The sequence below is a fragment of the Canis lupus genome, chromosome 37 (assembly GCF_048164855.1).
Source record: "Canis lupus baileyi chromosome 37, mCanLup2.hap1, whole genome shotgun sequence".
Classification (NCBI taxonomy): Eukaryota; Metazoa; Chordata; class Mammalia; order Carnivora; family Canidae; genus Canis; species Canis lupus.
The window spans coordinates 1,581,503-1,724,100 of NC_132874.1; the positions used below are offsets into that span (position 1 = coordinate 1,581,503).

Consider the following 142,598-nt stretch of genomic DNA (forward strand, 5'->3'; position numbering starts at 1 on the left):
AAGCAGACTCTCAAATTATTTATTAAATTAATCCAGCATTCAAAGGATTTCTTTGCTTCATGAGCATGAAGGAAACAAACAAAAGATCACTGGTCTATTTTGGAACTAGTAGAAGAATCTTACAAGTTTTTTTTTTTTTTTTTTTAATCAGTTGAAAGACTTGATATACAACATTGTTAACCTTTGTAGCATATGATCAAACAAGCCAGTGGATCGGAGATACACACTGCAGGGCTACCTGTCTAAGATCTGTGCAACAAAATCTAGCCTTTGGAAGTCCTAGGAGACCTCTTACCAATCAAATGACACTCCTATGCTTTTTAAACTGGGAAAAAACGACTGCGTGGCAGCTTTGAACACTGGCACAGAACTCCATATTGGACAGACAACGTGGTACGCAGACAGGGCCCCACAGTACAGGCTTGAGTTTATATTTTACACAAAGAAATAGAAAAGAGGTTGAAGAGGATTTTATTTCATACAAGAGAATTGGGGCATGTAGTACCCTTTGACAGGAATTTGTCTTCTACCATCCTGGAGGTCCTTCTTTAGAATGTACTTATTGGCTTATTGTCAGTAATAAAGATATTCTTTGGTTTTTCTTTCTATATGTTTAGTATAGAAAAATCTGCATCTTCTTTCGTGCAAGTTTTTTTTTCCCCTAAATTGCTTTCCTTTAATCTCACATTTTCCTCTATGAACTTCAGTCTGTCTCAGAACATGTTGATAGGCTAAGAACTGTAACAAAAGTCTGAATAATCCATAGAGCTTGAGACCATGTGTATAACAGGAAAATAATTAAGCCTGATGCATTTAGGGAAGAAGAATACAGACATTCTTGCAAATTCCAGCTATAAGTCACGCAACTCACTGGAGAGTCAGTAATTTTACCTCTATGTAAGGGAAATTAATTTACTTAATCATAAAATAGGACCATCTATTATATGGCAGGTACTAGCCTAGCATGGAGGAGACAGGGTATGTCTCCGCCTCCTCCTTTTATCACAGTGATAAAAGCCTGTGAAAGTTCCTGTGGCACGCTGAAGGGAGAAATAAGCCAGACAATAAAAAATAAATTAATAAAACCTATAAAATATCAGCTCCTTGATGAAGCATTTTGTGTAAAACAAAGCAAGGGGGTGGATAAGGAGTTGGGAATCGCAACTTGAAGGAAGGACCGCAGACAGGGCCCTGCCGTGGCATCAGGGGCATCAGGTGCTGAGAGAATCACCAGCTGGGGGAAGCTGCTCTGATGGAAGGACCCTGCTCAGCTCCCTGCTTAGCACGTTCTGCGAACTGCAAGAGAGCCTGGTGTGGTTGTGCAAAGGGAGCAATGAGGGGAGAGGTTTTGAGCTTCTCACATCTGCCTCTTTCTGAGTCCAATTTAATTCTTGATTTGGGCCTCAGAATCCTGTAGGTTCTCTAAAGCGCTGAAGATAAGCCCGCAAAGTCAGAGAAGATGCCCACCCCCAGGACCTAGATCTAGGAAAACGAATGACATTCTTGTAAAACTCTTCCTAAAGAGGTGAGCCCTAGAAGAGTACTCTTGTTCCCAGCCATACCCCCGATCCCAAGACAGAGTCTGGAACGACACTGAGGGATTGACGCCCCAACAGATATCTTCTTAATGCAGTAACAATACATTGTGCTTAGAGGATGTCCTTAGTCATCTACTTCATATGTTTAACTTTTTACATTTCATCTCACTCTTGCAGACTCCAAGGCTAACAATTTTGTAAACCATCATTTCTGGAAATATGTAACAAGATTTTTTTAAAAGATTTTATTAATTTATTTATTCACGAGAGACACAGACAGGGAGTAAGTAAGCAGGATCCATATTGGGTGTCAACTGTGTAACTTGATCCCGGGACCGGGGATCATGCCCTGAGCCAAAGGCAGACCCTCAACCGCTGAGCCACCCAGGTGTCCCTATATAACAAGATCTTAAATAGGCCCCTACAAAGGCATGAACACCGATGTTCATTAATGTATTACTTATGGTGACAAAAACATTGAGGAGTCATATTATTGAGAAATGCTGAGGGAGTAGAGAGGGATAATTCTTGTTTCTAGAGGGTTATTTTGTTTTGTTTTGTTGTTTTTTGGTTACTGTTACTGCATAATAAGCCAGCCCAAAATTTGGTGCCATAAAACAAACATTGTGCTATATTCATGGGCTCCGTGGTCAGAATGCCCTCCAGGATGTCTGGAGCCTGAAGTGGGAGTTTCCTGATGTGAGGTGACTCTTGGGGATGGCTACTGAGGGCTAGAACCATCTGTAGGCATTTTCACTCACATGTCTGTCAATTAATACTGTCTGCTTGGACTGCCAGCAGGAGCATTACCATGTGGTATGGGCTTCTTACCAGTGTGGTGGCAAAAGAGGGCTCAGACTGCTCAGGTGGTAGCTTAGGATTCCCAGAGGTGAGTCTCCCAGAACACCCACCCAGAAGCTGGGACCTCCCACAGCTGAATAAAAGTTAAAATCCTAACAAGGGCCTACAGTGCCCTGTCCGCTGTGTATGTGATGATTCCGTACAGATAGAAGGGTACAAAGGCCCCTGAAAACCAGATGAAACATACAAGGTCATTTTACAAAAGCTGTGCAATTGGAAGGATAACTTTGTCTCAGGCTGTCCTGGGTGTCTTAGGACTTCCAGCCTCTGGGTAAAAGCCATTTGGCTTCCAGCCTCTAGGTAAAAGCCTCCATCCACTAAGACGACTGAAACACTCACACATTTTCAAAATACCCTGCAAGGGGTGGTACAATTTTAACGGAAAAAAGAGAAAAAAAAATTTTTTTAAGGGTAGTGTTTGGGGGTGTAGTGCCTCAGTGATGAATTTTTATCAGAAGGGTTACCTGCCAAGCCACCACAGCCACTGGCCCCATGGTGTAATGGTTAGCACTCTGGACTTTGAATCCAGCGATCCGAGTTCAAATCTCGGTGGGACCTTCGTGAGTTTTCTTAGCAATTTTTTTTCATTTTATTTCCTGCAATCTCATCTCTTCAAACTAGCATTTTTTCCCCTGTAATCCAGCTAATCTGGCAGCCCTAACAAGCAATAATATTACCAAAATCTGAGCCCACCTGCTGGAGCAAGACCTGGTGCAGAAACCAGCACATGGAGAGGCAGCCGCCACTCCTGTAAGCTGTGCCCAGATCTGGGTTGGGGGTGGGGGGAGGAGGAAGGGGTAGGGGGGAAGGGGGGGAGTGGAGACTTGTGTCTCCCACATCCTCCCTTGGCTTGGTTCCTAGAAAGGAATTTGTGTGTGTGCACAAAAAAGAACTTCTGTTTTAAAAAGAATGGCCACGTTGCTATAAGGCTGGAATAGGAAGTCTAAGAAGTTGTAAGTACCTGATTCCAGCACGATGAGCACGGAGGGGTTCTGCTCGCCCTCACGGCGCTGCCTTCTGCGGGGAACACTCTCAGAGGATGGATTCAAGCCCCGCGGGCAGAGCAAATGACCACCCCAGTACCACCTAGCTGCAAATTCCCGAGCTTCTTTCTCCATCTTGAAATGCCTCTGCCCTTGAGTTGGCACCAACAGCGGGTGCCACCCGTGGCCTAGCTGCCCACAGTGTCACCTTAGAGATTCTCCGACGGGACAAGCCTTTCCACTTTGCCGGGGTGCCCTACTACACTTCGGTGACTGCTGCCTTGCCCTGGCCACATCTCCAGCCTCATTCGTCTCTGTTCCTACCCTAACATACCCTCCCTTCTCATTAGCTTCTAGTCACCACCCAGGGTAAACTTATTTCTCCATTTCCCCTTCTCTTCTCATTTTTTATCTGTTTTTGCCCTCCTCTCTGCCCTCACGTTATGAGGTCTAATTCTCTATCCATTGCTCGAATATTGACTTAGACCTTCCAGCCCTTCTCGCTGAGATCATCGTAGGCTCCCTTTATCTGGGCTTAAGTGCCTCCTCCACGTTTCCTCAAGACTCGAAAATCCCCTTCTCATACCTGTCCTAATAGCTTGTTTAATAAGCCCTCCCTCCTGTTCAAGATCCCCCTCTCTCCTAGGGAGGGATCACTCCTGTGGCCTGTTCATCTGTTGCTTCTTAGCCCCACGGTCCCTGGCTCAGGTCAGGAGTTCATAAAGCCTTGCTGAGTGCACAGCCTTTTCACCTAATCTGCTCTGATCAACCCAGAGCCCAGAGTAGCTCTTGTGCATGCTTGGTTCCAAACCGTTCTGCTCTGCTTCCCAGATTTCTTCTGACTCCTTTTGCTTCAATGACCCTAAATCAACACCCACGTGAAGAACGAGCTTTGCCCAAGACTGCAGCACAAGTCTCCTTGGAGGTGAATGTCAAACATGACCTTTTTTAAAAAGAATTTATTTATTTGAGAAAGAGAGTCTGCAAGCCGGGGGTGGGGGTGAGGAGGGTGGAGGAGCAGAGGGGAAGCAGACTCCCTGCTGAGCAGCGAGCCCAGACCAGGGGCTCATTCCCCTGACCCAGACGTCATGATCTGATCCAAAACCAAGAGTCTGATGCCCATCTGTGGGAGCCACCCAAGCATCCCAACCATGACTCGTCTTAATGCCACTCAGTAGCTAAAGAGATGCTGGGTGGGAGGATGCATCACTGAATTTTGCACATTTGGGCTGATAATTCACCTCAGGAAGAAAGGCTCCTTTCACTGCATACCTGCCCAGTCATCCCGAGGTCTGCACATGCTGGTTTTGATAACCTGTTGGTGTAAGGAGCCCATTGCCTGTCCAGGGTCTAGCTTCTGGAAAGCACTAACTGCACATTTGTGATTTAGTTGAAGATATTTGAGTGCTGCACACGACACAAGATTTGGGGCTGAAGATGCCCCTATTTCCTTTCTGAGAGCTCAGGAAGGAGACATTGGCTTGTGAACTGTGGCTTCCTGGGCTCGTCCTCATGCTCGGCCTTGACTCTGGTCCCAGCTCATCAGAGGGTAGGAAGGAGGCCCTCAGGAGGTTGCCCCAGAGGAGCACAGGTCGGCTGCTGCGCAGGTCAGGGCACCTTCAGAACCTCACAGGGTCAAGGCCATTGGAACAGTTTTTCCCTTTGGTGATCCACCCAGTGTACTCATCTCTGACTAGTTTTGTCAAGGAACGAAAAATCCACGGAGCTTTCCCAGCGCAGGTTTAAAAGTATTTCCTTTTCCTTATCTCTGCCAGGTTTTGACAGTTTGGAATAAGCCGTAGAGGATTTTTACCGTCTCTCCTGAGGATCCCCTACGCCTGTGCGCAAACATCCTACACCTGTTCTAGCTTGAGGGCAATGCCCAGCCCAGCGTTCCAGAAAAGACCCGACTGTCCAGTAAGGGCCGCTCTGCAGAACTCCCTTGGCAGGAGAATCCCGTCAGACGCCAGGTGTGTGCAGGGAGAGCTGCGTGTTGCGGACTTTGGTCGCCCGGGTTCGGGGTGTTGGGGCTGTTCCGTTTCGCAGCGTTTTGCCGTCCGTGTCCGCCAGAGCGCGCGCCGTCCTCGTCCCGCAAGGCCGCGGGGACCGGGAATCCCCGGAGGCAGACGCCCCGCCCCGTGCCCGCGAACCCCGCAGGCGGGAACCTGCCCATTCCTCCTCGCGGTCCCGCCTCCGCGGGCTGCTAATCCTGCGAGGGCACCCGGAGCGCCCACGCTGCCCAAGTGGCCGCGGCCCTAGCTCCTACGCCGGGTGCAGTCGCGCCGCGGACGGCCGGGAGGCCCCCAGGTAGCGAGCCCGGGCGCCGGGTCAGGACGCCGCTCCGCATCCTGCCGGACTTGCCCCCGCTCTTCTCCCCTGCACACAGGGGGGTTCCGGGGCCTCCCCTGCCCCCCCGTCCGTCAGGCAGGAGGACGCCGGTCGCGGGGCTGGCGCGGGAGCGCTCAGAGCGCCCCCACCCCGACCCGAGGGGGCCCAGGGCCACGGGGACCTACTCCACCTGGCGCCCCCCAACAGGTGCCCCAGGGCCTCGGGGATGCTCCTGCCGCCCCGCGGTCGGAGCACTCGTACTTGCGGGACACCAGCGTGCGTCGCGGCCTCGGTGAAACCGTTCGGTGCGGCGTCCGCAGGGGCCTCTACCTCCTTAGTTAAGACGGTTGTGCGCGCGAGGAACAGCAGCTGATGCAACAGTGAAGGATCTGCCCCCGGTGTCTCCGGGGGCCCCCATCTCGCAGGGCGGCCCTGGGCCTGAGGTCAGGGAACCACAGAAGCACCTGCCCCAAGGCCTGCACCTCGCTCAGGGCTCCTCTCCGTCGCGGCCTCACCTGTTTTACCGGGCACCCAGTTCGGGAACCGCTTGGGATTCGGGGGTGGGTGGAGGGAGGATTCCTAACGTTTGGGGGTCAGGGCGCTGCAGTAAGACTCTGGGGCAGAGGGTGTGCGACAGGTAACCGCCCATGACTTAATCCTAGAGGAGGAAACGCGAAGGGTGCTTGTGTGTACCTTTTGGGCAAAAAGGCCAGGGGACTCGAGGTAGAAAAACTATGTCATGTAGGAATTAGTAAGTGTTGTGGGCAGGTTAGCCCTATGGTGTAATGGTCAGCACTTTGGACTCTGAACCCAGTGATCTAAGTTCAGATTTCTGTAGGGCCTTACTGTGATCTTTTAAAATTCCATTCCTAGCTCCTTTGGGGAAACTGATCATTTTCCACCTTTACCAAACCCTTTCCATTCCAGCCCCTATAAATTTCCATCTACAGACGCAAGACCTAAATAGAAGGGGGTGGGGGGGAGTCCTGTCTCTTTCACTAACTTCCAATACAATTTTCTCTTTCATATATGGTATGCTTATGAAAAATTATATATTTACTTTTTATTGATTGCATGCTATCAAATTTAAAAACAAATCAAACCAGAAGAAAACACTTAAAATAGAGAGACAAACACTTGAAATTACTAAAAATCGTATCTCAATTTTTATGTTTTTCTGTTTTAGACTAGTATGATAGGGTAATTAGTCACATCCTTTAGGCATAAAAATGCAATATTTGGGGATATAATTCTGTGACAGTTATAGAATAGAAATACTTTCAAAAGAGGAAGAAGAATTCATGAATGTTTTTCAACTGTTAAAGCATGCCATATTTTTTAAATTGAGGTATAATTAATATATAACATTCCTTTCAGGTGTACAACATAAAGATTTGATATTCATACATATTGTGAAATGATCACCACAGTAAATCTAGTTAATGTCCATTACCATACATAGTTACAATCATTTTATTTACTTGTGATGAGAACTTTTCAGATCTCCTCTCTTAGCAACTTTCAAATACGCAATACAGTGTTATTTATGATAGTCACCTGATGTACATTACATCCCCAGACTTATTTCTATTGTAATGGGAAGTTTGTACCGTTTGACCCTGTTCATCCATTTTGCCACCTTCTGCCTCCACAGCCACCAATTTGTTCTCTGTACCTATGAGCTCTTTTGTCTGTTTTTGTTTTTGATTCCACATACAAATGAGATCATATGGTATTTGTCTTTCTCTGTCCTGCTTGTTTCACTAAGTATATTTTTAGAGAATGCTAGTGCATATCAAATTGTTAGAGCTTCTAGTTTCCAATGGACAAAATCCAGTCATTGATGAGTCTTTCTTAATATACAAATTTTACCATATGCTAGCAGTTACATTCTTTGGAGTGATTTGAATTTATGAGGAAACATTTTAGGACATCACTGGAAAGCAATGTGTGAAAGCACAAAAATACTGTGGCAATTCATAAAGACTCCAAGGAATTAAAATTGCTTGAAGACACAGTTCTTGGTTAAAACAATGAAATAATGGGCCAGCTCCCTCCATCATCTCTGTCAGACTGGTTCATTTCTAATTTTCAGGTGGATGTTTTCCTTGTTTGTGTACTTTGATTTAAGGGGATGTAAGATGGTTTATTATGATTTTGTAAGCTTTCATTGAAGAGTATTTTTATTAAGCTTCTGTTGCTCAAAGATGCAATAATTTCCAAGTAAGTTTTTCTGACTTAAACAGTGTGTTTGGTTAATTCATATTTTGTATTTAAGTCACAAATCTATGTGGAACCTAATTTTTTCCATGGTTGAGAGGTAAATGTCCACGTTAGTGTTCTTCTATAGGCAAAGTTAATTGCACCATCAGAATTTATTTTAAAATCATCTTTGCCTGCTGAATTGATATACTTTGTCGTATGTTAATTGCCATGTATCCTTGTATCCATTTTTTAAATATATCTATCCCCCCCCCCCCCATGTATACTTCTGACAATGCTAAAATGTTCTGATGTTCTTTTAATCCACTTAAATTCCCTTGGAGCATTTTTCCCTTTAGAGTATTTGAAATTTTCAGGTACAGGGGAATAAGACAAAGAGGGGGAGGCTGGAGATTCAGCTTCTGGTAAAGAACTGAGGACAAGTAGGGTGCTGGTGAGCATATGAATGGACTAGCTCTGGGGCAGAGAATTGGAGGGGCTGGATTCCAGTGCTTTGGATCTCTTAGTTTCATAAAGACACTGGTGCCACTGAACACGGTAGTTTCCTTGGTGAACCTGGCAGGCTTTGAAGAGATCCACAAGTCATAGAAGGGCTTCGGTGTTTGTTTGAGGATGTTTGGAATATGATAAAGCTCATTGTCTGCACAAATCAAGCCAAGGGTCCGAAGGACATTTTTTATTTTCATGATCCATGCCTCCAGGACAGTCTGTGACCCTCTTATTTTCTCTCTTCCATGATTCCCTGTTCCTTGTCTATTTCTGTGACAAGCCTCCATTTTTTTCCTGATTATCTTCCCTGCCTACCTTGAAGTAAACTGAGGTACTGACCCTTGCTCTTTCTGAGCTACACTGAAGGACTGCATTTAAGATCTGAAACTGTCCTAAGCACATGAACAGCCTCAAGCTTCTCTGCACCTGGGTGCAGCTAGAGATGTACAAATTGGGTGGCGGCGTCAAATCCTGAAATCACACACTAATTAAATTAATTTTAATTTTATAAAAAATTAAATTTTTATAATATGTGTGAATCAAAGCATATATCTGCTCCATGTGGGAAACTCAAGAGGCTTCATTCCAAGCCAGATACATCTGACACAGAGCTTTAGGAATGACACAGCTGGAGAATGATGAGCAAGTCCAGCATGATCCTTGCTTTCTCTGGGTGAGCTCTCAAAATGTTCCACTCATTTCCACAGACAGGAACTCCTTCAAAGTACAGGCACTGCAGCAGTATATAGACCCCTGCAGCTATGAGCTGAGTGTACATCACCAAGTGCAGAAGGACAAGTGTGGTTCTTCCTCTTTAGGCTGATGGCCCAGAGGAGCATGGACTGGAAGCTTGTCCTCCAGGTGAATTCAGCCACTACCATGCAAACAATGGTCCAGTTTCCCCCTTTCAGTGGCCACTTCTTCTTTGGGGTCAATGAAGGAGAAAGACTCAATGGATATTTCAGAACAGGCAGAGCAGATTAGGGACCAGCAGAGAAAGTGAGCCATGTTGGGTTCCAGTGAGGATCAAGTCAGGGTAGACTCCAGGTCCTGTGGCTGGCACGTGGTTATGAACTCACCTGCTGCCCCAGGCGCTGTGCTAGTCCGTGGGCACTCTGCAGATAACGAGGCCTCAGGACTGGTCCCTGCACAGGGGAGCTTGCAGGCAGAGAACTAAGGCAGGTGAAGTGAGGGCAGGGTGAGGAGAGCTCAAGAGTGTGGCGGGTAAAAATGAAAGTGTGCAGCTTGAGGAGGAAAGAATTTCACCATAGCTGGTGCCTGGAAGACCAGTGCCATTGTGGAAGGAGAAGCAGAGGTTGGGGCAGCAGCATCCAGGTGTAAAAGGCTCCTCAGAGAATTCTCTCCTTGCTTACCAGTCTGCAGTCCATATTCTAGTTTAAGCAAGAGTCCTCCTTTTTCTCTACTATCAATCATCAATGTGAATTCACAGAATCTTCCCCCTCCACCAATGGTTTATGCTTCATTATTGCCCTTAACTACATTGGTATTGAGATTTACCCATATTTAGCCAGCCTTCAAGCTGGCTTCTGTGTCCTTGGGACATACCATCGTCATACTTTCTGGCTTAACCAATCATTGCAGACTTGACTCCTGTCTACCCCGTCCTAGCCCTGAAGTCAGCTGTTTCTCAGAGATACCCAGGTGTCTTTCAGCAGGGAAAGGGACTAGAGACCAACATTTGGGAGCTTAGTATACTAATTGCGTCTATGATGTCTGTCTCTTAGTCCTTTTGATGGAAAGATCTAGGAAATGCATGTGCATTCATGTGCATGTACATTCATATCTTTCTATGTTCTTATGCACATGCATATGTATGCACATATCCATATATGTACCTGTGTTAGGAATCATGAGCTCACGCCGATACCTCCAACTCCAATCTGTCTCTGCAGTATTCTTTCTTGCATTCCCTTATTCCATATTTGTATATGTCCCCTCTCCCACCCTGCGACCCCTAACTCCAGCAACATCGGCATGCTGACCCACCTGTTTTCTGGAGTCCTAGGGTAGTTTCAGAATGCCTTTGGCCATCCACTACAAAAACCCCTCTACTTTTTTTTTTTTCCAAAACCCCTCTACTAAAGAGAGTTGAAGAGTTGTTTGAAGTTCCCCACACCTCCCACCCCCACCTCCCTGGCTAAGAGTAAAAGTGAACCCTCAGAAGCCATGCTCATAAATTACATTCTTTTCCTTTCTGTGTCATTATGATGATGGAATAGAGTTCAGTTCACCTGCTTTCAGTTTTGCTTTTCTTTCTTCCACTTCCCATCCTTGTTGATTTTATATTAATTTTTGAAAATATGGAACATTGACATGCTTTCAAAAAGTAAAAGTTTGCCAAAAAGTATACTCAGAGAAATGTTCTCCCCATATTCCTTTAAACTCAATCCCCCACAACTATTACTACCCTCTGGTTTTCCTAACTCCCCTTCTTTCTTAAAAAAAATTGTAGCATAGTGTAATGTTCATCTGCACACACCCTCCCACACACACACACTTAACAACATCTCCTGGAAGTCACTCTATGTCTTTTATGTAGCTGCCTAGCACTTTTCCTTTGGGTCCATATGTCACTGGTCATTCAACCCATCTTCTGAGACTGGACATTGAAAGCTAGTTAACATGCTTTTAGGGGGTAAGCAAGCAAAATAAACTGGAGATTGTTGGTCTTGCCAAACAGGAACATCTTCACCACTAAACTGAGTGAACAAACCAGGTCTACCACATGCACATTTGGATTAATATTTTTGCTTTTGACATCTTGCTCTGTGAATTCCCATTGTATAGAAGAATTTCTATTTTCTTGTCACACTCTAGGCACTCATTTAAAGTATTTTGACTGCTAATTTTCTCTCAACTTCTTCTGCAAATGTATCAGGAAGACTACTATTTTTCTTCTTTATTTGTCCATGGAATTTAATGCACAAAATGTTTCACTTTAATGTATTCCAATGTTTTCTACCATTTCACATTTTAGCTTCTTTGCTTCTTGTTTTTCTCATAACATTCCAAGAATCCAGTTCCTGAGGGTATGGACTCCAAAAGATACTTCCCAGTTAGTGTACATAAATTGCTTTGGAGAAGAATTTGCAGCCCGTCACCATCAACTTGAAATGAATATAATAAAATCATGCAAAGACATAGACAAAAGAGTGAAAGAAACCCCCACCCAAGCAAAAAGGCAGTATAAATGTACAGTAACCAATGGTCTCAGGCAAAAGTAAGGTTTTTCCTTTAAGTGTAAGAAACTGTGCAAGGAAATATAGTCATGTCACCTCAAAATATATTCTATTTATTGGAAGGTTAATTAACCTGTTGGAAGCAAACATAGTTTGTCACCTTCCCTTTATGTCTTCTTGAGGTAAGATTTGCTTCTACTTTGAAATGAGCGAGAATTAGGGAGAAAGGAGGTAGATACCGCACATTTCTAGAAATCAGGTACAACGTCAGAGCTGAATTCTAGTAAGCGGCAAGCCCTTACTTTCTGAGGCCCTCCCCCTCCAGACTCGGGGATCAAAAACATTTAGCAGAGGATGGTTTCGATCCATCGACCTCTGGGTTATGGGCCCAGCACGCTCCCGCTGCGCCACTCTGCTCCTTGGGGAGGATGCAGGCTCTTACTATTTACCATATGAAGGATCGGCCCCTCCACCCGAGTTTCACACCCTCCCAATTTTCCCTTCTGCGCTGGCCCCGGGCCTCGGCCTCCGCAGGGCCGCCCCCTCCAGGAAATCAGCCGTGCTTCCCGGAGCCGCTCTGCGCCAGTCCCAACAGGAGCCCTCCGGCGCCCCCGCCCCTTCTGCCCCTGCGCCCCCAGACCCCCACTCCTGCAGTCCCCCGCCCCCCCCCGGCCCCCCGCACCGCCTTCCTCTGCTCTGTCATTAGCTCCTGGTGCTCCCCCGCCCTCCGCGAGCACTTGACCGGTCCCCGCGCGCAGGGGGTGTGGGTGGCGGGTACTCTGGAAGGGGAGGGGAAACCATCTTCTCTGTACCCTCGGAAGTCCTTGGCTGGGAACTCTGTGACGAGAAAAGTTTATGAAGGTGTACACATCCTGCACCTCCTGCACCCACCGAGGGCCTGAGGTGCGCGGGGGACAGTTCCGCCTCCAGACCACGGCCGCGCAGGGGAGGCCAGGCCCGGAAGCAGGAGGACGCAGGTCACACAGATGCAAGCTGGTGCCTTCTCCCTCCGAAGGGTCGAAAGCCCTGTTGACCTCAGTTCTTTGATGGATCTAAGAAAATGTATTAATTTTTAGTTTGTTTAGCCTTTTTCTCATTATGAGGACTGGAGTGACAATTTCTAAACAACTCATATGCTGGATGGGAAACAAGAAGTCCTCCAATTGGCTTTAAAATACTTCTGTCTTATCAAAGACATGTGTGTGGCTTGAGTGCTTCTTGGCCATTCCTTCCTCTAAATTAATGACCCCTGGCAACACTGTGGAATGAATTAACTAAATGGATGAATTACCATGAGACCCTGAGTGGTTTCTGAGCAGTATGTATCTGCCCATCTATACTGTTTAGTAGTAAAAATTTATTATTTCCATCTGGATTTTCAGGCAAAGGGCATGGAAGGAGTGTTAATGGTCAAGACTGGTCAAGTAACTAGACTGTGCCTATGAGAGTTTGTAAGACCGCTTCATCGGGAGCAGACTTTGGGCCTCCTGGTACCAATGCAGGCAGACTGCTCCCACGGACCCAGATTGGGGTCCCACAGAACCAGCCAAGAGAGTCCTTTGCTTCATGCAAGATAGAAATCAAACATGAGCCAGAGAAAGTGAACACAGTTTGAAGAGGCAGGGTAAGCATCAGAACCATACTCAAATAAGACAGAGATGTTGGAATTATCAGACCCAGAATTTAGAACAACTATGATAAATCTGCTAAGAGCGTTCATGGATAATATGCAAGAACAGATATGGCAATGTTAGGAGAGAGAGAGAGGGAAAGTGTATGAAAGGACCAAAAAGGATGCTAGATGTTAAAGGCACTGTAGTGGAAATGAAGAACATCTCTAATGGGCTTATCAGCAAACTGGACACTGCTGAGCAAAGAATCTCTGAGCATGAGAATATCTCAATAGAAAACTGAAAAGCAAAGGGGGAAAAAAAGACCAAAGAAAAGAGAACATAATATCCCAGAACCATAATAGGCATAATGGAACAGAAAAGATATTTGAGCAGAAAAGAACAGAAAAAATATTTGAAATAATGACTGAATAATTTCCCAGATTAATGTCAGATACCAAATTACAGATCCAGGAAGCCCAGAGAGCACCAAACAGGATAAATGCCAAAAAAAATTATACCTAGATGCATCATTTTCAAACTACAGAAAACAAAAATAAAAACATTCCTGAGAGCTGCTAGAGGGGGAAAAAATTACCTACAGAGGAGCAAAGAGAAAACTCAGAAATTATGCAAGCAAGGAAAGTGGAGTGAAATCGTTAGTGTTGAAAAACTCACCAATCTAGACTTCTGCACCCTATGAAATTATCCCTAAAAAGTGAAGAAGAAAGACTTACCTAGACAAAATATTGAGACAATTTGTTGCCAGTGGACCTGTCTTGCAAGAAATATTAAAAGAAATTCTTTAGAAGGAAATGATATAGATCAAAATTGTGGATCTGTGTGAACGAGCATCAGAGAAGGCATAAATGAAGGTAAAATAAAAACTTTATATTTTTTATTCTAAATTGATCTGACTGGTAACAGGTGGTAAAAAATAGTAATCCCTACAACATATTTCCTTTTGTCTATGTGTGTATGTATGCATATATTTGTTTATGTATCAATGAAATGAATGGCAACAACGATACAGGGAACAGGATGGAGGAATTAGAATCATTTTGCTATTATAAGATACTCATACTACCTTAGAAATGGCACAAGGTTATTTGAAAGTAGGCTTGGGTTAGTTCTAAATGTATATTGCAAATTCTAGTACTACCACTAAAAAAAGTAAAAAAAAGAAGTATGACTGATATGCTAAGAAAGGAGAGAAAGTGAAATAATAAAAAATGCTCAGTTAAAGCCACAAAAGACAGAAAAAGAGTAGAAGACAAAAAAGAATGAAAAACAAAGGCAACAAATAGAAAATTGTAACAACTATGGTTAATAGTAATCCAGCTCTATCAGGAATCACTTTAAATGTCAATGGCCGAAATACACCAATTAAAAGACAGAAATTGTCAGAGTGGACGAGAAACAAGACTAAAATATATGTTGTCTACAAGAAACTCACTTTAAATACAAGGACATATATAGACTGAAGGCAAATGAATGGAGAAAGGTATACCATGTTAACACAACGAAGTAAAATGAAAGCAGGAGTAACTATATTAATTTCAGCAGAGCCAACTTCAGACCAAGGAAAATTATGAGGGCTAGAATGGAGCATTATAGAATAATAAAGGGTTCTATTCTCTCTTACAAAATCAGCATCTCCAGCTTATTCAACAACAACAAAACACGCATTCTTAAACTCACATGGAACATTCACCAAGGTAGACCACATTCTGGGCAGTAAAACACTCTTTAGCACATTTAACAGGATTGAAATCATACAATGTCTGCTCTCAGACCACAGTGGAATTAAAGTAGACATAATAACGGAGAGATGGCTGGAAAATCCCCAAATATATGGAGACTAAACCACACACTCCTAAATAACACATGGGTCAAAGAAAAATTCTCAGGAAAAATTTTTAAATATTTTGAATTAAATAACAATGAAAATATAACATCAAAAAAATTTTGATACAGTGAAAGAAATGCTTATAGGGAAATTTATAGCATTGAATGCATATATTTGAAAAGTGAAAGATCTGAAATGAATCATCTAAGCTTCCATCCTAGGAAAGTAGAAAAAGAGGACCTAATTATCCAAAGTAAGCAGAAAAAAACAAAAAAAAAAAAGAAAAAATTAGGGCAGAAATTAGAAACAGGAAATCGATGAAACCAAAGCCTGTTCTTTGAAAAGATCAATAAAGTCAATAAAATCAATCAGCCTCTCTCACAAGGGAGAAGGGAGAGGACACAAATTAGTGCTATCAGAATTGAAAGATGGGACATCACTACAGATGCCATGCATATTAAGAAGGTAATAAAGGATTGTTATGAACAATCTTTATGCCCACAGTTTGGATAACCTAGATGAAATGGACCAATTGAAATTGTGAAGACAAATTTGCCAAACCATACACAAGAAGAAAGAAGTAATCTGAATAGGCCTATATATATATTTTAAAAATTTGATAATTATTAACATTCCAAACAGGAATTTCAGGCCAGATAAGTTCATGGTGAATTCTTCCAAACATTTAAGGAAGAAATTATACCAATTCTCTATGATCTCTATTATACCAATCATAGAGAATCTCTATGATTCTCTCCTTAAAAGAGGACTGAAAAATGTATTCTAAGATAGCCCTGGTGGCTTAGCGGTTTAGCGCCCCCTTTCAGCCCAGGGTGTGATCCTGGAGGCCGAGGATCAAGTCCCAAGTCAGGCTCCCAGCATGGAGCCTACTTCTTCCTCTGCCTGTCTCTCTCTCCTTTCTGTGTGTCTCTAATAAATAAATAAATAATCTTAAAAAAAATGTATTCTATAAGGTCAGCATTACCCTAATACCAACATCAAACAAAGACTTTACAGGAAAAGAGGGCTACAGACCACCATCATTGACAGATGCAAAACTCCTCAGCAAAATAATAGCAAATTTAATCCAATGGCATATAGAAATATTCCAGGTGTGCCAGGCTGGTTCAACATTCACAATCACTTAATGTAATCCATCACACCAACAGGCTGATTGAGAAAAAGAACATGATCAGATCAAAAGATGTAGAAAAAGCATTGAACAAAATCCAGCTCCCTTTCATGATAAGAACTCTCAGTAAATGTCTGTGCCTTCTACTCCATTTTGCTGTGAACCTCAAACATCTCTTTAAAAAAACAAACAAAAAACCCACAACTCTAATAAAAAATAATACATATATTAGAAAAGAGAATGATTTCTGTTTGTGGAATTTTATGAAAGAAAGTGAAGTCTTGAATTTCAAGCTTTGCAGAGGATAGACTGAGGGCCATGTCTTGGAGTGGTGTGGAAAGCAGGGAAGAGCTAGCAGGAGCCCCAATTGGGAACTCATAAAGCATAGAGAGGGCAGCCATTCATAGACTTTGGAGGTAAATTCAGCAGAGTCTGGCAATCATTTCCATGCTGGGGGAGAGGGGGGAAAGGAATTCTGAGGGAGGCCCAAGGACAAGTTCCAGCACCTCCATAGGGCCTTCACGAAGTAAGGTGCAGGTTTGGTCAGTGCCAGTATGTCTGAGATTATTGTGATGCTGGTCATGCTATTAGCATAAGGCTCATAGAACTAAAATGCTTAAAATTATCTAGGAGGTGGATACCACCTAACCTTGGTGTGGCGGTTGTTTCAGATCCATTTTTAAAATGTAGTTGCAGACAATGACCCCATAACAACTCCAAGTAGAGAGAAGACCCCAGGGCTTCAGGAACCAACACCCATGAGTACAGGAGCCTAAGGGGGAGCTGCCCGGCGACTAGGTTGGTGGAAACACACGTGCCCTGCAGCCAGTTAGCTTTTCTTTCTCTCCCATGTGGAGGTGGTACAGTTTCACAGCAACACCTCTCACCCTTTCTGACCCAGCATCCTGTTCACATCAGTGGTATCCAGCACACAGTCCTGTCCCTCCCTCACCCAAGTGACAAAGTTCTGGTGAGGCGCCAGGACAAGTTGTCTGTGTGCCCTGCCACCAAGGCCAGGTGACATATTTAATGGCACCTGGAAGGAGGAGTTGTTTAAGAAAAGAACATGAGCCAGAAAATTTTTTCAGTTGGAGAGGACTTTTGAACCAAATTGGTTCCCACAGATCTTGTTTGTATAGTGTAACATTCCCTCATTGGTGTCTTCAAGTTCTCTTCTAAGAGTACCTGGTATCATCGACCATCACTTTGGATTCCATTCCACTTTTAGGTGTCCTTTAAAATCCAGTCTTTGGGCAAGAAAAGTTGCACTCCCAGAGAGGGTTGGCTTCGTGGCGGGCAAGCTGTGCATTTGCACCAGGCCAGACACTTGACTTAATGCTCTGCCGTTGCTGGTTGGAAAATCTTAGTAATCTTTAAACAAAAAGCCCTGTGTTTTCATTTTGCACTAGGCCCACAGGTTATGTAGCAAATTCTTCTCACAAAAGCTCACAAAAGGAGCAATCATCCGATTCCACTGCTCCTTACAGGGAGGAGCAAGAAGGTGAGCACAAGGCCACCCTCTACTTGACAACAAGTGTGCCCGTTACTGAGAGTGAGGGGATGCACCGCTAGAATGGAATCCTTTAAGACACGCCCTAGGATATCAAAAGAAAAAGACCCACTAAACCATGAAAACTTTATTCTAGGGTTTAATGAATGTTTTCCAGCCTTTTATTTAATCTGAGTACTTCAGGCCTTGTTGGCCTCCAGTTTCTTGTCAGGCTTCTTGTTTTCTGTTGTGTTTTGTTTTGGTACGTTTCATCACTAATCATGCTTTTTACTCTTTCAAGATTCCATCGTGTAGCTCTACTTTTCAAGATATTCAGTGATGGCCTAGAATGCAGAATCATGGAAGGAGGAGGAATAGCATAGCACTCAGTTTTTACAATATGCACATTTTATCTTTCTTTCTTGCCTAATTCTTCTGAATTATATTAAAAGTCAAATGTTAAGTGAAAAAATGCAAGTTTCTTAGGAAATCTGGAGAGTAGCTACAAAAGTTTAAAATTAGAAAAGTGTAGCTCAAGTCTAGCTCACAGCATAGACTGCTAATTCGTGCTGAATATGTCTCTAACTCTTCTACAACGTGCCCCAGGCAGGTAGACTGGTTGTCTGTGTTTCTATCAGATTTAAATCCACATTTCCATAAAACCTCTAAGAGAAAGGCCCCACTGGGGTTTGAACCCAGAATCTCCTATTTATTAGGCAGGTGCTTTAACCAACTAAGCCACAGAGCCTTATAATCCGTCCTATTTTATCATGCCTTAATCTGTGTTTTATTTCTGTCATTTCTTGAGGATTTAACAAGAAGGTGAACCTGGACCACAGTCAGAACCAAAGAACACTCTGTGTGGAATGAGAACTCTGCGGAGAAGCCCATCTTGCTTGGTTCTGAGACCCATCGCATCCCCTCAGACCCACAGGAAGCCTGCCTTTCCAACTCTGTGGGTGAGTGCTATTGGAAACCAGACCCAGGCTTTTGACCTCCAATGATTTTGTCTCTCCCACATGCCAAAATGTACTCCCTCTCTCCAAATCTGATTTATTTATAATATCAATGCTAGGATGGCATCATCTAAACCAGGTAAAGGCTCAGATGAAGTTCCTTGCATGAGAATGCTCAAGTAGGATTCTTCATAACTTGAGTACCTGTGTATTAAGGTATAAGTCATATGTCTTCCAACAGACAAGCACAGGAGGCATAGGGTAAACTGTACATGCTCCCATTCATAAAGAACAAAAACAGGGGACACGCTGATGCATAGCAAATCCAGTGGGTGCATGATGCTCCTTGATTAGGGCTCAGTAGTTCTCAGACATGTTTTCCTGGACTCTTGGCTTCACCCTGAGGATCAACCATCCTGTGGATACGAAATTTCTCTTACTCACTGAGTCATCCTCCTGGCCTACTTCCTTCCCATAGAGTCTGGGAGGTTCAAGGTCCTCTTTCCATTTCACGCTGTCCTCTATCCCTTTCAGTTCAAGCTTTCAGTATCTGACAACTGTGCTCTTTACACCCCCGTGACTTCATAAAGGCCATTGGAGCTTATTCCTTTAGATTTGGAGTCAGCAAACTATGACCTACAGGCCAAATCTGGCCATCTACCTGTCTTTATAAAGCTTTACTGGACTGCAGCCACACTTACTTTTTTCATATTATCTGTGGCTGCTTTCTTGCTACAACCACAGATCTGACTAGTTCTGACAGCGACCGTGTGGTACACAAAGCCTAAAATATTTACTCTTAGGCCCCTTCAAGAAAAAGCTTTCCAACGTCTGTATGAAACCAAAGCTGCACTCGCAAACCTGATGAACAGAAGCCCATGTCTACCTTGGCTTCCTATGAGGCTGCTGGCAGACCACAGCCTTAGGACTTGTGGTTTTGTGGCAGAGGATATGTAGGGCATGTCCTGAAGAGCCTTAGAGGTTTGTTTTTCCGTTTAGAGATCACCTTAACTCACTGGGGAATGCCAACAAAGGTCTTACCATCACACCTTTGGCTTCATCTTTAGGCCACATTTTCTGACACTGCTCTGGACTTAATCCTTGCCTGAAAGTCATTTCTTAATTTTAGCCTTTATTTTCATCTGGAACGGCTGGAAATAATAAACAGCTTTTCTTTCAAACCCTGTTTTGGCTCATTTGTATGTAACAGATATTCCCTTACCTTAAATCTTCCATCTCACATTTTCCCACAAACAGCAAGAAAGGCTAAGCAAGCTGTCACAGTTTGGTCCAGAAGTCTCTTTAGTTAAATCAGCCAGCTCATAGGTTTGTTTTCTGCATTCCAGAATATTGCAGGCATAGTGTTTGTAAATTCTCTACTGATTCATTAAGAACCCCTTTTCTTCCAAGTTCAGATAACATTTTCCCTGGGGTCCACATGTCCCATCGGTGACTGACCCATAAACCTTGTTGGGATGTGTTCACACCTAAGCTTAGACCTTTTTACGGACTCCCCCACTACCCCATAAATTATGATGTCTCTTGGGACAGCTGCTGAGCGCTATTTCCAGCACTTTACAAGCAGCTCACCTTTTTACCAAGGGCTCTTTTTCCAGAATCATGGAATTGTAACCCCACTTGATCATGAATCAGTATTCCTGAAGGTACAAGAAAGCCCCTCTGCCAACACCAGAGGCTCTCTCTGCAGCTGTCTCCTCTCTGGTATTGTTTCATTTTTGCTTACTGCATTGGCTTCCCTGAAATGCTATCTTTGTGTCCCCCAATTCAGTGACACTGCCTGGCTCGGAATTCCCCCTAGGTATGCCTCAGAAACTGCCTCCAGGCACCAAGCTGAAGTTTGCATTTACACTGCCTAAGAGTGAAAAAGCAAAGTTTTTTCCAATTTCAAAAGTCCTCATACAACTATTGTGACTAATTTCCCTTCGTGTGAACTCTGAGCTTGTGTAGAATGGGAACATTCTGCACTTGGATACAAAGTGCTCCAGAAGGACATCCTCAATGCCACATCCCACCAGCAGGATAGGAGGGTTCTTTAATTCCCAGTCCTCCAATAATTGATTTTTCTCAGTTTTTTACTTTTTACTAATGGCGGTAGAGTACTGTCTCTTTTTACTTTTTATTTCTGTGCTTAATGATTTTGGAAATTTTTGCACAATATTTGTCAGCCTCCATTCATCTCTCTCCTAAATTGCTTGTCCTATCCTTTGTCCATTTCATTTTGATCTTGCTGCTTTTGGTGGCCTCCTATTATACCATCTATCTATTTGGCCCCTGCTATTTGGGGACAATTTAAATATACTCTCCCATGATCACATTTATCTATTATATTTCTGTTATGTCATTTGTTTAACATATTCTTCATTTTAGTGGAAGCAAATACTAGAATTGTATTTCTTTGTCAGTCGTGCTTTTGAAGTTTTTAAAAGTTCTCCACTCACTGGCACATGAGGATATTCTCCTTCATATACTTCTAGTAGCTTTATTTTTTGCTTTCACATTTAAGAAACTTATTAGCTGATTCTACTATGTAGCCCACATGAAGAACAACGGTAATGGAATATTTTTGGAATCATCTGTGTCTGTTTATACTTGATGGCTTCTGTCTCGGATCTGTTTTGTTGTAGAAGCCTGGAGTCATGTCCAACCCCAGTGCCTGCCCAGTTCTCACCCCAGCTCTGAGAGATCTGGGTTTCTTTCAGAGCTTGGAAGGTGCAGGACTCTCCTAGGCTGTAGCTGCTTTCAAGGAGTTGACCCTAGCTCTGGCAAGAGACAGAACCCAGAGCTGCCCACAACAAGGACTGGAGGAGGCCATTGCTTGTACATGAATTTATCAAGCAAAGAGAAAGATCTGGATGTGAACCCAGCCAGTCGGAACATTCAAAATAAGGGCTGGGCTCCTTCATCGACTGATTCTGGGAAGAGTCATCATCAGACCCTGTTTGCTTGTCCTGTTCCAGCAGACATGTCTCATGTTGCCCTGCTTTCCCTCCACTACCTGGGGGACATGTCACACACTCGGTGTTCAATGTCGTTGTATAAATTCATTACGTTCCAGCCTGTGCTCCAGGATTTTATTTCAGCTCCGTGTCCTCCAGAGACCCTGAATGTCCCATAGGGAGCTTCTTTCATGGATTCGTAAATTCCCCCATGACAACTTTTAGCACACTTGACTGAATGTAGTCAGCACAGTTGAGGTGAGTCCCCTGAGAGTGCCTGGCAGAATTCAGGTTCTAGGGACCCCCACGTCGGAGTTGGGGGGGGCGGGGGCTCTTACTGTCTGCGGCCCACACCCAGCTCGCTGTGCTCCTCTGGGAACTCCTGGGCTGCCAGGGTCAGCGTCCGGTCATTACAATCCAAGTCACGAATTTGAACTGCTTTTGTGTCCACTGCGGACTTCCAAATGTCCCCGCAGGGCAGGCTGGTTTCCCGCGTGTCCCTTGGGGCCCGGCCCTGCTGCCTCCAGCGCTGGGCGGTCGGGAGACCCGGCTGGACGAGAGCGGGGAAAAGCAGGGCCTCTTCCGGGAGGATTGGGGCGGCGCCTGCAGGGAGCAGAGGAAGCAGGTGCACCCCTGCGGGGCTTTCTGCTACTCTTTGTCCCTCCTCCACGCATTTTTCTTTCTGTATCAAATAAAAACAGCGATTTCTCTGAAGCACGGGCGGTGACCTAGCCCGGGGAGCTCGGGAAGCCTGGGCGTTTTCTGAAAGCACAAAAAATGTGCTGTGTTTTCTCTTTCAAAACCCTCCTCGTGCAATTCCACAGAAACAAGTCCTTCGGTATTTCGTGCACGGCACAAATACACTAGTTCCGATAAAAAAATAATTGCAAAGAGTCTGTGCCCAGCCACCGGGATGGCCGAGTGGTTAAGGCGTTGGACTTAAGATCCAATGGGCATGTGCCCGCGTGGGTTCGAACCCCACTCCCGGTAGAGCAAGTTTTCGTCTCGGCAGCCCTTCCTGGGGGGAGGCTGGCCTCCTGGGACGCGCGTCCCGCTTTTCTGGCCCTCCGCAAAAACATTATCCTTTCTTGCCTTCAGGCAGTAGTACCTGCGTGAGCTCTTTTTTGCCCCAACCCCATCAAATTGCCAACATAAGGAAGACAAGTCGACAGTCTTCCTAATGAGATTGATACTCCAGCCCTTGGGTTCCAGGGGAATGGAACCTTGGAGGCTTTGGCCTTGAGGCCACAGGAAAGGAGCCCTCCTCCGTGGCCCCTGTGAAGCGAGAACTACCTGCCAGGGGATTCTTACTGCTTCCAAAGGTGGTTCTCAGAACGATGCTGGGGCTGCCCCTCCAGCTGGCTCCGGAAAGCAGAATTGAACCTGCACCAGCACAACATGAGTGTTTTGAAATATAAAAATGCTCCCTCGGTGCAGTTTCCTTTTGCCTTTCTCCAGTGAATGTTGTTGAGCATCTTTCTGTTTATGAGCTACCAGTATTTCCTATTCTGTGTACTCATTTTTTTCTATTAGCTGTTAGGTCTTTCTCTTATGATTTGTAGGAGCTCTTGAAATATGAATCAATGAAGCCTTATTCTGATATGTCACAGATATATGACATATATGATATGTCCACTTTGTTATTTGCCTTAGATCTTGGCAACAATTTGGGACTATGCAGCTTGAGTGGTCAGTCTCTTGGTTCCATTCTGACTTACACATACCTTCCCCACTACAAGGTCAACAAGTGTTGACAGAGGAATGCCATGCTTTCTTCTAGAATGTCCATGATTTCTTTTTTGTATTTAGATCTTTGATTTATCTGATTTTTCCTGTGTTTTAATATGTGAGATATATATCTAACTCTACCTTATTTCCAGAAGACTGCCAGTAATCCCAACACCATATTTTTTTAAAGATTTATTTATTTATGATAGACATAGAGAGAGAGGGTCAGAAACACAGGAGGAGGGACAAGCAGGCTCCATGCCGGGAGCCCGACGCGGGACTCGATCCCGGGACTCCAGGATCGCGCCCTGGGCCAAAGGCAGGCGCTACATCGCCGAGCCACACAGGGATCCCCCCCAACACCATATTTTTAATTTAAATTCAACCTAATTAGCTTAGAGTGTATTATTAGTTTCAGAGGCAGAGGTCAGTGGTTCATCAGTTGCATAGAACATGTGTGTGTTCATCATATCACGTGCCCTCCTTCATGCTCATCACCCAGTTACCCAATCCCCCACCTGTCTCCTCTCCACCAACCCTGTTTGTTTCCTAGAGTTCAGTGTCTCTTATGATTTGCCTCCCTCTCTGATTTCATCTTATTTTATTTTTCCTTCCCTTCTCCTATGTTCATCTGTTTTGTTTCTTAAATTCAACATATGAGTGAAATCATATGGTATTTGTCTATCTCTAACTGACTTATTTCGCTTATATCATCTACTTCCATTCAGGTCATTGCAAATGGTAAGATTTCATTCTTTTGATGACTGAGTTATATATATATATATATATATATATATATATATATATATATATATATCTTGATCCATGCATCTGTTGATGGGCATCTGGGCTCTTTTCATAGTTCGACTATTACAGACATTACTGCTATGAACATTAGGATGCATGTGCCCCTTTGGATCACTATGTTTGTATTCTTTGAATAAATAGTGAGTAGTGCAATTAATTGCTGGGTAATAGGGTAGCTCTATTTTAACTTTCTGAAACCTCCATACTGTTTTCCACAGTGGCTGTACTAGCTTGCATTCCCACCAACAGTGCAACAAGATTCCCCTTTTTCCAAATCCTCTCCAACATCTGTTGTTTCCTGACTTGTTAATAATAGCTATTCTGAGTGGTGTGAAGCTGTATCTCATTCGGGTTTTGATTTGCATTTCCCTGATGATGAGTGATGTTGAACATTTTTTTGTGTCTGTTGGCCGTTTGTGTGTCTCCTTTGGAGAAATGTCTGTTCATGTCTTCTGCTCAATTCTTGATTGGACTTTTTGATTTTTGCATGTTGAGTTTGATAAGTTGTTTATAGTTTGGATACTAGCCCTTTATCTGGTATGTCATTTGCAAACATCTCCCATTCTGTAGGTTGTCTTTTCCTTTGCTGCGCAGAAGCTTTTTATCTTGAAGTCTGAATAGTTCATTATGCTTTTGTTTCCCTTGCTTTCAAAAACATGTCTAGCAAGAAGTTGCTGTGGCCAAGGTCAAAGAGGTTCTCCTCTAGGATTTTGATGAATTCCTGTCTCACATTTAGGTCTTTCATCCATTTTGAGTTCATTTTTGTGTATGGTTCTAGAGAGTGGTCCAGTTTCATCGTTTTGCATACTAATGCTGTGTTAGCATGGGGAGACCCCCATTGATTGAAATGCCAGACCACTAAATTCTGGTTCTCTCTAACATGTATAGGACCAGATAATTTGAAAGACTGAACTTTGGAACTCGACAACCAGTGTTCTAATTCTGGCTTTCCCACTGACTCTGAATCTTGATTTTTTTCTTTGTCAGATGGAGGTAATAATCCTTACTTCATGAAACACAGTTGTAAGGATTAAGTACCTGGTAAATTTAGAAGTCTCTTTGCCACTATGTAGGTTAGTCCCTTTGCCCCTTAGAAGAAACTCACACTCTTCTTTTATAGCAGTCCTTAACAGAAACCTTGAAATCAGATTAAAAATCAGATAAAAATTTGTCCTGATAGTTAAATTGCTTCTATGTTTTGAGGTCAAACACTGAGATTCCACATTTGAATCTCAGTGATTCCACATTGAATCTCTGATCCTGGGGACAGCTCAATGGATCATTTACATGAGCGGCCTTGGATTTCAAGTCTGAGCCTTGAGCTTCATGTTTGCTCCTGGCCTTTCTGGGCAGAAGGAAGGAAGTTCCTCCAAGAGTTCATCTGTCTCTTCACAATCAGAAATAAGTTGGTTTGAGGGACAGCTGGGTTGCTCAGTGGTTGAGCGTCTGCTTTTGGCTCAGAGTGTGATCCCGGGGTCCTGGGATTGAGTCCCACATCCAGTTCCCTGCAGGAAGCCTGCCTCTCCCTTTGCCTAAGTCTCTGCCTCTCTCTGTGTGTCTCTCGTTAATAAAGAAATAAAATCTTAAAAGAAAAAAAGAAAGAAGTTGGTTTGACAAGACTCAATTCCCATGGCGAGGCAAGACTCATCCCTACCAAGGTGGGTTTTATCATCTTTTTCTTTCCTGTGGATCAGGGGAAGAGAGAGAGGATGAGTGGAAGTAGAGGGTTTATTTTTTTCTGGAATGAGACTTCAGATGGTAAAGATTTTACCCAAATTGAAATTTGCTAAAGAGAAAAAATGCAGAAGTCTCTGAGTGGTCAGTAGGAGATGTTCAGACTGCCATGCCAATGGCACTAATGTCCAGATTCTATCCATATAGAAGTTATCCCAAGTCATATTTCCTCACCAGAGTCAACTAATCTGAAACTACCATTCCACACCTATCTCTGCCACTGGGAAGTTCTGTACCTGTTGTATCAAGTGTCTGATTTTATTAAATTCCTCCAATCGTCAGTGATACTGGCAATTTCTACTCAACTCTAACCTCTGTTGTTTCTTGAGACAGGCAGAATTTTATGACGGCTCCCAAGGTGCCATCCCTTGCTGTATAAGCCCTGTAAAATCCTGTATAGGTAGTAATTTTCATCTAATACATAATTAGCAATAGCTACCAATTCATCCCTTAAACTAATTTTTCTCAACATCCATTTTGATATTGGGAATGCAACACTGAGGGGGTAAAAAACGAAGTTTTTCTCTTCCCTCCCAGGCTTTCTGGGTAGAGGAAGAGACTCACAGGTATCTTTATTTTCAACTCAAGGGGGAAAAATGAGACTACTTGGATGGTTTTGTCTTCATACCGAAATTGTAAAGCCCGCCACACTCCTACCACTTCACTCTGGGCCGTCCTGTTTTTACTGGTTTGTATTAGTCAGCCTTCCCAGAGAAGAAGAACCAATAGGATGGAATATATATCTTGGCTCCTGTGATTAGAGAGGCTGATAGTTTTCAGATCTGCAGGCAACAACCAGGAGAGCCAGGAGACCGATGGTGTACTTCCAGTCGGAAGACCAGCTGGCTTGAGACTCAGGAAGAGCCAGTGTTTCAGACTGAGGCTGAAGGCAGGAATAAAGTGATGTCACAGCTCAAAGGCAGTCAGGTAGGACAAGTTCCCTCTTCAGGGGATGGCCAGCCAGTTTTTCTATTCAGATCTTCAACTGATTGGATGAGGCCTACCCACATTAGAGAGGAAGATGGTTTACTCAGTCTACTGATTTAAATGTTAAACACCCCAAAACACCTTGACAGAAACACCCAGAATCGTATTTAACCAAATATCCAGGAACCCCATGGCTCAGTCAAGTTGACACATAAAATTAACCATCATATGTGTAAGAGAAAATATGCTCTAAACATAAGGAATAATAGTCTTCACCACTCTTAGCACAGGAAGAATGAAAAAACAATGCAATATGTATATTTTTGCAGGAGTAGTATATTCACATGGCTCCAAAATGAGAAAGTATTAGAAGGTAAACTGAGAAGACTGGGGTCTCCCTCCCCGCATCTCTCCAGTTTTCACCAGCACCTTTCCCTTAGTTTCTTATGCAGCCTTCCTGACTTTTTAAAATATTTGCAAATATGAACATAATCTTAGTTTACCTACCTTTTTACATAAAAGGTAAAATATTTACCCATTGTTCTGAGCTCTATTTTTCATTTAATAGATTTTGGAGGGACGCCTGGGTGGTTCAGTGGTTGAGGGTCTGCCTTTGGCTCAGGGCGTGATCCCAGGATTTCGGGATGGAGTCCCACATCAGGCTCCTGCGGGGAGCCTGCTTCTCCCTCTGCCTATGTCTCTGCCTCTCTCTCTGTCTTTCATGAATAAATAAATAAATAATTTTAAAAATAGATTTTGGAGATCTCTATTTTATCAGTACTTAGCCTGCAAATAGCTTTGCATACTGCACAAGTGTGGCTTATTTTCAAATGAGTATATCCAACCAGGAAGGAGTTGGATCTGAAACTTTCCCACTGCCCTCTAGAGAAGGGGATGAGAACAAAGTGCAGGTTTATTGGGATAGAGGGAAAAGGAGGATATGACATCCTTTCTTTTTTTTTCTTTTCTCTTAGGGACAAAATATTTTCTGCCTGAAGCAATACAGTGCCCAAAGATACTTGAAGTAGTTTGGAAGGAGCTGGTGATCAAGAAAAACTATATATTCACCCAACAAATACTTGAAATGAACAAATACATTCTTCAGAATGTAATAATTAGTTATTTTTTAGTAAAGATATTCAAGACATAGAATTCAGTAAAAAAGAGGTATAGAATTCAGTAAAGAAAAATGGGGCACAAAAATGTTTTCCCAGGATGATAATCCTTTTTAAAAATATATACACATATGTATATAAATATATATATATAATAAAATGTGCTTAAAAGTGTTGACTTTGGAATGTGGGAATATATATTTATTTTTCTTAGCCATATTTTTGTGTGTTTTAACACTTATATAACACTTATATAATTAAAAAGAGGAGAAAAATAAAGAAGTAATGAAAAAAATCAATCCTTTGGATCTTTTTTTAAAAATTAGTTTCAGGGGCAGAATTCAGTGGCTCATTACTCATATAACACCCAGTGCTCATCACATCACATGTCCTCCTTCATGCCATCACCAAGTACCCCATCCCTCCACCTCATCCCCTCCAGCGACCTTCAGTTTATTTCCTACATTAAGAGTCTCTTGCAGTTTGTCTCCCTCTCTGATTTCATCTTATTTTTCCTTCCCTTCCCCTAGAATCCTGTTTTGTTTCTTAAATTCCACATATGACTGAGATCAGATGATAATTGTCTTTCTAGCATTATACCCTCTAGTTCTATCCACACTGTTGCAAATGTTTAGCTTTCAATCCTTTGGCTCTTTATACCAAAGATATACCCAGCACAATGGAGAAAAGATGAAATACTTTAAACCTTGATAAAGAATCTCTTGCCTTGACTTTGTAGGGTTGACGCTCAGGTTTCCTTACATAGGATAGGAATAGGCTGGCCTACAGTCCATATTTGGTATTAGTGATGAGGAGTGTCAAAATGATAGAAACGTACAATTAATATTCTGGTTTATCATCAGAATTCTATGATTCAATAGCCTAGACAGGAGGATACCTACAAAAGTGGTCACTCCCTGGTGAAAAGATAAGTTTGTTCTTCAGGGGCTATGGAGTATAATAGTTCAGAACAAGGTCTTTGGAACAGATTTCCTAAATCTAGTTAAGTCTGCCCTTTATCTGAGACCTTCATACGGGAAAAGTTCATGGACACATGGACATGGCAGCCCAAAAATCTTGTCTCACAGTTCTGGCTTTGCCACATATTCTCCCCTGAGACACAGTGTCTTCATTATTTAGAGATAATAGCCCCTATTCCACTGAATTGTGAGGAGACTCTCTCTCTCTCTCTCTCTCTCTCTCACACACACACACACACACACACACTGTATATAGTGCAGTGCCTCGTAAGTAGTAAGTGCTCAGTATATATCCGTTCCTTTGCCCCTTAAAAGAAAAGCATTATCTTCCTTTATAAACTGTCCTTAATGAAAATGTTCCTGGTTAATTTCTGTAGCTTTTAAAATTGTCTAGAATTTCTCACTTCTCTAAACCTGTATCATCAACCTCTATCAGTCAAACACCTGTGTTAGATATTCTCTGTGGAACAGGCAACATGTCACCGTAGACTGCCTCCAGCTTGGCAGTCTGACCTTGGTCCCTAGGACCCCTCTGCTGTACTTTTCCTCAGCAATGGCTCTGTATGTGGTGGGGCTAAATGGTTACTGCCCTTCTAGTGACATCAGATGACTAGCTACCAGAGTGAGGAAGAAAACCTCACCCCCAAATATAGAAACTCTGCAGACCAGCAACATTTACTGAAATAACACCGTGGGAGAAAATGACTGGCTGCAACACTTCCAGAGGGAAGAGGGTTTTGTCAAAACTTAAACTTCACAGATGGGGAAAGGGCTTTGTTAAGGACAATGAAATACGCCCATAAAACAGGCACCTATGTAATCTAGGGCTGAAACACAAGACCACCCTTCTGCTTCCTCTGCACACACAATTCTACCCCCTTCACTTCCTCTGCCATGAAACATACCTGTGGTCCTGGGATCCAGAAAGACAAATGAATAAAACAAGGGGAAGAAGTCTATCCTTTCCAGAATCATTGACACTGCCTTTAGGGTGAGTGGCTGAAAAATCCCTGTGTGGAGGGTGGAGAGTCTTCTTATTTTTACACCTTCTGCTTGGTTTTAGGCTCAGTTTTGTGTCCTCTGGTAAGATGGTTTCCATGTAGTGTGGTCGAGATTTTAAAACTCCAACAGCTCCCAAACACTGGGAATTGTGAAGGCAGAGAGCTCCTAAGAAAAGAACTATACTGATGATTCTGGTGAGGACAATCTCTCATTTTCAGAGAGCATAACAGGCCCAGAGGCTAAAGTGTGGGTTACCCATACACATTTTTGTTATCACCTCATAACACATGGTCCCAGCTGACTTCCTGGACATGTGACCTGGGCAGAGACACAGGGCCCTGTACTCAAAAGAGCCTCAGACTTGTTTTAATGCTCTGGCGTCATTGTCCTGAAATTGCTAATTTTTAAACAAGACACTCTACATCTTCATTTTGCACTGGGCCTCACAATTATGTAACTGGTCCTACATGTTGTCTTCTATTTTCCATTGTCAAGAAAAGGAAATGATTCTTTCTGATATATTGTATTCTGCCCCTTGTTCAAGGTATGTTTGGTGCAGAGAGATGGCTTCTCAATCTCAATTTTGGGGTTTATATTGCAAAACTGAATTACAGAAAGAAATCAAGAAAGAACAAAAACAATTTTTTTAAAGATTTTATTTATCTATTCATGAGAAATAGAGAGAGAGGCAGAGACATAGGCAGAAGGAGAAGCAGGATCCCTGTGGGGAGCCCGATGTGGGACTCAATCCCAGGACCCCAGGATCACGACCTGAGCCAAAGGCAGACGCTCAACCTGAGCCACCAGCTGCCCCAAGAACAAAATTTTTAATATAGGTTACTGGACAGTAGGAAGAAGTCACGGACAAGCATCATAAGAGACACCCATGCCCAGAAACCAAAGAGGAAAAGGAGAAAGATAATTGGTTGTTGATATACTTCCACATGTTTGAGACTATAAGACAAAAGAAAGGGGAGATTAAAGAAATGAGCTTGATCCACTTCATATTCGTCAGTCAGAATCTAGTGATCACGCACCAGACAGTAGAAACATGGCAGAGCTGGACACGTTTATGAAGTCAAGGAAACTTACAGATGAGTTTTTGTGAATCAGGTCCCTAAGACACTTCCAAAACTTGCATGTAGTGAATAAATAATGAGAGGAACACAAAGTACCTGTTGACCCAAGAAAGGGGAGAGACAGGCCTCCTGATTAGCCTATGCCAGTACTCTAAGGTTTGAGTATAGGGCCATGATCGATGAACCAAAATCATGTCATTGTGACTGCCCCTCATTGTTGTTCTGCCTCCTTTGAGACTATGTGTTTCTCCTAGATTGTTCTTTTCCTTTGCACTCTCCTGGACAGTTTTTTAAAAGCCAGTCAAGTGAAAATTCCACCCCACCCAAAGCCAAGACATTCCGAGGTCATTCCTGCCTCTTCTTACCTGTGATAATGAAGATAAAAGCACAGGGAACCTACTGTTTCCAGGTCTCTGCAAATAACTGAGGGAAGGTCAGCAACAAAAAGTCAAAGCAGAATTAGAGAAGGGCCCCAATCATGGAAATATCACCTGGTATGGAGTAGGCTAGAACCAGGGAAAAATAATAGGAGAGAGTCTGAGAAGTTCTTCCTTTTTTAGGGTCCACTCCCCAGTTTTCGAAGTCCCCAGGTATGCAGGGAGCACAGCACATGCTGGTGGGTATCACTAGGAAGAAGTGGGTTGAGGAGAGGTAAAAGCGTGAGGCTGCGTAAACCAGGACTCACTGCACTTGTGTTTGGGCTCCTTGCACATTTTCCTACCGCAGTCTGCGAGGAGCGCATTGACGAGGACTTTGAGACCCCCAGGCAGTTCTATTTCCACCCAGGAGGAGACAAAGAAATACCGGCTCACCAGGGTGGTAGCCAGGAAATGACAAGTGAGGATCATGTCTGTTCTGTTTCTTCATCCTAAAGCACCAAGGAAAGGCATCAACCTAAGAAAAGGAAGAGGTAGGGAGGAGTGTCCCCAGACCCTCCAAATTTACTCCTCATCCTTCAAGACAAATCCTAATGATGCTTAATTCCTAACTTTCTTAAATCTCCCATTCTAGTGTCAATATCCTCTCTACAGTGTAACTCCTTAACAAGTACTGGATGCCCACAGTGTGTCACACCTGAAGTTCTGTAATATTGCCTTCTAATGTCTCTCCCAGGCTCCAGCGATTATCACCCACTCCATTCCAGACTCCATACTAATAGCCCCTACCCCCAAGAACTCTGTCAGGTTCTCCCCCTGCTTGGAAGCTCCCTAACATCTCCCTGAGCACATCTAACGTAATCCTTTGAGTGACATCCAAGCCCTTCCTTAATCTAGCTTCAACCTATCTTTCCAGCTTTATTTCCCTCCAAAGACTCAACCTCTCTGCCAAAAAAGTTCGCTACACTGTTTCCCGAATTCTGTATAAACAAGAGTTCCTTGAATGGGCTCCATTTAAAACTCTATCTCATTGTCCACTAAGTACTATCCAAATATCTCTTATTCATTCAATAGATAAATGTCTCAACCACCTACTGTGATGCCTATACTGTTCTAGGTGCCTGATGCTGGTTTGCAAACAAATAGGGTTACCATATGGAGTTGTTCCTAGAGTGGTACAAACCTTTGCCCTGCTCATCACCATCTACTAAGTTCTCCTGCTTCCCTCTTCTCATCAGCCAGTATAAATCTATCTTTGAAGGCCCAAGCTTGGGTTGGAAGCTTACCCAACCACAATGTCGAAACTGTGTTCACCCTGTGTGGATAGAGGGGACAATGACTAACTGCCCCATTTCATATTCAGTCATGTATCACTTCAAGCAAGGAGGCTGGCACAATGGCTGGAGTGGAGTGTGAGGGGAGAGTACAGAGGTCAGAAAGGAGATGGAAATCAGATTAAGATCCCTCAGGTAACAGCAAAGAATTTGTTGTTTATTCTGAGAAGCCATTGGAGCAGAGACATAAGATCAGACTCATATTTCTATGGATTCACTCAGTTGCTATATTACGATTAGACTATAGGGCACAGGTTTAGGCAAGGAACTCAGTAGTGACCATAGTAGTGATGCTATATGAGACGATGGTGGTTTGGAGCATGTTCTTAGTTGAAGAGGACATTAGAAGTCTCACACTGGGCTTACTTTGCAGATAGAACCACTGAATGATGGATTCTACATGTGGTAGGAGATAAACAGGAGTCAGGAACAGCCTCAAGGTTTTTGGAGTCAGATCTGTAAAGTTTGAGTTGATCTTTACTGATATGGCTAAAACCAAGCTGGAGGCAGTGAGGAGTGAGCAGCAGTTTGATTTTAGACATGTTACATTTGATATGCCTTTCAGATATCCAAAGAAGATGTTAGGTAATTGTATATACTAGCATGGGGATTAGGAAAGAGGTCCAGGCTAAAGATACAGGATTTCGATTTGAGAAAGATTCACAATACATGAGAATTACTACTGAGAGTAAATGAGTTTCAGTGTGGCCCAAAGAAAGAAGTGGTCCTAGGACTGATCTCTAAGGCTTTCCAGGATTTAGAGACCCAGAGATGATAAGCATCCCACAAAGAGGACTGGGAAGAAGTCCCAGAATCCAAGAGAAGAAAATGTTTCAAGGAGGAAATGTCTGTGTCAAATGTCATCCATCCAAAAGCCATCAGGTGAGGAATGAAGACTGATCACCAGTTCATCAATGAGAAGGCCACTGCAACCTTGACAAAAGCTCTTTTAGTGGAACATAGGTAGAGCCTATCAAAAAGAAGAGGATGTCCCAAGGAAGAACAGACAGAGGAGAGGTGGGTGTAGTAACAATGATGGGGATGTTCTCTTTGAAGAGTTTGCAGAAAAAGCAAAGAGGCTGTAGCTAGAGGAAAATATGAGATCAGAAGCTCTTTTGTTTTTAACATGCAGGAGAGATACTGATAATTGAGAGGTCAACATTCCTACAGCTGGCCACAGAGGAAAGAATAAGCAAATTCTGCAGAGTAATTAGGAAGAGTGGTAGAATATATACCAGTAAGCTGATAGATGAGGTAATGAGAATGTGTGGGAGATGTCTTCTGATTGCTTCTATTTTCTCAAAGGAATAAAAGGCAAAGTCATAGCTGAGGTGAGCATGGGATAGGAGGTACTGGAGATCTGTGGAGAGGTGAAAAGTTACCTAGAATGGGCTGGGGAATGCTGGGATCACATGGCAGCACGAAAAGCTCACTCAAACTTTATGTCATGAATTTACAGCTGGATGAGTTAGTCTGCCTTTTTTTTTTTTTTTTAACAGTTTTATTCACCTGTATGGGTGTAGGCAATGAATAAATAAGTATGCAGACTTTTAGAAGGGTTAGCATTTTATACAAGTACTGAGGAAGGAAACGGGTTGAGGGCATGGGCAAGAGAGTGGCTGCAATGGTGAGCCATGGAATCTTGTTTGGTCAGGAGGGAAATGAGGGTGTGAAGGGGGATGGCCAAGACTGTAGGGACATTGGACACATATTTGGTACTAATTTTATACTTTTTGCTTGTAGTATTAGAAAAAGAAAGTAATGGATTGAAAAACTTCCAGTTAAAAATATTCACAAACATGTACAATCTAAATATAAGATGTATTTATTACTGCGAGCTGACGTAAAAGAACTTGGAAAGCACTGGTCTAAGTTTGGGCCACATGAAGGGGTTGAAAGGAGACTGGAAACAAGATACCTGCATGAGGGATTAGGGAATTGGGAGGTCAAGGGTACTGGAAAAATCACCTTCCTGGATACTAACATTACCAAGAATTATGATAGGAGTAGTCCCAGAGAGTGAGAGTGCTCTGAGGGCTTAAATTTCCAAGGAATGAGGGGAATCATTCCAGCAGTCTGTAGATGGCAACAAAAATAAGGGAGAGTGGTCAAGTCTAGGAGAAAAGCTTCAAGGCTAGGCAGTTTCATGGAGGAGGGAGGACAAAGGAGTCCAGAAGAGGCAATGAGAAATACGAGGGAAACCTACCCATCTCCAGGCCCAGTGGTAACAAAGGGTAGGGAAGAAAAAGCAGCCACTAGTCAGGAGGATGACAAGGCCAGCAGGGTCAATAGGAGAACCAGATTTCAGTTAGACTAAGAATATGAAATAACAGTCAGAGACTGAGAATACAGGCAATTTATCCTGCCTGCTCATTGGTGGGACCACTTAGTGACATCATAAAAGTGGGAAAATTCTTATGCACCAAGGGTATGATTCAATCTGCCTTTGCTCACACAGCAAATGTTTTCAGCTTGCTTCCTTTTAGCGCTCAACACAAAGCCATCCTTTGTGTCTTTTCCCCACCCACCTTTTATTTTTGCTGTAGAAGGAAGAACCCCTATGCTCAGGAACAAAGTCCAGAGGCGCCTAAGAGAGAGGTCAGTGTCGCTGAGTGAGTGGCAAGCAGCTGAACAATTCTGGGCTGGGGGAGGGGAGTGGTGTAATAACATTAGGGTGTGGGGAAGACTTCTAGAGCCCCTGAACTGGGCGGGTGGATAGCATGACAGGCCATTCACTTTGCCAGCTTCTCTCTCTCCCCACTAGGCAAATGAGATTCAGGCCTCCAAAAAATACAAGGCTGAGGAAACAACAGTATCTCTTAAGTGTCCATCCTACCATGTTAGCAGTTCTGTGCAAGAGTAACTTACAACTAATATTCAGTTCTTTGCTCAAGGGCCACCTCTACTCTCCACCCCATATGAGAGAGCAATCCTTTCTCTGTGTATTTGGCTTTATTTTTCTTCATAGCTCTTATCTATCAGAGATACTATTCTTTGTTTCCTCCCACTAGCCCATAAGGTCCCTTGCAGAGACCTTATCTGTTGTCCCATTGCCTACAACAGTCTGGCATGTAGTCACCTGTAATATTTGTTGAATGATGAGCCCATCACAGAAAAATGGCACCAGTGCTCAGTAAATGATAAGTCATGAGTGGAATATTCAAATTTGGAATGGTCAAGTGCTAGAGCTCCTTTATCACAGAACTAGCTAAACTTGCAGGACTGTCACAGCACTTTCAGGAAGTAGTCACTGGAATTATGGTGCTGGCAGGGATAAAAGTTCACCAAGAACACTTGGGCCGTACTCTAAGAGCTGGTTGATTGGTCAAGGTACACTGAGAAAAATAGATCAGTGATATCTCTGGAGCAAGATGTGATGTAGGAAGCCCTGGATCTCCTTATTTCCACAAAGACACCAATTTAGCAACAATTCATGGACAAACTCCCTTTCTGAGAAATCAAAAACTAAAAGGCCTCTGCATCCCAGGTAAACACAAAATTTGACTTGCCCAAACTGGTAGATTTGGGTCACACTCTTGCTGATTCTGCATGGATATTCATCATCATCAACACACCTCGATTAATGGGATATACCACATTAGCTGAATAAAGGATAAAAATCACAAGATCATCTCACTAGGTGCAGAAAAAGCATTTGACAAGATTTGGCAACCTCTCACAATAAAAAACTGTCAACAAACTAAGTATAGAAGGATGTACCTAAACATAATTTAAGGCCAAATATGAGCCCACAGCTAACATCACTCTCAAAGGTGAATAAGTGAAAGCTTTTCCTTTAAGATCAGAAACAAGGCAAAGATGCCCACTCTTGCCACTTTCATTCATCGTAGTACTAGAAGCCCCAGTCAGAGCAATTAGGCAAGAAAGAGTGGGCAAATCAGAAATGAAGAAGTAAAATCATCCCTGTTTACAGCTGACATGACCTTATAGAGAGAAAAATCTTAAAGACTCCATTTTAAAAACTTAGAATAAAGGAATCCAGTAAAATTACAGGATATGAAATCAGCCCCCCAAAATCATTTGCACTTCTATACACTAACAAAAAACTATTCAAAAAGGAAATTAGGAAAACAATCCCACTTATATAATACTACAAAAAAGAATAAAATACTTAGGAATGAACTTAACTAAGGAAATAAAACACTTGTACACTGAAAACTACAAAACACTGATGAAGCAAAGAAGTCACAAACAGACTTCCCATTGGGTGGAAACCTTAATCTATCCACACCACCCAAAGAGATCTACAGAGCCAATACAGTTCCTATCAAAATCTCAAAGGCATTTTTTACAGAAATAGAAAAAACAATTCTATAATTCATACAGAAGCACAAAGGACCCTGAATGGTCAGATCGATCTTAAGAACAAAGCCAGAGGCATCACACTTCCTGATTTCAAAAATATTACAGATACAGTAATTAAAAGTATAGTAATGGCATAAAAAATACACATGACCAAAGAACAGAGTGGAGAACCCAGAAATAAATCCATGCATTTATGGTCAACTGATCTTCAAAAAGAACACAAGATGGAGAAAGGATAGTGTATTCCACACATGGTGATGGAAAACTGAATACTGACACACAAAAGAATGAAACTGGACCCTTATTCTATACCATATGTAAACAAACAAAATATATTAAAGACTTGTATGTAAGGTCTGAAATTGCAGAACTGCTACAAGAAAACATAGCAGGAAAGATAAATCATGCTTCATGATACTGGTCCTGGCAATGATTTCATGGATAACACACCAAGAACACAGGCAGCAAAAGCTGAAACTGTCAAGTGGGATGACATCATATTAAAAACCTTCTGCACAGCAAAGGAAACCATCAACAGAGTGAAGAGGAAACCTACAGAATGGGAGAAGATATTTGCAAACCAGGTGTCTGATAAGGGATAATCTTCTATACAGGGAACTGTATAACTCAATAGCAATAAACAAAACCAAAAAACTAACAGTTCAATAAAAAATTGGAGTAAGACTTGAACAGACATTTCTCCAAAGAAGATATGTATGTAAATGGCCCACGGGTACATAAAAAGTGTCATTAATCATCAGGGGAATACACATCAAAACCACAATGAGATGCCACCTCATACCTGTGATGATGGTTATTATTAAAAAAAAAAAAAGACAAAAAAAAAGACAAGTGTTGGTAAAGATGTAGAGAAAACAGCTTTGCATCCATCCATCCTGTTGGCAGGAATGAAGTGGTGCAGCACTTATGAAAACAGTATAGAGTTTCCTCAAAACATCAGAAACAGAACTATTATGCTCCAGCCTTCCCCCTTTGGGTATTTATCCAAAAGAAATGAAGTCAGGATCTGGAAGAGATCTTAGCATTTCCACGTTCACTGCAACAATGTTCAGAATAGCCATGATGTGAACACAACCTAGATGTTCAACTGGATAAAGAAAACATGGTTTTATACATACAATGCAATATTATTCAGCCTTAAACAAAGAATGGAATTCAGCAATATTCAACAACATGGATGAACCTTGATGATATAACACTGAGTCAGGTCACTACAGAAGGACAAATACTGTATGATTCCACTTCTTTGAGATATCTAACACAGTCAAATTCACAGAAGCAAAGAATGGAATGGGGGTTGCCAGGGGCTGGGGACAACATATGGAGTTACTAATCAACAGGCACAGTTTCAGTCAAGGAGGATGAATAAGCTCTGGAGATCTGCTGAACAACACTCTACCTAAGTCACTGATAATCTACTGTACATTTAAAAATTTGTTAAAAGGGTAGATCTCACAACAACAACAAAAAAAAAAAAAAAAAGAGAGAGAAAAACTAATCAGTGAAGTTATAGGTAAGAGAAGAAAAGCAATTTAATGCAGACACAGGAGAAATTACAGGATATGGAGCCAGCAAAGAATGAAAAAACAGGCTGAATACCTGTGATTCTAAACTCATTCTTCCCTGGTATGGAGTACACAGAAGCTCCCTTCTGAGAATGAGCCCCAGAGTTCTAAAGTAGGGATGCCTGGGTGGCTCAGCGGTTGGGCGTCTGCCTTTGGCTCAGGGCGTGATCCTGGGACCCACATTGGGCTCCCTGCATGGAGTCTGCTTCTCCCTCTGCTTGTTTCTCTGCTTCTCTCTGTGTGTCTCTCACGAATAAATAAATAGAATCTTAAAAAAAAAAAAAGAGAGAGAGAGAGAGAGAGAGTCTTAAAGTAGCACGAAGGCTAATCTCTTGGAACTCAAGAACTTGGCTGTGACTATTGCTACCAGGACAAGGTATCTACTGAATTTAGGACATATTCAGAGTATTTGAATATTTACCTAAAAATACATGAAGAAAAGTTGAAGTTGACCCAAGATACTCAAATAATCCCTTCTCAGAAGTATATATTGTATTGACACTGTGAGTACAACTGGCAACCTGCAGCTTAGCTCCACATTCTTTGCAGATATACCCACTTTTCAAGTAAGAAACTTAAACTGAAGTAATCTATTCATTTGAATTTTGTAGGACATGATGATGATGATTCTAAGGGATATCTCCTAATATCATTTAGTTTTCAAAATGAGGTATGTGCATTCCTGGGAATACATGGATACACTTTTAAAGGAATCCACTTGCTGATCTTGAGCTTCCATGTAGACTCATTAGTTATGACTGATCTGCCTCAAACTGTCTGCTTTCCCACTTACCCTTTTGTCATAATCCCTCTCCCCGACTAAGGAAAGAGGAGTTAACTCTCAACTATGCCAAGTCACACCCTTTGTATTGCCCCAAGACACAAAGCCTCCTCAAAGCATCTGATAAAAGGGATCTAAAATAATGTCAGTGAGCAAGTGAATGGCCTTCTGCACCTCAGGGGCTTTCTATTACATTTACTTTCAACAAAAAGAATGCCTAACTCAGTTGTCAACAAGAGATTAACAAATTTTGTAATACATACTTGTGATTTTGGCATGTAATACAGGAGTCTGAAAAATTAGAATTGCATTCTTATTTCAAAAATCCTTGAACTCCTATCTACCTCTGTAAACTAATATAATCTCTCATATCTATAATGAAAACACACATAATATTGATGTTGAACTTGTCTCTTTCTTGCAATAAGGAATATTTATCCACCGATACGTGAATTAGAAAATCTTAGTCACATCCATCCCATTAAGAGATACATTTGTAATTCGATATTAGTTTATCTGCTAACTTATCAAAATACATAATACATTCACAATGATTTGATTTTAACTAATACAAATTATAATAACTTAATACAGAAAACAAATTCACTCTGAAACCGGTTTCAGTCCCTGAAACTTAAAAAAAAATGAAATTCAATGTTTAGACTTTTTTGTTGCAGAAAAATATGACAGAATAGACCAAAAACAGCCATGTTAAAGAGAATTTATTTTTGTGGGGTAGGGGAATGAAAATGCAAGTTCAGGTAGAAAAGAGGATGTAAAATTTCAAATGTTGGACGAAAATTATGTTTTTTAAAATACTAATCAGTATGGTACTTAAGATTCCACTGGATAGAGAAGGGATAGAACATATTTTTAACTGTCACAATTTGCAACATATAGGAAATCACATTCTGTACCATTGTTTAAACTTATGATGTAAGATTTTATATGCTAATCTAGAAACATGCAGAGGGATACATTATTTTTCAAAAGCATATGCCTTCAAATTCTGGAGACCACTTCTCTAGCGTAGTTCTCAACTATTGATGCATTGATGCAATGCAGTCGTTATAGACACAGAATCAGTAATTGATCTTACTGATTGTAGGACTTTGGATGACTTAAATTCAGTCTACTTACCTGTAAAATGGGGACAGTACCCAGTCTACAGAGATCAACCTATCAAACTTCAGTATACATCAAAATCACCTGGAAGGGTTCTTAAAACAGACTGCTGGGTCCCTACTCCCAGAGTTTCTGATTCAGGTCTGAGGCCAGGAACCCAAATTTGCACTTCCAAGAAGATTCCAGGTAATGCTCATGCTGTTGGCTGAGGGACCACAGTTTTAAGAACTTTTGGTCTATCTCATAAGGTCATTATGAGGTCTTAAGAGTTAATACATCAAGTGGTTAGAACTGCACTGGCACAGAACAGACGCTGATGTTTACCAGCAGATATCATCAATCAGGATTGGACTTACTGCAACAGAAAAGTCTACTCCAGTGGGTTACACAGAAAGGAGTGAGCATGTCACTTAAGAAGAGGTCCTGAGGTAAAGCATCCAGGGATGCCCCGCTGTTCAAGAATGTCATGAAGCTCCCAGGCACCTCCTGTCTTCCTGCTTAACTGTCTTTGTCCTGCAGCTTTCATCACCACAGACGCATAACAGGCGCATAACAGGAATCTTGTCTGCGTTCCAGCTAGGAGAGAAGAAAGTTCAGGGTAAGGAGCTGACGGAGCATGCTAGCCAAGACACCCTGGACTTTTTATAAAGGCTTTATTTAATAATTTATTATTTTTAGAGAAGTCACTTCCTTTAGAAACAGGTTTCTAGAAGCCCCTCACAAGTGATTTTCACTTGAATCTCGTCAGACCCAGGTCACATGCCAGCCACTCCAACTATAAGGGAGTCAGGGAAAGGAAGAATTTTTGGCTCTCTAGCTATTATGGTGAAAGACACCAAAGAAGAAAGGGATTTGGATAGAAAATATACAGCATCAGCCTGTAGACATTGCACTGGTGATTAATTCAACGTCCAGCCCCTCTCCCCTTGTTGGAGGTCAGGGGTAAAGCTGTAAGTTCCAATCCTCTAATCTCAAAATTGGTTCCTAACTATATTTTTTAGAGCTTTCCCCCCCAAAATCACTTTATTAACATAAACTCAGATGTGGTTGAAAGGGGTTTGTAATGAATAACAAGAGATACTCTTTTCACATTTATCACTCTAAAGTTACTCCAGGAACCAAAACGTAAACAGCAAATATTACAACAAAAGATGCCCCTCTTACTCTAGTCTCTTAGGAAATTATAAAGATTTTGGGAGCTATGAGCCAAGAACCATGCATAAAGATCAAAATACATACTTATTTTATTATCATAATAAAGTTTATTCATAAATACACAAGCTATTATACCAAGATGGAAATTTCTTATGATACAGAATAAAGTGTAAAAAGGTAACATATAAGAAAGAGTGAAAATCAGGGATCCCTGGGTGGCGCAGCAGTTTGGCGCCTGCCTTTGGCCCAGGGCGCGATCCTGGAGACCCAGGATCAAATCCCACATCAGGCTCCCGGTGCATGGAGCCTGCTTCTCCCTCTGCCTATGTCTCTGCCCCTCTCTCTCTCTCTGACTATCATAAATAGTTAAAAAAAAAAAAAAAAGAGTGAAAATCAGAACATAGATTTGTATTTGCTTGTATTTTCACCAAGAAATTCTGGAAACCCTGCTAAACACACTATCAAAAATGGTTACCTGTGTGCTGTGGTGGGAAGGGAACAGCGAGAGTAGGAGGTCAGGTAGGAGTGAGACATTACTGGGTACCTTCCTTAGTATTTTGATTTTGAACCACATGAATATGTTTTTTAAAAGGTAAATATATAAGTAAATAAAGGCATTTCAAAAAATGAGAGACTACAGAAGAAGCACCCCTACTGGCTCAAAAAAAAAAAAAAAAAAAAAAGAGATACAGGCTCTGATGTCAATCAAATGCGAATTCAAGCCCTTGGTGCTGCTACTTACTGGCTATATGACCCTGAACTATTTACCTCTGATGTCAATCAAATGCGAATTCAAGCCCTTGGTGCTGCTACTTACTGGCTATGTGACCCTGGACTATTTACCAAGTTAAACTCTCTGAGCCCCAAGTTTACACAATGCAACAAAACATCTGTAAAGCTGCGTAGTAGTAGCTGGCACAGGATTCCTCCCCGTGTGTTGTTCTATTGCAACAGACAGAACAAAGAGGGAGAGGAGGGGGAAGAGAGGAGGGCGAGGAGGAGAACGGGGAGGGGGGGAGAAGGAACCGCACGTCTGGGATCTGGCGTCACCTGCACACCAACTCCGCCGAACCTCTGCAGTGTCCACGTGGTTCTGAGGGAGAGGCAGCCTGCTGAGGGACACGCGCTGCTCCGGTGTGAAGCCCGTCTGAAGACCGCCTGCCCCCTCCCTACCCCGGCCCGCGACATGACCCCTCTCCTACCTACCTGCTGCCCAGCATTGCCGGCGCACCGCACAGGGCCCCGACGGGTGTGCCTCCCCGGGAAGGGGCTCCAGAAGCTGCGGCTCTCCTGAGCGGTGGACTCTGGCGCGCGAACCCCTCCGCCCGTCGTCCCCCTCCCCCCAGCCGGCAGAGGCACCGCCAGGGACCGCCCACCGCCCGCAAGGCCAGGCCGTGCCTAACGCGCCCGGGCCCGGGGCGTCTTCCCGCCCTCGCGTCCACCCGGTTCCCTCCCGAAGCAGACGTACGTTTCCGGACACGTCTCCCACGTCCCGCCTCCGTCGGGCTGCAGGCTCCGAAGTCTGGCCGCGCCGAGCCGCCTCCTCGCCTGCAGCCGGGGGCTGGGCCTCCGGACAGCGGGACACGACGTCCCACCCCACGGGAGCTCCGGCCGCAGGAAGCCGGCCCGGGCCCGCGCGGGGGGAGGGGGCGGAGGGGGCGGAGTCCCCCTCGGGGGCGTCACTTCCGGTCCGCCCCGGAAACTCGGGAGGTTTCTGAGCCTCGGATTGGTTCTCGAGGTGACCGCTCCACGGCGCCCTCCACCGGCGCCCTCCACCTGCCCTGGAGACGAGCTGGGAGGGGTTCGGATTGGACGGAGATGCTTGCGTACAAATACACCATAGCATGAGGAATCCGATAACCACATCCAACAGTTTGAATAATTACCAACTCTCAGCAGTTTTATTCATCTATAGCCCTAGCCCTCCTTCCCCTCATTCATTGAAGTCTCAGTCGTGAATCATCCATGACTTTAGCACGGCCAGTGCTGGGGTAAGGCAAGTGAGCACTTGCTCAGGCACAAAACTTAGAAGCGTTACCAAAAAGCTTAGCAAACGAGATAATATTTTAAAACGAAAAAAAAAAAAAAATATATATATATATATTTTTTTTTTAAAACGATATTTTTTAAAAATAAAAATCAATGCAAAAGATCCGTGATGAATACAGTATCAAAGTCTTTCACAGGGAATCAGTATTACTGATTTTTCCTTTTGCCTCAGGCTCCATAGAACTGGCGCAAGGCTAATGCTTAAGTATGTATCTTTAAAAGATAAGGAAAAAATTAAAATAAAATAAATAAAAATAAAAGATAAGGACTCTTAAAAAAACATAATCACAATACAATGATCACATCTGAAAAATAAGGTCAGGTATTCTATTACTGTTCAAATTTTGCCACTTGTTTTATATATTTTATAAATGTGTTCTATAATTATATATAAATATTATAATCTGTATACGATAGAATATATTATAAACACATATATATAAATTACACATACACTTTTTAAAAAACAAGTCTTTGGACATATATGTCTCTTAAGTTCTTTGAATCTATAGTTTCTCTGTCCTTTTATTTGTAGAAGAAACTTGAGGTTTTCCACAGTCTGAATTGTGCTTCCCAGGGAATTTCAAGAATGCACACATCAGAAAACCCCAGTCTCTCACACCAGCGAAGAGGAGCAAAAATAATTTTTCCTTCTACCTTTCTGAGTTCTCGAGGTGGGCCCCTGTAACATAAGACGAATTAAAAGCAAAACATGCAATTTTATTTACCATGTTTGATGTAACACAGGAGCCCACATAAGTAAATGACCCAAAGAAGCAGAGTTGCACATGCAACTAAACTGGACAAAGAGCAGTAAAATCAGGAAAATGGGATGAAGCGATGGGGCTGGGGGTAGGGTAGTTAATCTGGTGAAGTTACTAGGAAGATAAGCGTTAATTAGGTTTGTTTGTACAGATTTTTCTGATCCTCAACTTCCTATCCTTGAGAATAAGAAGGTGACTTTTCTCCTAGTATAAGGAAGACTTCTTTCACATGGGAATTCTATCTCCTACTTTTAAAAATAAGAAGAAAGGCAGGAGTGTTTTTCTTCTCTCTACTGCTTTTCCAAAGCCTTGAGCTCAAAATGATCATTGTGCCAAAGTGGCATATTTGGGGCTGGCACATTCTGCAACTCTTCACCATCTTCTTCCTTATTTCTTAATGGCAAAGCCCACAGATCAGCCAACCTACCTAACAGAAGCAGAATTTTCAGCTGGACCACTAGAAACTAGAGATTGTTCATAGACTGGAATGGCCAGGGGAGGCCAGAGCACAACAACTTTTCCTTGCCAGCTTCCTCCAGCCACACTGGTCATTTATCTTCACAGTATTGCAAGTTCACTTGGTTTTAGGCCTTTGCAGTTGCTCTAATGGTGGAGAGGAAGAATTTCCTTTACCCTTCAAGTTTCTTCTAGCTGGTCTAAGAATCAAATTTACACGAGACAGATCCACAGGAGGAAAAACCCCAACATTTAACTAGGTACACATAGGGACCCAGTAATGAGCAGAATTAAAAGCTTTTTCCACAAAGAAAGAAATCTTTGTTAAAATTGTACATAATTTCCTTTAATCATGAGCAGTTTGGGAGTCCATATTCAAGCCTCTAAATGTGATATGGCTTAAGAAAAAAAGTGCTTTGTTCACATTAGAGAAAATTAAGGATATTATTTCCACTACCTTCTTTCCTGAGTTGGAAAAGCCTGCACTTTGTACGATGTTGAGAAATTTCCAGGTTCAACTCCTGGCTGGCAGGACCAACTCATTTGAAAATAAGCTTTAATTTTAACGGTATACAAAGTAGAAATTGCAATCAGAAATACTCAAGATATACTAAGAGAAAGTGCAAGTGCAAAACAATGAGTAAATACTTATGCATCTTTTGTGTGAAAAAGAATAATAATCAATATACATATATACGTATGTACACACCGGGAGTCCACCTGAGGGGCAGGACCCACAACAGACAGGTGTGTGGGTCCTTGTACACCCCCAACCCCACACTTACCATTCCCGTCCTGGAATAGGGCAAAATCAAGAGTAGCTTGGCTCGGGGAATTGAACCCACAATCCTGGAGCTAGTGGCAACATGCTCTAACCAACTGAGCGAACCGGCTAGGACACGGGAGGAATTTTGTTAATGGCACTGAAAGAGCATTGCTTTCTTGACGTTTCTCTTGAGAAAAAGGGAAGAGTGTACTCTCCGCGTCCTTCCCCTCTGGGGGTTAGGTGGGGAAGAAGAGGACGGAAGCATTCCACACTCTGCCTCAAGGTGTCATGCTTTTTCCGGGAAAACCTAAGAAGATCCAGTCCTGCTCCTGGGGACGGCTTGCGGCAGTCAGCTCTGCCCGGACGCTGGGAACCCGGGACCCTGCAGCCAGCCCCCACGCCCCCACGCCCCCCACCCCAGGAGGCCGCCGCGGAGAGCCGCAGGCCTGGAGCTGCAGTGCAGCTCACCGGACGCGTGGTGGCGCCCGAGCGCGGAGCCGGCGCCGGCGGGGACACCAGGACCGCCGGGCCGCGTCGGAGGAGCCGCTGACCGGGTCGGGAGCCCCCTGCCACCCAGAACCGTGACGAGGTATGTGGGAGGCAGGGAGTATGACGTGGTCTGGCCTCGGAGAATCGCGGGGACTGAGAGAGGAGGAGGCGAGGCCCGGGGCGGGCAGGATACCCGGCGGGACGCGCGCGCTCTGCAGCAGGTGACGGGCCCGCGGCCAAGTGGGCTCGGCTCGCCTCTCCTTGCCAGCTTCTGCCTCTCCTCGCGTCCCACCACGCCTCTTCCTCAGTTAGGGCTGCTAGTATGCTCAGGAAATGATCGGTCTGTGCACACTCTAAAAGCCTTTTCCCTCCCTGTGCAAGTACAGGCGTGCACATGCATCTGCGTATTATCCTGTCTTCTTGGGATGCGCACTAGAGTCCCTAAGATGTTTAGTACTTGATATGCACATTGTTTATTCCCTAGAAAAACATGTTCTTTGACTAGCTAAAACTGCCATTTAGTTTCTGACCTCCCATTTCAGGCATTTGCTTTTAATACCATGAATTATTCTTCTGGTCCGTTAGCACGTTTTAACTAACTTTACACATGGATTGAACCAACCAGTAAGTATCTTCATGCTTTTGGGGCTTGCGGGTTTTCTGTTGTTTTTGTTTTTGTTTTGATGGTTCTGTGGTGAAAATTCTGTAAGTTCATAAGGTAGAATATTAAAGTTACTATCGCTCTTGTTTTACCAGGGCACCAGCTATGGTAAGTGATTTGGGAGTCTGGGCCACATTCAGACTTACCTTGACCCTTGGAGATGGAAGTGAGCATCAGTCACTTGCCTTTTGTCACAGGTCAGTTCCCTGGGAAACAGGGAGATGATCTTGTGTGCAGTTTTATTGGGAATGCTCTTAGAATCAACAAATAGGAAAGGGTAAGTAAGGGAAGCCACCTTAGAAGGAGGCAGAAGTTGAGGTTGATGGGGTTTAACAGAAGCCTCAAGCTGATCTCAGGGATATTTGAGCCTGGAATGGCCCTTCAGAAATGTCCTGCGTTGAAACAAATAGGAGAGGGAGGCCTTTATTTTCTTCCATCAACCAGTCTTGAAATTGAGCACCCCCAGTAGTGGGTTTAAATTTGAACAAGGTGCCTCTTCTGTTGAGGACAGTTTCCAGACACCAACCCAGTTGTGAGCCATTGGCAGTCAACATTTCTGAGGTTGAAAAATGAGCGACAGCATCAGGAGCACCATATGACAGTTGCAAACATGCCCTCACAGTTCTTTTGGCAATCATGTATCAGACATGTGCTCATCTTTGACCAGTAACGTATCCTTTTCCACACTAATAGCAGAGAGAACAGGTGTCATTAAAACAAAATGATGGTTAGAAGAAAGTCAATTCATTTGTCCTTTTGGGTTCGAAAAAGGTCTCTGTCCCTGCCACCAGAGTTTATAGCCTTGAGTTTAGTGGTTTCACATTGAAACACTGACCCAAGAAGGGACAGTCATCTCAATCCAGTCCCTATGTTCATCCTCCCAAAAGAACATTCTTCTTTGGTTTTGATCAAAGCATGTCTATTCTTTTTTGTTTTGAAGCATCTAGTGAATTAGTTACTAAAGTCATTATACTTGATGGGTATGAAATCATACTCAAAGAAGATACAAGTAAGAGCATTATTGTGTCTGGCTCCGTGGCTTAGCTGGTTAAAGCGCCTGTCTAGTAAACAGGAGATCCTGGGTTCGAATCCCAGTGGGGCCTGTTCTGCTTTCTTCCTAGCTTTTGTGATTTTTTTTAAACCCCTGTACTTTCTCTGGGTGAATAGGAACCAACTTGAACTTAGATAGGATGAATCTTGTGATATTCAGGGCCTTTGGAGAAGCATTCCCAATACCTATACCAAGAGTGATTTAAGGACTCAGGGTATTTGTCCTAAACATGATATTTGCAGTGGGTGAGGCTATAGCCAACCCAGCTGAGGTTTGCCCCTTAGCCCTAGCTTTTGAGATCAGGTAACAGAGATTCAACCACTTTGATAACATGCCCTTTCAGATATTTTTTGCCTTACCAAGAAATTACTGATTACTAAGAAGGGATTAATAACTTTGTCAATTGTTGAGCATCTGAGAATGCAGAAGTGTTAGAAGACTAATATTTTTAAAAACTCCTTAAAGTGGCTTTGAATCTAATGGATGACATCATGTAACTTAGGAAGAGTTGCGTAGTTAACAGTACTAAATGACAAAAAGTGACTACTCTGTAAGACAATTTTAACCATGTCCTGGACATTCAGTTTTGCCTTTGCTGAAGGGAGTTCTCTAATTGAAATACTATTTCTTTCTAGACATAAGTTATTTTTTATTCAAACTGCCTCCCCTTTAGGCCAGCTATGTGGTTCTTTCTTCTTCACATCCAGCTATTCATTGGTTAAGTTGGGCCCTGGGTAGTTTGGTGAATTCATTTGAATGAAATGTGCATTAAAAAGTGAAAGGTAAAGTATGGTGAGGATGAGAAATGTCAGGGAAAGAAAAGTGGTTAGGAAATATATCCACTTAGTGTATAACCAGGAAACTTTAGGTATGAAATGAATTTGGTGATGACCACACTGTGGATAACTACTTCCAGAAATCATTACTTTGCAGACGCAGCTGAGATCATCTGGATTCATCTGTCCCTGTTACCTGTTGCCACACTTCTCCTCTGTATTGGGATTGCTTAGTGCTGAGTCTGTGTCTACAATTCCACATGAAGAGTGCACCAAACTCAGGAGTATCGAACACTCTCAGATGGTTCAGTTTTAAGTTCTTGAGTCTTATACCTACACCATGATTGCAACTGAAAGAATCTCAAGTGTCTTGGCTTTCTAGGGCTGATGTTCACATCTTGAGTCATTGTAGAGTCTCTGGAATTAATCCTTCATCCTTCAGAATTTCTTCAACTCTAAACATCTTGGCTGCCTGGCTGGAGCTGATCTCCCCAAATATCCACATGTAAGACAGATCTCTCCATAGCTTCAAACTCATATTTCCATTTCCACTTGGATTTCATAGAGACACCACCAACACAATGCACCAAAAATTCAACTGACATCAGTCCCGTTGGAAACCTGTGGTTAACCTTGATTCTTCCCACCTTGGGAAGCCTTGTTGACTTTGCCTTCAACATGTGTAAGATGTCTTTCCCTTCTATCCTTCTATTGGTCCCTAGTTGGATCTTCAATATCTCTTCTTGTCCGTAACCTATAAGAGCCTCCTCTAGTTCCCTTGTCTTCAAAATTGGCCATCAAAGCATTCTCAATACAGCGAAGTTTATGGCTTAAAGTATAAAACATCTTTTCCTCCTTAAAATTTCCCAGTTTTTAACCTTCTCTTTCTTTTCCTAACATATATGTCTAACCATACATATTTCCCTCTAAGCACTGTTCTAGTTGCATGTTGTCCTTTCATTCTTTTAGTTAGAATATTTTCTAGTTTTGATTATACTTTTACTTTGATTTGTGGGTTAGTTAGAAGTGTGATGCTGAAGTTTCCCTATATCTGAGAATTTTCTATTTATCTTTTTGTTATTGACTTCTAGTTTAATTCTGTTATCAGAAAATATTTTTTTAATTATTTTAATCCTTTAAAAAGTTTTGAGACTTGCTTGATGGTTCTGTTTTGGTGAATTTTTCATGTGAACTTGAAAATAATGTGTATTCTGCATTAGTTACGTAGTGTCGTATAAGTGCTAACTAGGTTAAGTTGATTAATTATTAGCTATGGTTCAAATCTTCTGTATCCAACTTATTTCCCCTTTTCTTTCAGCTTCTCATCACCTACTCAAACGGGCCTTTAAAATCACCAACCATAGTTGTGGTTGTTCTATTTCTTGTTTGATTTTCTCAGTTTTGTTTCATAAAAATTAATAATTCTTGGTGAATTAATCATTTTATAGTTATTGAATGTTTTTCTTTATCTTTGGTCTTTTTACCTTGGGGTCTATTCTGTCTGATATTGATATATCCACACCAGCTTTCTAATGGTTGGTGTTTTCAAGGTATATCTTCCCTCACCATACTACTTACAACCTGTCATCTTTAATCCTGTTATGTGTCTCCTGTAAGCAGGGTACCATTGACTCCTGTTTTTCTTTGTTTTATTTTACTATTTAGCCTGCCAATCTCTGCCTTTTAATTATGTATATATCTCATTTACATTAATGCAATTATTGATATTTGGATTTAAGTTCATCATCAAGTTACTTGTTTTCCATTTATCCCACTTTTTTGTTCCTTTTTTTCTGCTTTTCTTTGAATTAATATTTATTATTCCATTTAACCTTTGTTTGGCCTAAAATGCATTATCTTTTCCCTCCAGCTGCTGTTAAGATTTTTTTAATCTTTGGTTTTCAATCATTTCAATATAATTTGGGTAGTTATGATTTTCTTCATAGTTATCCTGGCTGCCATTTGCTGAGTTTATTGAATCAATGAGTTGATGTGACTTTTTTTCATTGATCTGTGTCCTTAAGATTAGTACATTTTAATTATGTAAATTACACTTTGATTTAAAAAAAAAAGAAATCTTCACTGATGACATCTACACTCCAAAATTAATGGTTAGGCTCCAACTCCTCTCCTCATATTCAGGTTAAAATATACCTTCCCTTCTTTGGAAGGTACATCCCATGTTTTCTCTGACCTGGCCCACATATTCTCATTTAATCTCATTTATTTCCATGCCCTGCTTCAAATCCTTGGATATCCTGCTGTTACCAACATCATGCCCACTCCATTCAGTTCCCAATGACAAAGCCCCCTTTCTAACTCTCTGCATCATACTTCCATTGTTCTCTATTAATCTTCGAAGTCTTAGATCTGGTGTCATTTTCTCTAGAGGGCCTTCAAGGGCACTGGGGTAGCCTCCAATTTTCCGGTTGTCCTAAACAGGCTTCTCTGAACATTATGGTAGATATATTTGGCGAATGCATTTCTACTGGTAAGATAGTGTTAACTTCATCAAAAGAAATCCTTCCAGGAAAAAGACATGGGGCATCAAGACATATTTACTTTTATCTAAATGCTCATCTTACATCTGGTTTCTGTAGTGTAGTGGCTATCCCATTTGCCTAACATGCAAAAGGTTCCTGGTTTGAAACCAGGCAGAAACACATTGTCCTTCTTGCTTCTGTATTTGTTTCCTTTAGGACATGAACTGGTCCTTTCTTTTGGGGTCTCACACATAAAAACAAACACAAATATTTGCCGCCCTGAAATATGCCACGTTAGCTTAAGAATGATGTTGAGCTGAGAGCATTTGAGGAAGAGCAAGCAGGAAGGGCTCTCTGAGGAAAAGCAGGGCATCCCTGTCTGGTTGTGAAGGTGTTGCCTCCCAGCTCTCCTACCAGAGAAACAAATCCTGCTAAAATAACCCAGCTTCCACTAGTTTCCCCATATATTTACCTTCCCATAAAATGTTCCCCCTACAAGTCCAAACTCTCCTTTTCTTTGTCTACCCACTTCCCTTTGTATCACCCTTTACTAAAATGATTTAAAAGCTTTCAATTCTAACTTCTTTGGGTTCTCTTCTCTTTTCTGTGAAGCCTTCATGCATGTAAAATTAAAATAAAAATATACACATTGACAATATTTGTAAACTTTTTCTCCTGCTACACTGTCCTTTGTTAGTTGAACTCATATTCCCCAGAATAGAGGAAGAATTCTTCCTCCTTACATATGGAAATTGTGAGAAGATCAGGGCTTTGGGTAATTTGAATAAAATACACACATATCCAAAAAGATGTTAAGGAATAGCATGTAATGTGGAGCCAGGAGTACTTGCATTTGAACCATAATTCACATGGTTTCACACAAAATAAATAAGTTACATGGTGTGTTAAAGGATCATGAGCAGTACGGAGAAAAATAAAGCAAAGAATGAGGAGAAGCACTGGAATGAGGGAAGTGTATGACTTAGATATAATGTTCAGACTGGGTTTCCTGATATGTTGATATTTGAGAAAACACCTGAAGTAGGTAAGGGGCTGGGTCATACATATATCTAAGCAAGAATATCCCAGCAGAGGGAACAGTCAGTGCAAAGTCCCTGAAACAGTAATGTGCCTGATATATGCCATGAAGAACAAGAAGGCCAACAGCAAGTGCAGCAGAGTAAGCAAGGGGCACAGTGGGAGAAAAGAGATCTTGGGCAGCTCAGCAGCCTAAGTGGGGCCTTTGGCATTTACTCTGATGAAATGAAGAGACGTTGTTGAGTTTTAAGCAAAGTTGTGCTCCAAGTGTGTTGGGTTCAAAAAGATCTCTCTGGTTGCTCATCACTGAATAAGCCTGGAAAGGGTGGAAGAAGGAGAACCTATTAGGAGATTTTTGCAACAGCCCATGTTAGAGATGAAGGTGTCATGGTCCAGGGTGATAGTAGTTGGGTGGTGAGAAGTTTTTTTGGATCTAGATGCATTTTGAGTGGAGAGAATTCATGAATTCCTTCACATAGGTGGAATGAAATAATAATAGAAGTCAAAAGGTATTGCCAAGATTTTTGCCCAAATATCTGAAAAGTTGAAAATGCCATTAAATGAAATATGTAAAGCTGGGGTTGGAGAAGGTTTTGAGGGGACACTGAGGCATCAGTTATCCTAACAGTGTGAATAATGACACATACTTGCCTTCTATGTCACAAGTAAAGGCTGTAAGAGAGGGGCTGTGATGGCCGAGTGGTTAAGGCGTTGGACTCGAAATCCAATGGGGTCTCCCCGCGCAGGTTCAAATCCTGCTCACAGCGTTGCTCTTTTTAGTGTGGTGACCACATCTTGAGGCTTCTGCAAAATTGGATGGCTCCCCGCCCAACATTGCAGAAAAAGCTCTTAGGCGGAAATTCTAGTTTATAACTCAAATCTTTTAGGAGGGCGGGCGCAAACTGGTTATGAGCTCCATCAATTTCTTCCACTGTCTGGGCATCTGTGAACTGCAAAACTCCATCTCTCACTGTCCACGAGCTGCGGACTGGAGCAACTTGAAAACACTGGCTGCGAAGAGGTGAAGTTGTTAAGTCTGGAAAGTGCCTGATCCCAGCAGCAAAGAGCACAGGAAATTTGGGGGAATAGATGCCCTTTCCGATTATAGAGAGCCAGCAGCTCCTGAAAGACATTCTCAGGAAGCAATCTTTAGTGTTTGTACTGACATCAAAGGCTGGTGGAAAGCCATAAAAAATTTAGGACAATACTCCATCATATTTGCCACACACTCTTGAAAGCACTTTTTACAAAGGAGGAAGTTGAGGCACAGAGAGGATATATTTTGACTTTTGACTTTGCCTTTTCAAGCCCATGTGAAACCTCCTCTCCTCAGCGGACTAAACCTCTTTTTATAAGCACTTCTTCATTTTCAGCTATTTTGTCTCCTTTGAAGAGCTAAGTAGAATTTAAGCCAATTTTGTATTTGTTTTTAAATGAGTTCCTGGTCTCCAAGTTTCTTTGTCAAATGCGATTCTTAAAATGCATACTTCTATTGAATTCTTCCCTCCTCGTTGCATTACATGTTTATTGCAATGTTGTGGGCAGATGAATATTATGGGTGGGGGAGGGCGGTAATAAAGAGCTAAAAACTAGGCACAGATATATAAGGAGTGAAGAGAGAAGTGAAAACTGAGTCCATGGAGATTTGTTCAAGCAAAACAGCAAAACAGCTACTAAGCCCCAAACAAATTTCCAATGCATACAGTCAGAAAATAAGTGAAGATTGACCTGTTTTCAATGAGAACATTTTATGTAAATATACATCATGCAAGCAAGTCTCAGAATAAATTATTATTTCCCAGAATTGGCACAGTTTTTGTTCCTAATCCCTGTCTAAATTACAAAAAAAAAACAAAAACAAAACACACAACTACTAATTTGTTATGAATTGTGTATACTAATGGAAAATACTAGTATTGACAGCATCACAGCGGGTGTGGGCCAGTGGCGCAATGGATAACGCATCTGACTACGGATCAGAAGATTCTAGGTTCGACTCCTGGCTGGCTCGCTGACCTTGTTTTTCTTTTCCCACTTTCTAGGTACTTTTTTTTTTTTTTTTTTTTTTTAACAAACCATTGAAGCAATCATTAAAGTCCTTCGAACACAGTTTCCTGGGCCTGATCTTTCACTTTCAGGGATGCTCTCCTACATCAGCTGTCAGTCGAGTCCAAAAGAGACGTCAGAAGCGTCAAAGCAACGATCCTCTAAGATTTTCTTCTTTTATCTCTTCTTGAAGTAGGGATAGGAGATTGGCTGACAATGACCATTTGAAGGAAGGTTTGAAAATCAAAGAAGCTCTTAAGAAAAATTACCAAAAACTTTTCTTCCAGTATCTTCTCCGTAGATATTTTTTTCCTGTTGCAGAGAGTCCTCACTGCAGAGGTCTCTCCTGCGTAGCTCCTCCCTCGCCACCAGCAAAGAGAAAGATGACAGACATCCCCCGGGGAAATGTGCAGTCAAGGAAAGTCCAGCTGCGGGAACATTGGAGCGAGCGGCCAGCTTGATCCTGAAGGCCGCGGTGGCCACTCCTCCCCTACGTGTCCCCCACGTGCCCGGCCGAGCTTCCATCGGGGCAGAGGCCCTCGGGGGACAGAGAACCCACAGGGATCCCTTGTTTTGCAAAGGTAAACAACCAGGGAAAAGACGGGAGTGTAAGGAAGATCTGGGAGGTGGCAGTTTTAGGGATGCCTCTCGGAACAGACCTGCCTCCTCTAGTGCGTCGAGGGCGTGCGTAGAGACTGCCAAGTGGGGAATATTCCTCAAACCAACCCAAAAGATCGTGTTCCTATGTGGCCCGGCCTCCGAATGTGTAGCTTGTCTAGTCGGCGTGCATCGCAGGTGAACTGCAGTCATCGCGTGCGCCCTTCGGGTACGGAGACCAAACCAGAAAAAGGTGCGCAGCCTTGCGCGGCGCACTCGGTGCGGTGTCAGCACAGGTAACGGGGAGGGAGGGTTCGCGATGGGAGGGAGGAACCGAGCACAGACCAGACGGGAACACAGCCCGTGCCCCGCTGCTCCGGCCTACCCCTCACTGGCAGCGTATGCCTCCTTTTCTTTCTCTACTGGAACTTCTTTGACGCGCCCCAATAATACTGTCTCCTGACTTTCACTATAAACTAAGCAGGCATATTTCGAAAACTCTTCTCAATGCCCTCTTTGCTAAAATACGACCGCCTGGCTTCCACGTTACTCCCTCGTTTCTTCGGTAAAGACTTCCTCGCAGGTGTGTTACTTTGTATTAAAAACAAGCAAAGCGAGAAGAAAATACATCCCCTTTTCATTGAGAAGGAGAATGTCTGAATTCTCCATTCTGAGCGGTGTGATTTGGGGTCATAGGTAGTCTGGGTTGGGCAGGCAGGAGGCCAAAACAGCACTTCATGTGGCCCGTACGGGGATCGAACCCGCGACCTTGGCGTTATTAGCACCACGCTCTCACCAACTGAGCTAACCGGCCACCTGCAAACCAGCCCTTTAAAAAACTAATGTTCCTCTACATTTTTGTTTGTCTAAAACTAAGGGAGAATTTCTTCTCTTCTTCCTTCTAAGGAGAACTTCAAACCATATTCACAGACTGTAATGAGTCTACATTCATTCAGTTCTTCGGATATGGAGCAAAAAACCCACGAAGGAACTTTTGTGCAGGGGCTGAGTCTAGTCTATTGGCGAAGAGTGCCCTGCGGTCGGATTTCCAGTTGTTGGTGAAGGGGGTCTCCCTTTTTAGAAGCATGTCTGCAGCACTGGATCACATATGGCACACGTCTCTTCCTGGACTCCTAACGTGATGACCCATTAAAGTCGGTACGTTCAAGGCGAGGAAACGAAGAGGAGCGGTGCAGGAAAGGACGGGGTGACTCGCGTGGCGGAAGACTCGCAGACACCTGCATGACGTCATCAGCATTGCGGTCCCGCGCTGTACCGCCCCCCCCACACCCCCCCACACACACCTCCGCAGCACCAGCCACACTCTAAGTTGGGGTAACTCGTAGTTCTGTTTGGGGGTGGCAGAAAAGGGTCGCGGAGGTTTGCAGAGGACCAGGTGGCGGCGGCGCCGGCCGAGTGGTAAAGTTCTCACCCAACTGCAAGTTCTATGCGTCACTCAGGTTGCGGGGTGCGAGCGGAGGGACCCCGGCCCTGGGCGGGGAGGCCCGAGTCGGGCAGGTGCGCTCTGCGCTGCGCAGGAAGCTTACCAGCTGCACCACCGACGGCAGGGGGGGCGGCACCTGCGGCGCTTCAGGACGCGCCCCTCCACGCGTTCCTGGCGTGGTTCATCTTTCCAACTTTCTTGCTGACTCAAGCCTAGTAAAATTTTCAGCGAATCTTTGGAGCTAAGGGAATCAGCAAGTAATGACTTTTGTTGGTTTAGAAGCCGACGACGGCGCAGGAGAGAAGCTTGAGCCTCCAGTGTCCACTCCGGAATGTTCAAGGTCCAAGGCGCGAGGCCAGCGAGGTTTCCCCCTTAACATTCCCCCGGTCCTCCGAGGTTCCGGTCCCAGGTGCAGGGCCACCCCAGGAAAGGGCGCTCTCGGAGCCGGTCGCGCTCAGCTCATCCCCAACCGTGTCACCGACCCCGAGGTCCGCAGGCAAAGCCACTGCGGCGCACTTCGCTTGCTTTCTGTACCTCTCAACCCCAAAAGGATTGCTCGGACTCCCTCCTCCTCCGGACCAGCGGAGTTCCCGCGTGGCCGACCTCCCTGACTTTAACGACTTCGCCCTAGGGTTTCAGGTAGGACCATGAGCTCCCGGGCCTCGCTGTCCTGAAAAACCAGCAACTTGCCAGTTGCCAGAACCTACGATGTAGCTCTGTTGTCCTCACTCCACCCCCGCCTTCAGACTGAGGGACCGAGATCCAATAACTGTATTTTTCTGTAGGCTGCTTTCGAAAGAAATATTGAGCATGAACATTACTTGTAGTGATTCTTGATCAAAAGAGGGGCTCATTAAAAGATTTGACCTTTAACATTATACAATAGTACAGAGTGAATCTTCATTGATTTTAGACTCCAGCTACCCCCAAATCCTCCTCGGAGGCCACCGGAGCACCTGGTTTCTTGTTTATCCTCCCCCAAATATTCTATACATAGTCAAGCATACCTTTAATATCTCCACCTGCCATCATTGGCAATACACAAGGGAACATCCGCCGCAAATGTCTTGTAAGAGAATTTCAAATTATGTATGGTATAATCCAGATTAGAGTCTATTAATTATCCAACACTGTTTCAGGAAAAATAATAATTCAATATTAACAATTCTTATTACATTTTATAGCATATACATATGTATATATACATCATCACATATCTTAATAAATGCTACTAAAATTCAGTTTATGTTTATGCTATCATTCTTGCCTTTCATCACAGTAGAATGACACACTAGGCCTTTCCCCACAGCTGAAAATCACCAAAATGCTGTATATAAGCAAGACTTTACAGGATTCAAAGTGCTGACAATAATGTAAGGATCTGTAAGGCTGAACACTAAGTGAAGAAAGAGAGGTAATTAAGTGAAGAATTGAAAATGCCCATGTGTGATACTTATAAATGCATTTAATAACACCTAAGTGCTCTGAAAAAGGCACTGGAGAAGTTTACTTTCTTTATCTCAAGGAATTGCTGGAAGCAGTAGAATTGCATTTTGCCAAAGAATTTACAAAAGCCCTTTCTTTCCATGATGCGGTTAAAAGTCTGTAGCTCCTTTCTACATAAATAGCACTGTGGCCTCAACTTTTTTGAAGGGGATTGACATTTGGTATGGGTGGGTCTTCACGGTTTACGCAGCCAGTCAGTAAACCGGAAGGTAAACTACGTTTGCAAAAGGATTGTGGGCACCCGCTGAGGGGGGAGGGGGGGACCTTTAGATCTTCAGGCTAACGCTCTCTCAACTGAGCTACCTCAGCTAACCCTGGGGAACATTTCTTGTCAATTACTCTTGAAATAACTTCTCTGAACAGCCTATTTTCTTTTTTGTATGCTACATTTCAGGAAAAATAAATAAAGTCTTGTTTTCTGCAAATGTAACATTTTGCCCATTTCAAAAATAATTGTACCAACATAAAAATTAGACAACGGGAAACATATTCGAAGTTTCCTGAGTATTATAGGAAGAACAACAACAACAGTAACAAACAGGTTAAAGAAAATTTTATATATGGTTTCTTAGGATATGAATTAGACTGCCATAGGGCTGTGGTGATTCAGAGCTTCCTGCTAGAAGAATTCAAGACAACGTCATTTGGAATAAATTCTAGTTTGGACCTCAAATTTTTATTCTTTTAAAAGTTATTTTTATTCCTTTTCCCTGTCGTTCTATTGAGGTATAAATTACATACAGTAAAGTACGCAAGTCTTAAGTGCACAGCTTGATGATTTCTACAAGTTTACATCGCTGTGTGACCATGTCAGTTTCCTTAGGATCCCTCTCCTTTGCTATACTCCCAAAGTTAGCCACTGATCTGAATTCTCATTATATGTGCTGTCATTTATTTTGTAGCTTCATATACATTAAATCAACTTGAATCTGCATTCTTCTATCTGACTTCTGTAGCTCAATATTGTCTTTGAGATTCATCTGTGTTTTTAATCTGTGAAAACAGTTTCTTCCTTTCATCAACTTCCATTTGGTAATACCACAATGTACTTGTTCATTCTAATGCTGATGGGAATTTGATTTCCAGTTCTAGGTTACAAAAATTGTGGAACCTTCTTGTGCATAGTTTTAGGTGAACATAAGTGCTCAACTATCAGATAAATAGATACATACATAGGTAGATACAGAGATACAGAGATAAATGAATGAAATTGCTGGGGCATAGGATATATGTATGTTTGACTTTATTAGAGGTTGCTAAACCATTTTCCAAAATGAACATATTAATGTACACTATTAACATCGATGTATGAGGCTTCTGGTCACTTCACAGACTAGCCAACACAGGATATCATCAGCCATTTTAATTTTGGTTATTCAGGCCATGATGTAGTGGAGGTTCTTTGTGATTTTTAACTTGTATTTTTTTATGACAATGATATTATTTTATTATCAAAGGGAGGAGAAAAGATATTTTTTGTGTTTCTCTGTATTTTTAAAGATATTTTACATTATGGGGCTATTATTTGGATAATCGAAAAAATTAATAATTTAGCATATCCTATATCAAAAATTATATGAGCTATTCGCAGTATATTCCTCCTGTATAATGCAAAATGTTATAGTATTTAGGTATGGACAAGGTCAAACACAAATCATTCCTTCTTTGCTCAAACCTGCAGATAAGGCCAAACACTGTCACTCCCAGCTGAGTTCTTGGTCTTTGTCACATTAGTGATTAGCTAAGATGAAACCTGTTTGTCTCTGTTTCTCCTGGTTCAATGATTCCAGAAGGACTCAGTGGACTTAGCATATAGTTGTCTTCACAGCTATTCTTTATTATAGCAAAAGAATACAGAACAGAGTCAGCAAAGGGAAAAGGGTCATAGGGGAAAGTCTGGCGGAAAGTAGGTACAGGTCACACAGGAGGGGCTTAATTCCTTCAACCAAGAATTGTGACAACACATGAACAATGTCCACCAGGGAAGTTGACTAAAGACTTGCTTCCCAAGATATTTAGGGGAGGCTGCCTAGCATATATCAAAACTCCAGATGCAGAAAGAAAACAGATGTTCAGCACGAACTGTATGGTTTCCGTGAACAGCTTAGGCACAGCAAGCCATTCCTGTCATCTTGGAACTCTCTTCTTAAAATCTTAATTCCCAGGGGTGCCTGGGTGGCTCAGTGGGCTAAGCATCTGCTTTCAGCTCAATCATGATCCCAGGAATCCTGGGACTGAGCCAGGCATTGGACTCCCTGTTCATGGGGAGCCTGCTTCTTTCGCCCTCTTCCCCCTCTTTGTGCTCTCTCTAATAAATAAATAAAATCTTAAAAAAAAAAAAGTTCTTAGTTCCCAGGTGCCAACGAAGGGCCAACCTTGCAAGTAGGCCTTTCTAAGGAGAACAGTCTCAGGGCTGCGATGTTAACTCTTTCTGTAGCAACCCCCTTGAAAGTGGCTAGATATACAAATGGACACTTCCCATTCATCTGATCAAAGTTTCTCCAGTGCAAAACAATTCCAAATACTTCATCTGGAAGTTGTGTTCTATTTCCTGTAAAGTCTAAGGCAAACTACCCAGCAGAGGACACTGATCCTTCGATCTGGAGTGCTCTCCCCTTTGCAAGAGCCTAAATAAAGTTTATGTTCTCATCTATCTGGTTTTGTCTTTGACAATTTGGTGTCCTGAGTCATACAGAAGTAAAAGTCCAGCTGGAACACTGTCTCATCCACCCAGACACTGAGTCCTCCCAAGCCTCCTGTGCTCCTTTTCTGGTGGGATCCTACAGTGAGCCCAGTGCCTGATCCAGATGCTCCTGACATTCATCTGTGGTAGCTTGGTAAGGATTTCCTCCTCAAATCAAATCCTAATGTCATTCATACCTAAAAGCAGCTGGGATTTCCCAGGGAGCTTCTAGGAAATCAGCAAAGACTTGCTCTTTAATATTATAAAAGGAGAGGTGTTAGAAATAATTAAATTTATTTGCTATATTGATCAGTTTCATGAGAAACATTGTCAAATCAGAATGTTTAGGGGACACCTGGGTGGCTCAGCAGTTGAGTGTCTGCCTTCCACTCAGGTCGTGATCCTGGGGGAGAGGGGGCAGGTTCGGGGATCGAGTCCTGCATGGAGTCCTGCATAGAGTCTGGCATCAGGCTCTCTGTGGGGAACCTGCTTTTCCCTCTATGTCTGTGCCTCTTTCTTTGTGTCTCCCATGAATAAATAAATAAAATATTTTTAAAAAAAAGGAAAAGAAAAGATGTTTAGCCCTCTACCTGGAGTTAGTCAAACAGCAAAGTATGAGGGCACTGTCCCCTAGACTTCCCTCCCTTCTGGCACTATTTGCAAGTTTTGAGGATTCCCCAAAATGCCTTTGGGTTTGATAATTTGCTAGAAGTAGTCACAGAGCTCATCAAAGCTATTCTACTCACTGGGTACAGCTTACTACAGGGAAAAGACACAGACTTAAATCAGCCAAAAGAAAATACACATAGGGCAGATTCAAAATGAAACTTCTGTTGTCCTCTAGTTAAGCTACCCTCCTGGCATCGATGTATGACAATACAGGGTATTGTCAGCTCAGGAACTTCACCTAAGCTTCCATGTCCAGAGTTTTTATTGGGGGCTTCATTATCATAAGCAATCGATCACCCATGTGCCAGGCTGACTGGTAGAGTCACAAAGCCCTCACCTGTAATCACATGGTTGGTATCTCCAACACGACTACAATATGTGGCCAGACCCACCCCAAAAATATATCCTACTATTAGGTATGACATAAATCATTTCCCAGGAGCTGAAGCAAAGGCCAAACCTCACTTTGGGCACAGTCCAATTTTTCACCACATGAATTGGGATGGGTTCCTCTCCATACACTCACCCAGAATGGTGTCTGGCAAAGAAGAGAATATAGATAATTCTATTTTTTAAAATTTTATTTATTTATTCACGAGAGACACAGAGAAAGAGGCAGAGACATAGGCAGAGGGAGAAGCAGGCTCCATGCAGGGAGCCTAATGTGGGACTTGATCCCAGGGCCCCAGGGCTACACTCTGAGCAGAAGGCGGACGCTCACCCACTGAGCCACCCAGGCATCCCAATAATTCTATTTTTGGAAGAAACTAACAACATTGATAAAACAAAGGAAATTTTCAACTTTTCATATTTGTGGACCATTCTCCTGGGCTCCCGGGGAAGCTATACTCTAACATTTACCAAGGTTAAAATGACTCAGCAAAACCTCTATTTCTGCCCTGACCACATATTGTATACCTGCTTCATTAAAAATAATAACCAAAGAAGAGCTTTCCAAGCATAAAGATAAGAAAAATTTAAAAACCTCCCTGGTTCCCATTAAAGCCATACAGCCTCACACATACTAAAAACATGAGATGAAGTCTGTAACTTTCTGGAATGCTCTTCACCATGATGATTCTGTAATTTTTTAAAATGTAGAAAACATATATAACCCTGTACCAAATGTTCCCTCCCTGGAACACTCTCTTCTTTGTGAAGATTGTGTATCCTGTGTGGCTCACCTAACTTGGGCTTAAATTAAACTCTTTTCTTTCTCTTTAAAATGTTTTAAAAAGCTTGTTAAATTTGAGAGGACAATACAAAGCAATGACCCATTCAGGGGGGAATTGAGTGGCACGGAGATAGGACTAGGGAGGACCTTTATATCTACAAATATTTGGAACCAGAGGAATAGATTATCTAGGCAAAAAACAAAAAGTTAAAATTAGCAAAATTATTATATGAAATATAATTTGGATGTGATGAAAGACACAAAAGTAAGGCATATTTATGTAATGGATAAAATCACTTCAGAGCTTTATAAGGACATGGATCTTTTCAGTTTGCACCAGAAATAGAAATGGAAACTGGGGACAAATAAACAAATAGTCAAAATTGTTAGACCCAAAAGGTCAAAATTGTTAGAAAAGTTTCTTATTCAACAATTTAAAATTCTGCCATTCCATAAATAGTTTTAAAAAATGATTAGACACAGGCTGATGTGTTGGTTAAGCATTGGTTAAGTGCTGGACTCTTGGTTTTCCTTAGGTCCTGATCTCAGGGTCCTAGGATCGAGCCCCATGTCTAGCTCTGCTCAGCGTGGAGTCTGCTTGGAATTCTCTCTCTCTTTCTCCTTCTGCCTCCCTGTTCTCTGTCTCTCTCTCTAATAAATAAAATATTTTTGGGACACCTGGGTGGCTCAGTAGTTGAGTGTCTGCCTTCAGCTCAGGGCATGATCCTGGTCCTGGGATCAAGTCCCATATGGTGATCCCTGCGTGGAGCCTGCTTCTCCCTCTGCCTGTGTCTCTGCCTCTGTCTGTGTGTCTCTCATGAATAAATAAATAAAATCTTTAAAGTAAATAAAATATTTTTAAAAAATTTATTGGACACATATGAAGAGGGAAATCTTTAAAGTAGAATTTCTGGAAAAAAAAAAGTAGAATCTCTGGCCCTTTCTGATGGCAGTGTGAGTTCTTGGGGAGAGGACTCTACGCGGACTCTAAGACAGACTCATTACCAATTCTACTTATCAGCTGATCATGTATATGAATCTTCATTTGGCAGAAGTATATGTCAACTCTAGAAAAGCCCTGAGTTGTAGTGTTTGAAATATTCAGTATTTTCACCTGGAACAACCAAAAGAAACACCTTTTTTCCTCCTCATCATTCCCATCCAAACCACTTCAATTTTTCCTCCTTCCTTTGTTATCTTCCTCTTCTCTCCCCAAAATTCTGAGTTGACGCTACTATACTGTTTTGAGACTCTATGAATATTTCTGAGAATTTTCATAATGGACCACATAATTAAAAGTTTAAAAACTTGTCCTTGATAAGTGAACTAGTAGGAAAGATGGTTGTGTATATAAATACATCTTTTTTACAATGAGATAAATGTGAATTTAGTGTTGCAAATTCTCTATTAGTAAGAAAGAAAAAACCATCAGATTTTTTTTCTGAGCTGTGATGAATGAGCAGGAATCTGTTGTGTAGACCAGATGATAAGAGCCTTGTAGGTAGAGAAAGGAATCAAATTGGCCACAGCTACTCATGCTTTTTTTTTCCACCCTGCCAAATCCCTTCTCTAACCTGTGACTTCATCTTCATATTCTTTAGTGAAAGAAACTGCAAGACAAAACAAAACACTCTTGTTAATATTGTTTATCTCTTAGTATCTACGTTTAACCTTCATTTTGCTAAAATAAATGAATTAAGCCAATAAATCAAAAGAAACTCTCATCCTAAGGGGTTGTGGGGGAGACAGAGGGAGCAAAGGAGCAGAGAGCTCCATGACAGTGGACAGTTCACTGAGAGGTAAAATCTACTCAGAATCAGGAATTGAGTGGGGTAAAAAAGAAACAAAAGCACTTAAAATACAGTCCTTGTTCCCCCTGTCCCCCCCAGGAGCAGAAGATCCCATAAGGGAGGGAGTGAAGCTAAGAGAGGCCCAAGCTAACACATCATGGACCTGGTAGAGCAGGCAAAGCTCACAGGAGAAGCCGGGAGGTGCAGCTGCATGGTCACCAGTGGAGAAGTGTATGCAAAGAGAGAGAAATGAGCCAGGGCAAATGAGGGTATTTCTCAAGGCATAGAGGCCTTTAGGGATATGGACTGTGAGCAAGGAAATCTTGCGAGACATTAGGAGGTAAGAGAGAATCAAGAAAACTCAGTAACAGGTAAATATGGGGAGCAGAGAGAAGAAGCCAAGAATCCAAAATGAATCTCTGCCACAGATTGGCACAGCATTATACTAAGTAAAAGAAGTCTAACACACAAAAAGGCCCACAAACTGTATAGTCCCATGTACACAAAATTCTAGAAAAGGCAACATGATAGCAATGGACAGCAGATCAATGGTGGCCAGGAACAGGTGTGCAAGAAAGGATGGACTACAGAGGGAAGGAGGAAACTCTAGGAGGACTGTCTTGTTCTCATCTTGAACCTGGTGGAGTAAACACATGCTTTGTGAATACTCTGGCAAAGTAGGGGATCCTCAAGGATGTCCACATGACAAGCCCCAAACCTGGGAATGTGCTGCTTCACATGACAAAAGGGATTCTGCAGATGTGCTTAAGTTTAGGCATCTGGGTGGCTCCATGGGTTAAGTGTCTGCCTTCTGTCCAGATCATGATCCTGGAGTCCTGGGATTGAGCATCTGAGTCATTGCGGGGAGGCAGGGGGTAATCCCTGCTCAACAAGGAATCTGCTCCCTCACTCTGCTCATGCTGTATCTCACTCTCTCTCAAATAAGTAAATAAAATATTTAAATTAAAATAAATAAATAAAAAGTTCAGGATCTTAAAATATGGAGATCATTCTTGGTTATCCAGAGGGTCCGATATAACCATAGAGTCCTTAAAAGGTGGAAAAGAGGTATTAGAGTCAGAAAAGATGTGACAACAGAAGCAAAGATCAAAGTCATTCACTTGCTGGCTTTGGAGATGGAAGGTGGCTAAGAGCCAAGGAATGTGGGCAGGCTGTAGCAGGTGGAACAGGCAAGGAAAGCTCTCCCCCAGAGCTTCCAGAAGACCACAGCCCAGCCAGCAGCCTGATTTCAGTGCAGTGAAAGCCCCTTTAGACTTCTGGCCTGTAGAACTGCAAGACAACAATTTTGTGCTATTTTAAGCCACTAACTTGGTGAAAATCTTACTAAAAAGGAGACATTAGAAAGAAAACTCCCTCATTGTTTTCTGTTTTGAACAACTCCACAGAAGTTGGTGTGATCAGAGTCGTAAAATCAAGAGACAGCCCAGCCTTTGATAGGCTGGGAGAGCAAACAGCTGTAACCCCCGGGGACACTTCCATCCCCTGGCTGTTCTACTTTCACACTGTTTCCTCAAACATTGTGTGGTCATTGCATCAGGTATTAGCTTTTTTAAAATTATGGAAGAGTCTCTTCTGTTGAAAAATATGCTGGCCTGAGCTCTTTTCTTCATTCTTCTCTGACTCTGCTTCTGGGGCCACACCCCCAGCTAAGCCTTTGTGTTTGTTCCTCCCTCTGCCTGACCCTGAGGAACCCCATCACTGTGTGTATCCAAGACTTTCTTCTGACCTCCCCGCCTCTGCCTAATGCCACTTGCCCGGAGAGGCCATCCAAACAACCCTGCATGTAACTGCACTCCCATCACATATCCTGGTATCTCCTCTGCCTCCCATCCCGTTTTATTTTTCTCTATAAAACTTCATCTACTTGTATATTCACTTTTTATTGGTCACTGTGGATTTCTCCCTACTAGAACTTAGCATCCAGAGCACAGAGGCTTCATCTTTTTATGCAGTCTCGACATCTAGGATGGACCTGGCAAGAAAAGTAGGCGCTGCATATTTGCTAGGTAACTGCATTTGTGAGAAAGAGCACAGGAGAGGGAGTGGATTTAGGCTAGATGATTTTCTCACATGTTGATGGGACAGCCCCGCGGGGATTTCGGTCAGAAAAGCGCAGCTGGTCAGCAGGATGCCTGGCTCTGGGTTCAAATGGGAGAACGGGGTGGGAGAGAAATAATTCAGTCATCAGTATCTGCAGAGGGGCTGTAATTAGGGGCACGCATGGAATACAAAGAATACGTAGATCATTAGCCAAGAGGAAAGCTGGACACGGAACTGTCGGGAATATCATATTTAAGGAACAGAGGAGGGCCCCAGAGACAGAATAAATCCAGTGAGAAAAAAAATAAAAATAAAAAATAAAATAAATCCAGTGAGAGAATGGAAGGAAGCAGAATAACCTTGAGTCATTTATTTCGGAGGTAGCGTCAGAATGAATGTTGTTTATTTTCTGACGAAGAAAGATACAAACCCAGCACCCACCCCCCTCCTGGGCCGATGTTCACTGCTGGAGGCTGGATTATGTGGCTCAAATCACATAAGACTTCACAGGTGGAATTCAGCAACCTCAACGCGGCTTGTGGCATCAGAGCAAAGCTTCTCCTTCCCGGCCGAGGTGGTGGTGCTGCGGGGGTAGGGGTGGGGGTGGGGGGAGGGAGGTGGGGGTGAGGGCGGGGAGGGGGGCTCCCCTACAAAGCTGCGCCCCGGGAGCGCACGAAGCCGCAGAGCGCAGGACCCAGGCTCTCCGCTCGCCGGCTCAGTTCCCAGCGAGCTCAGGATTTCTTGAAGAAAGGAGAGGGGAAAGGATGAGGGGGGCTTCCTTGGAAGCTGTGCACGGCTGTAAGGTCGGAGGAGGAGAAGGAGAACCTGCTTGGGTAATTCCATTTGCTTCCTTCTGGTCTGTGGTTTCTTCCCGTTCGAAAACTCTCAAATGTCCTCCTTCATCGTGGGAACATCCGCGGGCTCAGCGTGGAAAATAAAAAAAATCCTTTTTCTTTGGAGGGGAGGGCAAAATGCATTCGTAGAAAAGGAATCTGAAATCGCGAAGGGAAGAAAACATGCTCCAGGTGAGGCTCGAACTCACAACCTCGGCATCACCCGCACATATACTGCTGTATAAGTACCGCGCGCTAACCGATTGCGCCACTGGAGCATGCTTTCTCCGGAGGGCCGGCGCGCGCTCTACAGAGCCTCGGGCTGGCCGCGCCGTCCGCGAGCCGCCTCCGGGAGCGCGCCGAGCCCCGAGGCCGCCCCCCGCCCCTGCCGCTCGCCCGCGCCGCCGCGAGCGCTCCCAGCCAGCCCGCGCGGTCCGGGCGCCTCGCTCCCTCCTGGAAGAGGGAGGCGCCTCGTCCTCTACGCCTCCGGGGACCCAGGCCCGCGCCGCCTTGGGGAGCCCCGAGCTGCCGCCGAGGAGGGAGGGCGCGCGGACTCCCGCTCCTTCCCGCCTTCCCTGCGAGAAGGGAACGATGCCCGTGGAAGACCCGAGCCATTTGGCCGAGGCGCGGCCTCCCGGCGCCCAGCCGGCTGCTCGCGGATGCTTCCACTGCACCCGGGACCCCGAGCAGCCCAATCCGCCAGCCCTGGCCCCGCGCGTCCCCAGGCCGCGCAACCCGCAGGCTGCGCACCCCCTTCCCCAGGGCCTCCCGAGGCCGCCCGAAAACCGCGTCCCAGGTCGGAGCCCTCTGCCCCGGCGTCTCTTGCAGGAAACTTGCTAGAGTCGTAATGACCCATCAATTGTGCGGCCTGCAACGGCGGCCAAGGCCGTGAGCCCTACCCCCACCTCCGCTCCTCCACCTGTTTCGATCCTGCAGGTTCCATGCAGATAGTGTACCTCTGCGACGCCGTGCCCACCCGTGACCCTCTTCCCCTCCTGGGGCCTCTCATTAGAAAGGCCAGTTGTGTGCGCTTTTTTGTTTGCTTGAGTATTTGATTTTGCCTGGGGAAATTGCAGCTTTCAGAGTACACATACCCACACGCGCACATACACGCACATCTGGGCTTTTATGGAATAATTCTCATGAAGTAGAAGGAAAATTGTCTAAAGAGGGGAATAGCCTGCCTATTCTTGACCACATAATGCCTCACACACAGGACTGCAGGTAATAGAGCAGCGTCCAGGCTTCTCCTTCCAGACATACGAAAAAGTCAGCGAGGAGAGAGAAGGTGCCTCGGTGTCTGTTGCACTGCTGTACGCCTATCATTCCCTGTGTATTAACACCTGAACATGAGGAGCAGGGAGAAGCACCATAAGCTTCTTGGCAGATGACCACCTCAGCAGAGAATTCCCTCCAGACCCAGCAATTGCACTGTTGGGGATTTACCCCAAAGATACAGATGCAGTGAAAACGCCGGGACACCTGCACCCCGATGTTCATAGCAGCAATGTCCACAATAGCCAAACTGTGGAAGGAGCCTCGGTGTCCATCGGAAGATGAATGGATAAAGAAGATGTGGTTTATGTATACAATGGAATATTCCTCAGCCATTAGAAACGACAAATACCCACCATTTGCTTCGATGTGGATGGAACTGGAGGGTATTATGCTGAGTGAAGTAAGTCAATCAGAGAAGGACAAACATTTATGGTCTCATTCATCTGGGGAATATAAATAATAGTGAAAGGGAATATAAGGGAAGGGAGAAGAAGTGTGTGGGAAATATCAGAAAGGGAGACAGAACATAAAGACTCCTAACTCTGGGAAACAAACTAGGGGTAGTGGAAGGGGAGGAGGGTGGGGGGTGGGGGTGAATGGGTGACAGGCACTGAGGGGGGCACTTGACGGGATGAGCACTGGGTGTTATTCTGTATGTTGGTAAACTGAACACCAATAAAAATAAATTTATTATAAAAAAAAAAAGAGAATTCCCTCCAACATCCTCAGCATGCAGTCCTAGGGAGAGAGACCAAGTTGGCCTGAACTTCTAGAGGTCATCCCATCTAATTAACAGCCATAGCAATGGCCCCTGGTCTAGAGCTTACCAGTGGCCAGGCACTGTTCTAAGTGATTTATGCAAATCTCATAACAACACTCATGGTGGGTGTTTGAAGTCTGGAGCTAGAGAAGAATCAATATCTATGGAATGCTTGTTCTTAAGGGATGAAAACTTGACGTCACTCCCAGTATAACTGGCTATTAAACTGCCTTTCATCAGAGAAGACAAGTCTGTGACATAATATAGGCATTAAAGCATGAAATCATGTTCATGGAGGAAAAAGGAGAAAGCTAAAAACTTGGAATAATTCATGTTAAAAAATAATAACCATCTTCTGACCTCTGTCTGCACTTCCATGGAAGCCTGGTCTGTTTGGACTACATCATGGGCTCCCTGCCCTCTGACTTCAGCTGGAATTTAATTATGCGAGCACTAGAAGGAGACCAGAATGAGAGAGCACACAGAGGTTGGAGGGTTCATTTTTTCTGCGTTCTTTTCTGGGGGTCAACTCTGTCTAGTTCATCAGAGTGGACCTTTCCATAGTCCAATAGCAGCTCCTTTCCTCCCTCCTTCAGGCCCTCGGGGTGCTAAGCAGCTGATACCAGTAGCCTTCTACTCCATCCTTCCCCAGCCTGCCCACACCTTTATTAAATAGCCCCTTTCTGAAATCCTCCAAAAAATATCCCATTGTGAAGGCATCTTCTGTACCCTCTTGATTTCCTGATTGCTAGAAACTATGATGGAATTGACAATTATGAATGACTGGCAGGAGTTTGGGAGATAGTATATAATATTATGTTTTGAATGGGAGGGGCAATAATATAGAAATAAACATATTTTTGTAATTGATGGGATTCAGAACATGCTACTCCAAAATATGGCACCTGGGCAAATTAAATATTTTAAGCTGAAAGAGTTTGAGAAAATGTGAGAAGCAGGAAGATCACTGTGACTCACCCCCTGCCCTTCTCCGCCCAAGCAGGTCATAAAACTTGTGTGAGAGGTACCCTGAGAAAAGGAGTATCCTTATGTCCAAAGACAAAGGGACTCCAAGAAGAATCCAAACAAACAGTTCCTCCTGGTTTACTAGAACTTACCTTGTACCCTTTGTATCATATTTCTCCACAACCATCCAATCTTCGTCAAACTGAGCATGAAAATACTCAGCTTTAACCACTCCCTCAGGGTTTCATTTCCTTATGAAGGCTCCCATCTCACTTAAACCTTTTATCGAGTAAACATTTATGCTTTCCTCTTGATAATCTGTCTTTGTGACTCTAATTTTCAGACCCAGTCAGGGACCCTAAGACAGTCAGGGAAAACTTTTTCCCTTTCCTATGTGATAGTGATCCAAATACAGGGAAACCACTGGATCTTTAACCTAATTTTCAAGAAAACGGTGGAGTTTTGGTAATGACTGAAATGTCCTATTAAAGTCATCTCAGACAGAACTATAGAGAATGCTCAAATTCTGTCTCAAAAAGATGATTCTGAAGAATCTATGATTCCAGGCTCTCATCATTCTGCTCTGGAAAGAATCTGATATGGCTGGGCTCCATGTGCCACTTGAGAAAAATGATGTCTCTTTATAACCTGAGGAAAATGCCATTTACCTGTAGTGTATTTTCTCTCCACAGATCTCTAAAACCATACTAATAACATGAAAATGCTGAAATAGCATTTTAAAGATCTATTTATTCGTTTTAGAGAGAGAACAAGCATGAGGGGGGTAGGGGTAGAGGGAAAAGGAGAGAAATCCTCAAAGCAAACTCCTTGTTGAGCATGGAGCCCAAAGTTGGGGCTCAATCTCAGGACCCCGAGATCATGATATGAGCTTAAATCAAGAGGTAGTGGCTTGGAGTGCCTAGGTGGCTCAGTTGGTTAGGCATCTGCCTTTGGCTTGGGTTATGATCCCGAGGCCCTAGGATTGAGCCCCATGTCACACTTTCTGCTCAGTAGAGTCTGCTTCTTCTCCCTCTGTGGTCCCCTGCTTGTATTCTTTCTCTCTCTCTCTCTCCCTCTGTCAAATAAATTATTAAAAAAAAAAAAAAAAAGTCAGTGGCTCAACTGACTGAGCAACCCAGGTGCCCCTGAAATAGCATTTTAAACATCTCAGGAACTGGCTGCTATGTGCTTCTGGAGCATAAAACTCTCCAACACCTTTCACTCCGTATTTTTTAGAACCTCGGTTCTCAACCTCGGAAGAACTGGAAAATTGCCTAAAACCATACCCATGAATAGTTCCCACCCCCTGAGATTGAGTTTATTGGTTTGGGATAGATCCCAGAAACCCATATTAAAAAACAACAGCAACAACAACAACAAAAAATTCCTAGTTGGTTATAATAATCATAGATGCTTCCTGTCTCTTAATCTAAGGAAACAAATAAAAATAAGGAAAAAAATATGGATTTCTCGTGCTCAACTGGAAAAAAGGCTAAAGTTATACATCCGTTTTAAAAGCGTCACCCAAAGAATGAATAATTTTAGAGCACCAATGCAAAAGACAAGTTCAAGAATTAAAGCCAAAGGCCAAAAAAAAAATAAAAAAAAAAAAAAAAAATAAAGCCAAAGGCCAGGTTCTCTCTGTACACACCCCCAGGGTACTTCATAGAATGGGTTTATTAGGCAAAACCTGAAAACAGTCATTAGTATTCTCCAATTTGGAAACAGGTAGATTGGCAGGGGCACATGGGGGCTGCAGCCCAGGAAAAACTTATACAATATCCTTCTAGACTGCAAACCCATCTCCCCCATCACCAATAAGGTGTACTTCCCACAAGATGAAAGAACTGCCAAACCTCACTCTTTTCCCATCCTCTCTGCAGGATAAAGTTAAGAGAATCTTTGAGGTAGAATTATCCAGAATAACCCCCTAGAATACCTTGGCAGGTCACAAAGAACGATGGAAAATAACACAGAAATGTGGGTCAGTTACCAAAAAAGATGCCCAGAATGACTATAGCCCCCTCCAGCACTGGGGAGAGAGCAGCGGCATGTACAAGACCAAGAGAACCCTAAGATTGTCTCTGTGTGTGTGTGTGTGTGTGTGTCTCTTTCTTTCTCGGTCACTCTGTTCTCTCCTCCCTCTCTCAGTCTCTCTCTGCTCACCTCCTCTCCTTCCTCCTCTCTCTCCTTCCTCATAAGGATGATGAGGGTGGAAGTAGGGAGAGGCAGGACTGGTGGAGAAATATGGTCCTAAAACTAATTCTCTCTGACAACCTCAAACTAACCAATTTCACCCCTATCAGAAAAACAGCCTAAAACTGACAAGTTAGTTTGCCCCTGTTAGGGCACTTTAAACAACACTTCAAAGACTCATTGTATCTATCAGAGTTCTTAGCCATATATGGCCAAACCCAGCTCTGCAGTAAGTAGGTAAGAAATTCACCAAAGAATCCAAGAATGCCTGAGAAGGTCAGAGGACCCGGCACAGAGGCTATATAACCACGAACACCCCAAATCACCCTAGAGAACAGCTCCCCAGTCGTTACTGTGGGACTTCAGGATGAAGTTTTTCTGAGAAAGAAACCCATTTTCTGACACTCTCAGCAGCACGGATGTCTTGCACAATGTGCTTTTCTTTGTCCACAGCTCCTGGATGGAAGCCTGAAGTGGGTGAATCCGGTGGGTGGCAGCTGGGTCACATGCTTATTATGCTCTGGCTGCAGAAACAAAATGAATTTAACAGAACTGAATGACAATGATGATTGTAGTGCAAAGACAAAAAAGTGAGCTGTAAAGATCATCTTACAGCATTAACAGAGGAGAAGCAACAAGCAGAGGAGTCTGACCCCCTGTTCCCCCAAACCAAATCCATGACAAAACAAGCTGAGTGAAAGTTTCATAGACTCCAAAGGAAAAAGACAAACACATAAAAGGCAACGGAGATCTAAAGAAAGTCAGCAACCAGTGTCTGAAGTAGAAAAAAAATTAAGTGAAACAAGAAATAAAATCTCAATAAAAATATTTGTGAATGTGCATAAAGAAAACCATCTTCCGGGAAAAACAGATATCAAATCCACCAAAACAGAGATACATTCTCATAGTTACCAAACTTCAAAATACAGAAAGAAAGCACATGACCAACAGGGTGGGGTTGAGGTGGGGGAAGGGGGCAGAAACCAGATCATGTGTCTCCAGTGACATTAAGTGCAGTTAAAATATAATCTTATGAACACCTTGTGTGAGTGTCCCCAGCATCTGGAAATGCAAGTGAGAGATCCAACCATTTGAAAAGTTAGTACTTTCTCAGTAAATCTACTGAGTATCCCCTTTGGGCCAAATAACTGGCTAAAGGGTCAAACCAGGAGCGGGGGGGATGGTTGGACCACGTAGGGAGATGACCATCCCAGAATAAATAAATTATAACTAGGTGAGATCTGTCTCGTTGTTCAGCATGTTTTCATGGATGGTACTATATAGATGAAATAAAATTGATTTTGAGATAAGAGAGACATTATTCTAGACATCCTGCAGGTGTGTTTTGGTCACTTTTAGTTACAGGTAAATGTAGGCTCAGAACCTAGAAATTTCACATCATGAAACAAGAAGAAATAAAATAAGTGTTTGAGACACAATTTTGGGAAAAGAACAATGAAAGAACTGAGGCAGGCATCAGAAAGGAATTAAAATAGTTGAAAACAAAATTTAAAAAGGATAAAATGTGATCCCAAAGATTATTTTTAGGAAAAAGAAAAGAAGAGAAAAATACATAGATAACATATAAAAAGATAAAATATGTATTTAAAAAAATAGATAATTCAGTTATTAAAAATAAGAACGTAAAACTGGGAATTACAACATACAAAATTTCTTAGAAGAAATTTTTAAAAATCATCAAAGAGTTCTTTGTCTAATTTAACACCAAAATTGAGAACTTGGACAAAACTGGTAGTTTTCGAGGACAACAGGCATTATCGATGAGGGCTAGCTGAGGACAAGGCACGAGCCAGTGGCAGCAAAGTGACAAGCCCTTGAAACAGGCAGAGGGACCTTCCTCTACAGACTCAACTGCCTCAATGTTCATACTTTGCTAAGGGCAGAAGGCAATCCTAGCCCGACCTCAGGAGCCTGTAAGTCTACTTGAACATATAAAAATTCCTTTAGAAATTTCCTTCATCTCTAAACCTCCAAGATACATTCTGGCGATCATCCCCCAAGCACATGGCCAACCAGTATCCATCTGAAGGGTCTCATGACTCAGGTTTTATCAGAAGGTAATAAGTGACCTTTCCCAACAACAGCTGCCCCCCTCAAGGTCCTGGGAACCTTGCTTCCAAAATTCCTTAGAGAACAAGCTCTCCTCAAACCCCTCCCAACTCCCACGTATATAACCAGCCTCCCCTCAGCTCTTCCTGCCCACGGGCCCTGTCCCCTGGTCTCGTCCCCGTGCTTTAATAAAACCACCATTTTGCTCCAAAGATGTCTCAAGAATTTTTTCTTGGTCGTGGGCTCTGGACTTCACCCCACCAAACCTCACCGATATTCCAAAACTTCATCATTACTAAGGCTGATTCAGCGGAAGCCAGAAGCCACAGAGGTTCATGCCCCCGGGGGCAGTTAGACTTGTCAGAGTCAGGCCTCAGCTGCCCCAGGCCCAGATGGTTTCACAGGAGAAAGCCTTTCACATCCTCACAGATCACACGTGTGTAATGATACTGCAGGAGAGGAAAACCTGTCTAGGTCCTGCGACAGCATGAGGAGGAAATTGACATAAAACATGGAGGGGAGAAAAATGGAGTCTTAGTTATGTATGTATGCACGGGAGTTCACAGATATTTGAGACTTCCATACCATCCTGGGGTAACAGAGAAATAGGGATTTGGAGTTTCTGAGTCTGGGAGACAAATTCTGGGAAGATACAGGAAGAAATGCATGTGAGTTAATGTCACCTTGTGCCGAGGAAGAGTGTGTCCCAGGATAAATTTGTCCCTGGGGATAGCTCTCTTCTTGGTACAGATACTTTTCCTAACAGCAGGTTTCCCCTGGAGGTGTAAGTTTCCTTTACAAAGGGGGATGTTTATTCTGTATTTTAGGCAGTTAGGGGCATGGTGGGGGGGTGGTCAGTGAAGAGCTTTTCCTGCCTCTACTGGTTCTCCTGTTCATTAAAAATAATGCATATGCAAAGTGGCATATTTGGGGGTGTAATGTTTTGAATCCTTTTAATATTCAAATACGTAAATCATAGCATCCTACAGGAAGAAGTCCCTTTGTTTTTTTATTTTATTAACACCAGTAGTACTCTGATATCAGCAACAGATAAAAGTAACATAATAAAAGAGCATCAGTACAGGAATCCTCTGTACTTTCTGATGTATGAAAGACTTAGGGTTTGAAGCCAGTGGCCAAGAAAAAATCCTTGAGACGTCTTTGGTGCAAAAAGGTGGTTTTATTAAAGCAGGACAGGACTCAGTGGGCAGGAAGAACTGCACCGGGGTGACGAACAGTGGCCCAAGATATACTTTCAAATTGGGGGGGGGTCAGGGAGAGTGTAAATCTCAAGAATTTTGGAAACAAGCTTTCCATGACCTTGAGGGGGCTGCCTATTGTTGGGAAGAAGTCATTTATTATTATCTAATAAAACCTGAGTCATGAGACCCTTCAGACATATATTGGTGTGTCATGTGCTTGGGGGATGATTTCCAACACATATCTTGGGGGTTTAGAGATAATGGAAGTTTCCAGAAAATTTTTTATAAGTTAAAGTAGACTTACAGGATCCTGGGGATTGGGCTAAGATAGCCTTTTGCTTTTAGCGAAGCATTAACATGGAGGCAGCTGAGCTCCTAGAGGAATGTCCTTCTGCCTGTTTCAAGGACTTGTCAATGGGCTGTAGGTAGTTTGGAAATTTAATAATTTTTCTTCTGCCTTTGTTTACCACATCACTTTCTGCTCATTTTTCTGAAAAATCTAAAGCTAGTCTAAAAAATAAAGTTTGTTAATTAAAAAAAAAACACAAATTAAGTTTGCTTTGTAAAGTAAGGAAAATGATTTCCCCTCTGACTCTGAGTGCTCGACCAGAGATCCCTAATTGTAAACAATTAGCAAAAGAAAGACAATAGAAGCTCCTATATGTACAACAGATACAGCTGTATCACCTGGTCACTTCCAACTCCAGCCTAAACACCATCTGTAGTTAAAGATGAAAAAGAGAAAGGTGCCGGGAGGCTAGTTTTGAAGAAGTTATCAGGAAAAGCTAGATAAACATGGATCATGGTTGTCATGTCAAGTAAAGTCGTGCCTTCTCGTTTGATAATGTTATATGGAGCCCAAGGTTGGCTGCCTATCCCTGGAAGATCATTAAGCAAGAGAGGAATTTTGCTTGGAAAGGACTTGGAGCTTTATTCAGGAAGCCAGCCAACTGGGGAGGAGGCAAACGCTTGTCCAAAAGCCCACTCCTGCGTTTCTGCCTGGCCTAGGGGTTTTTAAAGGATTTAGGATAGTACATCAACGATGGAGTGCAGAGGCCCGCAACATTTCTCATTTCTGTGCACACTCCATGATGCCACAGACATCATTTCAGGGAAGGAGTTCGGTTCCTGGGTTCCCGTTTGGTGGACAAGATCTACAGAAACACAAAAGGAGATTAGTAAAATCATCTGTGTGACCTGAAAAAGAAAAATGTTCTGCTAAAAACTTGCTAGGCTATTCCAATAGCTGGGACCACTTCAGACAGCCTGGCTGGCCTCTGTGGCCTGGGAAAGTTCTGGTCCTTCTCTCCTCAAGGCCAGCAGTCTACAGATCTCAAAGAGAGAAAATTAGTTTTGTTATAGATCCAAGGCCCCTGGTCAGCGAGTAAAGAGTGTTAGGGCAGCCTGGATGGCTCAGCGGTTTAGTGCCACCTTCAGCCCAGGCATGATCCTGGAGATGGGGAATCGTTGGGCTGTGTGAAGCCTGCTTCTCCTTCTGCCTGTGTCTCTGCCCCCCTCTCTCTCTCTCTCCTCTGTGTCTCTCATGAATAAATAAATAAAATCTTTAAAAAAAAAAAAAGTGAGTTGACTTGAACCTAGCAAACCCTTAACATCAGTTGTAGGGCTGTCAGAAATAGATTTTCTCATGATTTAAAGTCATCCTTCTCTGTCCAGTACAAAAAAAGAGACACAAATGGAGATTTCCTTTATAAATTACCCTTAAAAAAGGGTAACTTCTACTCTGTTTTTAGAGCTTCTTCTGTGTCCGCTTTTTATCAAAAATAACCAGCTCAAAATAATCCTAATGCCAAAGAGGCATATTCTGGTGTGGAACATTCTGCTACCCTTCAGTTTACTAAATACCATTGCAATAGGTATTCACAAACAAATCTAACAGTACACTTTCTAAGTGTACTTGCAAAAAAACCAAGGTGATCATTTCAATATTAAAATTAGTCCAGTACTAGGGCACCTGGGTGGCTCAGTCGGTTGAGTGTCTGCCTTTGGCTCAGGTCAATATCTCAGGGTCTTGGGATGGAGTCTCTCAGCAGAGACTTCGCTTCTCCCTCTGCCGCTACCCCTGCTCATGCTTTCTCACTCTTGATCTCTCTCTCTCTCTCAATCTCTCTCTCAAATAATGAAATAAAATATTTTTAAAAGAAAGTAAAATTGATTTAATACTACATTATTCATTAATGCAATTTGCCAACTATAGGTCAAATGAAAAAAGTTACATGGTCTTGAGGGTGTACGCCAAATATGGAGTAGGTAAATTCAGCATACTTTTTTGAATAAAAACAAGCTCTTAAAAATAACTCTGGAAAAAAAAAGAGAAAAAAAAAAAGAAAAAAAAATAACTCTGGATGGATATGTAGGGCCTAGGGCAGGCTGCTCCAAGTGGGCCACTTTGGCATAAAGATTATTTTGAGTTAAAAGACATCAATACCCTACAGATTTAGGAAAAGCTCTTTACCATCCTCTCAACTGGCTAAAAAGAATATAGGTAGAGGTCCTGCTCTGGGAAGAGATCTGTCACCAGGGATAACTACGTTATGGTATGAACTAGGTATAGTGGACAGGGAGCCACCTAGCAAGGTCCTCTATGTCTATTGTTTCTAAGTGGCCTAGCAAACATTTATTTGTTTACATAAATAAACATTGACTCTTTTTCATCTTCCTATGACTTGCATTTCTTCCCTTTGAGTCCCTGACCCCTACTCCCTGGTTGAGGATGACAGATAAGCCTCACTTCGCCTGTTTTTAGAATTTCCATGTTTGTGTGAATTCCCTGTACATATGTTATTACATTTGATTTTCTCCTGTTAATCTGTTTCATGTCAATTTGATTCTTACTCCAGTTGGAAGGACCTTGAAATTCCAGGAAATTCTTATTTCCCAACAGATATATGATTAAAATGTCATGTAGGTGCACAGTGGAGTGCCCTGTTTTGTGTTCTGGGGGATGCGCTGCAGGGATGGGGATGGTGGGTTATCTTCTGGCCTCTGTATCCCTTATTGGACAGCCTAGGACCCCTGGGCCCCTTCACTCAGTACTTGGTGGACCACCATCATGCCCTCTTGCACAATAAGTATTGACTTTTCTGGCTGACTTATGTGGGACAGTCCTGGCTGACTCATGTGGGACAGTCCTTGGATGCCATGGTTTTGTGCATGTCTAAAGGCATCATGAATGGTTTAGCTCAGCTACTCTGATGCCCACAAGCTTTCCTATTTAGGGTAGCATCTCTCTCCATCCTGATGTCTTACAGACTGAAACACCAAAATCAAAGAAGATATCCAAAACCTTTCTCTACATTTTAACGTTCAACTTCACTGGTATGGTTTGTTTGTTTGTTTTTGTTTGTTTGTTTGTGAGGGTAAGGGATTTGAATTTACTTGATCTTCTATTTTACAGTAATTTACGATCCTCTAGTCATTCATTGTTTTTTCACATGTTCTGGTTGAAGTCAATTAGGTAATAGGAAAGCATTTAAGCTTTCCAATTCTGCAGATTACCCTATCTGGCAGAGGGTTTCCTGCTACATTCTTGAGATCCTTGGCACAATTAGTGTTCTTTCCATCGTCTGGTTTAAGCCATGTACTAAAAATTCTTTTTTTTTTTTCATTTATTTATGATAGTCACACAGAGAGAGAGAGGGGCAGAGACACAGGCAGAGGGAGAAGCAGGCTCCATGCACCGGGAGCCTGACGTGGGATTCGATGCCGGGTCTCCAGGATCGCGCCCTGGGCCAAAGGCAGGCGCTAAACCGCTGCGCCACCCAGGGATCCCCATGTACTAAAAATTCTAATTGGTATAACTTTGCGTCCACCATCAGACTTAAACACCTTACCCTTATCACCCCATGTTATCTCTCTTCTCCCCCAATTTTTTCCATCTTTCTGAACTGAGACAGACACAGCAGTTTGACACATGCTAGGTACCTGTGATGCAGGATCTTACCATCTCAAACTACCATTTCTTACACCAACAAAGAGAAGGAAGATAAGCAAGTGCCTGGGATGGGCCAGACTGAGCAGTAACATCAAGACACAAAGGTCCGGCTGAGTACCCAGAAGAGAGGATCCGATCCTTGCCAGTGGGAAGCAATCCTTCTGTCCACAAGGCCCTGCGGACACAGCACTCTAGTGGGCAGGGGTCTGATGGACACTCTAAAATTGCTCCTTCTGGCCAGGATCACATCTTAGCTCCCTGTCCCCAGCACCTGTCCCATTGCCTTGCACACAGGAGTCCATTAGTGCTTTCTGAACAAAGGACAGAAATTCTGATTCCACTTTCCACTTAATCCGTATATTCCACGTTTTCTATGAAAACTGCAGAACTAGGACACCCGGGTGGCTCCACTTACTCAAACAGACAGTCCTGTGAGTTAGAGATTCTAACTGGACACTAGTTACTACCTCTCCTTTTACTATGACTGACGAGGGCAGGAGGGTCATCAACGCTGTCCCCTGACCCTAGCAGAAGACGCTGTCACCTCCAAGAGCCACTAGGTTTCCTTTCCTGAGGGACCACCTGCCTGTTCTCTAGGGACTAGACCTTATTTTCTTTCTATGATACAGTGAGGCATATCATCTGTTTTAAGCAAATATTTATGAGACACAGCCCCCTCCTCAAAAAAAGAGACCCTGAATAAAAATACAACCCTGAGGGGCACCTGGGTGGCTCAATGGTTGAACATCTGCATTTGGCTCAGGTTGTGATCCGGGGTCCTGGGATCGAGTCCCACATAGAGCTCCCCACAGGGAGCCTGCTTCTCCCTCTGCCTATGTCTCTGCCTCTCTCTGTATGTCTCTCATGAAGAAATAAGTAAAATCTTAAAAAAAAAAAAAAAAAAAGTATAATCCTGAAAGGAACTGAGTTGGACTATGGTCTCTGGTGGAGATCAATTTCTACAAGTAAATTTCAGTCTTTCTTGTTTTTCTTGTGATTAGGGGTTGCTTTTTGGTAAGGAAAAAGATTTTTAATCATAGAGTTAAACATCGTGGAAGTCCAGCCCAGATGTTTAATAAGCATGGTCCTCTCGAAAGAGAACTAGTAATGACAATAATATTGACGGTGACAGTGATGAAGTTTTAGAATATAGATGAGATCCAGAGCAGACAACCAAGAAAGAATTCTTGAGACATCTTTGGTGGTTTTATTAAAGCACAGGGATAGGACCCATGGGCAGGAAGAGCTGCTGTCCCCAGGCCTGTGAGGGGTGGCTGATTATATACCTGGGAGTTGGGAGGGGTTTGAGGAGAGCGTGTTCTCTAAGGAATTTTGGAAGCAAGGTTCCTAGGACCTTGAGGGGGCTAGCTGTTGTTGGGGAAAGGTCACTTATTACTGTCTAATAAAACCTGAGTCATGAGACCCTTAGAAGGATATCGGTGGGCCATGTATTTGGGGGATAATCGCCAACATGTTTCTTGGGGGCTTAGAGTTAAAGGAAATTTATTTTTTAAAAAAAGATTTCATTTATTTATTCATGAGAGACACAGAGAGAAAGAGAGGCAGAGATACTGGCAGAGGGAGAAACAGGCTCCACGCAGGAAGCCTGATGTGGGACTCGATCCTGGGTCCCCAGGGCTGAAGGCAGCACCAAACCACTGAGCCACCCAGGCTGCCCAGATAAAGGAAGTTTCTAAAGGAATTTTTATATGTTCAAGTAGACTTACAGCCCCCTGAGGGTCGGGCTAATATTGCTTTCTGCTTTTAGCAAAGTATGAACATCGAGGCAGTTGAGTCTGTAGAGGAATGTCCCTTTACCTGTTTCAAGGACTTGTCAATGTGCTCTCCACGCTTGTGACTTGTCCTCAGCTAGACCTGTGTTCCCCTGTCAACAGCAAGCATTAACTTGAACAAAATTCTATGAATTCTCAAAAAATAAAATACATAAAGTATCATGTGTATTTTGAACACTGCTTTTGAGGAGTCATCCTATGTTACTAAAAGACCCATTCACTCAAGGCAGAACTTAGAAATTTATGTTCTCAGTCTCCCTGGAACTCGGAGTGTAGCAATTGATCTAGATTTTCCCCCAATAGACACTTATTAAGAGACTGTGATTAGGAGGATAATAATGAGAGGAAGGAACATTGGATAGATTTTGTTGATTTTTTCCAGGATGTTGATGGAGACACATTGGTTGTCAGAGCAGGCAGTTAATTAGGCCTACTGACCTAATGGGATGCCTGGAGGCCAGCAAGGAGGAGGCAGTGGCCAGCTGTGGGGAAGGTCCAGGCCTGTCCTGGCAGCACTCTATGAGGAGCCGGATCATACCAGACAGACCCCAGATGGCAGAGCCACCACAGGAACCCCCCTGGTCAAGTAAGGAAAAAAAGGCTCAAAACCCTCTTACCAAGAAATCCCTGCTTCAAGTAATGAATATGCCACCCCCTTGTTAACAGCTGTCAACAAAAGGAACCCAAACCCCAGGGGAGCAGCTCTCTTGAGCTCACCCACTCTCGCATCTCAAGAATGTACTTTCGTTTTAATAAATTTTCTGGTTTGTATCACCATACACTGTGCTGTGTCTGTCCTCAAATTCTTTCCCTTGAAGAGACCAAGAGCATTAAGCACCATCTTTGGGGCGGGATGGGTGGAGGCCTCAGGGCCTGGGATAGCCCTGCTTCACCAGGCAGCAGTGTTGCTTTCGGGAAGAGGTGGGGCTCCGTGTCTAGTCTTGGCAGGAGCAGGTGCCAGGGGGAAGACCTGGTGGCAGTGGCCTTGGGATATCTACTTAGGCAGCCCCGTGATGTATTTTGGACATCCGTCTCCAAGCCTGACTCTCGGGATATCCATATACTTGGTATGTTAAAGGAAGAATTTTGGAACATTAGAGGATAAATAAGCTCTCCTATAAATATGAAAAGAACATATGTCTGTATAGGAGAAAAAAGTTTTCCTTGCCACCCATGAAGTCCCAGGCTGGGTCTAAAAATTAAAACGAGGAAGATAGATGAACAGGAGAAGAGCACACAGACCTTACTGAATTTTTTACACGTACATGGGAGCCTTCATCAGAGAAAGAAGACCCCGGGTGACCAGGGGAGGAAGCTTTTGTAGCATTAGACAAAGCGACAATAATTTGCAGAGAACTGACAAGACAAGGGGTTGGTGTTAGAGGTGGTAAACGGCTGGCTTAGCAATACTTGTTTGCACAGATTTCTTAGCCCCCAGCTCCCCAGTGCTGGGGATGAGAATGTGGTCATCCTCCCAGTTTGTGACCTGTTTCAGGGAAGAAGGGCAAGGAGACATCAGAATGATCCCCCTGCTTCTGTGTTATCTCAGATTCCTTCAGCTTAACACACTCAATATGCCAATGTGCAATATTCTGGGATAATGTATTCTGAACCCCATCACTTCAAGTATTTTCACTAACCCATTAATTTATGAGGGAACCATTAACTAAGGAGTAAGATATTATAATTGGTTCAAAAGATAATTCAAAGTAACACACAGATACAGTCAGGTAAGAAATGCTGGGAAGAATTTACAAATGACACCAGCATTGGCAGACTGCTGACCTCCTACCTAGCTCATTGTCAATGGCATTGCACCAGCCGTAAAGTGTATTTCTACACACAGAAGTGATCTGCGTTACCGTTAGTTTTCTACCCTTTAATTTCTTTCTCCACAGTTATAAGAAAGCTTACCTACCAAGGAACAAAACCCCACCTGCTGGGTAGGAGGCCCCAGAATCCAGTTGACGAAGGGATTGCTAATCCCTTTTGCCTTTTTAAAGTCTTCTATTATAAGATGTTCAATTTTTTAAAATAATTTTTTTAAATTTTTATATATTTATGATAGTCACACAGAGAGAGAGAGAGGCAGAGACACAGGCAGAAGCAGGCTCCATGCACCGGGAGACCGACGTGGGACTCGATCCCGGGTCTCCAGGACCGCGCCCTGGGCCAAAGGCAGGCGCCAAACCGCTGCGCCACCCAGGGATCCCCAAGATGTTCAATTTTTAAAATAAATTCCATTTCATTTTAAACAAACTAAAGCAGCTTCCGGTGTTAGTTTTTTTTTTGCAATCTAGAACTCTGGCTTATAAAATTTCTTAAAACAAATGTTGACTCTACTTTTTTTTTAATATAAATTTATTTTTTATTGGTGTTCAATTTGCCAACATATAGAATAACACCCAGCACTCATCCCATCAAGTGCCCCCCTCAGTGCCTGTAACCCAGTCACCCCCACCCCCTGCCCACCTCTCTTTCTACCACCCCTAGTTCGTTTCCCAGAGTTCGACTCTACTTAATAGGAAAATATCATCAGTTATATTAAGCACTGAATAATCCAGCACCAGAAGTTTACTACCTCAGCTGAGCTAAAAGTACCAGCAGGAAGAACCTTCGGGCTCCCTCACAGTGCCTCGGCAAACCAGCTCGGGAGACCTTTCCTCCTCATTTCCTGATGAAAACTCAGGTAGATCCATCTTTTCCCGGTCTCCGCTCAGACTGACAAAGACTCCAGTGTGGCCTTGACCCAGGCCTTGTCCTTGGCTTGCCTCACCCAATTTAGCAAGGATCTTGCAGTCATCCTAGTAAGAATCCTCGCAGCCTCAATCAAGGTGCAAGGTAGTCAGCCTTTGTCCTTGACAATCTCAGTGAGTGCCTGTCTTTCAAGAATCCTGTTAACCCGGTTCTGCAAGAATCCTTGTTTGAAGCCTGTCTGTCCATCCCCCTTCCGTAGGACCCCTCACCCTGCTCAGGGCTGTAATGCTCCAGCTCTCTTGGCTGTATTTGGAGTTGAGTTGTCTCTCTCCCCATTACGATGGTCCGAGGAAAACCTCATCATTTTTAATGATGCAGGCAAGCTGGGTCCTGGGACCCAGAAGGGGGTCTGGAGGGCCAACCAACAGAGTCCTTGGCTTTGAGCAGGATAGAGATCAAACAGGAGCCAGAAGGAAAGGAAAGCAGAGCTTACTGAATACTGTAAGTGATAGAGTATAGCAGACTGTCTGGAAGACAGGAAGGAGAGTGAGTCTTGTCATCACTGGGATTAGGGACTTGCGTTGGAAAGAGGTTCCAGGGTTCCTTAAGGCTAGTGACAGGTTGACAGTAAGTGTGATCCTGTAAGTCACAGAAGGGGGGGGGAGGACTGATGCCGTTAGCCAAGGTCTGTTGGAAGCTAATATCCTGGAACACGTTCGATGGAGATCTGGTTCCTCTTACGTGTTACCAGGTGTATGGGGGCCTAGGAGGAAACTCAGAATGATGAACTTTCTTGCCTCCCCCTTGGAGTGGGAACAGAGCTTCTTCGGTTTACTGAGATGCAAGGGGAAATACCGAATGTGAGTAAATCGGGGCCTTGCAGAGAGAGCGGAAACCGAGCCTTCCCAACAATGGAGTCCCTCTGAGGTAATTTTTGAAGATAGGTGAGGTTGGTGGGGTAAGATCCAGAGGGAACGACCAAAGAAAGAATTCTGGAGATGTGTTTGGTGCACAATGGTGGTTTTATGAAAGCCTGGGGACAGGACCTGAGGGCAGGAAGAGCTGCAGTCCCAGGCTTGGGAGGGGAGGCTGATTATATACCTGGGAGTTGGGGGAGGTAAGGAAAGGGGAGGTTTTACAGGCACTTTCATATGCTACAGATACTGGAGGCCTCGCCATTGTCAAGTTAAGGTGGTTTTTCCCTCTAGCAAAGCATTCATGTGAAGGCAGTTGGAAGCTTCCTGGAGCAAGATGACACTCCACCTGCTTCAAGTGAGTGTAAACGGCCTGCAGGTTATAAGGACATTTAATTTATCTACATTTTCTTCTGGAAGCTAGGTTATTGATAAAAAATGCTTTGTTCTTGTAAATTACTAAGACATTTGTAAACTGAGGTAAGACTCCTGTAAGTCAACTATGTGTTTTCCCGCCAGGAGCACCCGAGAAAGGACACACACAACATCCTACCTGGGGGTAGGGGTGGTTGGTTTGTGGGGCGTCAGCTTCTGCTTTGTCCTCAGCTGACCTTCTGCTCTCTTATCACCTTCAAGGTCCCCATGTCTTTAACAAGTGTCACAATAATCTCTCTGCAACAATACTAACAACTGGTCTTATTTTCCAGTGCAGTATAACGTCAAATCTTAAAATTCTCACCAAATGTAAAACTCTCTCTTTTCCCAGCTCAGGCCTTTCTAGGCTCCTGAAGCTGCCACGGGTGAGAAGGTTCTCCTGTCTTTTGTCTTCTGAGTGGTCCCTCCTCACTCCCGCAGCCAAGATCAGGCTGCATGGAGCAGGGGTGGGGGAGGTCACAGCAGAGGAAAGAAGAGGGAAGGGAGGACAAAAAGCCACTTGTTGCTGGTCCCGAGTGCGGTCCTCTCCTGGCTTTAAAAGGACTCGGGCACAGAAGTGGCCCACAGCAGTGAGGCAGTGTGAGGCCGTGGGAAGGAAGCCCGCCTCCCTGAGGAAACTCCTGGCTCACTTGCAGCAATGGTCCTCCCGACCTGGCTCTGGCTCGTCTGTGTGCACCCGCTCAGACTCTGTCCTCCCGCTGGTCCCCCCCCCTCCCCGTCCTGCACACGCTCCTTCCCACTGGAGGGTCCGTCAGTCCCTCACTGGAAGTACCGCCGCTGTCACCAGGAAGCACTCACCGTTTCCTGATGGGGGGCGGAATGCTACCCTCTCTGTATCTCACTCCTCACTCTGCCGTCAGAGCAGCTGCTCAGACTCTTGATTCTAGATGGTTTTTTAGCCATCAACCTGGAAGTTTTCTGAACTTTGGGGATTCTTTATGGAGACTCATCCCGTAGTCATGACGGTCATTAACTCAATTTCCAGCCCTCTCCCCTTCCTGGAGGATGGAGGGAAGGGTGTGCAGCTGGAAATTCCAAGCTCCTGACTGAGGCTCAGTCTTCTGGTGACGAGCCCCCACCCAGGAGCCCACCCAGGAGCCCACCCCATTAGAACAAAAGACATTCCTGTCACCGAAGAAGTTCCAGGGGACTTAAGAGCTTTGTGCCAGAAACCGGAGTCAAAGACCAAATATGAGGGCAAAAGACACTCCTAATGCTCTTATGACTACAAGGGTTTTAGGATCTTTGTGCCAGAAACCAGGGACAGAGGCTAAGATGTATATGCAATTGATCCTTGAACAACATGGGTCTAAATTGCATGGATCCACGTATATGCAGATATTTTTCAATAAATACAGCACAATATTGTAAATGTATTGTGTCTTCCTTGTGATTTCTTTCTTTCTTCTTTTTAAAAAATATTTTATTTATTTATTCATGAGAGACACAGAGAGATAGAGAGGCAGAGACATAGGCAGAGGGAGAAGCAGGCTCCCTGTGGGGAGTGCGATGCAGGACTCAATCCCAGGACCCCAGGATCATGCCCTGAGCTGAAGGCAGATGCTCAACCACTGAGCCATCCAGGCATAGTACTCTTCCTTCTCCTTCCCCTTTCCCTTCCCCTCCTCCTCCTCCTTCTTCTTTTTTGATAATTAGATAATCTCTATGCCCAACATGGGAGTTGAATTCACAGCCCCAAGATTAAGAGTTGCATGCTCTACTGCTGGAAACTGTCAGGCACTCCTGCGATTTTCTTAATAAAATTTCTCTAGCTTACTTTAAGAGTACAGTATACAAAATAGGTGTCAATTCACTTGAGTAAGGGACAGGCAGGGCTAGGTAGGGAGAGGTACGTAGGGGGCCTTGGAATCAGGCTCACAAAACAAAGTCCCAAAAATTCTGAGATGTCAGGAAACAAGAGATAAGGGAACAAACTGGGCCACCCTGCCCTCCGTATGGGTAGGAAAGATGTTTTTTATGACAGTTGCCTGAGACCAACAAAGAATAACTGGACCAAAAAGGAAAAGGAAGCCATTAAGGATGGTATTGATGAAGTTTTGGAATATAGGTGAGGCCCTGAGCCAACGACCAAGAAAGAATTCTTGAGATGTCTTTGGTGCAAAAATGGTGGTTTTATTAAAGCATGGGTACAGGACCTGGACACAAGAAGAGCTCCTGCCTGGGGCCTGTGACAGGTGGCAGATTAAATACCTGGGAGTTGGGAGGGCTTTGAGGAGAGCGTACTCTCTAAGGAATTTTGGTAGCAAGGTTTCCAGGACCTTGAGGGGGCTAGCTTTGTTGGGAAAAGGTCACTTGTTACTATCTAATAAAACCCAAGTCATGGGGATCCCTGGGTGGCTTAACGGTTTAGTGCCTGCGTTCGGCCCAGTGCATGATCCTGGAGACCTGGGATCCAGTCCCACGTTGGGCTCCCTGCATGGAGCCTGCTTCTCCCTCTGCCTGTCTCTCTGCTTCTCTCTCTCATGAATAAATAAATAAAATCTTTAAAAAAAAAAAAAAAAACTAAGTCGTGAGACCCTTCAGTGGGCCATGTGCTTGGGGGATGATTGCCAACACGTAGCTTGGGAGTTTAGAGATAAAGGAAATTTCTAAAGGAATTTTTATATATTAAAGTAGACTTAACAGGCTCCTGAGGGTTGGGCTAAAATTGCCTTTTGCCCTTAGCCTGAGGGTTGGGCTAAAATTGCCTTTTGCCCTTATATGAACATTGAGGATGTTGAGTCCACAGAGGAATGTCCCTTTCCCTGTCTCAAGGACTTGTCAATGTGCTTTATCCTCAGCTAGTCCTCTGTTCCCTCATCAGTATCACCTGGCCTTACTCAAATCAGGACATCACAAGAATGATAAGGCCACAGGCTCCCTGGTCAGTTCTAAATAAAAAATCAGTGTGGACCCATGCTGGCAACCCCGTGGGGACCCCTCTCACTTCTAAGAGCTTTCTCTGTATCCTCACTTAATAAACTTCTATCACTTTACTCACTCTCCTTTGTCTGCGAGATTCATTCTTCAACTCTCTGAGACAAGAACCTAGCTCTCCTGCTTCAGACCATTTATGTTATAGGTAAGGCTTCTGGTCAACAGTAGGGTATTAGTAGGTAAGTTTTGGGGGATTCAAAAGTTACTTTTTTTTTTTTTTGACTACATGGGGATCGGTGCCCTAACCTCCCACATTGTACAAGGGTCAACTATATATATAAAATATTGTATTATATGTAAAACTTTACACAGCAGACCTCTATAGTACCCAATCTGGTACTAGAATGAAACCCATAAAGAAAACCCAGGGAGTTCATCACTATGCCATTCTTTGGGTCGCAAGGTCTCTTGATCTTCTGCCTTTTGCACACCTTTCAGAGTCTTCTTACATTTTGTCTCACATGTAATGCCTAGGATTTGTAGCTGTACTTTGTGGAAGGAATAAGGAGACATGTGTCTATTCCATCTATGGAAGTCATGTTCCTTTCAATCTATTAGTTTTTATATTTCATTTTTCTTCAGCCCCATGAGTAAGAGTAAGAGTTTATTGTGAAGATGGAATCTAGAAATCAGAGAATCATCAAAGTCACAGTTTTTAGATTTGACCTCAGGCACCAGGAAGGGGAGATGGGTAGTAGGATATCCAGATACATGTATGGGGAAAACAAAGTTTGCTTATCAGGACTGTCTATCCAATGGATGCTTGAGATATTTGCCACTCACTGCCATCATCAATGGAATGCCTCTCTCTCTGTCTTTCCCTCCCTCTTCCACTCTCTTTCTTAGCAATAAAGAAAAATATCATACCTAAAAATAAACGTGACAACAAAAGTAATAGCCATTCCTCCAAAACAAGTCACGTTAATGAGACATTTTATATCAAAACAGGTGTTTAATTTGCCCAGTGTGCTGCATTTTTTTCATCTAATTCATTTATATTTCCTAAGCATTCATTAAATTTAACATTTCTTAAATTAAAATAATATACATTCTTTAATTCATTCTGGAAATATTTACCAATTGCTTAATAGGTGCTGGACATTAGTGTAGAAGCTATGGATATATGATCATATCCAACAAACAAAAATACCTGTGCTCAGCTCTCCTGTACTCTAATATGGAACACAGACGCTATAGGAGATAAATCACTAAAACATATGTTCTATTATATTTTGGTAAGTATATAAGTGTTAATAGTAAGCAGAGAAGAGAGACATTAATGTTGGAGGATAATGAAATATTAGATGGAATAGCCAAAGAAGACATCCCTGAGAAAAGTGGAGAGTGCAGACTTCAAAGAAATGAAAATATGCACTATAAGGAAATTTGTAGTCTGAGCATACCAGGTGGGGATGTAACCCCTATAAGCACTCTAAAATAGAAGACTGTTGGTTTGCTCCAAGTGGAGCAGTAAGGATGCTAAGACTGCAGCAGCAGAATCAGGGGAAAGCAATACGAGAGCAGAGAAGCAATGTAGACTATACTGGATTCTGTAATCGGGGTGCCTATTGTTCTCACGTGATGATTAATGATGCTGTTTTCATGCTCACAAGAGTCCCAGTTTGATTAATAGTGGTCATCATGATTGTAGCAAGGACTTTGATTTTTACTCCAATGGAGTTTGTTGTTGGATGGTTTGAGCAGGTGAATGAGTGGATGACACGATCCCTCATGCTTCATTAGCATAACTCTGATTGCTCCACTGGAGTGAGGTGAGGAGGGGCAAGAGCAGAGGGAGAGAGATGGGTCAGGAGGCACTGAAATCACCCAAATGAAAATGATAGTGGCCTGAACCAGAGTGATGGGGGGGGGGAGGTGGTGGCAAGTGGTTCGATTTTGAAGTAGAAAATTTTGAATTTGATGAATTGAGCATGAAAGAAGAGTTCAGGATCATTACAAGGTATCCTTTAATAAAATTCTTATTTTAAAATCATTTTGGATTAGATTGAAGTTTGCAAATTGTATTTGCAAACAAAGATTTCCAACTACTCTTCATCCAGAGTCACCAAATGTTAGCTGTTTATCATATTTGCTTTATAATTTTCCCCATCTTGATATATATGTATGAATGTGTGTATGCATATGTAGCATAATTATTATTTTATTTCTATCTCAAACTACCTGAGAGGAAGCTGCAGACATGACTTTTCCTTTACCCATAAATATTTCAAACAGTGTATATTTCTTGGAAGAAAGAAAGAAATTCTCTTACCTAATCATAACACAATTATATAATAAAAGCAGAACATTAAAGTTGATACAATGCTATTATCTTACTTACAAGTCTTATTTAAATTTATCCCAATTTAGTAATGTCTGTTGAAGCAAAAAAGAAAAAAGAAGAAAAAAAAAGTGTCTGGCCCAGGATTATGTGTGATGCTTAGTTGTCATGCAATTTTAGTCCTTATTCTGGCCAGAGATTTTTCTCATCACCCCCTGCTCCACTAGACTGTTGTCTTTAGGAGATTATCAGAGCACTCTGAAGCTCAGCTGCATCATGCAGCTTCCTGTTCAGAGAGCAACTTTTGAACAGATGCTATTCTGAACTGAGAAAGAAAAATCCTGGCATATTATTATATTATATTATATTATATTATATTATATTATATTATATTATAAATTATATTATATTACATTATATTATATTATATACTCACCACACTCTGGTTACATTTCTTTAGCTGGGCTTCGTTCAACAAACCTTCACTGAGCACAGACCCTAGTCTTTGCAAGGCTCTGAGATACAATAGCAAGTAAGATAGGATTCTTGGGTGCGCAGGAGTTTAGAGTCCACTAGGTAAGTGTGATAAAATCAATAATTATAATTTCTTTAGGCCTACAGTGACTAAACTAATCAAGACTCAATACAAATTAGCTGATCTCCTGGCTTATATTGACATTAATTGTATTGGTGGCGCTTCAAGGTTTCCTACACCTGAATTTCAGGTTTCACCAATAATTTAAAGATGGTGTAGCAGCTCTATTCCCATGTTTTATGACGAATTTCAGTTATATTAGCAGTAATTTTCTGAGAGTGCAGAATATAGATTTGGTAAATTCGTTTCTAGTTTCAGGTTTTGGTGTCAAAGCAAGATTCCTTCTGCCAAATATAGGGGGGAAAAAGGCCGAGAGTAGGAGGCCCCAGTGAGATTCGAACTCACGACCCCTGGTTTACGAGACCAGTGCTCTAACCCCTGAGCTACGGAGCCCCGGTGGGTTGGGCTCTAACTCCCTGTCCTAAAGCTGATTATACAAAAATTCAGTTTTCTGTTTTTGTTTCTGAGAATCTGATGTTCCATCCTTTTCGATTTCCCCCGTCACAGTTTTAACATCAAAAAGGCTGCCCGGGGACTCGGCTCCGACAAGCGACCCCACAAAGTAAGGAGGCGGGATGAGGAAGGAAACCTCAGGAAAGGGCAGGTCTGCCGACCCCAGGCAGCGCAGTTGCAGCCGAATCGCTCTCCTTCCCACCTCCACGGCTGGGGTGCTGGCGTCTGTAGAAACAGTAGCTATCTTAAATACAAACCCTAACACCTCGACTGCTGGCGAATACAAGCCACTGATTAAAACGACTCAGAAAAATAATATTCACGGGGTGGGAAGTGGGGAGTCTACTGCGCGTCTGCCCCAACTCTGGATTCGGCTCCGGGTGCTGCAGAGGAGAGGCGGTGCGACCCTGCAGTGGCGGGCGGCTAGCTCGGCAGAGGGACCCACTGGGTCAAACAACCGTGGTCACACACAGGCATGATGATGCCCTTGTGACCCGGAGTGTCACAAACGCACCTGATAGGAAAACTAAGCAAAACAAGGAGTTGTCTATTGAGGTTGAGAGTGAGGGCAGTGAATCTTACCTGTTGAGAGTGAGGACAGTGAATCTTAAAAGTGATAATCTTATCACTTATTCATCAGGGTTTTCCTGAACTTCTTAGGATTAAAAATGGGCCTGCTGTAGCCTGGAAGAGCCAGTGTGTTCGGATTCTCCAAAATCCAAAACCTCCTTGCATCAGGGACCCTATCGACTGAGACTGTTTATCACCCGAGTTTCAAAGAGGGGGATTGCAGGCCCAAGGAGGATTATGAAGTTTCAACAAGCCTGTGATTTGCAGATTTTTTTCAGATTTCATCTCATATTTAGGTATGGTGTTCACCTCCTGTTTCTAGCACCTAAAGAAATGTATGACCTCTGTGAAATACAGGTCTGTTAGGTTCAGAGGAATCATTTGGACTTTGTGTGTGTGTTTTATGTTTTCACCATCCTAAATGATCTCACAGGGCTCTCTTTCTTCCCCTGTCTGCAGAGACAAAGGCTTCTGATACTCCAGTGCACTCATTCAATCTAGAATTTCCTAGCACGTGAGCAATCCTTACACTGTGGAGCATACCTCTCTGGCTTATGGAGCTCTCAGTAGTTAAGAGACTGTCTGGCATGCGTTCAAATCTCTACCACGTCAGGCTCATTTGGCAAACTATTTTACCTACAAATACAGCTACATTGCAAATGCTTTTGCAGTTCTGCAAGGGCCTGCAAAGACCCACAGTTCTGGAAGGGTAGCAGCCCAGGTAGCTAGTTCGCTTTCTCCCAACTTCAATCTCCAGAAGTCAGTAGAACCTTGCATGGAACTCATACATGGGACCTCAGAGGGAGGAAGCCAGGGCTGACCTCCAGGTTCTGATTAAATGAGGCATGGTCTCTTCATAAGCATGAATGAACAGTCTTTAAAAAGAGGGAAGGGGTGGTGAGAGCACCAGAAATGAAGAAGAGAATACAGTTGGGAGGGAGACAGGAAGGACGGGAATTAAGAGAGGATAGGCATCTGCTCCCACCTGTGACCTTGCCCCATGCCAAATCACCAAATCTGTAGGCAATAGTCCCAAAGACACCCCGAACCGCTCCTCTCCCAGGCCTGAGTCTCTGGTTGTGACTCTGAATTTTGGTCCAGTTTTCCACTTACAGACACCACACTAAGGCACTACATGTCTATACAGAATACCATGCATTATAAAACAATACTAGACTAATTTTCTTTGTATTTGGCTTAGCTTTACTGAGGATGAATGTGATTTGAGGAGTCAAATGATTCAGAATTCAGTAAATGTAGGACCAGCCTTTGACTCTATGATGCTAACCTAGACAATTAACTTTTCCCTACTGTTTATTGTCACTAATTTCCATCTCCTTCTAAGGCAGGAAATCTTTGCCTCATTGGTATTTGTTTTAGCAAAGGTTTTCAGAACACGCATTGGATTGATCTCCAAATTTTGGGCTATGTTCAAGAGGGGACATCTGAGACCTCTACCTCACTCTTCTTACCATCTCCCATCTGCCAGTGTCTTCCATTGCCGAATCCAGACAGGAGCTGGGAGGCAAGAGAGCCCGACTGATGCAGGGCAGAAAAGCAGGACAGAGAACATGTCTGGATGGGCAAATGGAGAATGATCAACGCACTGCTGTTGCACTGTAGCGATAGGGTTTGTGTAGAGTTGGTTGAGTCTTGAACTTCCATCTTGTATGAACTTTGGATAATGGGGTAGGTTGAAGCTTGAGCAGCTGATAAGTAATATTTATTTCTAAACAATTTTTATCATCCCACAATGGGAGTACAGCTATTGCAAGGAGGAATATGAATATGTTTGCCACTAACTGACATGCAGTGAGGAAGAAGTCATGAAGTATAGGTTCTTCCCAGTAGATGCATCCCAGCGAGACTGGTATGTGAAAGGCAGCTCTCTGCCAGATAAAGCTGAGGAGGCGTCTGGTTCTGGAGAAAATGTAGTGGAGCTTCTGGTTTCAGGCAATAGCTCAGTTCATTCCAAAGGGCCAGCAACTATGGCTGCAATGTAGGGATATTTCCTGACTCCCTTAGTCCTGCTGGAGGGGTAATCACCTCTGCTTCTCTTTGAGACTCTATGATCTATATATATAATGTTTTGGAAGTCTCATTTTGATTATACTGGTAGAATGAATTCTCTTTTTAAAATGCACAATCCTGCCCTACACTTCAGTGCTGGAATGCTCTTGCTCTTCTAATACCAGTGATGTGCCAATCAGGAACCATTATTGATTGGTCCACAGAGAGGTAAGCTTATTCCAGAATATAATTAAATGCACTCCTCCCTTCACCAAGGATCTTCACTACAAACAATCAACAGAATTAAACTGGAAATGAGTCCAAAGGGCATGGGAGGGAAGTTCCCTGGCAAAAAAGCCAGGAATTCTATGCTGGTTCCAGGAAGAGTCAGGACAGAAGAATACATTTGGTTCACCAAGCCCACCTGTATGGGAAATCTGGAGCTAGGGTACAGAAAGGGAATGAAGTGTACCCTAGTGCTGAGAAGGTGATGGAACCTCCAGTGCAAGGCTGGTGGGAGAAAGGTGGCTAGATCTGTCTTCCACAAATCTCTAGGTCCCAGATTTACACACCACCCCCGCCCCACCCCAGTTCATGCTTCTTCATAAGCGGCAACTAATCTAGAATAGAGAGAAACCATTAGCCCAAGAAGCCTGGATAGGACATGAGCAACAAACATCTGAAAAGAAATAGAAACTCTAAGCTTCCTCCTAAAGAACAACAAAGAACCCAAAGTTATCAGTGCATTCAGAATAAAAACACAGAAAAACAGATTGGAGCAAGAGTTAGCAAACTCTTCCAGTAAAGGGCCGGTAAAGATAAATATTTGAGGCTTTCCGGGCCTGTAGTCTCAGTCAAACTTCTCAGCTCCTCCACTGTAGCTCAGAAACAGTCATAGGTAACAGAGATGCAAATAAACGTGGCTGTGTTCTTCCAGCACTTTATTTATGACACCGAAATTAGAATTTCATATAATTTTCACAGCTCCCAAAATAGTCTTTCAATATTTTCAAACATCTTAAAATGCCATATTTTAGCTCACAGGCCATGCAAAAATGGGCAGTGTGTGGGATTTGGCCAGTGGGGTACTTTGTTGACCCTGGAATAGAATACAACATAGACTGGCAAATACAGGTGTATGCAACATCTCAAAGTCTGGTTTAACATTTGAGCACCATTATTTGCATTTCTTTTCTTCCCGTTTTTCTCTTTTTCCTTCAATTGCAATATATTATATTTGCCATTATCGTTGCCCCAGCTACTAGGCTGCATAACAAATTACCCCCAAAATAAAGGGGTAATTCAAACAATTACTACATGGGTTTTATTTTATATATATAAATACATATATGTATATAAATACATATATATAAAATAAAACATATATGATAAATTATATGTCATTTTTGCAGAACTCTGACCAATCGCTTGTGTGGGTGCCACACAGTAGTGTGGCTGGAAGCCAGGGCTGGAGTCTGAGTGCCCCCTGACTCCCAAGTTGGCTGAGGTGCCGCCTGACATCTTTCTGGGACCTGACCAAAGGTTTTACAGGTGCATCCTTGGCTTCATCTTTAGATCATGTTTTCCTGATGTTTTCCCAGAAGCCTTTTCTTAATTGTTATGTTGCCTGTGATCTGGAGAGGCTGGCAACCAGGAACAGTTTTATGGCTGAATATCCAGCAGGTCATGGTTCCTTTATAACGAACAATCCTTTCTTTAGTGTATCGCTCTCGTTTCTCCTGTTACCATAGGTGTCTGGGAGAAGCCGGGTGACACCTTCACAACCTTGCCTGGACATGTCCTTGACTGAATCCCCAAATTCATTAGGTACATTTTCCACTTTTCACATGAGCACACTAATGATGTGTCTAAATTTCCTGCCATCAGATGTGAGATAACAGTGTTCTCCTTCTCTTCAGCTTTTTTTTTTTAAAGAGATTTTATTTTTAGATATTTTAAGATACAAAATCATATTAAAAGTTAATGGCTTAACTTACACAATTGTCATTTTTTCTGTCACAGACTTGGTTAGGAATTTGGGCAGAATACAGCTTGTCCTGATTTCTGGAGACCCAGCTGGAAAACTCTAAGGCTGGGGGCAGGAAATCATCTGCTGGCTATGGGCTGGAGACCTCAGCTCCTCTCTACAGGGTCTGTCCCTGTGGCCTCGCCTGGGCTTTCTTGCAGCATGGTGGGCTGGGCTCTGAGGACAAACGTTCCCAGAGAAAGCTGTTGGGAGCTCTTGTGAGCTAGCACTGGGAGTCCCACAGCATCAATTCCAGCCCATCACAGATCTATCCAGATGCAATAAGAGGGAACTTGGATCCCTACCTCTGGAAGGAAATGTGTCAAAATCATTTTAAAGGAAGAGTATGTGGGATGAAATATGTTGGTATGGCCATTTTCAGAAAATACAATCTGTCACTGGCTTTCTTATGGCTGGACTCAGATTTCACTCATCCAATTTCCCCTGAACTTGTAAAGAAAAACTTGAGAAAATAAATTAATAATAAAGAGGCATTTGGAAATATTCCACCCAGGAGGTCATGAAATATTGACTGTGCTGTGCAGGAACCAATCTATCAAAGACAATTGGATTATGGCATATTTTCAGCTGCGATTCCATATTCACAATACATTTTATTAATATTCATTTTCAAGTATATTTTAAACCTATACTCAGTTTTCATTTCACAGAAAATATATACATAGACCTCAAACTGGTATTATAGGTAGTATTATGCAAAAATTCAACATTTGCATATATCAAAATAAACAATTTTGTATTCTGTTGTAATTGCACTGCTGAAATATAGTCACATTAAAAAGAATAACATCTACAAATAACCTAATTTTGAAGAAAGATATTTCCCATTCAATGCTAGAGTCACAGATGAAGAAATTAAAATTAATTTTATATTAGATTTTAAAGTGATGTCTACAAATTTAAGTGTCCTGTAGATTTAGACCCTTGCAGTCTAATTATAGAAGCCTGTTGATACTCCTATTTACTGGAATTTTACACTGCTTCTCTCCTTCACAGTTTAACCCTAGAATGAATACTAGTCGCAACCGGGTTCTTTTGCTTCTTTTGACTACTTCACTTTCACAGTCACCGAAACATTTTTTTTTTTCAGCCATAAAAGCCATTATGTTTCGGAATAATTACTTGCCAAGGTGGGTCATTTTGCCGAAAAGCATCTGAGAGCTCTAGAGAAAGGAGGGTGGGATTATCCTGCAGCGCCCAAGGACCCCGCGGGCCAGGGGACAGGGATGGTTCCCGAACTGGGTGCCGAAGTCAAAGATGAAACGGTGCTGCCGGCTGTGGATTCAAATCTGGATCGGTTGAGAACGAGGAGAAACGCCTCCAAATCCACTGAACGGATCTCTAGATTCCGGCCCCCTGGGTCCAGGGCAGTGGGGACCATGCTTGTTCACCGAGTCTCCATGGCCCTGGAGCAGCCTCGGGCTGGGCTACAGAATGGGGGTCCGAGTCGCAAAGAACACGGCGACCTGCAGTCCCAGGTGCGGGCGCTACAAGGACAGAGGTCCCAGGTGAGGTCGCTGCGGGGACAGAGGCCCCGCTGCGGGGCCGGCGGGGCCGGGGGTGGGGGGAGACCAGCAGGGGCGCCCCCAGCGCGCCGGCGCCCTGATCTCCAGGCCTGTAGGAACGGCTCGGGTCGGCGCTGACGCCGTGCTCCTGCCCGCCTTCCTGCGCTCAGAGTTCAGAACGCTCGCCCAGGCCGCCGGGCCCAGGGATGAGGGCTTTCCGGGCTGCAGGCGCGAAGCAGGAGCGCAGAAGCCTAAGCGCCTGCAGGACGGGACTCGCCAGGGGCCGCGCCGCAGTGTCAGGATGGCCGAGTGGTCTAAGGCGCCAGACTCAAGCGGAGGCTTCCTGCGCCGGGACTTCTGGTCTCCGGATGGAGGCGTGGGTTCGAATCCCACTTCTGACACTTCCACTTTTGTTCCTCCTTAACACCCCCGGAGATTTCTGGCCTCGACTGGCTTCCAGTGAATGAAAAGTCCCTAACTCGAGAATCCTGGGATGCTTTCAGGGACATTTGGACGCAACCCCCAGCGCCATTAGAGCTCCCCTCTTCCCAGAAGAAAAAGCCATTATCAACGTGTAGACCAGTCAGTTTTTAGTATGGAGAGAATGACTGAAATCTTCACTACTTTTTCATCAGCGAAAAAGAATCAATTATAAAGCTCTGTCCAAGTTTTCTATGCTAACTGTAAACCTGAGAAGGAAGCCCTTCACAGTGATGACACTTGAAAATGTCTAGGTCAGCAATAGCGGAGAAATGGCCATGCTCTTAAAATAAACTAAATCGATAGCTCCCTCTGAGATTTTATCTCATGATGATGTGATTTAGACGTCTTTCGTTTTTTGAAGGTAAAAAAATATACATATATAGGGGATCCCGGGGTGGCTCAGCGGTTTAGCGCCTGCCTTTGGCCCAGGACGTGATCCTGAGGTCCAGGAATCGAGTCCTGCATCAGGCTCCCTGCATGGAGTCTGCTTCTCCCTCTGCCTCTCTCTCTCTCTCTCTCTCTGTCTTTCATGAATAAATAAACAAACCCTTTTTTAAAAAAATGCATTGTATGAAGTTTACAAAGGCTAAAATCTTGGTCTTAAAATTAAGATCTTAGATATTTGCAGTTTTGCTTTTAAATGAGTTTGTCTTCCTGTATCATATAGCTTTTGAATGGCTATTCAGCAGTGCCTCTCCTGGGGATGCACATAGTGAAATTCCAGCTCAGCTCCATGGCTGGCCTTGCCTAATATAGTCTCTGTAGCATTTTTTTTCTTTTTTCAAAATTGAGATACATTTCACACAATGTTGTGTAAATTTAAGATGCACAACATACTTCTGTCTGGTCACGTGATTATCATTGCTTCTAGTGCTGAGAGCAGTTAAGATCTAGTCTCTTGATAAGTTTTACGTTTATAAGCACAATCTTGTTGTCCATAATCATTATATTGTGTATTAGGTTTTCAGGAACTACTACATATCTCTGCTACCTTATTATGTACTAGTTGCAAAGATGTACCTTAGAATAATATCTCTCCCATTCCCCCACTCCCACCTCTGGCTATCCACCATTTTACTTTGCTTTCACTATTTTTAAAAAAAATTCCACATTCCACATATAAGAGATATTATGTAGTACTTGTCTTTCTCTGACTTATTTCACTTAGCCTAATATTCTCAGAGATCCCCCATGTTGATCCAAATGGCAGAATTTCCTCTTTTCTCATAGCTAAATACCATTCTATATATATACACATATAAAATTTTATATCTATATCTATATTCTATATATAATTGGAGAGTATTTATAGTGATATATATAATTTCATATATATATACTATATATCATATATATATGTATACAAATGTATCTTACATCTTTATCCATTCATCCATTGATGACAAAGGTTGCTTCCATATTTTGGCCTATCATGAATAATACTGCAATAAACATGGGAGTGCATATGTCTGAATACTGTTTTTATTTCCTTTAAATAAATACCCAGAAGTGGGATTTCTGTATCATATGATAGTTCTATTTTTAATTTTTAAAGGAACCTCCATAATGTTTTCCACAGTGGCTGCACCAGTTTACACTCCCACCAACAGTGTACCAGGGTTTCCTTTTCTCCACATCCTCCTGAACACTTGTTATCACTTGTCTTCTTGATGATAGCTCTTCAGACAGGTATGAGGTGATACCTCATTGTGGGTTTGATTTGCATTGCCTTGACAGTTAATGATAAGGAGCATCTTTTCATGTACCTTCTGTCCATTGGAATGTCTTCCTTGGCAAAAATGTCTATTTAATTCCTCTGCTCATTTAAGTATCAGATTGCTATTTTGTTATTAAGTTGTATGAATTCTTTACAAATTTTTAATATTAACCCCTTATTCAATACTTGATTTGCAAAATTTTTCTCCTATTCTGTAGGTTGTCTTTTTATTCTGTTGACTGTTTCTTTTGTTGTGAAGGAGAATAGCTTTTTTTCTAAAGAATAATATTAAACACTTTACAGAGGATCTATATGTTGATGGAGATGAAAGGGTTTGATACCAGGCATGACAAGGAAAAACAATCTATCAAAGTACAACTGAGAGTGATCTTTTATGGACTAATCACAAAGTGAGTCATGGACAGCCAGGTGTGATTAATTTATTTCTTTGAGGGCGCCTCGGTGGCTCAGTCAGTTAAGCATCTGCCTTCGGCTCAGGTCATGATCCCAAGGCCTCAGATTGAGGCCCATGTGGGGCTCCCTGCTCACGGAGAGCCTGCTTCTCCCTCTCCCCCTGCTTATGCTTGCTCTCACTATCTCTCTCTCTCTCTCAAACAAATAAAATCTTTTTAAAAATTTTACTTCTTTGAATTCAAAGCCTCCCTTTCCCTTCCAAAGATGATTCCATTCCATTTCTTACAGTCTCCTTCTCACTTCTACAAATTTATAACCACCTACCACTCCTTTTGCTCTACCTTTCCTCTGAAATAATGAAATTGTAAATTATTTTTCTCCATATCTCCATTTTTATCTTTTTCAATCATTGTTCTGAGTTGGGACTGTTTGTTTTTCTGTTACTGGTTTTACTTTCTATGTGTCAAAATATCCACAGTATATTTTGGCCTAGACAGAGAAATGTAAAAAGTAAAATAAAATAAAAATCCTTTTGCAGTTTGCTTCCCTTTGTAAAGTACCAATACCTGCTTAATACAAGGAGCATGGGCCTCTGAGGTTCCCTCTGGCCAGGAAACTGTTATAGAGCTCAATGGGAATGTGGAAGCGATGATCTTAGTATTTGCCCCCTTCCCCAAATATACTAAACCTGGATGTACTAAAGGTTGTACCAAACCTGGATGATGGCAACATAAGGTATTTTGATACAACTTTTAAATTCAAAAGGTAAAGCCAGAACATGAGGGGCATCCGGGTGGCTCAGTGGTTGAGCATCTGCCTTTGGCTCAGGTCATGGTCCCAGGGTCCTGGGATCAGTCCCACATCCAGCTCCCCCAAGGGAGCCTGCTTCTCCCTCTGCTGATGTCTCTGCCTCTCTCTGTGTGTCTGTCATGAATAAATAAAATCTAAAAAAGATTTAAAAAAAAACAGAAAATGTATATATTAACTCTTACAGTGGATCTTTCTCACTAACATAAAAACACAAATGCTGCAAATTGATTTTACTGTTGTATTATTGATTCTCTTTTGCTTCTTTCAGTTTCTCTCTGTGGGGAAAAGGAGTGAATTTCCCAGTAATTTTGTCACCACTCCAACCAGTCTTAAGGATTAACCTGATTCAAGCTTATGCTGACCTAAGTCTATAGCAGAAATCACGTACTTTCCTTGGGATCTGCAGACCACTGGCTTGAGGAGTGAAGGACCAGGCTTTTCCAGAAGACAAGGCCTGGCTGTCTTCAAGAACAGCTGCCTCCAGTCCAGCAAGTCTGTGCAGGGTCACGTCCACATATGTAGCAGTCTGGGCAACCACTTCTCCTACGTGTAGTCTCCTCTCTATCCCCATGCCTGCCCCTTCACTGCCCTCTGCTTCACCTGGACAGAGCAACTGTCTCTGAGACATTAGCCCACCATCTTCCCAGGTTGCTGGCTTCTTGACTAAAGCCACTTTTCCCTTCCCACCATCATTTGTCTCTGACTACTGATTTTTCAGCAGCTTGCAGCCAGCCTGACTTGGGAACCAGTTCTCTAGTAACAGTTTCCCCAGTGGAAAAGCCTTGGACAGATGTGTGGGAGCCTCTTCGCCTGAGCTACCACCCAAAAAAGCCTACGTCTTACACCGGCTCGTAGTCAGGCCTTCACTTTCCCGCAGCCAGGAAGACAATGTAGCATCTTCCTCCTGACCAGAGAATCTGGCTGATGTCTCTCTCAGCAAGGGGAGGCCTTTCTGGTTACCTTGTATCTTTGTTGTGTTGTGCTTGTTTTTAAGATGAGTTCCCAGGTTTTGGGTTTTGTTAAGTTCACCAAGGTTGGCAGAGCAAGGCATGATCTTCCCGTGGAAATTGTTGCCACCTTCTTCTCCAGGAAGAGGGGTCACCGGTGGCTCCAAGATGGTTAAATGTGCCCGAAGGACTGTGGACACACGCAGGTTCTCTAGTGGAGGATTTTCATTTGTCGGCTGTGGGTTGGGGTATGAGAGATGCCCTTGATGTACTGCGAGCAGGATGAGGATTTGCATGGAGGGGCCTGGTCAGGGGAGGGTGCTGCCCTGGTAGGGGAGATTGAGATGGGGCTTTGGGAGAGGGGGGGCGGGGAGGGGAGCGGGAGGAGTCTGGAGGGGGAGGACTGAGACCTAGGACCAAAAGATGCACACGTTTGAGGAGTTTGGCAAGAACAAAACAGCTCCGTCAGAAGTGGGATTTGAACCCACACCTCTATACAGAGAACAGAACCCTAGGGCGGTAAACAGGTGCTTGAGTCTGGCTCCATCCTGACACGACACTTGGGGCCTGTGCACAGTAACAGCTGTCAAGGATCAGAGACCATCCACCCAGGAGCGGAGCAGAGAGTCATTCTAGCAGGTCCAGGGGCCAACCCAGGAGCATCCTGTACCACCTGCAAAACCCACAGGTGGGGACTAACAGCCTCTGCAGGGAAACTGCAAGTTGGCGATGGGATGGTCACTGCTCTGGAGTCTGGGGTCTTCTTCCCACTGCCCCCCATCCCTGAGGGCCAGGCCTTGCAAGACTGGCCTGAGGGGTGAGGGGCTAGGGATGCAGGTCTGGTGGGCACTGGGTGGCACCAACCCCTCTCTGGGCCTCTCTCCTCAGAGCCACAGACCCTCCCACCACGATACCTCACAGTACTTCATCATCAAGTTCTATTAGTGTGAGATCAGACTCTGGGGGGGCCTGAAATAGCCCCAGTATACACCTGTATTTTCAGCATCTGGTTCCTGCAAGGGCACCACGCAGTCTTGAATATCACTACGCAACCCAAGGTCTCCCCACTTCCATCACTTCTTTCTGCCTCCCCTCCTTCCTCTCCTTTCCTGTTCCTCCCCTCCCCTTCTCTTTCTCACCTTCTTCCCCCTTCCATTCTGTCGGCCTGCAGAGGGACCAGTGATGTGAAGGGAAAGGGCAGGCGTTATTATAGGACATAAGATATAACATGGCAGCATGGAAGACTTGGTTTAATATCTCTACTGAGTTAAGATAAAAAAGTTGTGTGTGTGTTTTAATCTCTCCTACCTTGGTTAAGGTGTAGGACAGGTGTTCATCCAATGTTCATGCTTCATGCAGCCCCATAGAACCGTTCTCAGTTATTCCCCTAAATTAATGACTTTCAGAACCCTTTCATTTCCCACAAGGACAATCCAAACCGGTAGGCCCTGGCAAACAGCTATATGCAAACAGTTTGTATGCATTGCCAGCAGCAGGAATTGTTCTGTTTTGGTTTGGTCTTCATACTGACAACATAAAATACTGTTTTAAAGGCCCTGCAAAGTTGTAGAAAAACGTGAGGGCCTTTAATCAGCTTTGTATGTCTGAACTCAAGCTCCATCACTTACAAAAGTGTGGTGTGTGATGTTTTATAGTATTTTGGCCATCTGTGAACATTTCCTTCATCTGTAAGTTTAGGGAATAATTCCTTTCTTGAGATTCTCAAGGGATTAAAAAGAATTTATGGGGACTCTTGGATGGCTCAATGGTTGAGCAGCTGCCTTTGGCTCAGGTCATGATCCGGGGTCCTGGGACAGAGTCCCGCATCGGGCTCCCCACAGGGAACCTGCTTCTCCCTCTGCCTGTGTCTCTGCCTCTCTCTGTGAGTCTCTCGTGAATAAATAAATAAATCTTCAAAAACATAGAATTATGTAGGTACTTTCCCTAGCAAACCATGCAACAAGTTACAGCTGCTCAAGAGACTGTTGGCCTTCACATTTCCATTTACTACCCCTGACATCACTACAGTTTTGCAACAACCCAAATTCCCTGCTCCATTGCCTTTTCTGAACTATGGTATCCTGTCTTCCAAATACCTAGAAAATGTGTTCTCAGTCCTTCTTTTTGGCTAATTTTTTTTTTCAAACTTCACAATCGCCAGCCCACCTTGGGTCATGTACTCTGTCAAGATGCACTTGACATCTCAGTCAGGACTTCTTTTTCTTTTAAGCTCTCAAAACATATTGGTGTCATCAATAGGACAAAAAGCTAAAAACTTGACTTTAAAAAATATAATATGAACACAATGTCAAAGATTTCATATATCTCACCAATAACAGCTTGGTCCTTCTGGTGATGGAATGTCCTCTATGGCTCCTCCAGCAGTGGGCCTTCTTCATAAAGTAAGATCTTTATGTTTCTGAATAGAAATTGAAAGACAATTTTGAAGCTAAAGATGAGGCAGTGAGGAGTGAGTGATAGAAATGAGCAATTTGTGGTATATGCCTCAACTCCAGCTAAATAAATGCCCACAAAGAGGGAGCAACCCACAAGGACTCAGGTTAATTTTTCTGGAATAGGAACATCTGTCGTGAGCTTTTGAAGGTTTTGTAGAGGGCCGCTCTCAAGACCACAAACCTGAGCCAGAGCTCTGCCTCACTGCACTTCCAGCCTCCCTCTTTAGGTGTTCCTGGGGGGGGGGGGGGTCCCAGGAACTGAGGTTACTGGCTCACAGGACCAGAGGCCAGTGCTTCTCCTTTGTTCTGTTAGTGCAGCTGGGGGGGGGGGGGTTATTGGGAATGAAACCATCTGGGGGAAGCCATGACCCCATGGCTTCTGTCTTAGGAGGTCAACACAAATTCTGCAGATTCTGTAGCAGAGAAAGTGAAAAAGAGGAGGATGTAGCCCACAGATTTCAGAGGGAAGATTGAGAAGGGAAGAACAGCTCAGAAAAAGAATCAATCAGAATTTCCTGAGGCTGGACTTTATGCAATAAAGATCACGTTTCTGGTTTCGGAATATTGGCGGCCAGGTTCATCTCAAGAGATTGATGTTCTCTCTGCCCTTGGGAGAACAATGATATCTGGTTCCTGAAGTGCGGAATATTGATACCTTGTCTTTGTAAAATCCATTTAAAAATATTACCTCTCCAATACAGAGCACCTTCTGCCTTCAAGACTTTTTTTTCTTTTTAACTTTAGAGAAATCGAATCATACAGATGAATATGAAGGATAACCATGAAGCTGAAAGGAGAGAAGTCTGGTTTTGAATACATAGGCAACAGGTGGCCAACGGCTCAGGTGTGAACAAAGATTCCAGCAAGGTGAGATCATCTGGGGATCTAATAGCTGTAAGGCCAAGTGCCCGGAGGAGGAATGGAAACTGCACGAACTGAGAGGTTGTTTCAGATACTTTTGCGTAAGAGACCGCTAGTTTTTTCAAGGATGCCCTGGGGCTATCTTTGGAAGGCGGGAGAAAGAAAAGACAGTCTCTGAGAGGGACAATTAGGAAGGCGCAGGCAACAGGTGTTAGCTAAGAAACGAGAAGATGGAAAAGCTTTAAAACAGCTTTGTAGAATTCTTTGTCCGGAAGAAACAGGCTTCGCTGACAAAAGCGAGTCCAGGGGCATAACTAGAAAGCGACCTGGTCCTGTTTCCTCCTCGAAGGTCCCTAGATCAGGTGGTCACAACGCACTCATAGACTCTCACACACACCTGCTCAGTGTCGAGACTAGAAACAGGAGACTTCTAGTAGGCAGGACGTCCCATTGCAGAGGAGGAGGGCACCGAGCCTCCCGCGAGTCTAGGACCTAGGACCGCCCACTTCCCCGCACCCCTGCGAGTGACGGTTCCGCAAGTACTGGGTCTCCCCGCCTCCGCAGGGACCTCACTCGGTCCTGCCCCCTCCCCCGCCTGCCCCTCTGTCCTGCCCGGCTATCGCCCCATCCCCACCCCGCGGAGCTCGGGACCCAGGCTCTGCCCCCGCCCTGGTCCTGCTCGGGTCGCGGAGGGCCGGGCGGCCGAGCTGTGGGTCCGCGAGTGCGCGGGTGGAGGCGCGGGAGATTTGTTTGGATCCACCCCTAGAAATCCGAGTGGGAAGCCCTAACCGGTGACCGCCGAGCTTCCGAGAAAGGGCTCCACTTCTGGCTTTTCTTGAGTAGCTTGCAAAGGCGCGGACGTGCATGTGGGACAGGGAAATGTGGAGCAGCCCTAGTGCGGAAGAGAGAAGAGGAGGAGGGTGGAAAAGAGGAAGCGATGTGGACACCCGGGGTGACTGTGCGTATGCAAATTTGTAAGATTCAAAGCGACCTCCCCGGCAGGCAGCAGAGTGGCGCAGCGGAAGCGTGCTGGGCCCATAACCCAGAGGTCGATGGATCGAAACCATCCTCTGCTAGCTAGCGTTTTATACTCCACGCAAGATCAGCTCGCCTTTCTCACGTTCCAAAAATCCCGCAGAGCAGCAGGTGGAGGAAGCCAAGTCCCAAACGTTCATGACAGTGATACCACTGCTTTACATTTCTTTTCTCTTTCGGATCTCGTTGAAAATGAGCAATCCTCAAAATTGTGTCTCCATCAACACTTTTAAAGCTCATAACATATTGGGGGAACGAGGCACCATCTTATTTACTGTCCATATGCACTGACTCCCGGCTCCTTCGCCTTCTCAAAGCTGCTACCGTGTCTCGTGAAGGAATGAAGATGTGCAGGGACAGAGGCCGTTTCACCTGCCTGGTCCATCCTGCCTTTCAACAACAGGATGCAGCTCCAGGTAAAACGTGGAGTGAAAAAATAGAACAAGTGGGTACAAGCGGATTCCGTGTGTTGGCGGGGAGGGGCACGCAGTATAGGGCTCACGCCCCTGGAAGGGCCGACAGGTGTGTGCAGAAATGGCAGAACTGGCCAAAGTGGGGTGGGCAGGGGAGAGGGGGGTGCAGGGGGAGGGGCGGGGAGACGGCGGAGGACAGGAGCGTGGCGGAAAGGCGAGGAGTGACGAGCACGGTGGGTTTGCAGGGAGTTCGTTTCCGTGGGGGACAGAAGCCCCTCTCAAGGGAGGGCGTCACGTTTGTCCGTTGCTCTTCCATTAACATCCCGGGAACCCCCAACTCCGAAAGAAAAAACGGCAAGACTTGAACCCCCTGCCTTGGGCCTCAACCTTCATCCTTTACCCAATTTATGGCTGCCCTGAAGTTCTTCCCACTTGCCAAAGTCATTGGTGGAAGTGGCACTTCTTCCTGCTGCTGAGCTGGCGCGGAACCTGAGTCCACTGAAAGGCCGGCTCTAAGGGCTCCTTCTGCAAGCATTACCTGCAGGAATATTCATTCCCTCCCCCAGAAAATCCCACCGTGTTCTGAGCCACTTTCCTGTAATTCCTCCTTGGAGGAATTGGGCAAATACCACCCAATAACGAGCAAGGAGGAAATGCAGTGCTCAGTGCCACCGAGCTCGGTCGCAGCGTCGCCCCGCGCACCTGAAAGACCACCAGTAGCTTCTAAGCACGAGTGCAACTCGTGCCTCCTGGAGCTCCTAGTCATTTTATAAAGTGAATGCAGCGACTCTCACATGAGGCCTGGGTAGCTCAGTCGGTAGAGCATCAGACTTTTAATCTGAGGGTCCAGGGTTCAAGTCCCTGTTCAGGCGATAACCAGTTCTTTTATTTCAGTTCGGTCTAGGTAAGTGGAGCGCATTGAGAACATTTCCGGAGTTGGGGTACCCATCACAGCCCAACAGAGGCACATCCCCAAAATGGCTTACATTCTAGCTTTTCATTAATGACCTCTTCTCAATATTAAGTAAATCACGTTCCCAGATTTCCAAGAGGAACCGAAAAAGGGCATAACGTAAAAATAGGACATAAGTGACAGAATTATTAAGACAGTCATTTTAAAATTCCCTTGATGTGATTCATTAATCTTGGAATGGTGGGGGGCGGGGGCAATCTAGGTGGGCCTGACAAGAATTTAAGGGAGTAGTGGCTCTGCCCAGTCTGGCTCTGAGGCTCCCCACGGTTTGGAGGCACTCTTCCTACATAGAAAATCCGTGGCATCTCCAAAGCCTCAGTAAAAGACATAACGTGCAAACACATTTTGAAATGGTTTTAGCTGCCTTTTTTGTCTCTACATTAAAAAATTTCTGTTGTTATCCAGGGATTTGGATTATGGTTAAAGACCCTGGTCATGGGCTCCTAGTGTATGATTTCCATGGACAAAGTGTTAAACCACCTGGCTGTGAAACAAAGGTCCTGAGAATTCAGTTTTTGTGATTCTGCATGTTTTTAGTCTGATGATATGAAGTATAAATATGGCACTGAAGTTCATCATATCAGTTTTCCTTCTTTGCTGTTATATTGTTAATTTGAAATAATCAGGTGTGTGCAGTTTTAATCTCTACCCTGTCTTTGTGTATCTTATTATTTTTATACACACATGAAAATGAAAAACCATTCTAAAAGTCAAAACTATGCAAAGAGATATACTCAGAGAAATGTCACTCGCCCTGGTGGTTCTCTCCTATTTCTTCCTGCTGTCTCTCTCCACTCACCCCACCAACTCTCTGCAGGTCATCAGTCTCTGCAGCTTCTGGTTTATCCTTCCTGCATCTCCTTTTGAATAAACAAGCAGGATCATAATTTTTAAATGTCCTCTTCTTTCTTGGGCTAAACATAGCATACTATTGATGTTGATTTGCACTTAATTTTTTCACTTAATGACAGATCCTAGATATTGCTTGTCAGTTCTTAGAGATCTTTTCTGTTCTTTTTAAATATTTTTACAGCTGCATAATTACTCCATTGTGTGGAAGTAACAATTTATTTAACCACTTTCAACCTAAAAATATGAGTTTTTAGGTTGTTTGCAATTACAAACAATGCTGCAACAAATAAATAGGAACATGTGTATTTTCATTCTGTTGAAGGTAGATTTTCAGGGTAAATCACCAGATTTGGGGTTGGCAGAAGTGATGAATGCCTATGTAATCTTGTTAGATATATCCAAATTCCCCTCCAACAAACAAACAAACAAACAAACAAACAAATTCCCCTCCATAACGGTTGTATCAATTTGCATTCCCACCAGCAAGAAATCAATGCCTCTTCCCCAGAGCATGGACATACTTTTTAATTTTTGCAAATCTGATAGAAGAAAAATGGCACCTCAGTTTGCTGTCAATTTTCATTTCTTTATCTATTAGAGAGTTTGGACACATATTCATATGTATAATTGCTTTTTTCTATCTTTAAAATGATTATCTATTAACATCTTTTGACTATTTTACTATGAAGTTTTGGCTTTTTTTTCCCCCAATCATTAATTGTTTATCTCTCTATATCAGAGATATTAACCTTTATCTGTGATAAGTATTACAAATACTCTTTCCTCCTCCCCTCCTTCCCCCTAATTTGTCAGGTATTTTTGTTTGCTTATCATTTTTTCTGAATTTTAACTATTTTTAGACACTTGAATATATCAAATTGTGGTGCTCACAAATGAATAGACAAATGGCTCAGTGCAATAAAATACAAAGTCCAGAAAGAAACCAGATCACAGAAGGACATTTAGTACATGATAGAGAATGCATTTCAAACCACAGGTGGAAAGATCAAACTTTGTGATAAATAGTTCAGGAACAACATTCCTAGAATTGAAGAGTCAAGGCCTTGCTCCTGATGCAGCTTCAGCTTCAGGAAATGCTGTGGCTGGTTTGATCTATCCAGACCACTCAAACTTTCTCCATATCAGCGATAAGGCCAGTTCACTTTCTTATCCTTCGTGTATCCACTGGAATACGCTTTTAATTTCCTTCAAGAACTTTTCCTTTGCATTCACAACTTGGCCAATCGTTTGGCACAAGAGACTGGGCTTTCAGCCTATCTTGGCTTTCAATGTGCCCTCCTCACTAAACTTGATCATTTCTAGCTTTTGATGTAAAGAGAGAGACATGACATTCCTCCTTTTCACTTGAACAATTAGAGGCCATTGTAGGGTTACTAATTGGCCTAAGTTCAACATAGTTGAATCTCAGGGAATACAAAGCCCCAAGGGGAGGGAGAGGCCAGTGGATGGAGCTATCAGAACATACATAACATACATGAATTAAATTCACTCTCTTATTTGGGCAGTTCATGCCCCCCTCCCCCAAACAACGACAACAGTAGCATCCCAAATCACTAATCACAAATACAACAGTAATGAAAGAATTTGAAATATTGTCAAAATTACCAAAGTGTGACACAGGACATGAAATGAGCAAGTGCCATTGGAAAAATGGTGCCAGCAAACTCACTCGACACAGGGTTGCAGTTTGTAAAAAACTAAAAAAGGAATAAAGCAAAGCTCAAGAAAACAAATAATGCATGTATATCTCGTGAGTACCTTCCTAGAAGCCAAACTGTTGATTTATTAGGTTACATAAATGTTTAACTATTTGAGGTTATGATAAACTATTTTTCCAAAGCTGTAAAAATATATGCTTCTGTCTTTGTCCACTGGGGCTACTATGACAAATGACCACAGACTGGGTGACTTATAAACAACAGATATTTATTTCTCAGTAGTTTTAGAGGCTGAGCAGTCTGAGATCAAGGTGCTGGCAGCTTCAATTGCCTGATAGGAGCTTCCTGGTTCATACACCACTGTCTTCTCACAGGGCAGAAGGACAGGAGAGCTTTCTGGGGTCTCCTTTAAAGGTCACTAATCCTATTCAGTAGGGACTAACTCCTGACCTAATCACTTCTCAAAGGATCCGTATCCTAATACCATCATAGTGAGGATCAAGATTTCAACATATGAATTTGGGAGTACACAAACATTCAGTCCATGACATCCAGATCCACGTAATTCAATCTGGGTCAAAGGGCCTGAGAATCAGAAGTGCCGAAGGCAGAAGATCCATGTTCCAGCTTGAGCAATCAGGCAGGAAGGGCTGAATTCTTCCTCAGTCTTTTTGTTCTATTGAGACTCTCAGTGGCTTGAAAGATGCCCATCCACTTGGGGGAGGGCAGAAGGCTTTAGTGAATACACTCATTCAAGTGCTAATTTCATCCAGAAACACCCTCACAGACACACCTAGAAACAATGTTTAGCCTAATACCTGGGTACCCTGTGATCCAGGCAAGTTAACATCATAGTTAACTGCTGTAGCTCTTTGGGCAATGTATGAAGTGTTACTGTTTTTTCAAATCCTTTCCAACTGTTGTTATTTTTGTTCATTTAATTTTTATCCTATCAAGTGGAAGTAAGTTTTTTGAGAAAATGGCTTGCATTTGTGTATCACAAGAAGGTTGAATATCTCCAACATAAATCCAAACATTTGAATTTTCTCCTGAATTCTGGTTTATTTATTTATTTGACTGCCCATTTATCAATTGTGTTGATGTGCTTGACTTATCAATATGTGGGAGTTTTGATATTTTTTTCTTTAGTTTCTTACAGTTCAATTCAGTTATTTGAATTGTAGTTAACCTTTCTCAGTGTAAATTGTGTTTTCTTTTTAAACTATAATTTGATTAAAAGAAACTATTAATTTCATACACACATACCCATCAAAGTTTTCTTTGTAGCATTTCTGTGTTGTATTCAACCAGTCTTCCCAATCTCTGCTGTTGCAATATACATTCTCATGAGGTGGCACTCACTTGTCTGGAGATGCTCATCTTCCTTCCACCACCTCCTCCTGCACTACTCTAGATCAAGAGGGCTCCACTCCTCAGGCTCCATTTCCCAAACTAACTTCCCACCTGTCCGCAATTTAGTTTAGTGAATATGATGCACTGGTGGGAGAGTAGCGCGCAAAAGGGCTAGAGTAGCCTGATAACTTCCACCTCTCTTTACTTTGGGTGCCATATCCTGAAGTAGCTGCATAGTCTCTTTGGCTTCAGTTCTCAGTGAACGGGACTAGTTTGATTAGATTTGGGATCTGGATAATTCCAATTCCCCTCTCTTTCTAAAGGTATGATGGTAGGTACTTTGCTTTCCTTTTTTTTTTTTTTTTTTTGGAAGCATTTGAAAATATCTTCATATGTACAGAGCATTAACTTTTTGAATGTAGGTTACAATTTAGGAAAATGCTGAAATGGGATGTTGAATAGCCATGTCTGTGCTGATTGGTTCATGTCCCGTGCTCCTTTGTCCTGGACCATGTAAGCCGCATTCCCCAACTTGCCTTGTCAGGTTGCTTCTGGTTAGGTTTAAATTGGTGTTCAGCACTGGATGGAGATGAGAGGAGAGAAGCAAGAGTGAAAGCAGGCTTTACTCACCACCACTTGGCCTTGGCTGTATCTCCTCAAAGCATCAAATACCTTCTAGGGCAAATCTGTGACTTCAAGTTCTCCCAGGTAGCCTTCTGGCTTTCTGTGTTGATAGTCTCTGTCCCACTGATCACATTAGCTCTTCTATCATTAATTTAGCCAATTTACTATTTTAAATTTCTCACATCATTACCTAGAATAGTATAAACAGGTTCCTGGTTGATTTTTTTATATGGCTACTGAGAGTTTTAAATTTTGTTTTTGACATTTATATCCTTAATCTTCTTAGTGTTAATCTTTATCCAATTTCATGTTTCCCTTCATGGGAATACTGTTTTTTTCCTAGCTGCATTATTAATTGTTTGAATTCTCCTCTGTACTAACATGCCACCAGTGCCCATATACCAAATTATATAAACACAAATCTCTTCTGAGGCTTCTGTCTTATTTAATCAATTAGAGGTTCAATATCGAAGCCGGTATTGTAATAATATTTTAATTCTTGGAGTGTCTAATAAGTTCTGCCAGCCTGTTGGTAATCCTTTCCTTATTTTCCTTGCTATTGTAGGCCCTATACACTTACATACGGTTTTACAACAAGGTCTTGGAAATTTTATCAAGTTCTTGGAAAATATTGTTGGAATTTATAATGGAATTACATTGAATTCATAGGTCAATTTAGGAAGAAATGATATCATTGAGATATTAAGTCCCCCAATCCATAAAATGATATACTTCTCCATTTATTTAGGTTTTTAATGTCTCTTTTTAAAATAAGTTATTTTGTCATTTTACCTTTTCTAATATTTTTAGAAAGTTTATATTTTTATCTGTTAGTTATGGTCATCATATGTCATTTAAGAGCTTTGTCCTCCTCTTCTTTTGATAATCTCTTCTGCATTCTAGTCTGAGCAACAATAGCAGAACCATATACTCTTCCTTCCCACCTCCCTTCCCTTTCACCCACAACCAATTTTAATCAGCACATTTCCAGATTTTAGGATATACTTTGGTGCAATCAACCAAGTTTATGCATAAACACTTTACCTTTTATTCTTAATTGTAGGGGGTTAAATAGCATCCCCTGGAAATTTGTGTCTATCCAGAACCTCAGAATGTGACCTTACTTGGAAAAAAAGTTTTTGCCAATATGCTTAGGTAGATTAAGACGAGTTTGTACTGAATGACAGCAGCCCCTAAATCCAGGGGCTTGCATCTTTGCAAGAGAGGACACATAGAGACACAGGCAGAGGCAAGGATTGGGATGGTCAGCTAGAGGCCAAGGAGCAGGGAGGGTGGCCCAGAGCCACAAGGGCCTTAGAAGAGGCCAAGAAAATGCCAAGAAAACATCTTCTCTAGAGCCTTCAGAGACAGCCTGGCCCCTGACATCTTGATCTCTGACTGCTAGTCTCCAGTACTGAGAAAGAACACATTTCTGTGGTTCTAAGCCAACCCAGTTTGCAGTGATTTGTTCTTAGGCCACAGGAATCACATTGTTTTTTCTCTCAGCACAGACACTCATCTCATTGAGGGACCTCCAGTATGTCTCCAGTTCTCTACTACCTGGAATTGCTACCATGACTATCCCTTATGAAGCCCTGTATGCATAACTGAGCTGGAATTTCACTGAGGAATATTTAATTCCTGAGAGTGGAATTTCTACAACTAAAAGGCTATATTCAAAAATAAGAACTCATTTAATGCCAATGCTGCAAAATCTAAGGTCTAGATTTTAGGAGTAAGCTCTTCCTCGTGTTCCATGGAGAAATTCCTATAGAACATATGCGATTCTTAGGGTAACAAACCAACAGAGGAAAATACAGCTAACTCACGGCGGTCTGAGAAAACGTCCCAGGGGAAGGGGACCCGTGAGGCCAATCTAAAATACGGAATGAACTTGAAGTGAAAAAGGAGGAAAGTAATTTTGAGCGGGGGAGCTTTTTAAAACTGTTGAATGCATTTCTTACTGTTTAGGAACATTTCTTTGCTGTGAGTGATAAAACTATGTACAACCATTTCTAATCTTTTGTGGGCTGTCGTGTTTGGATTTTCAAAGTCACACTGGGAAAAATCTGTTTTCTGGAATCTTTAACAAAGTATTCTTGTAGAGACAAATGAAACTCCTGGGAATTCTGTGCCCACTGGGGGTGGGGGAGTCGGGGAGGGGGACTGCGGGGGGAGGGTCAGAACCGACAGTATGAATGTCCCTACAGCGAGGACTCACGTTTTCCTCGTTAGTATAGTGGTGAGTATCCCCGCCTGTCACGCGGGAGACCGGGGTTCGATTCCCCGACGGGGAGATGACAAGTGACGCTTTTGACTCCACCCTTCTCACGGTTAACACACTTTTTGGAGGCCGCTCCCTAGAAAGGTGGTCTTCCTGCTCCGATTTTTCTCTCTCGTTTTAAGGGAATTCCGGCGTGTGGGTTACGGTCGGGCTTCCCAGGGAATCCGCGGCCGCCTTCCGTCTGGGATGCGCAGTACGCCCTGGGAGCTCTTCGGGGTGCTGAACCGGGACCTCTGCTCTGCCGACCCTCCCAGGTGGGAGAGGTGCGTCTTTCCCCGCGGCGGTTTGTCCGGGCGCTGCAGCCGGGCAGGGCTGCGGGAGAAGCTTGCGGCCCGGAGGGAAGCACACCTGCCAGGACTGGTAAGGCGACGCAGGCCGATGCCCTCGAGCATCCGGAGCGCGGGACGCAGCGCTGCGAGCGGGGTAGGCGCCCGGGGACGAAGAGCCGAGTGGAGGCCAAGAGGCAGGGGGGTTAGAAACCCGGGGGAAGCGTGTCCAGGGTGATCCGCGCACCTGCTGACGGTAGTGGGACTTGACCTCCTGGCTCCCTGCAGCAACCCCGACTCCGGGGCGCCGCAGGCAAGGATTATCCTGCTCTATAATTTATCTAGCCATGCGGTCAAAGCTCTAGGCAATACTTGATCAAAATCGCTTTCAGGAAAGATAGATTTAAAACAAAACAAAACAAAAACAAACAAACAAACAAAAAGACTACACGGAGTAGCAACTCAGAGTTGCCTCAGAACCAAAGCAGCTGGAAAGGACGAGCTTCTATGGAGCTGGCAAGAAAATGAAATTTACTTTAATTGCTATGGACAAACGTCATTTGCATTACTAGCAATTCTCTACAAGTCAGTTTTTACCCTGCAAAACTCTAGAATAGTTTAGTAACTAGAAATTCAGTTAAAGGTGCACACTCAGAACCAAATAACTTCCAAAAGCCTATTAGACAATGTTCAACACTTCGTGAAAGGACACCCAATACTTTTCTGTCATCCATTACCAAGACTCTGACTATTTTTTTTGACACAGGTGACCCTTTACATAAGTTGTTATATGGTGTCTCAAACCAAGTGAATACAGAAGTATTAGCAGAGATAGGTGTTGTAAGCCGGTATTTCTCACACTTTAAGTGCTTCAGGATTACCTGGGTATTTTGTCAAATGCACATTCTCCTCTAGTAGATACAGTGTATGTCTGGAGATCCTGCATTTCTAACAAGGTCTGGTTATGGAGATGGTGGTGGTGGTATAGGAACCAACCACCGTTGGGAAAGCTCTCAATGTACCTTAGAATGTTGCTGTACATTAGAATCATCTGGAAGCTTTTAAAATCCCTGATGGGGGGCGGTGGCACCCTATACCAATTAAATTAGAATGTCTGGAGGGGGAGCCAGCCTCCCATGGGTGTTGGAAATTCTCAGGTGATTTCAGTGGTCCTCAAAGTTTGGGAGCCATTAATCATTTCTTTGCCATTGGTTATTCTGATTATGTTACTAACATATTTAAATGTTAGTTAATATAAAATTTAAACCATTTGTACAGCATTAAAAAAAACAAAACCCACTAGTGATCTAGCATAGATCATCATGTACCTGCCTACCCGTCATATACCAACAAAAGTTACTTCTTGTTTCTCCTCCAAATCATACAGTTACCACAGAATGCCCAAGGGCACAGTAGGGATAGTGTGTTCTAATTCTGTTTCGCTTTGCCTTTAGAGACTTTAAGTGTCAGATGAGGGGTAGTGGGGAGGATACAGAAAAGAGGGAAAAGGAGGAGAGGGGTCTGGTAGAGGTGGAGAAAAGGAAGGAGAGGGGAAATGAACAGAGGAAACACCTACTGAAAAGTGAGAAGGGGGTTTTGAGGGAGGTGATCTTTTCCATCTGAAGAAGCCCTCTCAAGTGGGTGTCACATCTCTCTCTCTCTTTTTTTTCCCCTGGCTCTAAAGAACCTATGAAATCTCAATTAGGAAAGTACAGCAAAAACTCCAAAGAGAGCAACAGACTCATATGCCCTGCCTTGTAATTTTGACCTTCAGCTCTCTTTCCCTATCTTTCCCTGTCCTGAGATTTCTCCTCACTTACTCAGCCATTGGACTTATCTCTCCTCAAGCTCATAAATGAATCCCATGTCCTGCTCTTCATGCCCTGGAAGAATAAGTGATGTCCCGGGGTCCCTCTGCTTTGCCCATCTACCCACTTTCTGCCAACACTGATTGACTCCAGTGAAAACACTCCTAAATGGAACCTGCTTTCTTGAGCTCAACATTTCTCCTTCATTTCCCACGCAATTGTGTACATGAATTAGCTGTTTAACAAATGTACCACGTGAAGATTAAATGATTTTCTCAGTGATAAAGGGCTCTGATATCAGTCCAAGACCCTAAGTAATTGATCTACAACTTTGGGAGCTACTGAAGCTGTAGATTCCTTCAGCTCATCTAGGTGATCTCATCTTTTCTCTGTCTGAATTAAGACCTAAGGGCAGGCCAGAAATTCAGTCTGGAGAACAGCAGACTTTTTGACCCCTTAGTATGTGTTTCTGTTGAGGAGCTATTTGACATTTTTGTGTCAGGCCCATCTAGATAAAGAGGATTCCTGCTGCCCTGTCTGCTGAAGGATTTCAGAGGTCCAGTTTAAAGTGGGGAACCCCCCCCCACACACACACACACAGCTTTTCGGTCAAGGTATTCTGCAGGTATATGACATGGTGGAAACAAGTGAAACAACGATGAAGCAAATACAGTCATGCTTCGCACACATAGTACCAATCAGGTGAAAACCTTGACTTTTTATCCAAAACTCAGTTAAAATCTTACAAAAATCCATGGTACTGTCTACAGAACAAATACAGAGAACCCCATTTCCAGAGCTTTTATAAAACATTTAAATCCCAAAGAGAGAGTGGTGCTATTTTTTCCCAAGATTTTATTTTTAAGTAATCTCCACACCCAATGAAGAACTCGAATTTGCAACCCAGAGATCCAGAGTCAAATCCTCTACCGACTGAGCCAGTCAGGTGCCCCTGAGAAGCTTTTTAATGAACATACAAAGCAGTTGGCTAACACAATTTCAAAACGTGTTTGCACTTTAGTTTATCAACTATGTTTTGCAGAGTGGGCAGGACTTATGTACTACCATGTGGTGGAAGAGCTGGGGAACCCCAGAAATCAAAGAGATAAAGGCTCTTAAAAAGTCGGTAAAAACAGAGTTTATCTGGGCCATGTGCAGAGTCCCTCTTATTTCGTACAAATCAAAACCACAATGAGATCCCACCTCACACCAGTGAGAATGGGGAAAATTAACAAGGCAGGAAACAACAAATGTTGGAGAGGATGCGGAGAAAAGGGAACCCTCTTGCGCTGTTGGTGGGAATGTGAACTGGTGCAGCCACTCTGGAAAACTGTGTGGAGGTTCCTCAAAGAGTTAAAAATAGACCTGCCCTACGACCCAGCAATTGCACTGCTGGGGATTTACCCCAAAGATACAGATGCAGTGAAACGCCAGGACACCTGCACCCCGATGTTTCTAGCAGCAATGTCCACAATAGCCAAACTGTGGAAGGAGCCTCGGTGTCCATCGAAAGACGAATGGATAAAGAAGATGTGGTTTATGTATCCAATGGAATATCCTCAGCCATTAGAAACGACAAATACCCACCATTTGCTTCGACGTGGATGGAACTGGAGGGTATTATGCTGAGTGAAATAAGTCAATCGGAGAAGGACAAACATTATATGGTCTCATTCATTTGGGGAATATAAAAAATAGTGAAAGGGAATAAAGGGGAAAGGAGAAAAATGAGTGGGAAATATCAGAAAGGGAAATAGAACATGAGAAACTCCTAACTCTGGGAAACCAACAAGGGGTGGTGGAAAGGGAGGTGGGCAGGGGGTGGAGGTGACTGGGTGAGGGGCACTGAGGGGGGCACTTGACAGGATGAGCACTGGATGTTATGCTACATGTTGGCAAATTGAACTCCAATTTAAAAAAGAATCTGTAAAATAAAAAAAAAGAAAAACACACCTCGCCTGAACAGGGACTTGAACCCTGGACCCTCAGATTAAAAGTCTGATGCTCTACCGACTGAGCTACCCAGGCCCCGACAAAAGCACGGTTAATTTATTTTATAAATAACTAAATTCCGTGAACAACGTGGATTACCAGGAAAGGCAGGAGTGATCCAGGGTTTCAGGAACTTCGAGGGTCCTCCAAAAGTGTGGCTCAATGACCTGGGTCATCTAATCATTACGCGGATCGCGTAACCGTCGCAGTGTATGTTCACCCAGCAGCGGCTTCCCACGCACGACTCCAGGGAGAAGGCAGATTATTCCTAGTGTCAGTGATTGCCGAGGGGGATTCGCGGGTTTGGGCAGAAGGACCCCCGGAGACAGTGTTTACTCCGCAGATGGCTGAAGAGCCGAGGAGCAGGCTCGCTCACAGCAGGCGGGGGAAACCCGGCCCGGGCCATGACTTTTAGGAACGGCGGGGGTCACCGAAGAGCATCTCCAAGAGGATGCAAGAGGAGGTGGAGAAAGAGGAGAAGGTTGTATGACCTTGGCCTCCGCCGGGGAATTAACTTTGGGCGTCCCCGTGGGGATTTTCCCAGTAGTTTCAGAAATGGAGTGTCTGGGTTCCTGAGGGCTACGGGGGCGGCTGGGGGAGGGTGCAAGGTCGCCTTTTGCTTTCTCCTCCACATTTCAAAGTGATCCAACTCATTCAGAGACGGGAATGGCCTGCAGTTGAGGAAACAGTGCTCGTGGCTCATCAAACATTTTTGGAGCCCAGTAGGGAGAGTCCATGGGGACAAAATCCCACTCCGAAGGAGGCAGCAGTGTTTAGTCCCTGGGGAGTTGCACCTGCCTCGCACAGTCCAAGCCAGGAGTTCTTATCGAGTCAGTGGTTGTTTTTTCATTAAGTTAAGACGTTATTTATTGGTTTTTCTATGCATGAAGACAAATGCAATGTTGACCAAATACGAAGAAAATAATGCGTAAACCTCATGCAGTACCCATGGTGCCAACTACCACGAAATAATGTGTGCTATTTTATTACATCAATGACACACAGAATTTCAGGAATTAAAAAAAATGGGACAACAAAAGGTGGCAGAAGGGGAGGAAGGTGAGGGGATGGGGTAACGGAGCGACGGGCATTAAGGAGGATACATGATGAGACGAGCGCTGAGTGTTCTATCACGTTGGCAATTTGAATTTAAATACAATTTTTAAAATAAAAAAATGAGACAATCACATTCCCGCGGATATGACTTTTAGTCACTTTGACTTAACCTACACGAGAAGCCAGCGCAGCGCGCCAGCTTGCTCTCAGGAAGCCAGCTGGAATACTGTAGAAGGGGAGTGAGGGGGCGTGAAAGCCCCTGGCCCCCGCCCCTATGCCGGAGCAGAGGGAAGCTAGGGGGACCGGGGGACCAGGGCGATCGCCACCTGCCCGGCGGGCGCAGCTCCCCGCGGCGCCCCCGCCCCCGCCTCCCTGCAGACCCCCCCCTCCACCTCCCGCGCGGCGCAGGCCGCAGCTCCCAGGCTGAGCGCGCTGCGGCGGAGCAGGCGTTCCCGGGCTGCGCAGCACAACTTTTGTGTGCGGCTCTAGCTCTCCCAGGGGGCTGAGGCGCCAGGTTCAACCTTCTGCTTCCTGCTTCCTGCGCTAGGCGTGGGTTCAAGTCTCATTTCTGACATGCTGGTGTCTTTACCCTGGCCGTGTCCAGGTTCTGCAACTTTTTAAGATTACATCACAACCTCCTTTTAGGCAGCAACACCGAATCTTGTCCAGCCTCCCTATGACTACCTGCATTTCACCGTCCCTAAGCCGCCTCTGCCTGCCCTTTCTCCCTCCTTCCTTCCTTCCTTTCTTTTTCTTTCTCTCTTCCCTTAGATATTTATCATGTTAATAAATACCTATATGGAATAATAGCAATATATCAATATTAAAATGTACATCTTGGGCAGCTCCGGCGGCTCAGCGGTTTAGTGCCACCTTCAGCCTGGGGCATGATCCTGGAGACTCAGGATCGAGTCCCGCCTCTCGCTTCCTGCAGGGAGCCTGTTTCTCCCTCTTCCTCTGTCTCTGCCTTTCTCTGTGTTTCTCATAAGTAAATAAAATCTTTTTTTAAAATGGAGATCTGGGGATCCCTGGATGGCTCAGCTGCTTAGCGCCTGCCTTTGGCCCAGGGCATCCTGGAGTTTCGGGATTGAGTCCCACGTCAGGCTCCCGGCATGGAGCCTGCTTCTCCCTCCTCCTGTGTCTCTGTCTCTGTCTCTCTCTCTCTCTGGCTATCATAAGTAAATAAATCTTTTTTTAAAAAAATATAGATCTTACCATAGAGGAGATGAGGTTTCTAAGCTCCTGTTTCCAGTATTTTAACTGTTTTGAGAGAACAAGTGGCAGATGTCCTGAGCATTATTCCACCCGTCTCCTATGTGTCCCTCACTCTCCAGCATCTTTTTTTCTTTTCCTACCCACTTTCTTCTTTTCCTTCTTGCAGACCTTTCCCCATCACTTCTGAGGGCGTAGGCTGTGAAGAGTTTGGATGTGATCTATTCTGTGGCACAGGATCATCTAGAGGCATGTGAAAGGTGGAAGGGTTAGAATAGTGGTTCTCAACCACGGTGATTTGCACCTGTCCCACCCTCCATGGACACTTGGTAATGTCTGGAGTTACATCTGATTCTGTATATACATCTGATTGTGTATATTTAAATACATACATAGACAGAGTAAGCTTCATTTAAAAAGCAGTCTACAAACGATTTAAAAAAGTATGAGATAGTCTTTTTGAATTTGTTTATTTATAGGAAAAGAACATACAAATCCTTGTATGAAAATATGTGTAAAATAGAAAAATTGGAGTTTTTTTTTTTGCAAAATTAGAGTTATTTGTACCAACTTAATCAAAGTTCTTTTCTAATTGTCAAAACATTCTGTTACCTCTTTGTACTCCTGGTATATCTTTAAATAATTTTAAGAAAATTTACTTACTTTGGGGCAGCCCAGGTGGCTCAGCAGTTTAGTGCTGCCTTCAGCCCAGGGCCTGATCCTGGAGACCCAGGAGTCCCACGTCAGGCTCCCTGCATGGAGCCTGCTTCTCCCTCTGCCTGTCTCTCTCTCTCTCTCTTTCTCATGAATAAATAAATAAAATTTTAAAATTTTACTTATTTTTAAGTTTCTAAAAATCACTGCTATTGTGTTGTTGTGGTTTTTGCATGTTATCTGTTTAACATGCCTTGTTTTTACAAAATTATGACTTGTGTTTATGTTTTGTTTCTCATGGCAATTCATCTTGACTTGATTTTCTCAAGTTAGGCCCTAAATTCAGAATAGTAAAAACCATGAAGATGTCTTTTATGACTGAATTCTTTAGGTTTCCTAGAATGTTATTTCCGAATAACACCAAGATTTGTTCTTCTGCTTTAGATAAAAGGAAGAATAATAAAAAAAAAAAAGAAGAAGAATAATAGAAATAATTGGGTTTGCTTTGTCATTTTTCAGACTTTAACTCAGAAATATTATAAGAATTATTTTATTTAGCAAGTTTAGGATTAAAAAAAAAGACTGCAATTCAAAAGCGAACACCTTCCTGAGTTAACCTTCTTGAGCTGCTATAACAACACAAACTGAATGGCTTAAAAACAGAAATTTATTTCACAGTTCTGGAGGTTAGTTGTCCAAAATCAAGATGTTGGCAGAGTTGTTTCCTTCTGTGGGCTGTGAGGGAGAGATTTGTTCCAGACCTCCCTCCTTGGCTTGTAGATGGCCATTTTCATGTTCATATGGTTATTTCTGTCTATCTCTTCATATCGTCTTCCCTCTATGCATATATGTCTCTGCATCCTAATTTCCCCATTTCAAACAGACACGAGTCATATTGGATTAAGGGTCATCCTAATGACCTGAACTTAATCTAATTAATTACACCTGCAACGACCCTTTTTCCTAATAAGGTCACATTCTGAGGTGCTGGGATTAGACATCAACCTATGAATTTGGGTGGTGAGGCACAATTCAATTTCATAACAAGAAAGTAAAATATATTAATATAAATACACTTCAATGATCTTTTACTTCTCATCTTATGGAAAACATATTGATGGTCAAGCATAAAGAGGTATAAAAATTGTCTATAAAGTAATGGTCAATCAAGGACAATCATAGTATAGTTTATAGTGTAAAACAGAGGTCCTGGAGATTTGTCAACATCCTCAGTGTTTACAGTATGTTTCTGCATACAGGATAGTCTTTAACTCCACTCCACAAATTATTTGTTGTACCACAGGAAAGGATACCTCTATCTTCCTTTCTGCTAATGCTGATTAACTGAATACCTTAGCTGGGGCTATAGTCTTACTACTATTCCAAAGATAAGCGGACTACAATCTTAAATGAGAATTGGTAAGACATTATTAAAGGTAAAGCCAAGGATGTTTCTGATGCTTATCTGACACTGTCATCCTCTCAAAACTGTAAAGACACTAAAAATCAAGCCTCAATACCTCTTTACATATTCTAAAATTAATTTTATTCCACTGTACCAAAAAACAGATATAAAAATGTTTATAAAAACAATGCATATAAAAATGTGTATTTGTGTATATGAAAATGTGTATAAAATGCATATAAAAACAATTTTCGTATGGATCAAAGCATTTTCTTGTCAAAAAGCCACAATTTTAGTGATAGCAAAAATGTTGTTTGACTCATCTTTCCTACCTGGTGAAATCTGCATTACTTATTTAGTGATGTATATTCTATTACCCAGAATTGTTACTAAAGAGTTTCGTAGATATTAATGCTAACTCAAACTCTTCATTGCCTGCACCATCTTTGCTCTTCAAGTAAGACAGAAAGAATAAATCTTTCTATCATTTTCTTTCTCAGTGTGATAGACCAGATCATTTCTATCATCCATATATTTGATATTTGATTTATCAAATATCAAACATAAGCTTGCCAAACCTTCAGAAATTCTTAAACTTCCCTTAGCCTAAAGTATTATTTTGGCCTATAACAGTGAGATAAACTCCTCTGGGTGTCCATTGACTTTCTACCTACAAATCAATGACCAAATATCATGAATCGGAGAATGCTGCCTCTAGACTTGGTCTCTGCCTTATCACAGAGTATCACAGCTAAATATCACAAAAGGCATACACAGAACACAGTCTCATATTCAACAGGTACCAGAAATATTTCTACAACATCCTCTGAAATACCTTATTGTGTTTTAAATCCCAACCTGAAATCAAGAAGTTGTCAGGTACACTGTGGTGGGCATTTGACGGGATGAGCACTGGGTGTTATTCTATATGTTGACAAATTGAACACCAATAAAAAATAAATTTATATTAAAAAAAGAAGTTGTCAGGTCGAAAAAAGGAGATCTAATCATTTGCTGTTTATAGAATATACATTTTAAGAGATAGACGCTGAGAAGCCTGGAGGCAGTATCAATGACATGTGTCAGGCAATATATCAAGAGATCTGTTTCACCTAGTCCTAGCTATAGTAAAAATTTTTATTTTATTGTTTTTTAATTTCCCATATTAAAGTTTATCAGTGATTATTTATTTATTTAGGATCTACCTTGAATATGCAAATACACGAAAATAATATAATTGAAAATCAAGTTGGGAATGTAAGCAGTGACTACATCTCTTTCGCTTATTACTAGATATTTAAAATATAGCTTAGAGACTAACATATAGTAGATGCTCATCAAAAGTTTTTAAAAAGATTTGATACATTTATATATTACAATATGATTGCTATTGTAGTGATAAATTAGTACCTTTATCGTTTTACATAATTATCGTTTCTTTTTAGTAGTTGGAAAAATTAAATTCTGGTTTTTTTTTTTTTTTTTTTTTTTTTTAATTTTTATTTATTTATGATAGTCACAGAGAGAGAGAGGCGCAGAGACACAGGCAGAGGGAGAAGCAGGCTCCATGCACCGGGAGCCCGATGTGGGATTCGATCCCAGGTCTCCAGGATCGCGCCCTGGGCCAAAGGCAGGCGCCAAACCGCTGCGCCACCCAGGGATCCCTAAATTCTGGTCTTTTAGCAAGTTTTATTATAATATAATACTGTGTTTCTCCCCAAGTGCTGAGGTGTTATGGGGACATTAGAGCAAGTTCCAGCACCCAGGGTGCCTGCCCCCATCCAAACTGAGAAGATGCCGATGGAATTTCTTAGGAAGCCATCCTTGATCTCTTTGTGATTTCCCGCTGAATTCTGCAGGGTACTGCTCTTCTCCAAGAGAATCCTATTCTTTTCCCCATTTTCTGCCACACAAGTGTGGTCTTTGTGTTGCTCTCCTGGCGCGGAAGCCAGGGGCCATCTCTCCCACAGTGGACTCAAATCCAGGCACCTCACGCTTCCCCTCCAGGAAAGTATCACCAGACCCTTCTGTCAATTAGTCACTTTTACTATAATTTCACTTTCCTAAGCAGGGCATGAAACTGGTATAAGATGAAGTTATGGCCTAGAACCCCAGCATGAATAGGACCAACTGCCAAAAAGTGAGCAAAAGCCTCAAGCCATTTTCTTTCTCAGTGTGATAGACCAGATTTCTTGTGGCTGTCCCCTCTGTGACTGTTTGTCTTTGGACCCCAGAGGTGAGCAGGCACATTTCCATTTCCATGCCTGCTTGTTTTTGCATTCTCACTGCACCAGCACACCTATCTATCCACTGACCCATTTGCAGTTGCTTTAAAGTTCTTTCTTTTTTTAAGATTTTATTTATTTGTTCATGAGAGATACAGAGAGAGAGGGAGGGACACAGGCAGAGAGAGAAGCAGGCTCCTTGCAAGGAGCCTGATCTAAGACCCTGGGATCATGACTTGAGCCAAAGGCAGATGCTCAACCACTGAGTCACCCAGGTGCCCCTGCTTTAAAGTTCTAAGCTGGAAATCCTGGGGTCCAGTAACAGCTCTGTGTACATACTGTAGGGCTGAGAGGGACACTTCAACTTAGAGAGTGACAGAATCCACTTGTCCCCCACCCCAGGTTTCCAAGGATGATTTAATCCCCAATTCTCCCTGATATCTGGCTTTCTGATTCTTTCTTCTCCTGCTGTCATCTAAAGAGTCAAGGCCTGATGTCCTACAGAGAAATCCCATGCCTTCATTTGTGAATCTAACCGCTTGGTGAAACCAAAAAAGTGGCCATATTTGCTCCATGGTGGTTTATGGAATAGAGCTCATCTACACATATTAAACTAAACCGGTCAAAATTGGATTTCATTCCAGTGAGAGCAGGGAAACTGGACTGAAAGCAGTCTGAGGAAGGATTTTTTCCCCCATCCTCTGCGTTATTCCCCCCACTCTGTTATGCATGTGCCCTGAAAGGACCCTCCCCATTTGGCAAGAGAAGGGCTTACTGGTCTGGGGCCACCAGGGGGGTGAAGACAGCACTCTCAACCTCAGTTGCTGGAGACCTTCTGGATGGGACTTCTGTACTGACTTATAAAGGGCGATGTTCTTGCATATAAAAGGCAATAAAGGTGGTGAGGATGCACATAGAGAGACATGAAGACAGAAAGACGAATTTCCAGCTGGACATCTAGGCAGTGCCTTTGGCTCTTGTTTCTGTCACATGTCGTGTGCTTGTGCTGATCTTTGAAGATGTCTAATCTTGATGTCAATAGTTTAGCATTAGCAAAATAGCCTTTGATCTTCATATCAGGTCTGAAAATAAAAAATGATATTGTTAAATCATGAGAAAATTATTCGAGACTGGTAAGGTATCAATACATGAGAATGGCCTGTAAACCTTCCATTAAAAGTAGCAGATACAAATATGGAGCAGGCATTTGAGGTTAACAGTTTATAGGAAAAACTTAATAACCTTAAAAACCAGGAAGTGCTCAGAGTCATTGATTATATGAGAGATTAGAGCTCAATGTGGCATCACTTTACAACTCTTAGGTTGCTAAGCTTATTAATGCCACAGATAGGTTTTTGTGGCTACTCAGTTTTGTGGAAAATGCATGCCTCCTGGATAGCAATCTGGTGCCAATCAACCCAATCAAGATATATGTAACATGGTCTCTAACTTCTATGTCTATTGGGATATATCCAAGGAAGATTTTGCCCAAGTCCCTGAAGGGGTGTGTATGAGGATGTTTGGATGGAGTTACTTGTAGAGTCAGGAACTAAGAGGGCACCTTCTTGGAATCATTTAAAAAGATAAATTATGGTAGATGCACCCGAGGAGCTATTGCTCAGTGTGGGAAACAGGCCTGCTGAATCATAAATAGATCATGAAAAGAGGCTGTTAATATATGATCCCAAGAAATTCATCCCATGACGTGACAAAAAGAAGTTTCTACGTATAGAAGAACAGTAAGTCTGAACGCAGGTTACAACCAACTGGAACACCAGTGTGGACTGTTCATCACACTTGAAACTTCTTTGTGCACTCTATATGGGAAGGATATTTGTTAGAAGTTATTTTCAGCCTGCCTCTTTGTATTACCCAACTTATCTAATGTAGAGATGTCTCTCTGGAACATGTAGGGTTAAGCAATGCACCTAATAAAAACAGCAGCCTTTATGAGCTCGGGACCTTCGAGGCTTTGCATTGGTCCCTGATCCCCACACTACTTTGTGTCTGTCTCTTCTTTTAATCCTCAGGCTCATTGCACTTTCAGTTCCTGATCCTTCCAAGCTAGACTTGGAAGCAACAGCTCAGCATTCAAGTGATATATAAATAAAATAATGATGGTTATGGAAAAAGTCAGAAGTAGAATGATGTGTATATAAAGTATAATTTTTGTAATACAAAAAGGATATGCACAAAATATTATTGCATATCCTATAAGAAAACTTGTGATATTCGAAGGTACTAAAAATGTAAACAATAGTTTAGAATGGCTCCCTATGAGGAAAAATGATATAGAGAGTAGAATATGTAGATAAAAAGAAATAAAAAAAAAGAAATCAATGATTTGATTAAGACAGTCCTTAAACAGACCCATGTATAGATCAGATAATCTAAAAATCAAACAAAAGTACTATAAAATGTTGAAAATAATTGGTGTTCTCTCTGGCACATTATTTTTTAAGTGAAAATTATATTTCCATCCCTGAAGGATTAACAGCTAGGGGAGTTGTCCTCTGGAAATGAGGAAGCCAGAAAAAAATGTATGAAATAACCACTAGAAAACAGACTAGAAAACAGACTTTAGGAGACAGTGCAGGACTGTGATCCTTGAGGGAAAGTAAGCAGTGAAGGTGAGTCTGTGATTGTGCTAGTCAGGAAAATTTTGAAGAAGAAAAAGATAGTGGTGTTAACCATACCGGTTACCAAGACTTATTAGAAAACTCATCCAATTAAGTGCATCCATTGTTGATGCAGGGATAAACAAAGAAAACATGCAATGGCATAGAGAATCCAGAAATCATCCACATATGTGTAAATTTCGTGTTAGACAAAAGTGGCATTTCAGCTACAGTAAGACATGGTAATTTACTGAGAAATCTATGCAGGAATAAATAGGGGTTAGAGGCTGTGAAACCATCACCTCATTCCATTGCCTGACTTGCTAAACATGTGATAATATATTAAATGGGGAGTGTGTACTGGGTGATATTCTAAGAAGGTTAATCATCACATTAGCTGATCACAGTGAAAGGATGTGTCATTGCCAAATTGTTGTACAAGTTGAGGAGAAGAAAACCCACCAAACCACATGATATGGTTCAAGAAGAAGGCTTTATTGAAGATTTATGAGCCCATGTTCAACAAGCAGAGGTAGAGGTCAACAATTCTCCCTTTATAGCCCATAGAAGTATGCCAGATGCAAGCACTGCTAGAAATACAATGGGACTGTGGTCCTTCTGTTTCTTTCCCTTATGGCAGCATATGTTTATATATGTGTGCATAATTTCTGAAGGATGGGAAAGCAACCAACGTGAAGGGCACTACCTATGGTGCTTTCACAGCTGAATAGTAGCTGGGACTCCCTAGAAGGTTAAACCAGGTTGCTTGGTCTCTGGCCCACTGCCTCAAGGTCACCATGCCAGAGAAGAGCTTTCCAAAGTCCCCAACCCAGTGACGTTCTGTCCTGTGCAAAGCTAAAAGGACAGGTAGAAACACGTAAGTATCAGGCACAGTGGAGCCCTGTTATCAAGTGGGTTGATTCTGGGCTTAGAGATCCTGTGGTTCCTGGGGAAGGATGTTGAGCCTGCTTCCTTTTAACTGTAACTTAGATTTTGGATCACAGTGTTGGGAACAGAAGTGCCCGTGCAGGGACGTACACGAGGAGAGCTGACACGTGTTCAGATTACAAGGGACATATTTTCTCAAGCCCTTATCTGAAAAACTCATTTGTAGTTAAGTGTCACTGGCTTCTGTCTTCCTCTGTGGTGACAGGAATACTTTCTTCTTTATATTCTCACAAGAGGTTCTTTGCTCCTGCCACAACCTAACAAACAGATATTTCAGCTCATTTGAAGCTTGAAAACACTTGAATTGATAGTTCATTTTGCAAAACACTGTGCTTTGGAATTAATCCTAACTATAGAAAAACATTTCATGTACAAAACCAATTATGGTATTTAAAAAAATGGACCACAATAACATAGATGTCCAACAAGGGGGAATATTTAACTAATCTGAACAATGGAACATTAGAAAGCCACTAAAATGACATTTGGAAAGTTCCTGGGGAAAAAAAGCATTGATGATATAATATTCAATTAAATTAGTAAAGTACAAAATTGAGAAAGATAAAAGTAGCCCCTGCCAGGTGGGAGCTGACCTGGTGTTATCAGCTGGGACTTGATGTTCTTTTGTTGAACATGAACAATTTCACAGAATGCAGATGTCAGACAAGACCATTCAGTGATCATGATGGATCAAGATGAAAATAAGATCACACTGCCATCATTTCTGAACACAAGTATAAACATGAAGCACACACAAAAACAGACAAAAATACTGTTAGGCCACAAAAATGACCCCAATTCTCCTCATTTTGTCCAGTATGAGTGACGACAGCTTCTTTACCAATCATAGTTTTAGCATTGCTCTGTTCTTCCTTCTTTCAGGATAGGACTTATTAAGCTACCCAATCACAGTATCTCCCTGCTTCCAGACAGTATCCACTGCAGAACAGCCCCGCTTCTTAGAATCCCCCAAATCACCTAACACAAGAAAAAATCCTTCTAACACCCTCTTACTGAGATTCACCCAGGGGTCCCCGTGGTGTGTGCTCTTGATTGCTACAGGAGTAATAACCCATCTTGTTCAGCTGCTTATGTATTCCTGGTAGTTTTTGTCTGGAAGATATTAGCACAATTTATGTTTTGAATGACCTCAACTACTCCTATTTTTTTCTTTGCACTCAAAATACTGGGGGGAGGGGACCCAACTCTCTGTCTCTCTGTCTCTCTCTTAAGCTCACCCACTCTCATATCCCAAGAGTTTACTTTTTGCTTTAATAAACTTCCCACTTCTGTTACTCAAAAAAAAAAAAAATCCTGGGGGATGAGGGAAAAAGAAGATATATCCAACTACTGCTACTGCTAGTTTCTGGAAGGTAGGATTGTGGGTTCTTTGTTTTCTCCAACCCTCTCCATCCCAGTATGAGACAGTCCTCATTACCCAAGATTCTTCCAATCAAGAGGGAGAAATATCTACTTGGCACAAAAAAGATGAATTCTCTTCACGTAGATTCAAGGACTTTGGTGTTGAATGTTCCTTAATAGTCCCTGTTATATGGACTCTCTTTTTCAATGTCCTTCACAATGACATGGGCCTTGAGTTTGTTTCTTGACTAATTGATGCTAGTTGGAGGTTTGCAGAATTCATGGAGGCTTCTGTATGCCACTAACCGGCTGACATTTAATTAGACCTTTTTTAAAAAAAGATTTTTATTTATTTACTCATGAAAGACTCAGAGAGAGAGACAGAGACGCAGACAGAGGGAGAAGCAGGCTGCATGCAGGGAGCCCCATGCAGGACTCCATCCCAGAACCAGGATCATGCCCTAAGCTGAAGGCAGACGCTCAACCGCTGAGCCACCCAGGTGTCCCTTAGTTAGACCTTAAGAATTATTTTACATTCATACTCTGATGAAGAACTCTTTGGGGATTATCGTGTTAATAACAAAAAGTTACAACTTAAAAAAAATGTTTCGGGAAAGCTCAAGACAAAGGTGTGCCCCAAAAATATTCCAATGGAGAGAGGCAGAAAAATAATTATTTAGAATATGTCATACACTCTTTTATTTATTTTTTTTTAATTTTTATTTATTTATGATAGTCACAGAGAGAGAGAGAGAGAGGCAGAGACACAGGCAGAGGGAGAAGCAGGCTCCATGCACCGGGAGCCTGACGTGGGATTCGATCCCGGGTCTCCAGGATCGCGCCCTGGGCCAAAGGCAGGCGCTAAACCACTGCGCCACCCAGGGATCCCTCATACACTCTTTTAAAGCAAATAGTGGGAAATTTTCCAAAGAGTGTCAGTGAGGCCTGCTTACTTTCCATGACCACATTCCTTCTGTTTATAAGTGAGGTTTATCTTTTCTGAATATAAATACAAGGAAAATATTTGATCTTTAATTAGATCTAGCCCCCAACCCATTCCCAGTGTTACCCGAATTGAATAGAATTCTATTTAAAGAACACTTTTGTTACTTCTGGCTAAATTTAATGTGTTAAATCCAAGCAATTATCTCAGCTTTCTCAGGAGCATCATACCCATCAGCTTTCACCTCTTGCCCGTTGACACTTAGCCGGTCAGGAAATGGGGACCCATCTATCTGGCATGTACACTTAACCATTTTGTTCTACATCAATCCTGTAGAGCCTCTGAAAATTCTGCTGAAGGAAGCAGGAAGTTACAAATGTAAAAAGGAGAACAGAAAATGAATGCATTGTGTTTGTTGGTTACATTTAAAGAAAATGGGCCCTTGCATTGGCCAAAGCCAAACAAAGCCAAATCAGGTAATCCATTTGTTTTAGGGAGCAGCTAGCATCTCACAGGGAATGAAACTTCTATACCTATAGGTTTCTTTTAATCCGTGCAGAAAGTGAACGTGAGTTGGTATTTGCCAAGTACTTTCTTGAACCCAGCGAGATGAATAGGTTGGGTACTGGCCCCGGACGGAGCTTGGGGACACCGAGTGAGGAGACCCAGATGGTTTGCAGCATCGGGTCTCTCTCCCTGCACGGTGGAGACAAATCAGCGACAGTATTTCCTTCCGTGAAACCTGCAGCGAGGACGCTGGCCTGGGAGTTCTAGCAGAAGGGTTGCTCCCGGGCAGGCCGTAACCTGTGGTTACCCTACTCCCCCTGGGGGCAGAGTAAACTTGGTCCCAGTTTCCGAATCCCCAGCACCCAGCTAGCTCCCAGGTCACCCGCATGGGAGGCGGCGGTAGTTTATAAATCTACCTCAACTTGTTGAAAACAAAGATGCTTGTAGGGAGCACTCTCGTCTCCATGCTCCTAAATGTCAGGGGGTGCGCGGAGCGTTTGACCCCCCTCCCCAAGCCTTCATTAACCTGCGGATTTTTGCCCGATTCACTAAACACCAGGAATCTTGTCCACACAGTAATCTTACCTGTAGATCTACCAAATTTCTTCTGTGCTTTTAAGACACCATCACGCAGCTGTAGCTGTGGCCGAGTGGTTAAGGCGATGGACTAGAAATCCATTGGGGTCTCCCCGCGCAGGTTCGAATCCTGCCAGCTACGTTTGAGCTTTTTGTCCTTCCTGTTCCTGGAGGAGAGGCCGCCTTTGTTCCCAACTTGACCTTCCTCAGTGTGGGGCTGGGTATGCTTCTTGTCTAAATGTCTCCTGTTCTTCTGCCTGGTAAAACCCCACTGCCGCTGTGCTGCACAGGAATCAGAGTGAGTACAATCACTTTCTCAAAAAGTTTGCACCAAGACACCTGTGCCCACATTTTGCAAAATCTTAGGATGTCTCTGAGTTTTTTCTTCCCCGAACCCTGCTCTAAGTAAGCTATTTTGAAATGAGACAATTTGGTGAAAGTATCCCTCAGATAAATTGTAGAGGTTATTTATGCCATTAAATGAAAACTATTTTTATTTTAATTTAGAAATTTATCATAGAATAAAATTGGAGTTTTGAAAGCATATGCATATTTTCATGTAACCAACTGCCATAATCGGGATACAGAACAGCTGTGTCAGTTCATAAACTTTCCTTCTGTTACCATTGGAAGACACTTCCCAATCCTATGCAATAACTGATGGCCACATACATTTTCTGTCCCTATAGTTTGGCCTTTCTGAGAATGTTATAGAAATTGAATACAGGTTTTATATGGGTGAGGTTGTAAAATGGCATGGCCACTCTGGAAAATAGCTTGGCAGTTTCTTACAAAATCAAACATGAAACTACTCTATGATTCACCAACTGCACCCTTCATTTCCAGAGAAATGCAAACTTATGTTTATTGAAAATATGTGAGGTGATGGATGTGGTGGCTAACATTATTGCAGTAATCATTTTGTAATATATACATATATCAAATTATTACATTGTATATTTTAAACTTAAGCAGTGTTAGATGTCAATTATATCCCAATAAGGCTGGAAGAAATTAAAAATAGAATTGCCAAAAGAAAAAATAGAATTGCCATATGACCCAACAATTCCATTTCTGTGTATATCCCAAAAGAATTAAAGACATAATCTAAACAGATATTTGTACACTCACTTTGATAGCAGCATTATTCACAATAGCCAAAAGGTAGAAACAACTCAAGTGTCCATCAGTGGATGGATGGTTAAACAAAATGTGGTTAATTCCTAATTTCATATAATGAATGCTTAGATCATTATTCTTAGGCATTTATTTTGTGTATGTGTATGTAAGACTATCCCTCTAAGTACACTTCTAGCTGCACAGTACATGAGTAGTAGTGATATGTATTATTTTTATTATTTATTTCAAAATAATTCTTAATTTAAATTGTGACCTATCCTTTGAACCATAAATTACTTAGAAGCATATTTATTATTTTGTAAACAAAGATAATTTTTCATTTTCATGTTTCGACTTCTGGCATAATTGTGTTGCTATGAAATAATTGCATGTATCCAGCCCTGTTGTTTTCAGAGCCTTGCTTTGTGGCCTGGTAAAATGTCAAATTTGAGATAATTTCATCTGTGTTTAGAAAAGGTTTGAATCCTGAAGTCGATACATGCACTATTCTCTCTATATGTATACGGGTTGCATTATTTTGTTTTCTGGTTATCTTTCCATTTATGTTTTCTTTTTCTTTTTCTTTTTTTTAAAGATTTTATTTATTTACTCATGAAAGACACACAGAGAGAGGCAGAGACATAGGCAGAGGGAGAAACAGGCTTGCTGCAGGGAGCCCAATGTGGGGCTTGATCCCAGAACTCCGGGATCACACTCTGAGCTGGAGGCAGACACTCAACTGCTGAGCCACACAGGTGTCCCTCCATTTATGTTTTCTATTAGGTTTTTAGAGAGGTATATTGTGTAAAATGATCCCTCTATGATTGTGGTTATATCGGTGTCTCTTTTCACTTCCATCACTGCCTGGAATTTTTTCTCCATTTCTTAATCTTTCAGAAGCAAGACATTCCGGATAAAGTATGGTTTATGTAAGAACTATGATTTGGAGCTACAGGGTGTTACCTCCAACTGAACAACTGCAACAAGAAAAGCCTAGAAAAAATGTTTAATTTACAGAAGCTTTAGCATTATCTATTGAGACCTAAGAGAAGTATTGTTATTTAGAAATACTTCTACATGTTTCCTCCCTCAAAAGAACTGAGGAAACTGTAATTCGAATATAATTGTTCTCATGGGAAACTCAAGATAAAGGTTGAAGAAAAGTTGCAGTAGAGATTCAGATCTTCCTCTGCTTAAAAAATGAGCCTGGTTCTACCCCCAGGGCCTGACCCAGATTTGTCTAACTCTAGTAAGAAACAGACAACCAGAACTGGTTTGATCAGAATCTCAGCTTTAGGCATTGGTTCCCTTTTGCCTCTTAATGTACATATAGAGATTAGTAAGTCATGCAGTCTGAACCTTAAGGAGGATGTTTCGGTGGCAGCTTTATCTGATCTTACTTGAATAATTTCATTTAATGGTTACAATTAGGCTACATGATATGAAGGAAAAACCTAAATGCAGGGAATTCTTAGCCTGGGGCAGAGTCTTTAATAATTTTGTGAATTCCCTGGAGTGGTTTGTGCAGGTGATGTGTTTGTGTCTAGGTTCATCTTTGTGTGAGAGGGTGTGTATGCTTCCATTCCTTATGCCATGGGGTGCTACACCAATAAAGGTTTTAGAAGTATTCCCCAATAACTTCAGAAGCCATTAAAAAGAGACAGAAGAAATTGTCTTTATTTTCTTGCTTTGAGAAATGCATAATATGCCTCTTGATGGCCATGAGGTCCAACAAATTCTTTTTAAAAAAAAAAAAAAAGACTTAACTTGTTCATGACAGACACACAGAGAGGGAGAAGCAGACTCCTTGTGGGGAGCCCAGTGTGGGATGCGGACCCCAGGACCCAGGGACCAAGCCAGAGCCAAAGGCAGACGCTCAACCACTGAACCACCAAGACACCCCCGACAAATTCTTTTTTGACTAGTACGAGAGCTTCTCTAGATGGACTCCACGTCTCTTTCCCCCATGACAACTGCTCACCAATATGTTAAAGGCAGAAGCCCATTTGGAAGCTCTGGAGCTGACTGGCTGGGAGCCCTAGTTGATCTGTCCTGTTCACAGCCCAGGAGCTTTGTTTTATGCTGGTGTTTATGTAGCTTCTTCCTTCCTGGTTGATCTAGATGTTGACCTAGAGGACAGGGATTGTGCCTCTGTCTTGTTTACCTTAACCTCTCTAGCATCTTGCACAGCACCTGACCTTCCCCAGGAATTCAATGAAACTACTTAAATGATTTTGAAGAAGGTGCTAATCTAATGACTTTTTTTTCTACAATAAGAACTTTATAAAATATATTTCTGTTTAAATCCTTTGATTTGTTTTGGTTCTAATTTCTTCTTTTCCTAATTCCTTATTTGTACTTTTCAGATGTAGATAGATAGATTGATAGATACATCTCTAGATGGAGAAGTGATTCTCCAGGGGACATCGGCTATCCCCAAGCCTGAAAAAGCTTATTCACTAAAGGAGGAGAGTCTTCAGCTTGGTATTTTGCAAGCTCTAGTTCTACATTCCCTTTAAAACTATTTTCTGTGGCAGTGTTTTTTGCACTTGCTCTTGAGAGTTACAGGGTAACACCTTCTTCCCGCGCAGGAGCTGACACACAGTTGTGTGGGTGAGCAGAATCGAGGTTCTGGTACAAGGTCCTGACCCTATAAAGGTTTTGCACGGGGTTGGTGTTTTGCATGGAGTTGATGTTTTGCAACGTCCTTGTGTTTGTTTGTTTTTTTTAATCACTGAGACCACTGGAAGGGGAGGCGGACGGCCTTTGCCACCCTCTTCGCCCCAGTCCTCAGGGTACTTGGCTGTGGCCGCCTTCCTCCGATGGCGACGGCGAGTGCAGCGGCTGGGAGACCAGATTGTTGACCTCGCAGGACCGGTTCGCGGGTAGGTAGTCACTGAGCTGCACTGCGGGGCACAGACTGCTTCCCGTGGACAAGAAGCCGTTCTGCGGTCCGGGGGACGCGCTGGGAAAGCAGCCTGCACCCCGGAATCCCACCAACACAGATTCCGCGCCCAGAAACCTGGACCGTAACCACCGCGCAGGATGGAAGAAAAAGTCTCTACGGAGCAGCTGTAAAGAACGTCTCGGGTATGGTTCTGCGGCCCTCCCTGCGCATCTGCCTCAAGAGCAAGGCGGCTCGGACCGCGGGTCTAGACGGTGAAATGCTGCGTCTCCCCCCGCTCCTCGCCCACCTCGGCGTGTCGGTGTGTTCCGCCTTTCCCTTCAAGCGCACCTGCTCGGTTTACTCGAAAACCAGCTCCTCTTGAAAGTTCCTTCCAAGAAAGTGTCAGAAATGGACACATTCAAGTTTGTTTGCGTCGAGGCAATAATTAATACCTGATAATTAAATAGAGTAGGTGGAGAAAAATACCAGATGGCTAAAATTGAGCAGAATTGCAGATCAAAGATAGGACATTCCCAAGCCTGCCCCCCACCCCCGTTATTATAGGAACTAACCGTATCTTCACCCAGGTTTTGAACATTAAATCATACAATGAATATAAGACGTTCAGTCCAGGACCGCTATGTATAACAAGTGCTCACTCTTTTTCTTTCTTTCTTTCCTTTTTTTTTTCTTTCTTTCTTTCGTTTTAAAAGATTATTTATTTATTTATTTATCTGATAGAGAGCACAGGCAGGGCAGAGGGAGAAGCAGATTCCCCACTGAGCAGGGAGCCTGATCTCAGGACCCTGGGATCTAAAAAAACAAAGATTAGGACCACTAAGTTGAGGGTGGGGAACTTTATGGAGTCATAAGTGACAAAATATAAGAATAATCTTTATTGCACACATTCTGTCATTCTAACTTTTATCCTTTTAAAAGAGGTCAAATGATATAGATTGTTTAATTATGTCTCAAAGATTACAGTGATTTTAAACACTGCCAGATTTTTAGACAATTGCAGATGTAAATCAGTATCTATAAAGACCATATCTTAGTTGATTGACTTTTCTTAACCTCAATAATCATCTCCCTCTAATCTCTCCCATAAAATTACCTTTAAAAGTACCTAACATAGGGTGCCTGGGTGGCTCAGTTGGGGTTGGTTAAGCATTTGTCTTTTGCTGGGGTCATGATCTCAGGCTCCTGGGATCCAGGCCCCTTGCTTGGTTCCCTGATTAGCAAGGAGTCTGCTTCTCCCTCTGCTCCCTCTGCTCCTCCCCACTGCTCATGCTCTCTCTCTCTCTCAAATAAGTAAGATCTTTTTTTTAAAAGCATCTAACATAAAAAATTACCTAATGTTTACATTTTTACTAGAGTTTGTTTCTGCAAAGCAAATGTCAGTATTTTTAGTGTATTTAATTTTCCATATGATATTTTGCTGTGTATTTCATTCTGCTCCTGAATTTTTCACTATTTTTTAGATGCATCTATATAGTTATGTATGGATATACTCCTTTTAAGTAGCCTAAAGTTTCTGCTGTAAATACACCTTCTTATACAAAATACATTTTAGCTAAATGTAAAATCTTTAACTTACATTACATTTCCCAAAGTATCTTTTAGGTGTTCATCTTACTTCTTCATACCATTGAATATTTTTCTAGAGAATGCTCTTTCCAGTATGATTCTTCCCTGTGGTAACAGGGTGATTTTTTAGTGGTTCCCTAAATAATTATTTCTTTATCTTCAAAGTCACATAATTTTACAAGGAAATTCATGTGTTTTTTTCCCCCCTCTGTTTGTAATCACCTTTTTTCCCACTGGCCCCTCCTTGCCATCTCTTCTCCCTCACCCATAAGTTTGCTCCATCTTTTGTTCTTCTAAACAAGAACTCACCTATTAATTTGTTTCTTCCAATCACTTGTGAAGCCTACGGAAATACTTTTATCCCCTGAAAGTGCTATAGGAGGTAGGGAGTGGGGACAAATAATCTGTTCTGGGGTCTCTATGCAGCATAATTGAAACATTAGTTCTTTCTAAGAAATATGTGGTTTGATGCTTTGTAGAGTTTTCAAAATCTCACTCCCTTCCAGCAGATGTGCTTAATTCCAATGTTTCCCCATTTCTGGGGCTGAAATAGCTCTTACCTTCCTCTCAAATCAGCCTTAGACTCTACATCCAAATCTTGTCGGCTGAAAAAGTCTTTTCTAGTGTCAAGCTCTGGTGTTCTGGGGCTGCAAAGGTCTACTATGTAGGAAACTATAAACTGTTAAGAAACACTGCCCCCCCCCCCCAATGCCCGCACAAAAATAGGCAAACCCCCATGTAGGGATGAGTGATACTCCCTGCATGAAAGGTAGCACAAGCACTAAACACTCAACGGGCAGCAATATTCTATGTCAGGCTAAATCCAGAATCTTACTTCGTACCACTTTTGTGGCCTTATCACTGGAGGATGAATCCAGAATAGTGAGCCCACTTAGCGATGGAGGTGGGAGATGGCAGGAATGCCCAGCAAAGGCAGAAGCAGGATGGCCATGGGCCAATGGGGAAGGTGTGGAGCCAAAACCAATCAACCTTTAAGCTCATTCCTCATGCTTCCTGGTTCTTAAACTCAATCATGTATGGTTGGATCTCTGTGGACCTGGTGGTCTGAAAAATAAATATGTTGTAAAGATCTACAAATAATAAGACATGTCAAGTCTTTAAGATGGTGGTATATAGTAAGGGCTTGAAAAATAGGACTTGCTATCTATTATTTTGGGGTATTAACAAATCTAACCCTGAATCTGCTAACAACTTGACAATTTCAGGAGCGTCTCCTAAGGAACTTGTGAAAACCTTGGTTCATAAACCTCTCTGGAAGCCCTCGGTGGTTACCGTGACATTGCACAGCATTGAGGCATTTCCTCATCTGTTAAATGGAAATAAATTATGGGATTCCTGCTTAACTCATATGGTCTTGGCACAATGTGTTCAATAAAACTATCTGTTAATGTGACTACTTTTTATGAATCCTAACATCCCTGGACTAGAGAGTGGTCAAGGGGAGTACCAGCCCAGCGTGTTCCTAGAGTCTGCGATCTGAGGCATCCATCTAATAAGGTCAGATGCACTGCACTGCCCTGCCCTGCATAGCTTGCGCCAGTTTTGAGCACAGGGAAAGGCTTCGCCTCTCCGGATCCGCAGGTGGAGGATTCACGTTGGGGAACAATCTGGATTGTGGGAACTTGGGTTGGTTCCTGGTAAAACTGTAGCCAGCAGGATTCGAACCTGCTCGAGGAAACTCCACTGGATTTCAAGTCCATCGCTTTAACCACTCGGCCACGAGTACCTGCTCGCTGCTCCCCCAAAGAACTGGGGAGAACCCCTGATGGATGCATGGAGTGTCAGGAGTGGTAGGTCCGGCAGCAGTTGCTTAAATCAGGCCTCTCCGTGGAGAATGAGGAGCGCGTCCGGAGCGAAGCGAGCAGCAGCCGGCGATGCTGCGGTGCCATTCAAGGCTCCTGGACCGAAGGCTCGACTGTCAGCCACCCTGGGCGCCGGCAGTCCGCCGACACCACGGTCACGTAGAAGGGGAACCGCGCTGGAAGTTAGCGCTGAACCGCTCCCAGAGCGCAGACGCCCGCAGGACTAGGAACGGAAAGGAGGGGACGCGAGGCGGGGGTCGTCGAGTTGACCCACCGAGCTAGAGTTTCAATCAGTACTTCTTCAGTGGCATCAACTTACCGGTCCTTGCAAAAGAATAAAGCCACACTGGGGTGGAGAGGGAAGCGGGGACCGGTCCAGAGTGGACGGACCGAAGCTGGCGAGGAGGTCTGCGGGCCTCTGGAAGAGGTAGCTCGGCGCGTCCCTGCGGGGATGCGGGGTGGACCCCAGGAGTCCCGGGAAAAGGATGCCCAGATTCCGCGCGCTCCCATCCCAGGCCCGGCGCTCCGCCTCGCCCAGCACAGAGCAGCGCAGACAGGCAAGCAAAACACGCAAGTGCTTGATGAGATGAGCACTGGGTGTTATACTATATGTGGTCAAATTGAATTTAAATTTAAAAAGAAAAAGAAAAAAAAACACTCAAATGTTGGAATCATTCTAGCCAAATTAATAGGGTCCATTCTTGGGTCAGAGACCCAAGGTTTACCGGAGTTGGAGAATGAGGGGGATGCTCGAACCAGAACCCGAGTTATGGAAATATCGGAACCTCTAAAACCGCGGACTCCTCTCTGAATTCTAGCAATGGAAGTGCATTGCCAGGGCATAAACAAGTAGATTTAGACAGAATCTCAGATACAAAAGGAATGTAACCTCCATGATCCTGGCTGATGCTCCTCTGAGAGTTAAAGCTCGCTCACATCTGTTTCCTTTTAGGAAGAAGAATAATGTTCCCCTCTCTGTGTTCTAGTCCGTTTTATTTGGTCTTACTACCATGGCACTTACTGTATACCTCCATTTAGGCTCACAAAGGGTTTATAATATTTAACACGGTACATTTATTTTGAACTGTATTGTCCTTGAGAAGTGTTACCAAAGTATAGTCCCGGATCAGCAGCGTGTGCACCACCTGGGGTCTCTTGAGAAGTGCATATTCTCAGGTCCAGTTCAGACCTACAGAATCAGAACGGGGAGAGTGGGGGCAGGGCGGTCCAGCAATTTGTTATAACAGGAAGTCCTCCAAGAGGTTCTGATGCCCAGTGACTTTTGAGAAGCACTCTCCCAGGGAGATATTTTTAACAAAGAAAATCATGTACCACACAAAAATCTTTCCATTTCCTATTGTGGTAGTTTAAATAATGCAATCAAAATTCTGAATGTTTCAGTATTTTTGCTACATCTGTGTAATAGATCATTAAAAAGCCACTAAAACGAGATTTGGGAAGATTCTGTAATTGTTCTAGGAAGATGTTTATGATACAATATTCACTGACAAAATATTATGCATGAAACATGACTTCCACTAGGCACACTTTTTGCCTGTGGAATACTGAGAGGAAGGGAGGAATACTTCAAAATGTTTCTAGTGCTGGTTCTGGGTTGTGGGGTTTAATGACTTAATTTAATCATCAAATTTAATGACTCAAATTTGTTTGCTTACTACAGTGTGAAGTAATCAAGTCTTATAAGTGAACAGCAGAACAGTACATTTTATTATTTGTTGATATTATTTTTTGATGTTACCCAAGACTTGACATTTGCTTCAAATGGTTCTTAGGTTAATGTTTGTCTTATTCAGTGCACACCACAGTGAAAGCATTTACTTTGAACTTGTTTCTCAAATAATCAATGTCAGTTAGCAAATTGGCAACATTAGTGAGGACTTTTACACCCCTTCTTGCTTTCTGATATTTAACTGGATTTTCAAAAATTAATTTGGAAAGAACACTAAGAGCACAGTTTTATGTTTTTCACATTTGTAATATAAATTTTCATATTTTTGGTGTGGGGAACTGTTTTACTTGAGGTCTGTTCCATAGTTATGGATGCAGAAAAAGGGAGTTTTGAAATATGTGGGACAATCTTTTAAATTAAATGGTTGCGAGTTTTCTAAAAGACAAGATCTTCCACTATGTGGAGAACTCAAAACTTTTTTCTTTTTTTAATGTAAAGCTTTTATTTAAATTCAACTTGGTTAACATATAGTGTCTTACTAGTTTCAGAGGTAGAGTTCAGGGATTCATCTGTTGCACATCACACCCAGTGCTCATCACATCAGGTGCCCTCCTCAATGCCCATCACCCCATTTCCCCACCCAGCCCCATCCAACCCAAAACTTATTTTAAAAATCGATGGTCATTTCGAGGTTTTCAAATCATCGCTAGCCTCTCGATTCTGCAGCGAATGCTCGAGCCCGGGCCGGAGTGTCGGGTGTCACACGGGTCCCCAGCAGAAGCTGCCCCAGCAGGAAGCTGGGCTCCCCCAGGTCTGCTGCGTCTCCCTCTATCCGGCCCTCGGAGTGAGGGGTCCTTCACGGGCCACGGAGGAAGTGTGACTTTGCCAACTCGCCATCACAGCTGCTCTCGGTCTGAACGATGTCAAACAGGAAGAAACATGAAGGGCGAGGACACTTACTTTGTGGTGGGAAACGTGGCCCTTGAGGAGACCGGCAGCGCGGCGGCTATTTATGCTAATGAGGCCCCGGGCTCCCGCGTAGTCGTGGCCGAGTGGTTAAGGCGATGGACTAGAAATCCATTGGGGTCTCCCCGCGCAGGTTCGAATCCTGCCGACTACGGCTCTCCCCACTTCGGGGAGGCAGCCTCTTGTCTCCCCGCCGGTGCCAGGCGCCAGGCGCTGCTCTGGCCTCTCGGGAAGGACCCTACCCTGGCCCTTTCTTTATAGGGCCAATGAAAGACTCGGCCTGCTGCCCCCAGACAGCCAGACACCAACGTTGTTTCTCTACTAACTTTTTTCACGAGTAACTCGACCGCACTCCTCCAAGTGTTTTCTTTTCCGCGAAGAAGAG

At 43.1% G+C, this 142,598-nt stretch overlaps 1 protein-coding gene, 4 long non-coding RNA genes and 18 other non-coding genes across 26 annotated transcripts; 14 read left to right on the forward strand and 9 right to left on the reverse strand.

The window, feature by feature from the left end:
* The first annotated feature begins 2,885 nt into the window (after positions 1 to 2,885).
* On the forward strand, positions 2,886 to 2,957 carry TRNAQ-UUG (transfer RNA glutamine (anticodon UUG)). Its single transcript has one exon. It is a non-coding gene; the product is annotated as a tRNA-Gln (tRNA).
* A 1,235-nt stretch (positions 2,958 to 4,192) lies between these two features.
* On the forward strand, positions 4,193 to 28,190 carry LOC140626165 (uncharacterized). Of its 4 annotated transcripts, XR_012025361.1 has the most exons (4): positions 4,193 to 4,307; positions 5,158 to 5,352; positions 18,511 to 18,661; positions 27,786 to 28,190. It is a non-coding gene; the product is annotated as an uncharacterized lncRNA (long non-coding RNA). The 4 variants fall into 4 exon arrangements; XR_012025360.1 differs by lacking the exons at positions 4,193 to 4,307; positions 5,158 to 5,352 and adding an exon at positions 5,567 to 5,689; XR_012025362.1 differs by lacking the exons at positions 4,193 to 4,307; positions 5,158 to 5,352 and adding an exon at positions 5,888 to 6,153.
* TRNAM-CAU (transfer RNA methionine (anticodon CAU)) lies at positions 11,968 to 12,039 on the reverse strand. The gene has a single exon. It is a non-coding gene; the product is annotated as a tRNA-Met (tRNA).
* Positions 17,845 to 19,871, reverse strand: LOC140626163 (uncharacterized). The gene is made up of 2 exons (XR_012025358.1): positions 19,103 to 19,871; positions 17,845 to 18,046 (listed from the first exon to the last, which is right to left on the reverse strand). It is a non-coding gene; the product is annotated as an uncharacterized lncRNA (long non-coding RNA).
* TRNAI-AAU (transfer RNA isoleucine (anticodon AAU)) lies at positions 18,377 to 18,450 on the reverse strand. The gene has a single exon. It is a non-coding gene; the product is annotated as a tRNA-Ile (tRNA).
* Positions 22,523 to 22,605, forward strand: TRNAL-UAA (transfer RNA leucine (anticodon UAA)). The gene has a single exon. It is a non-coding gene; the product is annotated as a tRNA-Leu (tRNA).
* LOC140626168 (uncharacterized) lies at positions 24,624 to 30,407 on the reverse strand. Its single transcript, XR_012025368.1, has 2 exons — positions 29,812 to 30,407; positions 24,624 to 26,884 (listed from the first exon to the last, which is right to left on the reverse strand). It is a non-coding gene; the product is annotated as an uncharacterized lncRNA (long non-coding RNA).
* A 7,021-nt stretch (positions 30,408 to 37,428) lies between these two features.
* LOC140626053 (uncharacterized) lies at positions 37,429 to 54,083 on the forward strand. Its single transcript, XM_072813680.1, has 6 exons — positions 37,429 to 37,608; positions 41,036 to 41,114; positions 42,825 to 43,662; positions 44,256 to 46,295; positions 46,952 to 47,053; positions 48,841 to 54,083. The coding sequence occupies exons 1-3, from the start codon at positions 37,429 to 37,431 to the stop codon at positions 43,517 to 43,519; spliced, it is 954 nt and encodes a 317-aa protein (XP_072669781.1). The 3' UTR covers positions 43,520 to 43,662; positions 44,256 to 46,295; positions 46,952 to 47,053; positions 48,841 to 54,083.
* TRNAT-AGU (transfer RNA threonine (anticodon AGU)) lies at positions 47,886 to 47,959 on the forward strand. The gene has a single exon. It is a non-coding gene; the product is annotated as a tRNA-Thr (tRNA).
* On the forward strand, positions 51,274 to 51,346 carry TRNAV-AAC (transfer RNA valine (anticodon AAC)). The gene has a single exon. It is a non-coding gene; the product is annotated as a tRNA-Val (tRNA).
* TRNAS-CGA (transfer RNA serine (anticodon CGA)) lies at positions 52,890 to 52,971 on the forward strand. Its single transcript has one exon. It is a non-coding gene; the product is annotated as a tRNA-Ser (tRNA).
* Positions 54,084 to 54,142: 59 nt separating the features above from the next.
* Positions 54,143 to 54,215, forward strand: TRNAR-ACG (transfer RNA arginine (anticodon ACG)). The gene has a single exon. It is a non-coding gene; the product is annotated as a tRNA-Arg (tRNA).
* Positions 54,216 to 55,587: 1,372 nt separating this feature from the next.
* TRNAI-AAU (transfer RNA isoleucine (anticodon AAU)) lies at positions 55,588 to 55,661 on the reverse strand. The gene has a single exon. It is a non-coding gene; the product is annotated as a tRNA-Ile (tRNA).
* Positions 55,662 to 67,191: 11,530 nt separating this feature from the next.
* TRNAI-UAU (transfer RNA isoleucine (anticodon UAU)) lies at positions 67,192 to 67,285 on the reverse strand. The gene is made up of 2 exons: positions 67,248 to 67,285; positions 67,192 to 67,227 (listed from the first exon to the last, which is right to left on the reverse strand). It is a non-coding gene; the product is annotated as a tRNA-Ile (tRNA).
* A 24,118-nt stretch (positions 67,286 to 91,403) lies between these two features.
* Positions 91,404 to 91,476, reverse strand: TRNAT-CGU (transfer RNA threonine (anticodon CGU)). The gene has a single exon. It is a non-coding gene; the product is annotated as a tRNA-Thr (tRNA).
* Positions 91,477 to 97,963: 6,487 nt separating this feature from the next.
* Positions 97,964 to 98,069, forward strand: TRNAL-CAA (transfer RNA leucine (anticodon CAA)). Its single transcript has 2 exons — positions 97,964 to 98,001; positions 98,024 to 98,069. It is a non-coding gene; the product is annotated as a tRNA-Leu (tRNA).
* Positions 98,070 to 99,248: 1,179 nt separating this feature from the next.
* LOC140626169 (uncharacterized) lies at positions 99,249 to 106,253 on the reverse strand. The gene is made up of 3 exons (XR_012025369.1): positions 106,146 to 106,253; positions 104,370 to 104,458; positions 99,249 to 102,275 (listed from the first exon to the last, which is right to left on the reverse strand). It is a non-coding gene; the product is annotated as an uncharacterized lncRNA (long non-coding RNA).
* A 107-nt stretch (positions 106,254 to 106,360) lies between these two features.
* Positions 106,361 to 106,432, forward strand: TRNAM-CAU (transfer RNA methionine (anticodon CAU)). The gene has a single exon. It is a non-coding gene; the product is annotated as a tRNA-Met (tRNA).
* Positions 106,433 to 107,603: 1,171 nt separating this feature from the next.
* On the forward strand, positions 107,604 to 107,676 carry TRNAK-UUU (transfer RNA lysine (anticodon UUU)). Its single transcript has one exon. It is a non-coding gene; the product is annotated as a tRNA-Lys (tRNA).
* Positions 107,677 to 114,510: 6,834 nt separating this feature from the next.
* On the forward strand, positions 114,511 to 114,582 carry TRNAD-GUC (transfer RNA aspartic acid (anticodon GUC)). Its single transcript has one exon. It is a non-coding gene; the product is annotated as a tRNA-Asp (tRNA).
* Positions 114,583 to 118,598: 4,016 nt separating this feature from the next.
* Positions 118,599 to 118,671, reverse strand: TRNAK-UUU (transfer RNA lysine (anticodon UUU)). Its single transcript has one exon. It is a non-coding gene; the product is annotated as a tRNA-Lys (tRNA).
* A 13,530-nt stretch (positions 118,672 to 132,201) lies between these two features.
* On the forward strand, positions 132,202 to 132,283 carry TRNAS-AGA (transfer RNA serine (anticodon AGA)). Its single transcript has one exon. It is a non-coding gene; the product is annotated as a tRNA-Ser (tRNA).
* Positions 132,284 to 142,285: 10,002 nt separating this feature from the next.
* TRNAS-AGA (transfer RNA serine (anticodon AGA)) lies at positions 142,286 to 142,367 on the forward strand. Its single transcript has one exon. It is a non-coding gene; the product is annotated as a tRNA-Ser (tRNA).
* The last annotated feature ends 231 nt before the right edge of the window (positions 142,368 to 142,598 follow it).

What these genes read in the sequence shown, in the direction of transcription:
- LOC140626053 (XM_072813680.1), top strand. Translation starts at nt 37,429, where the DNA reads ATGCTTCATGATACTGGTCCTGGCAATGATTTCATGGATAACACACCA. An exon ending in AGAAGATATTTGCAAACCAG is followed by an intron (nt 37,609 to 41,035) that starts GTGTCTGATAAG and finishes TTTGTCCTGCAG; the next exon opens with CTTTCATCACCACAGACGCA. An exon ending in AGGAGAGAAGAAAGTTCAGG is followed by an intron (nt 41,115 to 42,824) that starts GTAAGGAGCTGA and finishes GCCCGTCTGAAG; the next exon opens with ACCGCCTGCCCCCTCCCTAC.